The sequence below is a fragment of the Stegodyphus dumicola genome, chromosome 2 (assembly GCF_044657685.1).
Source record: "Stegodyphus dumicola isolate Sdum_Otavi_A_Nest chromosome 2, ASM4465768v1".
Lineage (NCBI taxonomy): Eukaryota > Metazoa > Arthropoda > Arachnida > Araneae > Eresidae > Stegodyphus > Stegodyphus dumicola.
Genome location: NC_140769.1, coordinates 127,586,209 through 127,730,387, shown reverse-complemented (window position 1 = coordinate 127,730,387; position 144,179 = coordinate 127,586,209).

Here is a 144,179-nt window from a genome sequence, read left to right as displayed (position 1 = left end):
ATTTTATTCACTTTCGGGGATTATATAAAATATTCAATTATTTTAAGAAACATTTTGTACAAGTAAAAATAATATCCTAGTTACATTTATGTTATTCAAATTCTTAGCACAAAGGAGCGTTAGCCCAGAATAGCTACTAGTCTCAAAACGGCATTTTGTGTTGAACCTAAAAATCTGAATAGCTTTTCAAAATATTGCCACCAAACATATTCGACCTCTATTATATTTAAAGAAATTACTCGTAAGTAATTAAGAATCTGAAAAAAAAGCATGTATGTTTTTCACATTGTGTAAAAATGATGCAACTACTACAGCAATCAGATTTTAAATTACGTAACCCTCCACCAGAACATGGGTACCTGAAATGCCAAATATTGAATTTCGAATTAGTTTTGTTATCTATTTCATATTTTGTTAAACTTTAACGAATATTTGATTAACAAACTCAACGATTTCAAATCGAATAATGGCAACACTGTTGGGGAAGATACATTTTTATTCCCAGGGTGCGAGATTCTCTTTCAGAAATTCTTAAGATATGCTGTTTTTAAATACTTTGCGATGTTGCTGTTGAATTCAGTTTTATGTAATTTAACTGCCAAGAACATGGTATTTAATAAAAAATGTAACACACAAAATGTTAGAAAAACGCCCCTTTCGGCATAACACAAAATCTGAAAACTTTCAGATTTTAAATAATAATGCTATCAAAAGCTAATAAAATATAATGATAGCTAATAAAGCTAATAAAAGGATAAACATTTTCTCTTTTCAGTTTTGTAGCATAAGGATTTGACTGGAACGGTATGTATGAACATAAAATTGCAAGTATCTTCGGACTCTGATCTAGAGCCTTTTTTTCCAGGATGTCTCAGACCAGGGAGCTGAAGTATTATGTTAAGTTTTGGTATCCGTATCGCCCGACTTGATTCTTTTTTGCTTCATTTGAAATGCTTTTTTACATAAAAAATATTATTTTGTTCACAGTCATTAGAAAAATTATGATATTCATGTGCAGAAACTTTTGCTTTCGCTGTGAATACTACATGATTCTTCAGAATCAGAGTATTTTATGTCAAAAATATTGACAAGATATTCAATTTCTTTTTGAGTGAGATATACGGGACGTTTTCTTGTAAAATTTGAAGCCATATTTATCACTTTTACGAAAAACAAGCGTCCGATAAATAACGTCTATCGTCACTAAACCTGGTACGCATCTACTGTGAACGGTTTCCCAAGCACCTTAAAAAGTAAAACACATGATGACTGAAACCATAATATAGCTAGAAGTGTGAAACTGGATATGTGACCTTGTGGGATGGGTTTGGGAAAGTAGTAGAAGGACAGAGACCATTCTCCGTTTTTAGAGGTGGAAACTACGGTTAGAAAATCCTCAGTGGTCTCTGAGACCGCTCACAAAAGTTAAAGTTTAATTTGTAAGAGCAATTTAGAATCACCCTGTATATATATATTAAAGATATACGATGATATATATTATATACAATAGAGTCCCGAGAGCTCGACTCGTGATATCTTGACATTACCTATAACTAAGGTCACCAAATTTTAACATTGGAAAAGCTGGAAACCATTTACCGGGTGGTTCTTGATTAAAAATTTGGTCTATATGAAGAGACACAAATTTTCATAGAACGCAAAAATAGTATTGTAATATACTTTTTTCAACATAATTACAGTTTAAAAATATAATACATTAAAAATTTACGTATAGTATTATTTTATTCTCTGGCATATTTCTCATTTGATGACTTTTTTTAGTAGATTACTGTCGTTGTTTAAAAGGTAATGAAATTTTTCACAAGAAATTGTTAAATTATATTTCGCACATAAAATGGCTTTCAAAGTCTCAAGATTTAATTATGATTTTTCTGATATCCACACTTTGTTTACTGTAGAAAAAGCCCATTCAGTCGCAGGATTAGTTCCTGTAAGGACAGTAAAAGTAGAATTTCAAAGGTTCGTATGCTTTCAAAATTCTTTGGACAGCTGGCAAAAGAGCTAACCAGCGCGTTTTACTGTATCCTAGTATTTTCCTATATTCGACTTCCGCAGTTTGAGAAAATTATTTAAGCATTTCAACGCGTACTGTTTACATTTTAATAACAAAAAAATTCCAAATCTACGGGCTGTTTGAATGACATTATGTATTATGTGCGCTGCACAGCAAACACCAATAAATTTTTATAAAGCTGTAGATACATTAGGATTTTTTGGAAGCAGAAAAGATGAAAAATATGCAGCTGCCTTCGACGGGAATCGAACCTCGGACCTATGAACTACCGGCCCAGCGTGCAGACTACCACACCACGAAGGTATGCCAAGAAGGTGGGAGACATACCTTATATACTCCCCCTTTTAAAGGGCGATTGGGGTTTCTAGGGGACCCAATCGACAAATCCTTAGTGAGGAGGAACATCATCCAACACCTTTTAGTTCTGGCACCAGTGTAGAGACTTTAGGATTCTTTGGGAAGCAGGAAAGATGAAAAATATGCAACCGACTTCGCTGGAAATTGAACCACGGACCTCTGGAATATCGGCCTAGCGTGCAGGCAATCACACTACGAAGGCATGCCAAGAAGGTGGAAGAAATACCTTATAAAGCATTTTGTTTGATTTATAAAAAAAAATATTATTTGTACCTCGTACCACTTCTCCTCCAAAATATGTGTTCGCAATATGCAATCATTTTAAGTTTTAAATTGCTTTTTCCAAAATATTAATAATGGACCTGAAAATTATTTCAGAAGTTTCGCAAGCCCAAGAAACGAAATAAATTTCATTCCAAATTCCGAATCAAAAAATCTAATAATGGTTGGAAATAACTTTATATGATTAGATATGATTAGAAGCATCAAAGTACATGGATAAAATATTAACTTTTTCTTGATTTTTGTTCAATTCTGTACATTCATATGGGAAATGCACATAACACACAATTGCTTCGCATTTTGTTCTACCAGAGGAAGTTGTTTGTTGAATAACTTTTGGACAACTTGTAACGTAAAGATGTGAAGGAATGACTGTGATTATTAGCATCAAGAAAAGATATAATTCCTTTCGCTAATGCTAACTTCTTTTCTTCGTCTTAATAAGTTGTTTTCCGAAAGAATTCATACATTTTAAAGGAAGATGCAGTATTATTTACATATCATTTATGTTTCTGTGTCTCCAAGTGCTTTGAAATATTATTATTCCCGAAGGGTGAAATAAAAAATTCACCATTAGATTTCTCACATTTTACCAAGTAATCGCTTTTAGTTTTTTTTAATAAAAGGATATTCACTTCTCAGATCATCGCTGAATTTTCAACTTTTTCTCTTACTTATTATGTTAAAAGTCTATGGAAATAATTTATTATACATTTATAAATTATATTATAAATTTATATATATATAGTACATATACTGAATGTTCTTAAGTTCACTTAGTTCGAAGACAAGTTATTCTAATACTTGCGCAATTGCTTAAAAACACAGTAAATAGGTACATTAATTTGTTATAAAATAACTATATTGTAAAAATATTATGTATTTAAATTTCAATCCTATTTTTCATTCTAAATAATAGCAATACTAACTTCTATTATTTTTCCTCTGAATTTGCGGTAATGTAAGTCGTAAGTATTACTTTCAAGGCTGACGCTGGACCTTTTTCCACCACTATAAAATATAAATAATAAGAGTACTAAATTCAAGAAAATTTATGTGTTTATGAAATAAATAAATAAATAACTGCTTAAATTATCTGAATAGCTGATTGGTTGACATCACTTGCTTAACTAGTACTAGCACGCAGTACTGTGTGTATCGTCTGAGAGACTACAAAATGTTTTCGTCGTTGCCAATGCCAAAGAATGTCACTCTCCATTAAATCCAAACAATGGTGCGTGAATTCTAAAGAGTGATCAACAATGCGAACTTTGATAATCAGTTCTCAACAATTATTCGTTAGTATTAAAATTTAACATTATAAAATTAGCAAAAATAATAAAAACTCACATTCTGATAAAATAGTCATATGACCGGCAAAAATCGTATTATCCCGCCCTTCCCTAGCTCGTCGTGCATTCTTTCCAAAAATCGGGACTTTTTTTAAAACGCCGAGGGAGAAGAGGGATAAATTGTTAAAAATCGGGAAAGCGTCTGGTAACTCGACAACTTTTTAGGAAAGTTTTATAAGATATCTCTAGGCCAAACAGAGCAAATATTACATACAGCACGTATAACTATTATTTATGCGTATATCTTTCCTGTTCTGTTGAAAGATCTCAGTGTTCTTTAACATTTGCCGCTTTCTCATTGTGTCATTAATTCTTGGAATTGCCTAACAAATTTCAAGATATGTTGCAATACTTTGCAACGCTGTTTGCTTCTTTCGAAGATACGTAAAATGTCAGGTAGCAGCTGGCAGCTGGTTCACATTCCTTTTTATTCATGCGAAACTTAAGAGACTTCTCTGAAGTTTTGTGACTGCATCTTATTGTAAATTAAACTCACAGCAGTTCATTGTAAATATCGTTTATTAGTTCACACCCAGGCGTATATGCGTTAACATATTTTGGGAACTTTTGATACTCTTTGAAAATGTCCTTCTGAAAGAAAAGAAAACAAACCAACGTGGCAATGGAAGCGAAACTAGAAGCCTTAAAGAGACTGCAAAAAGGGAAACGTGTAAACAAAATTACCATGGATTTAGGTACTGGAGGGACTACTTTGATAGGGTGAAAAAAGAAAAGGTCAAAATGGAGTCTTGGTGTGTGAAAAGAGCATAAAAGGATAGTTTAAAGAAAGAAAAAGTATGAAAATTACTGAATAAGAAAAAGTGAGCGAGGCGCATTATTTATGGTTCAGACAGCAAGGGGAATAGGGAACACCCCTTTCAGAACCAGTTTTACAAGAGAAGACCCTAAAATTTTATGATGAATTTCAAGAAGGAGAATCTGAGTTTACTGTTAGGGCTAGCTGGATCGACATATGTTACGGCATCAGGCAGTTAAACGTTTGTAGGAAAAAGCTATCCGTTAACTTCCAAAATGCTGCAATATTCAAGGATAATTTCCACAAACTAATTGAAATGGAGGATATACCTGGAGATCAAATTTATAATTGTGATGTGACCGGTCTGAATTTTCGAATACTACCTTCGAAAAACGCTGGCATCCAGGGAAGAAAAATCGGCACCTGGCTGCAAAAGAAATAAGGAAAGAGTCAAAATCTTGGCATGAAACAATGCAACGGGTAGCCATAAGCTCAAAGTAGCGCTTATAGGCAAATCAAAAAATCCGCGGGAGTAAAAACGTAAAAACGTACACTAATGGGACAGAAACCAACTACGATCTTTCTGTTTGGTTTTGGAATAAGTCAAGCGTATAGATGAATGTAGCAATATTAAATGATTGGCGGTCATCAGAACTTCGTTCCATCGGTGGAAAGGATTTTAAAATAAAAATTCTACCCAAGAAGGCGATTCTTATTCTATACAATGCCTCATCCCATCCTGATGCAAAAACGTGACGAGACGAAGATATAAGATATATGTTTGTCCCTCCTAAACGAAATTTCAGTGTGTCAGCCGATGGATTAGGGCTTTTTCGACGCATTGAAGGAAAAATATAGAAGTAAACTTCTTTCATCTCGTGACTTAGCAATGGAGGGAAGGGTGTGATATGATCGAGAAACTGAAGAAAATACATATGTTGGACGTTGTTGTATGGATAGCTCATTCTTGGAGGGAAATCGAGCAGACAAACCTCTTTCGTTCCTGAAAACATTTGCTGGATCATTTAGGAAACGAATTTCACGAAAATAGAGAAGAGACAGAAAATTGCGAAATAGTTGACTTCTTAAGAAAATTCCAGTCTGCGAAGAAGATACTGATAGTGATATTGAAAAATGTATGGGACAATATAAAATTGGGAAATTTTAGGGCATGCAGATATAGTTGCACTGGTGAAAGACAATGTGAATAAAAATGAAAATGAATCAGAAAACAAAGAGTTTGATTACAATCGGAAAGCTTATGATGACCCATAGTGAAGGATTGAAGGCCGCTGAAGGAATGTTGCGTTTAATGGAGGAGCAAGGTGCATCTGGTATGGATATTTTGTTCCTCCGTCGCCCACCAGATGAAGCTGGAAGACGATGAATTGATTGTGTGTGAGAGACAATCTGTCATTACACGATATTTTTCTACCAAGAACTGCTAATAATTTTCTTTCATTTTTGTATTTTTACTCAATTATCCTACGGTATTTGATTTTTTATGACTCTTATTATGCTAGAAATTGGCATAAAAATCAACTCTAATTTCATTGCTTGCTGTACTTCTCCGTGTCCAATATTGTGCTACAAATGTTTAGAGCCGTGTTTCCCAACGTGGGGCCCACGCCCCACAAGGGGACAATGCGACTGTTAAGGGGGGCAATTCGAAAATGGACTCGTCCAGAGTTTAAGGGGACAAAGGACGTTCTAAATATGTCATGAAGTCAAAATGTTTTGAAATTTCATTTTTTATTTCCCAAAATAAAGAAAAATGTAAGTAATGTATACGTTTGAAGGTGAAACATAATGCTGATATTAATTCAGATTCGAATTATTTGCACACTTTAAGGAAAATTTTTTTAAAATAGAGTAATATTAAAGTGTCTATTTACTGCTCATAATGCAACTGTTAATCGTGCTCTGGAGGCTATTTATCAAATTTCATTACTCATCGCTTAATCTGGGAAAAGCCATACTATAGGGAAGAATTTAATCAAACCATCAATATCAGCATTTAAAACTGTTCTAGAAAAAGATGACAAACACGTTAAAGCTATGCCACTAAATAACAATACTGTTTGAAGAAGAAAGATTAAATGAGTGAGGATATTGAAATACAACTTGTTGAAAAGCTGAAAACAAGAAAATTTTTGGTGCAGATGTATGAACCAACTGTGAGAGACAGTGAAGCCGTACTTGTAACTTATGTAAGATATATTCATAAAGGGGATTTTTCCGAAGAATTGTTCTGTAAATCATTAGAAAGCAACACTACCTCCAAATATATTTATAGTAAGCTAAAAAATTACTTAGATATAAAAAATATACCAAGAAAAAGTATAATACATCTTGTACTGCAGATGGTGCTCCTAATATGATCGTTGAAAAATAAAATAAAGCACGGAATAAGAAAAAGGGTGGCTTAAAATTGATAAAAGATGAGAATCCATGAAAAAAGATGAGATAAAGATGAGAATGCTTCTTTGCATTGTGTTATTCACAGAGAAAACCTGGTAGCTAAAAACAATTCGCCTGTTCTAAATGAAGTACTAAATTCAGTTATAAAGTGTATCAATGCTATTAAAGCTAGGGCCAAATGTGAACGTCTTTTCAAGTTATTTTATGAAGAACAAAATGAAGACTTTATGAGACTTGTACTTCACACTGAAGTAAGAAGGCTGTCGAAAGGGAACTGCTTGGAAAGATTTATGGAACTATTTGATACTCTTAGTTATTTTTTAAGCAACAAACCTGAAATGAAAAATCCGTTAACGGATGATAACAAGGCAATTGTGAGTTATTTAGCCGATATCTTTCAAAAATTAAATACAGTAAATAAACAACTTCAAGGAGCAAATAAAACTTATGATGCAAAAGGAAGATATTTGGTTTCATTATCTTTGTTGAATTATGTCAGGCATATACTATTTACCACAAAAATTTTGAAAAGTATCATTGGCTCCATAAATGTGACTTGACTACAGCTATAATTGTTATTGTCGATGATCTGAAAATTTTATCAGCTGATTTAAAAGATTTTGCAACTTAAAACAAATTGATTTTCCAACTTGGATGATGCAGTCAATGCTAGTGGATTTGGCTGATATTTCAAATATGCAGTAAAAAGAACTCGCAGAAATGCAAAATGATGAGTCAATTATAACGTTATTTATAAAAGGAGCGATGACATAGCTTTGTGAGGAAACCAGAATCAGATATCCAAATGCAACAAAATTTGCAAGAGAACTATTGTTACCATCTTCATATTTTTCTGAATGCAGATTTAGTGCCATAAATCCATAAATGGTTTGCTGCTTTAAAAAAAAAAAAAAAAAAAAAAAAAAAAAAAACGTCGGATATAATGAAACCGGGACATTCGAGACTCAAGTTATCTAATTCGGAGCCTGACATAAAATTTCTTTGCAGCAAGTATCAAGCGCAAGGAACTCGCTAAATTAAAATAATAAAAATTACTAATACTTAAAATAAAAAACTTTCACTTCTTGAATTTCAGTTCTCCATGTTTTGAAAGTTCACTTACTGTGTTTGCTCACAAAATTTCGTAGTAATTTCTTCCTAAAAGTTATCACTAAAGTTTCTTTCGTGAATATTTCAATTTTTAAATTTTAAAAATTATGTATATGCTAGGGGGAGCGTAAAAAATTTAGAGAGGATTGGGTGGGGCATAGCACATAAAAGGTTGGTAAATACTGGTCTAGGGTAATTTAAGGTTAAATATTATAAGTTCTGAAAAAGCCAGCCCTTATTCCGTAAAACTCAACTTTTCGGAAACTCGAATCTCTTAGCCCACATTATGTGGAGTTTGCGGGATTCTACTGTATATTTAACATATATATATATTGAAGAAAACAGAGAGATAGAAAGATATAAATAGGTAGACAGCTATGTGTGTTTGTAATGATTTGAGAATGTTAAGTAAGGTCATTTTTTGTTTCTGAATATATATTTAGGTTACATTTTTTCTCGTGACATGCTCGGTTTTTATAACACTTTATTAAATATAATCTGAGGTTTATAAAATCGTTCTAAGACAGACCTTATTTAATGCTTTTACACTTATCTACAAGCGCCTTGAAAGAACTTAAAAATTTAAAGTAATTTTTTTGGCAATAAAAATGCCACTAATAAACCCAACATTCATCTCTGTATAATTTTTTCCTCGTGATATATCCGGTTTTCATAGCACTTTATTAACTATCTAAAGTTTATAAAATCATCCTTAGAAGGAACTGATTTAATGTTTGTAGATATATTTATAATTGTCTTGAAGGAACTGAAGCATTTAAATCCTCTTTTAAAGGAAAATTCATTTCGAAATAAAAATGCAAATAATAACTCAACATTATTTCTGAAGTAATCATAAAGCATCCTCAAACTATCCTTGCAAATCATTATTTGCGTTTGCAGAGCCTCCAAAGGCATAATTAAAATGGACGTATTGTTTGCGAAATTGAACAACACAATTTTAAAATAGATTATCTCTAGAATTCTATTCTCTCTTTCAGCAGATATAAAACGACCAAGCTAGCTTTAAGTTATTATAATTGCTCCTTCCACTTCCGGATGTGTTTTCAATATATCCCTCGGCTCTACGTTCTGAGCGGATTTGCTGCAAACGCTCATGTCTCAAAAAAACATACAAAAAGAAAAAAGGCTTAGAAATAAGGCGGTTTTGAACATGTTTCATGCTATAAATGTAAGGTTTTGCTATCTAGAGACCAGCTCACTGAAAAGGATTTTTTTCTTTACATACTGCGACATGTTTACTTCTTTATGCTTGTCAAAATCTATTTAAAAAAAATATCATACATAAATTGCGAAATATTTCAAAATGTATTTTTCTGTTGCGATGCATTTTCTCTTCAACCACACTGGCTGCATTTTTAATACATAGGAAAATTGAAATTTTTCATGAAAACATATGTGTCGAGGAATGAAAATTTTAATAGTATTCCATATTTGCTTCAAAAATAGTGAAATAAATAATTAAGTGTTCTTTGGTGTCGTGACAACATAGTATGTATGTAAGTTATATCTTTTCCTCTAGGTATAGTATAATATAAAAATGTACTTTGAAAGCAGTAAATATATATATATATATATCGTTTCAAGTAATAATATACATAAAAGCGTACTTACATAGAAATTTCCTATTTCCAGTGAAAAAGAAAACTTTTATTAAGAGAATCATAATTAAAGTATGAATGGTTTTTGACAGCACTTTATGGTAAGATGTAGCCATCGACTGATCACATCGTGGAATACCAAAATTTCCAGATTTTTTTCCGGTCTTTTAAATGACACTATTTTTACTGCCTTGTATGAAGTAAAGGAAGTATTCTAATCGCGAAACATTTCGGATATCATATTTTCAACAAAATAGCCATTTCAACTGCTCTCGAAACCATTTGAACGATGTTTTTGTGTGACATCTGTACGTGGGGACAGAATAAAGGATTGTTTTTGCCATTGTAAACTAGATTTAAAGTGGATTCAGAAGAGAATTTTTGTTGACGTCTGTACCTATGTAGGTATGTATCTCGCATAACTGAACAACGAGTACTCGTAGAACGTTGAAATTTTGTATATGGGACTGCTACAACATGCAGTTATGTATGTTATACGGCTGCACCAGTTACATATAAACATATATCTTTATATATTTCCACTCTGTCACCTGGCTCGGTGAGTTTAGTGCTTTTTATTCTTGTATGTTGGTAAATAGTGTAATTTCTTTTTGCTTTAACCCTTTCGTGGGCCATTTATTTCTCTTTTGAATTTCTCCCGTTTTTTTATGTTTTATTATCAACTAAACAATAGCATTTAAGGAAATATATTTTATTTTGCCAAATTTTTTGTTTACATTTAAATTCTAGGGGTGGGAAGTATACTTCCCACGGGCCCTATTATGGTCACAGAGAAAATTCAATTTAAAGGCGATTATTTGCCGTGAAAAGATGAGAAACATATTGCAATGCACAAGGTACATCACATACTGCACACATATATGGGGTCCTCTTTTGTTGGGCCTTTGTGCTACATTTCCTACATCGTCTATAGTTGAAAACCATCTATGGCATATGATTTCCCACATTGGCTAAGCGTGTATCATCTGGAACTGCACACTTTTTTGCTTGGAAGCTAGCAGGAAGGCCTTTCCTTTCTCGAGGAATATCCGTCTATTAGTTGACGAGCTAATGCTATACGGAATGTTACCTAGTCTAAATTTCTGTTTCTCTTGTTTACTTGCTTCAGTATAAAACTATTTACGATGCCAATATCAATAAGAGAATCAAAAATATGATGCCACCATTCTACAGATCTTCCTCCTATTTGGTATTTTTCTTTTCTTTGATCGAAGCAATCAACCCCTCCCACGATATCGTTATATACGGCAACAGCTTTAGGACAAGGTACTTCTGTTATAGTACCGTCCTTTTGGGTACGATTTACAGATATAATAATCGTTGAATTGTGTGCAGTAGTCAACAATGTAACAGCCTTTTTGTCCATCCACTTTATTGCAGCATTACCTTCCTTAGTTAGGAACATTGATTCCCCTCTTTTTAATTTTTTATTAGCCTTCAGCATTGGTGGAAGATCCTTCCTTTGCGGCCTCACAGTAACCACAGAAAACAGACCACTTATAAGTAGACTTTTTGCAAGCCTAAAAGATGTCAAAGAATTATCATAGGCTATAAGATGACCTGTCTGTTTCACATCTTCCATTAGTTCAGTTTATTTCCCCTAAACTCCATATTTTATCCTTATTATCAGAAGTTTATTTTACACAATAAATTTCAAATTTTTGAATATATCCAGTCTTAGAGTCTGCTAAACACCACACCTTGTAACCTCTTTTTATAGGCTTCATTGGAACATACTGCTTCAATGAAGTTCTCCCTTTGAAAGCTATCATACATTCATCTATTCATAATGTTGACGAAGGTTCGTAGACATTAGGTATGGAATCATTGAGGTGTGAGAGGATTGGTCTGACTTTATCGAGTTTATCATGCCCAAGTTGCCCACATGGATTTGTGCTGTTATCGTTTACATGTAAAGTCTCAGTTATTTTTTGAACCTCTTTGCGATTATTATTCTTGCTAATGATTGAACATTGAGAATAGGGTCTGTGCTCCAGTAGTTTTTCAGCTCAGACAACTGATGTATGCCCATGAGTATATGCATACCTACCCATGCTTTCAATTCTTCTGATGTGATTTTGTTAGTTGTGCATTAGCACTGAAGGCGTAATGAGTACGTTTCCTCAAGCACAGAATTAAAGAATCATAAGTCAAAAATTTTAACTACGAAATCTTTATTTAATAAAATAGGATAATTCTGCTTAACTTAAGCATAATAATAAAGTAATAATCTTCACAGACATTAAAATTGAAGTATTAAAAAGAATAACTTACATAGAATCATCATCAGTACTAAATATGACCAGGCTTACCTATATTAGGATAAAAAGGAGAAACACGAACATACTTTGCCATCGTACCTGAAAAAGAAGAAAGTACTGTTAACCAGAGAACAGGGGCTCCATTACCTAGCTGACATGATGTCTGCCTTACACGGATTAAAGCCCCTGCCTCCAGAAGCTATTTATTATGACTAAGCAGAATAAGTTTACAGTGGCATACAAGGCCTTCAAGAACACAAGAACATAAGTAACATAGTCATAAAAGACCCTAAAGAAAGCATGTTACAAGTAGTACCTATAGCATTTAAACAATAAACCGAGTATACTTTCATAATTTGTACTGAAAATACGAAATACTTTCAAAACTGAGTCCAACTAATTTAAATAAAAACTATAGTACAAACAAAATATAATACATCCATTACTGCATTATACACAATTAATATCAATTAGATTCACAAATTCAAGAAGAACCATTCAATTTAGAAAAAAAAATGCATAAAGATAAACTAAGACAATAATAAACTGCGAAATAAAATTTTTCTCATATGAATTCAGAATTAAGAACCAATAACTATGATACCTGAACAATATTATCATAAAATACACTGAACCTGAGATATTATTACAATGCAAAACATAAATTTGGTTTAAAAACAAAACCACTCCAAGTAATATAAAAACTCTACATCAGGTTTGCTGGCGACGCGATAGAAACACAGTACAAGAATAATGCCAACATAAATATATGAAAAATTCCGATTCCAAAAAGCACATACATTCAAAAATAAGTCAAAGAAAATTATTATAAAATACTGCCTTAAATGCACATTTTACAATAGAGAACTCAAGTAAAACCAATAAAATTCACAAAAACAGGTCAACTATTCAATTCAGAAAAGTGCAAAAAGGTATACAAAATAATTATTCTAGATTAGGTTTGCTGGCATCGCTAAGACAAATGCAATACTAGAAAAATGCCGACACAAAATTTTACAGAATTTCAAAATCAAAAACAAAATGCATTCAAGATTAAAGTAAAGAAAATTAATATAAAATAACTATCATGAATGCAAATTTTTATAATAGAATGCACAATTAATGCCTATCAAATTCACCAAAGTGAATCAATTCAATTACAAAAGAACGCATTAAAATATGCAAAATAATAAAATTGTCACAAAAATTTTCTGTTAAATTTAATTAACAATTACAAAACTAATAGGCTACAATTAACCGTTACAATTTATAAGAGCATAGATGCATTCAATGTCAGATACGTCTGTTCTACGTAAAACCACTTCTAATTTTAAATCAGTAACATAAGTAGTGGAAACAACAAAACTGAACAATAATAAGCATCAAACACACAAAGTTAAACAATTACCATTATACAGTAAAAATCTAACAGTCGCTGAAAGTCAATTACTCACTCCCAATAGAGATGATCTGAGAGAATTATTTACAGAAAAATTTAATTCCTGACAGAAAAGCATAATTTCCTTAAATTTCTTACTCTCACTAGAGTTTTTTAATATCATTTCAGCCCATTTTGGCCTGTGTTGATCTAAAGGTTTATTCAAGTGAAGGTTTTTAGTAAATGGACAGTGAAAGATAAAGTGTTCAGGGTCTCCCAACTCCCCGCAAGAACAAAGCTCAGTCGTACGTAGTCCAAATCGAAAGAGATATGTATTAAAAGGTCCATGACCAGTGAAAAATTGAGTATAAAAATTCGATGTGCTTCTTTGACTGAGTGAAACTTTTGGAAAGAAAGAGAAGACTCGTCTTCCTGTGGAGTCATTAGTCCATCTTTCCTGCCATTTCACAAGCAGTGTATTTAAAGTCTCGCTCTTCAAGTGTGTCTTCCCCTTTACAACGAACAAGTAACTCTTTGGCTCTTGTTGGACGAACTTGTAAAATATTTACTCCGAGCCTTTGCGGTTTAATATTCTGAACTAATTGCGTCTTAATACTGTTTGGCGATCTGCTTGTATCTTTAGCCTTGATAATCAAAACGTGATCCTGTTGAGCTGGAATCTTCCTTACCTGTGAAGGCTTCGAAGTGAGCCTAACAATTTCTGCAGAAGATAACTCCGAATTCACTTTATCAAATTTACCGTCTAAACTATGTGAATGACAAGCCTCTAAATCAGACGCTATTTCCGAATCTAAGACAGTGGCTTGGTCAAGCTGTGTTAACTGATTAAATTTTAACTCAAGTTCCAAAAGTCTTTTTTCCAACAAAGAATTCTTTTCCTCCAATGAAGAGACTCTTTCCTTCAAGCAGGCGTTAAAACCTTCCAGGTGAGCTATGTATAATTCACGTTTGTTTGAATGTGATCTGATATTGCTTACAAACTTTTTAAAGTTTCGCTGCATCTTTATTATTTAATTTATGTTTTGCATTGGCATCAACTAAAAATGCTAAGATACCGTCATAGGATTCATTTATTTTATTTTTCTGTGATAAGAGATAACTTCCATCTTACTTGCGATTTATTTCCATGACTATGAAATATTTAGCTTCACCAAGATGCGTTATTTGGTAACGCTTCTTTAAATCATTAATTGTTTGAAGAATCAGTCCTTCTTCTGTAGAACTTATTAGGATGTCATCAACATACACTATTAAATTAATTCTTTTATCACGAACAACTTTTGTGAAAAGACACGGATCTGCTTTGCTTTTACTGAACCCAAGATTCTTAAATGTATTTTCAATTTCTGCATTCCAGCACCTAGCTGCTTGTTTGAGATCATAAATAGACTTCTGTAATTTACAAACTTTATGTCTTTCTTTCGGAATCACGAATCCTTCTGGTTGTTCCATATATATTTCTTCATTTAAGTTGCCATACAAAAAAGCTGTTTTAGCATCTAGTTGATGTACCTTGGCATTATTATACGCTGCCCATGCTAAGAAAACTCTTATCGTAGCGTGTTTCACTACTGGTGAGAAAGTTTCATCATAATCACTGCCGTATTTTTGAGTAAATCCTTTGGCTACTAAGCGTGCTTTGTATTTTATATTTTTACCGGTTTCATCATATTTTGTCTTAAACACCCATTTGCTGCCTACTGCATGTTTTCCTGGTGGTAATTCTGTAAGTGTATAGGTTTCATTTTCTTTTAGAGAATGTATTTCTTCTTGCATAACCTTGATCCAAGCTTCTTGTTCACGTTTTGGTAAGTTTAAAATTTCTTCAAAGCTTTCTAAATCTTTATTTTTAGGTAAGATTGATTCTTCGTCTTCTGCTTTATACAGTGGGTACAAAAAGTATTTGCACACATACATTTTTGTTCACAATTTATAAGAAAATGCATTAAGATATACAAATTTGGCATTTAAAAATAGAATAAGCTTATTCATTTAAATTAATTACAAAAAATACAATAATATTAATAAAAAACATTTTTTGCAACAATATTAAAATAGCTTATGTCAAAAAGTATTTGCACACTCAACTCAACTTTAGCAAATTTGCATTTTTATGCTATTATTTGACAGTCATCCCGCAGTAAATAATATACGTAAGACGACTATAAAAGGAGGTGTTGTCGAAACGTTATCAGTTGATTGTCGATTTCAAATTGCAATGGCACCTAAGAAATCTGAGCTGCCGATTTCGAAAAAATTGTTTCTCTACGTGCAAATGGCCTAAATTATCGAAAAATAGGTAAAAAAGTAAATGTTTGTTTCTCTATTGTTCGGTATATTGTAAAACGTCATAAAGAAAGAGAATCTACATCAAATAACTTGCGTTCTGGACGCCCAAAGAAACTTTCACTGCGAATAAAGCGAAAAATCATAAGAGAAGCATCGAAGAATCCATTTGTTAGTGCAATTACTTTAGCCAATGATGTCGCTTCAACATCTGGAGTTCAAATCTGTGCCCAAAGTGTTCGAAATGTCCTGCACGCTGCACACATTTATGGGAGATCTCCAAGGAAAAAACCTCTCATAATTGAACGAAATAGACTGAAGAGACTTGAATTCGCTAAGGAATATATCAATATGCCAATTGATTTCTGGAAAAATGTCATATTCTCCGACGAGAGTAAGTTCAATATCTTTAAATCAGATGGCAGGAAATTAGTTTGGAGAAAACCTAGTACTGCTTTTCATACCAAAAATGTGTTACCTACAGTTAAACATGGAGGAGGTTCTGTTATGATTTGGGGGTGCATAGCTAGCAAAGGAGTTGGTAATTTGTGCTTCATTGATGGGAATATGACAGCTGGAACCTATTTTGATGTGTTGCGAGATAACTTGCCACAAAGTGCAATAAAATTGGGTATCAGTAATTCGTACTTTTTCAGCAAGACAACGATCCCAAGCACACCGCAGGTATAACACGTATGTGGTTGCTTTATAACGTACCCAGAAAACTTGCCACTCCACCACAATCACCAATCCTTTGGAAAATTTGTGGAATTCTTTGGATTTAAAAATAAGAAAAAGGAAGATTTCAAGCAAATCTGCCCTTAAACAAGCCCTTATTGAAGAATGGTCGAATACTGACCCTACTATTACAGAAAATTTAATTAAATCAATGCCAGCAAGTTTACAAGCAGTAATAGATGCTAAAGGAATGCATACTAAATATTAGTTATTTGAAATTTGCTTATATATTTTATTTCTTTTGTATTCATGCAGGTGTGCAAATCCTTTTTTGATACGAGATATTTTAATTTTGTTACAAAAAAGCATTGTTATTTATATTATTGTAATTTTTCTGTTTGTTTTGGATGATTAAACTTATTCTGATTTGGCAAAACATTTTTTTTTTTATTTCTCAATGCTTCTTTTTATGAATTGCAAACAAAAATGTAGGTGTGCAAATACTTTTTTTACTCACAGTAAGAGAATCTTTCCGGTGGGACCTCTTTGGTTGATCTGCTAGAAACCCTTCTTTCTACATTTTCTTCACATTTAATTAACTCTTCGAACTTTTTGAATCTTCTGTAAAATCATCGCCAAGAGATGTTTCTTCATTATTTTCTTCATCTTCTTGTTATTGAAGTGAATTAATTCTAAATCTTCAGCATTATTTTCTGCATGTTTGTCAGATAAAGACGCATTTTCTGAAAATTTAACAGTTCTGCTTACTATTATTTTCTTTCCACCTACATAAATCCTGTATCCCTTACTTCGTAAATCGTATCCTACGAATATTCCTTCTTCGGCTTTGTTGTCGAATTTACGCCGTTTTTGTTTGTTCACATAATAAAATGCTTTACAGCCAAATACTCGTAAGTGACTTAAGTTTGGTTTTCGACCATTCCACAATTCATATGGTGTTCTATCTGTGGCTTTAGTTGGTAACCTATTTTGAAGATATGCGGCAGTAGTTGCTGTTTCAGCCCAGAATCCTTCCGGTAATTTAGAGTTTATTAGCATAGCTTTTGTCATTTCTATTAAAGAGCGATTTTTCCTTTCTGCGACGCCGTTCTGTGCCGTTCTGTGTTCTTTCTCTCGCCAATATATATATATCTTGGCGCACGTTCGTTTCGTATGCCTTTCGAGTTTCACTATGCAAAATACCTAAATTTATGCTAACAGATTTCTTTCCAGTTCAGGATAATGTCTTTTGTGGTATGACCCAATCTCTTCCTTTCCTTAGGCTGCTTTGCATATGAGTTTCGTCAACAATATTATGTAAAATTTCCTCGGTAAAAATCATGCCAAAATAATCCTTTCTTTCTCAGTAGAATTGAATGATATTTTCAAATGTATTTTCAAAAATATTCCAATTTTTCCAACATACCTATTCCATGTGGCTTTTATACACGATCACTTTTCACCCATTATTTATTATTCAATATAAGATAGTTACTGCAGAAATATACAAAATAAGAGAACGTTATTATAATAAAAATAGTGTTTTACTTACATTTGCAGCAGAATCGTATAGCAATGCAAATGTCAAATCAAAACAGGTGTCTCAGTGGAACAGATCTCACACAACGTGTTCGAACTTTCAAAACAAATGTGGCAATTCTGTTTTCAATCGATTGAACACAGATGGCAGCACAATACTGACGTGGGAATTAGAGTTCCCAATATTATAATACCAAGGCCAATATATTGTTACGAATTTGGTATTTAAAAAGCTAATGTTAGTTCAGTTATAAATTAAATAGTTTTATTTCTCGCGCAGTGCAGCGCGTGACGAATATTAAAAGAAAGCTAAGCCGGAAAATTGAAAATACAAGAGCGCGTGCATTAAATAAATAAATATCTCTTTTTGATTTCGAGAAAGTACTGGAAAATTCTAGCACGTGATTTTAAAATCTTGTAAAAGGAGGAAAACATCTCAGTTCGTAGTTAGTAGTTGCTTAGTTTGTTGTTGTTTAGAAAACTGCTCTTGTTGATTGTAGCGAATTCGCGGATTAGCGTTCTTTAGCTGTTTTTAATCGTTCTATTGGACATTTGAGTAGTTAAAAGATAACTACTGTGAGATATTGTGATACTGCATGATAATTTGAGAAAATTTAAGCATTTCTGTTGTGATAATAATAAATTTTTGTTCATTTTTCATCGGACTCGTGCATTCATTTCATAACGAACCCGTACGCACACAACAATTTTTGGTGTCAGAAGTGGGATTTGAACGCCAATAACAAGAGGGATGGAAGAATAATTGAGACAGCTCATTATTGCTTTTGCTGCGTTCCAAGAAAAGATGGAAGCTGGCCAAACATCTTTTAAAGAAGAAATTAAAGAGGAAATGAAATTGGGACAGGAATCCGTTAAGAAAGAAATGAAATTGGGCCAGGAATCCGTTAAGGAAGAAATGAAATTGGGCCAGGAATCCGTTAAGGAAGAGATGAAGTCCCTTAAAGGTGAGATGAAAGCAGGTCAGGACGAAATGGAAAGAGAAATTACCTGCGTAATAGAAAATAAATTTGAGGCTATGGAAGGCAGAAGAGACGCGGTCGAAATTAAAGTTGTACAAATTGAAGAAAACGTTTCTTCTGTGAAAGAGCAAATAGAAGACAGAGTTTCGGCCGTGGAACAACAAATAGGTTACAGAGTTGATTCAGTCAAAGAAGAAATAGGACGGACAGTTTGTTCCGTTAAACAACAAATCGAACAACAAATTGATGAGAGAGTTTCAGCAGTTGCCAAAGAAATCGATACTTTAAAGAAATTCGTAGCGTCGGCAGGGAGCAGGAGTGATGATTTTAAATTCTTACCGATGCCTGCTCGTCCACCTCTGAAGCTATCCACATGATGGGAAGACATCCTGGCAAGTGTATAAGACCCAATTTTCTATAGTTGCGGATGCGAATGGATGGGATTCCCAAGCTAAGACCTGTCATCTCGCCGCTTCTCTGCGAGCGGACGCAGCGGATATACTGCAGACGCTTCCCGAAAACCAAAGACTTGTTTTCGAAGCTCTATCCGGCGCATAGGAGCTGCGCTTTGGCGAGAAATGTTTAAAGGACTACAGCAGGCTTCAATTAAAATCCCGTCAACAGAAGCCCACCGAATCACTCCAGGAACTCGCCACGGATGATGAAAGGCTGTCCCACCTCGCCTTTACGGAGTGCCCGAGAGGAACTAGGGAAATTCTGTCGCTGCAATATTTCATCGATGGCATCCGTGACCCTGAAATACAGAAAGCACTGCGAATGGCGGATGTTAAAGATTTGAAAAGCGCTTTAGTGTACGCCATGAAATTCGAGGCAGACCAGCAAGCTACTCGTCGAGACCGCCACCCAGTCAGAGCTGCTCAAGTCCAGGAGCCAGGGGATCAAGTCACCGCTCGTCTAGACGATTTAACTAGACAACTGAACGACTTGAGACGGAATATTGGTGAGAAGAAACCGACCGTTAAGTGCTGGAACTGCCGTGCTGAAGGACACATACGACGAAACTGCAGAATACCCCAGGGTACGGATGTTAAGACTGCTTCTAACAAGCAGCAGGGAAACTAATTAGTGGCCATCTCGCGGGGCGGAGGTTGCCAGATAATGAAAAGCCCCCGTTTAGAGCGCTTCAGATTTCTGCAGTGAGAGGCGGCAGTAATGGACTTTTCATAATAGGACATATTAATGGAGTTCAGTGCAATATGACTATAGATACAGCAGCCAACGTTACCATCATCCGAAAAGATTTGGCTCATCAACTAGGAAACGAACTTATCTGGACGCCACCCTGCGTTACCCTCCAGACTGTGTCCGGTGAGAAGATCGACATCGACGGAAAAGTAAATGTTAACATCACGTTTGGAAGTGCCGCTTACCATCACACGGCATATGTAGCACAGATCACTGATTCTTGCATACTAGGATTGGACTTTCTAAGGAAATACAATTTTTCCTTGGACTTTAAAAATAACGAATTGCATTCTATATCTGAGGACATAGCGTTATTTGGAGTTAATGATGAAGAAGTTAAATCTGTCCATAAAATCGTAGCACAAGACAATATCACAATACCGGCAAGAACAGAAATTTTACTTCCTGGATCATTAGCCGAAAACAGAAATTTCCGCTACGGCACCATAGAATATCCAAATAACTGTAATAGCCCAAAAGGAGTACTAGTAGCCTAAACACTCGTCGACCTATGCAGAACGGTTATCCCGGTGAGAGTCGCCAATATAACTGAGAAGGTGAGAATTATTAAGAAAGGTGAAGTGGTTGCTGCATGTACTCCAGTAACCACCGTTGAAAGAAACAGTAACATCCCAGAATCCGTGTCTTCAGAAAGCATTACATCAGAGTAGTCCAGAATGCGCAATTAAACGATGAAGAGAAGAATGCTGCCGATCGCGCCATTAAAGATCTTCAAGTTGTTTTCTCCCGCTCGTCTTCGGACGTGGGTCGAACCAGTTTGACACAACATAGAATCGATAGCGGTGATCATCCCCCGATCAAGCAACATCTAAGACGTCTACCGTTTGCTAAACAGGAAGAGGTACGAACACTTTTAAAGGATATGGAAGAAGGCGATAAAGAGTGGTTATTGGCAGGTAGAAATACGCCCTGAAGACCGAGAAAAGACGGCATTTACTACGGGTCAAGGGCTTTGGCAATTTAAGGTGATGCCGTTTGGACTGTGTAATGCGCCGGCAACATTCGAACGCCTTATGGAGACTGTTTTGAAAGGTCTTTCCTACGAAGCTTGTCTGATATACCTGGACGATATCCTCATCGTCGGAAAGAGTTTTGAAGAGCATGTAGAAAATCTTAGAAAGGTGCTTGAGAAACTGAAAGAGGCCAATCTGGAGCTGAGTCCTGCTAAATGCAAATTGTTCCGAAAGGAAGTAACTTACCTGAGACATGTCATCTCTGCAGAAGGTGTGTGCACGGATCCTGAAAAGGTGTCAGCCGTTAAATCCTGGAAACGTCCCGAAAATGTCCATCAGCTAAGAAGCTTCCTAGATCTTTGCACCTACTATAGGAAATTCGTGAAGTACTTTTCTTCCATCGCAAGACCACTTCACAAGCTGACAGAGAGCAAGCAAAGATTCTTGTGGACAAAGGAATGCCAGGATGCATTTAACAACTTAAAGGAAGCTTTAACATCTGCTCCAATCCTGACGTATCCTCAGCTCGACAGACCATTTATTCTCGACACCGACGCGAGCAATGAAAAGGTCGGTGTTGTTTTTTTCCCAAGATATAGACGGCCAAGAACGTGTAGTAGCTTACTGGAGCAAGTACCTGTCTAAACCGGAGAGGAATTACTGTGTCACAAGGAAAGAGTTGCTCGCCATAGTCAAAACTGTAGAACATTTCCATCATTATCTATACGGGAGAAAATTCCTCCTCCGCACGGACCATGCCTCATTGGCCTGGCTTTTAAATTTCAAAAATCCTGAGGATCAAATAGCCAGGTGGATACAAAAACTCCAAGAATATGACATCACTATCCGTCATCGTAAGGGATCATCACACGGAAACGCCGACGCTCTGTCTAGAAGACCTTGCCAAGAAAGCTGCCGATATTGTTCCAGGGTGGAAGCGAAATACGAGCTGCTGACTCCGGTCGCAAGACAAATTACAACATCGACATCGCCTGATCGAGATTGAGTGATGATGAAGTCAGGAAAGACCAGCTGGAAGACCGCTACATTAAACCCATAATTGATTTAATGGAGTCATCAAACAGAAAACCTAACTGGCAGGACATTTCTATCTGTAGTCCTACAACGAAACAATATTGTGCACTCTGGGATTCACTTCACATTCGAAACGGCGTTTTATTCCGGAAATTCGAATCGGATGATGGGAAGACGTTCCGATGGCAACTGATACTTCCAAGATCCCGGATTCCTGATGTCCTTAAAGAACTACATAACAGCCCTACAGGAGGTAACTTTGTAATATTGAAGACCTTACAGAGAGTTCGTGAGCGCTTTTACTGGAATAATGCAAAGGATGACGTGCAAAAGTGGTGCCGATCTTGCGATGCATGTGCAGGTAAAGAAGGACCGAGAAAACGAAGCCGAGGCAAGCTGCAACGTTACATCGTAGGTGCGCCTTTTGAACGTATCGCTATTGAAATCTTAGGACCTCTGCCACGAACTGATGATGGCAACAAATACATACTCGTTGTCATTGATTACTTTACCAAGTGGCCTGAAGCGTATTCTATTCCTGATCAAGAGGCTGTCATAGTAGCTGAGGTGATGATACAGCACTGGATTTCAGGTTCGGAGTGCCTCTTCAAAGATATTCAGATCAGGGAAGGAATTTTACCTCGGCAGTAATTAAAGAACTATGTAAAGTACTCTGCATTGACAAAACCCAAACGACGCCATTACATCCCAAGTCGGACGGCATGGTAGAGAGGTTCAATCGAACCATCCTTAATAATCTGTCATTAGTGGTTTCCAGAAACCAACAGGATTGGGACAAGAAATTACCACTGTTTTTACTGGCTTACCGCAGTGTTGTTCTCGAGACTACCGGCTATTCCCCATCACAGATGCTCTTCGGTCGTGACCTTCGTCTGCCTTGTCATCTCTTGTTTGGTCGCCCTCCGGAAGCTCTTTCATCGTCTGAGGAATATACTCAAGATCTCCAGGCCCGGTTTGAAGTGATGCACAACTTTACACGAGAGCGAGTCAACTTGGCGACGGAGAAGGTGAAGACACGGTACGACACAAGAGCTACTGAACATCAGTTCCACGAAGGAGACAAAGTGTGGTTGTGGAATCCGACTCGACGGAAAGGACTTTTTCCGAAATTACAGTCACCTTGGGAGGGTTCGTACATGGTCCTAAACAGGCTGAATGACGTCGTGGTTCGGATCCGTAAGTCTTCGAACTCTAAACCTAAAGTCGTTCATTACGACAGGTTAGCTCATTACTATGGCCATAGTACGTAATGTAAATAATTGTAGATAGTATAAGACCATGGTCCTTTTTGTTTTTAAATGTGTATTTGATAAAATTTGTATTTAGTATTTGATTTGCATATAGTATTTGTTTTGTATTTAGTACTTGATAGCATTTGATTTGTTTAAGTTATCTATAACATTTATTGTAATGTAATGTTTATACCTCAGTTGTTTATACCTCAGTTGCATTTATGCCTCAGTTGTAAGTTTGGCTTCCTGTCCAGGGATTGTACTGCCCGGGACGTGCACTCCTTGGGAAGGGGGCAGTGTTACGAATTTGGTATTTAAGAAGCTAATGTTAGTTCAATTATAAATTAAATGGTTTTATTTCTTGCGCAGTGCAGCGCGTGACGAATATTAAAAGAAAGCTAAGCCGGAAAATTGAAAATACAAGAGCGCGTGCATTAAATAAATAAGTATCTCTTTTTGATTTCGAGAAAGCACTGGGAAATTCTAGCGCGTGATTTTAAAATCTTGTAAAAGGAGGAAAACATCTCAGTTCGTAGTTGTAGTTGCTTAGTTTGTTGTTGTTTAGAAAACTGCTCTTGTTGATTGTAGCGAATTCGCGGATTAGCGTTCGTTAGCTGTTTTGAATTACGTTCTATTGGGCATTTGAGTAGTTAAAAGATAACTACTATGAGATATTGTAATACTGCATGATAATTTGAGAACATTTAAGCATTTTTGTTGTGATAATAATAAATTTTTGTTCATTTTTCATCGGACTTGTGCATTCATTTCATAACGAACCCGTACGCACGCAACAAATTTTGGTGTCAGAAGTGGGATTTGAATGCCAATAACAAGAGGGATGGAAGAATAATTGCGACAGCTCATTACTGCTTTTGCTGCGTTCCAAGAAAAGATGGAAGCCGGCCAAACATCTTTTAAAGAAGAAATTAAAGAGGAAATGAAATTGGGGAAGGAATCCGTTAAGGAAGAAATGAAATTGGGCCAGGAATCCGTTAAGGAAGAGATGAAATCCCTTAAAGGTGAGATGAAAGCAGGTCAGGACGAAATGGAAAGAGAAATTACCTGCGTAATAGAAAATAAATTTGAGACTATGGAAGGCAGAAGAGACGCGGTCGAAATTAAAGTTGTACAAATTGAAGAAAACGTTTCTTCTGTGAAAGAGCAAATAGAAGACAGAGTTTCGGCCGTGGAACAACAAATAGGTTACAGAGTTGATTCAGTCAAAGAAGAAATAGGACGGACAGTTTGTTCCGTTAAACAACAAATCGAACAACAAATTGATGAGAGAGTTTCTGCAATTGTCAAACAAATGGATACTTTAAAGAAATTCGTAGCGTCGGCAGGGAGCACGAGTGATGATTTTAAATTCTTACCGATGCCTGCTCGTCCACCACTGAAGCTATCCACATATGATGGGAAGACATCCTGGCAAGTATATAAGACCCAATTTTCTATAGTTGCGGATGCGAATGGATGGGATTCCCAAGCTAAGACCTGTCACATCGCCGCTTCTCTGCGAGCGGAAGCAGCGGATATACTGCAGACGCTTCTCAAAAACCAAAGAATTGACTTCGAAGCTCTATCCGGCGCATTGGAGCTGCGTTTTGGCGAGAAATGTTTAAAGGACTACAGCAGGCTTCAATTAAAATCAAGTCTACAGAAGCCCACCGAATCACTCCAGGAACCCGCCACGTATGTTGAAAGGCTGTCCCACCTCGCCTTTACGGAGTGCACGAGAGAAACGAGGGAAATTCTGTCCCTGAAATACAGAAAGCACTGCGAATGGCGGATGTTAAAGATTTGAAAAGCGCTTTAGTGTACGCCATGAAATTCGAGGCAGGCCAGCAAGCTACTCGTCGAGACCGCCACCCAGTCAGAGCTGCTCAAGTCCAGGAGCCAGGGGATCAAGTCACCGCTCGTCTAGACGATTTAACTAGACAACTGAACGACTTGAGACGGAATATTGGTGAAAAGAAACCGACCGTTAAGTGCTGGAACTGCGGTGCTGAAGGACACATACGACGAAACTGCAGAACACCCCAGGGTACGGATGTTAAACCCGCTCCTAACAAACAGCAGGGAAACTAATTAGTGGCCATCTCGCGGGGCGGAGATTGTCAGATAATGAAAAGCCCCCGTTTAGAGCGCTTCAGATTTCTGCAGTGAGAGGCGGCAGTAATAGACTTTTCATAATAGGACATATTAATGGAGTTCCGTGCAATATGACTCTAGATACAGAGCCAACGTTACCATCATCCGAAAAGATTTGGCTCAACAACTAGGAAACGAACTTATCTGGACGCCGCCCTGCGTTACCCTCCAGACTGTGTCCGGTGAGAAGATCGACATCGACGGAAAAATAAATGTTAACATCACGTTTGGAAGTGCCGCTTACCATCACACGGCATATGTAGCAGAGATCACTGATTCTTGCATACTAGGATTGGACTTTCTAAGCAAATACAATTTTTCCTTGGACTTTAAAAATAACGAATTGCATTCTACATCTGAGGACATAGCGTTATTTGGAGTTAATGATGAAGAAGTCAGGGAAGATCAGGAATTCAGATCAGGGAAGGAATTTTACCTCGGCAGTAATTAAAGAACTATGTAAACTACTCTGCATTGACAAAACCCAAACGACGCCATTACATCCCCAGTCGGACGGCATGGCAGAGAGGTTCAATCGAACCATCCTTAATAACCTCTCATTAGTGGTTTCCAGAAACCAACATTATTGGAACAAGAAATTACCACTGTTTTTACTGGCTTACCGCAGTGTTGTCCACGAGACTACCGGCTATTCCCCATCACAAATGCTCTTCGGTCGTGACCTTCGTCTGCCTTGTGATCTCTTGTTTGGTCGCCCTCCTTATGCTCCTTCATCGTCTGAGGAATATATTCAAGATCTCGAGGCCCGGTTTGAAGTGATGCACAACTTTGCACGAGAGCGAGACAACTTGGCGACGGAGAATATGAAGACCCGATACGACACAAGAGCTATTGAACATCAATTCCACGAAGGAGACAAAGTGTGGTTGTGGAATCCGACTCGACGGAAAGGACTTTGTCCGAAATTACAGTCACCTTGGGAGGGTCCGTACACGGTCCTAAACAGGCTGAATGACGTCGTGGTTCGGATCCGTAAGTCTACGAACTCTAAACCTAAAGTCGTTCATTACGACAGGTTAGCTCATTACTATGGCCATAGTACGTAATGTAAATAATTGTAGATAGTATAAGACCATGGTCCTTTTTGTTTTTAAATGTGTATTTGATTTGATTTGTATTTAGTATTTGATTTGATTTGTATTTAGTATTTGATTTGCATTTAGTATTTGTTTTGTATTTAGTGCTTGATAGCATTTACTTCACCAGCTTTTAAACTTGAGAAACATTACTTTCCTTTAGAAGATGTTACTCTTTACTGTAATATGGACACAGGTATACCTCAACCGTTCATAGGCTAAATTTCATAGGCATACGAAATCACAGTTGGGTATCTTTTCCTTGCCTGATGCAAGATTTGGGCAGATTCTTATTGATTTCATAGGTCCTCTTCCACCGTCTGAAGGTAACCGTTATTGCATGACAATTATTGACAGGTTTGCCAGATGGCCAGAAGTCATACCTACTGTTGACATGTCAGCTCAGACGACTTGTAATTTGTTAGTGCATAACTGGATAGCAAGATTTTTCTGCCCGGTATCAATAAAAGCTGATCAAGGCCGAAATTTTGAATCTCACTTATTTAAGGATTTAATGAAAATTTTGGGTACACATAGCATTAGAACTACTGCTTATCATCCTCAGTCCAATGGACTGATTGAGAGATTTCATAGGCAACTTAAAAGTTCAATAATGGCTCATAACAACCCAAAGTGGACTGAAATTCTGCCTATTGTTCTGTTGGGTATTAGATCTGCCATTAAGAAAGATATAAATGCTACTTGCGCTGAACTTGTCTACGGTACTACACTTAGATTACCGTCAGATATGCTGAATGCTACAAATATTGTATCGCCTACTGAATCTTATGTGTCACAACTTCGATCAGTCATGCATTTACTTAGACCTATTCCAACCTCTAGGCATATTTAATCACCAATTTATGTACATCCAGCACTTCAAACCTGTTCTCATGTATTTCTGCGTATCGATTCTGTTAAACCACCTTTAACTCCACCTTTAACTGGTCCTCATACCGTGGTTAAGTGAATGGATAAAAATTTTATTATTGAGGTAAATAACAAAAGGATTACAGTTACAATCGATCGTTTAAAACTAGCATATATGTTGTCAGAATGTATAAATTCACCTGTAATTCCTCAGTTTCCACTGACATACGATATATCAGGACATACGATATATACAGGACATACGATATATACAGGAAGTCTGTGAAGACTCAAAATTTTTTCCAAAACAAATAGTTACCCGAAGTGGACGTCGTGTTCATTTTCCTAAAAAACTAATTACTGTAATATGATTAAAGTTTTCTCTTGTGGTTTGCTGCAAATGTTACGATGTATAGATACTTGGAATAATTTTTTTTGCATATGAATTGAGAGTTATATAAAATGCTTATTAACTTTTCATTATTTCTGTTTAACTAAGTTATGCATTGTATGGGTATATATTCCAATCAGAATTGTAAATGTATTATTACTATTCATATTTCTTTTCGTACGTACAATTTTAAAGTATAACTGTTATTTGAATGTGCATATGTTAAATTGGAAATTTACAGCCAACCCCTTTTGTGTCGTGACTGTGTCACTGGGGGTTACTCTGTGGCAATCTGACGTTCGACTGCGTGCGCAGCCAATCCACGTAATGTGGTTTATGTAAAAACTGCTAGCGCGGCAGTGAACTCGCTCACTTCGCCCTTAGCTGCCGCATAGGATGTTTTGGATTTTAGTTTAGTGGTTTTGTTATTTCGTCATGTTATTTCAGTTGTGTTTAAAGTTATGATGTGTGTGAATAAAGGTTATGTTTAAGTAAATGGAGTCATGTCAATTCAAGGATATACACCAAGCACATAACCACCACGCCCCCATAACAGAAACAGCGAATGATATTTGCTGCAATGCGAGAACACTATAAAATTTCTATCCGAGTTTCGAGGATACTGACTGCATGCAAAAACAATTTAAAATTGAATAACGTTAATTATACGGGATGCAGGCAGAGAAGATTCATTGGTTGTGTTGGTATCTGGTACTTTGCATTACATTTTCTTACACTCAAAATGCTATTATGCCTCATTTTATACAGCACACTGACGTGGTTTCTTTTTCTAGGAAAAAAAAATGCTAAGACCATGTCATTAAATATTGTTATTAGTACCAATCATAAAGTAATCATAATAAATCATAGTGTATCAGTTCATGCTTATACACGTTTAATACCAGCAATCTAAGTTTTGGTCTTAAATATGTCACTCATTTTTGAATTGGTTAAAAGCGAAAAAGGAAGACATAATATTTGCTTAATAACATTTTATTATCAGGCAGCAACATGTTGATATTTCGTTATATGTAAAATACATCATTTAAAATTTTTATTGTATTTTACTTTTAAATTTACTTTATTATATTTGAATGAAAATATTTTAGCAACACTTAATAGTATCAAGCATAGTTCAACTATATATTTATCTTATTCTTCCTTTCTTTATTGTTACTCAAGTGTTTAAACAAAGGAAGCTTTTCAAAAAAACACCAGGTTCTTGCGAAACATATATTTAAATATTATTAAAGTATATGATCGCATATGAAGGTCATGAATAATTTTTCCAAATGGTTCTCCATTTGTTAACAGATCATCAACCTGAACAATTTGCTTTTATTCCCTTTTGCAAATAATGTGTTAAGGGGGCTCATACACCTTAAACCCCTTATGATCTTCAAATATATGACTGTTGAAAGAATTGGGATAATTTATTTATTTTAAAAGCAATTACTTCCAACTTTTTACAGCTGACTACATAATATAGCTGCTTTAGAAACTAGAAATCAGAAAGTTTGTGTTGCCACAAATAATTGTGTAATTTAATCCGCTTAGTGACAAAAGTTTTTGTCATGTTTCCACCTTGCGCGCATGATATTTTAAAAATGGCTAATGGTACATACTTGAAATTTAATGGAATTCATTATATGGGCATTATTTTCTAACTAAACCAAAAATTTGACGAATATTTTAGTATTAAAAGAATTTATGCACGAAAACATTACAGGTTTTTTTTAATAAAATACATTTTATAAACTCAACTCCGAATAAAATGAAAATTTAATATTAAATTCTTAGAATTTAAGGTTCACGGTAGATTCCAAATGTTATAAAAGCTATGTATTAAATATGGAATTAAATTATGCAACAGAATGTTTTAAACTGTGCGCGCAAGGTGGAAACTTGACGAAAACGTTTGTCACAAAGCGGGTTAAATTATAAAAAATATTTGTGGCAACACAAACTTTCTGATGACTATTTCAGAAAGCAGCTACATTATGTAGTTAGCTGTAAAAAGTTGGAAGTAATTGCTCTTAAAATAAATAAGGTATCCCAATTCTTGCAACAGTCACCTATTCGAAGATCTTATGGGTTTTAAGGTGTATGAGTCCCCTTAAATTTATTCTCTGATATTTTGTATTTTTCTTATAGAGAAATCCTACAATTGCTCCAAATGAGAGTCAGTATAAACTGAAATGCTGTTTTGCAATTTACACATTATTTATTTTTAGTGTATGTTGATTTAGTTATTCAATGTATATTCAGAGCTAACTGGTTCACACAGATATGACCATAAGCAAGACCTTTGTGTTTGTTTGCAAAGTCTCGTTTTCTTGATTCCTCTTCTTGTTAAAAGACTATATATTTTAAAAGATCGTATTATGTATCGTTACATTTTACTCTAAAAGGATAATGATGTAATGATAACCCTCGCAATGATAAAATGATAATCATAGCTTTTTTATTTAAGACATATTTTAATATCATATTTCAGTCGTATTTAAATCATACTTTACACAAAGTTCAAAATAATAATACCATATTTTGATATCACACAACATCACAATATAAAAATATCCGTAAAATTTATCGACTTTTTAATTATAAATTTTTTACAGTGTCGTTATTACTCATATAGGTCTTATGGGTTTTAAGGTGTATGAGTAAGTTTAAATTTATTGTCTGATATTTTGTATTTTTCTTATAGAGAAATCCTACAATTGCTCCAAATGAGAGTCAGTATAAACTGAAATGCTGTTTTGCAATTTACACATTATTTATTTTTAGTGTATGTTGATTTAGTTATTCAATGTATATTCAGAGCTAACTGGTTCACACAGATATGACCATAAGCAAGACCTTTGCGTTTGTTTGCAAAGTCTCGTTTTCTTGATTCCTCTTCTTGTTAAAAGACTATATATTTTAAAAGATCGTATTATGTATCGTTACATTTTACTCTAAAAGGATAATGATGTAATGATAACCCTCGCCATGATAAAATGATAATCATAGCTTTTTTATTTAAGACATATTTTAATATCATATTTCAGTCGTATTTAAATCATACTTTACACAAAGTTCAAAATAATAACACCATATTTTGATATCACACAACATCACAATATAAAAATATCCGTAAAATTTATCGACTTTCTAATTATAAATTTTTTACAGTGTCGTTATTACTCATATAGAGTTTGCATTAGATAAATAAACATAATATAAAAAAATGAATTCATATAGTCTAGCTATCTTATACATATATCTTATATATTATAAGGTATTTCTCCGGCATTCTTAGCGTGCGTTCGTGGTGTAGTGGTGAGCACACTGAGCAGGTATTTCAGAGGTACGTGGTTCGATTCCCGGCGAAGGCGATTACTTTTTTTCCATCTCTCCGGCCTAAAAAAATGCTAATGTCTCTATAGTTGCGCCCGAACGAAAAGGTTGTCGGATGATGATTCTCCTCACCCAGGATTTGACGATTGGGTCCCCTAAAATCCCCAGTCACCCTTTAAAAGGGGGAGAATATAAGGTATTTCTCCCGCCTTCGTGGTGTAGTGGTCAGCACACTAAGCCGGTATTTCAGAGGTCCATGGTTCGATTCCCGGTGAAAGCGCTTGTTAATTTTTCATCCCTCCGGGCTCAAAAAAAATTCCTAATGTCTTTACAATATATACCGCTTTTACTAGGTAGTAATTTTTTACAGTTTAACATCTGTTTCCTTCATCTATAACATGGCACCTCGCATTTTGTCATAAAATATAAAAATCGTTGAATACACATCCCCGTAGAAAACAACCGCATCGGTTCAAGTATTCCCAAAATCTTGAGAATGCCCAAACGCTTCGTATTCAGGGTGGAAAACCAGTTTATAATTTTGGGTAGGAACATCTCATCCATGAGCAATATTCATGGTTGTATCATGGAACAATGTAGGACTGTGTTATCCATGTTCATTCCTCAGAAACTGTATTTGGTCACTGCTGCTGAATTTATCGATCAAATAGAGAAGAACATCTGCTGTCGCCCCCTTGAGTCAAAGAGAAGAAGCATCAGGTAGCAGAGTCCCCAATGAGACGCATTTTGCACGAAGACTTCAGGTATAAATCTGCGTGATAACAAAAAGAAAATTATGCTCAATAAAGTCAGTACAAGCTGAAAGTGGTTTCTGGACAAGCAAAAAGTATCGGAGAGGCCAAAAGTAATCCAAAACTCAAAAGGCAGTTTAAATAGGGGTTACAAAGGATTTACATCCCGAAAAGACGCTTCTGGGTATTTGGTGAAGTATTCTATTGTTCATTTTGAATTGCTGATTCTTGGACAAACCGTTAATGCAGACTTTTATTGTGAACAATTGGATAGAGTGAACCAATCTTTAATCGAAAAATATCAATTGTCAACAGAAAAAGCGTCATTCTACAACACGACAATGCAACGACAACACTGGAAAAATATAATTAATTGGGGTGGGAGGTACTACCTCACCCACCACATTCGCCCGATATCGCACCCTCGGATTTCCATTTATTCCGATTCCGAAGCGATATTACTTTCCGTTCCCCCTATTACATTGCTTGTTTTGTTGTTCAGACCGTAGAATGGCCGAATGTAATAAGATTAATTCGAAGTTTCTGTATGATTTGGGACAAAAGGGAAAAAGTGCATTAATAACTGGTGTGTAAATGGTTTACTTAGTAGCCATTATAGTGCCCTGTTTGTAGGAAGGAAATGTGTATGGTTGAACATCAGAGGATATCGGCACTATGGAGGATATTTTTGACTCTTAATTTTGTGAATTTATGTGGCGACGCCGATGTACGGATTCTAGTTCAGATAACTTAAGTAAGTTTTTGGGTGCTATTAGGGAATTTTCTATGCCACAGACTGAAGGACTCAGAAATTTCTAAATAAGGTAAGCGGATATTTGCTTTGCGTAGTGCTTATATGCATAAGATGAATTTTCTTTTATATGTTATTTTATTGTTTGTTTTAAAATGTAGTTTATTGAGATTCTTTTGTTTGGCTCTATTGTAGAATTGGGTGCTTCTTTGATGTTTAAGTTAGAATTGATTGATGTATACATGGACAAAGTCAAGGGAGTGCGCAATGCCAAGTTTGTGCAATTTTCTGATGCTTTTTTTAAGTGAAAATAGATCGATGTGTACATGGATAAAGGGAGTGCACAATGCCGAAATTGTACAATTATCTGATTTTTTTTAAAGTGAAAATAGGTCGATGTGTACATGGATACCGAGTTTGTGCAATACTTTGACTTGTTATTTTGTCTTTGTGTAGCGGCGATTTTTGGCGCCAAAATTGCAAAAATTGCAAAAAAAAAAAGTATTGCACAAATCTCCTACTGGTCATAATATTATGCCAAAAGCCACTGCAAACAATGTTAAAAACGATATGAATAGTACACCTGGTGTAACTTATGCCAATGCAGTTAGAGGAAGAGCGGGTAAACCCGTTGGTCCGGGTAATTAGTCTAAATCGGGTTTTAATGTTAAAAATAACTCCCATAAAAATGCTAACTATAGTTTTAATGCTCTCACTGATGTATATATAGTATTTAAGGAAATATGTAGCATATTAAAGGTATCTCTGTTACAAAATGTCCGAGTTACAAAACGCAGAGCATGCAATTGATAAGCTACTTATATTATTCTCTATATTTGAAGAAATATTTAGTTCACCTAATAATGTGTAAAATCCTGACTATTGCCAGTTAGAATTCACAAGTTATATAATGAACTGAGAATTAACCCAATCAGAACTTCTTGATGTAGCCTTGCTGAGAAATTGATATGAGTACCCTGGTTTTCTATCCGTATAAATTATTCTAGTGTTGTTTTGTATCCATCTGTTGTTTGTATTATCTTTTGTATTCTTTACTTCATTTATCATAATTTTTGTATGCATATTCGTATAATATTGCACACTAAGTCTCGCATTTACTTTGTATTTATTTGACATTTAGATGTTTTTGTCATAGCCGTTCGCACTGGCTCGACGAGCTTCTTCAGCTTTTTCCGGATGGCATTTTCACTTTTTAACGATTCTTGTACGCTCTAACTGTTATAAATAATTACCCTAAACTCACTTACTATTTTTATTAACTATAATTAATAAAAAAGTCAAGTATTTTGTGCATATTTATATATCTCTATTAATTATGTTTTTGTAATTCGAAGTAGCCTATCTTCAATTACGGTAGTGTCTACGACCCAGGCACCCTGTGCTACACCATCACTCGGTGCGCACAAATTTTATTATAAATTCTATGTATCTGAAGCTGCAATATAATATTTTTTTGTTTCCGTTATATAATTTATAATACACTTTCCTTTATATCATTCTAGTATTAGTTCTTATATTTCCTAATTTTTAATGTTTTAGAATACTATTATGAAATTCTTCTGCAAGATAATTGATCTTTGATGAAAATAAAAATTTATGCTTTTGATTTGTGTTTTCTTAATTTGTGAAATTTTCTAACTCTGTGAAAGGAATATTTCTGTGCATGTTATGCAAAGCTCATTTAAGAACATCTTACAAATAATGTTTTAATTAATTTTTAAATATTTAATTCTTTGAAAATATAAATTTATTAGCGATGAAAAAGTGCATGATATTTAATTAAATACAGCATATAATAGAAACATCTACGAAAGTCGATAAACATGTATCGACACTATTTGGTCAGTTATTTTTTGCGATTTAAATTATCATTTTTTGTGTTTTTCTAAATTAGATGGTGTGGTGCATTTAATAATGGCAAAGCACACTAGGGCTATCTGTCTAAGGGGAGGGATGTCTTCGTGTAGGACTTTCTAAGGGAAACTGGCTCGTATCACATGCGGAAAACCACGAAAACACCCATGCAGCCAGCCCTTTCGAGGGATTCGAACCTCGGCTCGCACTACCAGTGTTCAGAGACTTTACCGCTTGGCCGCTGGTGGGCCTTTTCTAAATTAGGCATAGATAATATGATCACCGAGATAAAATAACTGCACATTAAGTAAAAAAAGCATTTCAAATGTGATGTAAGAAAGCATATTTTATTATGTTTCGCCACGATGGAGGTTCGATCATCGGGTTGAAAGCATCGAGTTCAGACGAAGGTTGTGAAGTCACGCGTGGCTGTGTTTCCGTGACTGTTCCTGTAGTTGGGCATGGTGAGACAGACCGTCAGACAAAGTAGAGAGATGTGTTTATGATGAGATGAGACGTGTGTAGAGAGATGAGGCATCACTAGGAACAGTTACAGATAAATTAAACAATAGCGATAGATATGCGTTAGTCTTAATAATACTTATTCTCTTAATGCCACTTGCATTTTACAAAATTATGATCTACATTTGCTAACTGTGTGCATTATTCATAAAACCAGCGCAATATTTTGGAAGATCCAGTTTATTGCCCTTGCGTGTTAGCAGAGGTCAGTACTGTTTGCAACTGAAAAAAAATATTTTTCAAATAGTTTTTACTTGAAATGATGCAATTTTGATAAATTGCTTTCTTTACTCTGTAAGCTTTGCGCTGATATTGATATCTTGTTAATGATGAGTGATTAATGTTGGAAACGAAATTCCGTTAACGAACTTCAAACGGCTATAGAATAGTCTTTTTACTTCCTTGTACAAAGTAAAAACGAAGTACTGTAATCGCGAAAAGTGTCAGACAGCATATTTCAGAGAAAATATCCATTTTGGTCGCTATCGAACGCAATTTAACGATGTCTTTGCGTGACATCTGTACGTAAGGACAGAATAAAGGACTCCTTTCTCCTCAAAAAATTGTAAAACGAATTAAAAATGAATTCTGAAGAGACTTTTTTGTGGCGTCTGTGCGTACGTATATCGCATAACTCAAAAACGAGTAGCCTCAGAACGTTGAAATTTTGTATTTAGGATTGCTATAACATGCAGATGTGTACCTCGTATTTGGTTGCAATCGGCTGCACCAAATGTGTATAAATATATATCTATATACTCTGTAACCCGGTTTAGTGATCTCAGTTTCTTTACTCTTATATTTTTGTAAATTGTGCATTTTTTGCTTTAAAAATGATTGAATTATGTTATTCTTATCTTCTGGTTAAGATTTGTATGCCTTTTGGAAATCTACAAGCAATATTTGTAGAATTATCAACAATTTAAAAGCTGTTTAAGTGCGGTTAAGCGTAATTTTTAAATAACATGGGGAAATGTATGTTTACATTTGAAACAGCAGAATAGTAGATTTGTTGACAATCTAGAGAGACTAAGCTTCGCAACAACAAAGATAACGCCCCATTTATTATTGCGAATTATTATAGCATTTGAATAGAACATGTGGCAACGATAATTCTTCAAATGATATAAATTTTGTGCATTCTGAGTTATAATATAAACTTAGTCTCGCTACAAAAAGAGTTATTTATTTACAAGCTATCCACCCGATTTTACTGTATGCATCCCCAGCGTGGGCTGCAACTGCAAGAACTCATCGCGAAAAAATGAAAAGAATTCAAAACAAGGCCATCCGAAAAATTACAAATGCGTCTTGGTTCGTACAAAACAGCACTTTTCATAATGACTTAAAAATCAAACCCACGAATTCTGAAATTCTAAAAGCATCTCATAACTTTTTTATGAAATGTGACAGTCATCCTAAGAATATCATCAAAAACTAGGAAATTATGATATCGCAACTGACCAACGCCACAAGAGGCCCCGCACTATTCACCATAATAGTCGGTGGTAATGTATACATTTTCGTTTTCTTCTTACTTAGCCAAGATTTTACTTCATTTTCTTTACATATACATTTACTTATTACAATGTGCTATGGACTTTGTTCGTGCCAAAGCAGGTAGACTTTGTATGTAAATAGATTTTACGCTTGTGAAACGTTTCAATGTACTGCATATTGTGTTTTTCATCATTCCACTTTCCAATTATTGCTTATCAGAAGAATAATTTTTACGAAATTTTAAAAATGCCTTACAATACATCCTGCAAGAGATGCCGCAAGCAGAGCTCCAGTCAACTAAAATGCTTTTCATCCCTACTAATAGATGGCGCCACACGAGTGCCTCATTTGTTCAAGTTTACTTATTCTACAGACGGCGGCACAGGAGCCTCCGTCGCTAGTAATCTCTGAGTTCTAGCACAGCATGTGCACAAGTACTTCCATATTATTGGATACAACTTACTCGATTCCTCAACCATTTATAAGTCAAGTATAATATATTGGTAAAGGCCGCTAATGGTTGATTGCCTCTTACTAAGTGATAAGACGTAGATATAGACATAGTTGTAATATGAACGAAATATAACGTTTTTAAGTGAACCTAGCGCCAGAGTGTCGCTATGGTAAACAAATATAGTGAATTTTAAAGAGTGCAATTATTAAATTGTGGTTTATGCGCTATCGACGAAGTAGAATCCAATAAGTTTTAATGAAATAATAAAAAAAAATGCTTATAATTTAATATTCCGTACAAGGAAGTCATGTGGTGTACACATCAGACTTTTTCCCCTGAAGTGATAATATTAAGTGTTATAATAATTTCTAATATAGATTAAGAAGAATAATTACTTGTCGAATTAATTAGATAAAAGGAAAATTAAGTTTAAAATGTTTTTGATCTAAGCAATGATATTGGTAAATTGTATGTATTTAAAGTTCTACTGTTGATTTATCAAAATGTAAACAAAAATAAAATCCTTTTTCCATAATTATTAATTTTTGTTGAATTTATATTCTTAAGCAAGTGAAATTAAAATCTAAAAATATTAAATTGATGCTGTCATGAACATTTTAGGTGACTGAATTTAAAATTGGAGATATTCTTATTTTATTTATCTGAACCTTAAGCATTTCACAATGAAATGCTCTATTAAACAATTTGTCGTCAACGTTTCCATTGATACATTTTTTTAAAAAAATATGGCTCTAACTTTGGGATGCAGCTTGTGTATTTACACAACTATTCGATCAATATAAATAAATTTTTATAATGGATGAACGTTTTAGTTGTGAATAATTGAGTAGTTAGTGTTAACCGTGTTAAGAGTTTACGGTGTTAAGAGTCTTCGATTAATATTAAACTTTTCAAATGAAATGTTTTCAGTTAGAGTTTATGCATTTAATGAATTGCTGACACTAACATTTTTGTGGTGCATAATTAATCATTTTATGATATATTGTTAAAGTTTTATAGTTACTTATGTATTTTGAATAATACCGTTATTTTTGAAATTAAAAGAAAAAAATTACTTATGTTGATAATATGTAGTAAAAAAGCTTTTACAGTAATAATTTAATATCTTTGACATGTGATGATCATTTTGCAAATCTGTCTCTGAGATTTAACAGAAAATGTGATAATGCTGTTATAATCAGAAACGCTCTTTTTTTTTTCTTAACCACATATATAGTTTTATTTTTATTTATGTCTGATTGAGTTTTATTTATTTAAAACCTACTATTATTGTTATATATTTGCAAAACCACTTTCATAATTACTCTCACTTACATACTAAAGGATTAAGAAATTAAATGACGAAATTTTAAATGATCGTAACTTGGAATTTAAGTTATTTAAAATTATAGTTTAAAGTACTGAAAATAATTAAGGCTTTTATTAATTACGCATATTTATTCTAAAGAGAAAAATTTGTATTGTGTTCTGGTTTTCAGGAAATGATAAAATATTCAAACTTTAGAAAAATACAAGGAATACAAAATAAAAAAAAAAAAAATATTAATTATTAAGCTTATTTTTCTGTATAAATCAATATGTAACAAAAGGACATTTCACAACTGTTGCAATAAGGTCGAATTCTGCGAACATTTGGGCGTCGTCTGTGATACGATGCTTTCGCAACCGAAATGCAACCTAAGAAAGACGCAATAACGACATCTGTACGACAAAAGCATCATCTGCAAAACCGTAATAAAGACGTCTTTGCAACAGTTTCAAAACAGTGGAGTTTCGCGACATCTGGTCGTCTTAAAGACGACATATTGCTACGTTTTTGTAACGACATCCGCGACGAGTTTGCAACGTCGCTACGACGTTGCCGTGCTACTTGAGTATAAGATATATTTCCTACCTCCTTTTAGAATACCTTCGTTGTGTAATGGCTAGCACACTCGGCACGTATGTATTGCATGTATTGTTCGGCTGCATGTATTGCAGATCATAACTGAGGACATAGTGTATAATGCACCGAGTTTTGAATTACTTAGACTACTGTTTAGTTGTGTAGCATTTGAGTACTGAATGCAGGATTAAAATTGAGGTATATGAAACTTGATTATTTACTGCTGCTGATGTCACTTTTTGTCCTTATGAACGGTTAGAAATAACGTTTTTTAGGAATTTTGGAAACCGCAGTATCCTTTCGCGTACGTTCTGTAGCAACAGTTCATAACAGCAAAGAAAGACATAATTTTAATATCCTTTATATTTGCTCAACATCTCTTCGTATCTGTTACGAAAGAAGTCATTGAGAAATAAATAGGTTTTATCTACGAACGATATAACAGCGAAATCTATATAAAAACTATTCACACGACTTTTTGTTCTCATGTAGAGTGATGATTTGTTATTTTAATGCGAAGAATAGGGTTTATTCAAAATATATGCGAAAAATAATTCTCTTTCGAAAATATCACGCAGAACCTTTGTGTCCATGACAATGAATTCGCAGTAACAATGAACTCTTTCTACTTTGAGACCAGATATGATAGCTGGAATAAATTATCGTCTGAAAGCTCAATAGGCAATTCCATTTTGAAATAGCTTTGCGGTACTAAGCAGCAATTTGAACCGCAAATAGAATTGAATATCTCTAGCAGCAACAGATTTGAATATCTCTAGCTTTTTCCACTTCTCTTCTGTTAACAATTGATTAAATTGAACTGAAATAAAATGTGAGACTCAAGATATTTCGGATTGCATTCAGAAATAAATTTTAATATCTTGCATGTATTCCTTTTTACCTTTTCTGAAGAAGCTTTATTAGTTGTTCTATGGCTTACACGCAATGTATTATTTGAATGCAAGCATTCATGAATAATATACTTTCTAATTAGAGGTTTTTAAGACTAAATGTAAAAAAAAAAAAAAAAAAGAAAACCTTGAAAAATAATTTTTATAGAGCTTTTCACAAATGACATAAATTATTCCATATAATGCATGAAAACTCCTTTCTATGATAATAAATTTTATTCTAAGAAACTAAATTCCGAATGAATGAAGCATTGTTTAAAATTATATGTATTATTTCACAGTAACTAACTGCATTGCTAACAATAAATGAAACGGATCTTTGCCAATTATTCTAAAATACATATAAAGCTGACTACAAGCGAAATCATTGATCGGAAGAGTTTGAAATTTTGTGGCGAATTTCATGAAGGGATCAGAATTTCTTTCAGCGAAAAAAAAAATAGTTATAGATAGTGTCACCAGACGCCTATTATTAATAAATTATACATTTATTCACACGTTTAAAATAGTTTTACAATTTTACAAATTCTGTTGCAAAAAAAGAAACGTTACACATGACGCGTATCATTTTCAGCTACTATCTGAAATCGCAAGATGGCATGTTCCACAGTTGACAGAAGTTTATGTGCCGGGGAATGTTCCGTACTTGGCTTAAAATACTGGATTTAAGATCAGGTTAAGTTCTTTGATTGTCACTACTTACCAGATGTTACAAATGTCACAAAATCGAAAAATTGCATAGTCTGAGGTCTAGGATCGGGCAGGCCACACATTGCGAAAGTCCTGTTTAATGACACGTTATTCTGTTAAATGACGTTTACGAACATTCGCAACACACCAGACAATATGTGGATTAGCTGCAACTTGCATAAACATTGTACGTGCAAGGCACTGACCTGCTTGCAGAGACGGAACAATTTCGTTCTCTAACAGGGATGCATATTGGTACCCGATGATCAAAAATTTCACTGGATCTATGGAAATTAACTCCTCGAAAAAGTATGGGCCGAGACTAAATGACGCTGAAAATCTACACCATACTGTAACTTTTGGTGAATGCAATGGAACCTCTACGACAGGGCGCGGATTTTCTAATTCCCGAATTCGGAGACCAAGAAACGGAAGTGAGGAAGAAACTGCAGTGCAAAATTGAGGAAACTGAGCAAAATTGGAGTGAAGAGTGAAACTGAGCAAAATTGGAGTGAAGAGTGAAACTGAGCTCAAAATGAGCAAGAAACTGAATTAAGAATCAGAATCGAGCGTGGAAATCATGTGGAATCAAACCGTTGCACTAATGAAAGTTTGTAAGGAAAATAATTGGAGAGTATTCCGCAAGATCGTATGGACAGTTGACCGTGGTCTACTCAGTGCCTCTGCTATACGTCGGCTCAGGCGTTCCTTGGAAGTCGCGACTCAGGCACCCGCGTATCAGCGCAATCCCAGGTTAATTGTTTGAAGATTTTCGTTTACATAGAAGTTGCTAAGTTTGTAGCCATCATAGAATAGCATAAAGTCTACAGGAGAAAATCAGTTGATGGCGTAAAAACGTGAGATCTCAGCTACTAATACAATGGGTCAATCGAAACGTCCGGCTGCCTGTGGCGCCAGCCAATTTCTTATTCATTATGGATCAACACTTTTACGCCCTCAGAATTCTTGCTGGCCATTATTCCTGAGTTTGTTTTTATCATATATATATATATATATGTAATAATAGAATTCCATAGTCAAGAATACACTTAAATTTCTAATTGTATGTTCTTTTCATTTTATTTAATGGCGACGTTCTCTTATTTGAAAGTACGTGGAATTAAATCCACAGCCCCGTAGTCAAGTTGCTTTTCCCGCCTTTTCTACACGTACAGTTATAGAATGTTCTGGAAATATTTAAAGCGAACTGGATTGGCTGACGAGGCTGACTTCATTTCTTTGAAGCTCCGCCTTTCCAGAGGCTATAAAAAGACTCGCAAAAGAATATCGGGGCTTTTTCTTAAATGTCACGATGCAGTAAACTTCATACAAAAAGTTATTAGTAATTCTATAATTAAAGTTGTTAGTAATTCTATATTCCGGATATCTGATTTTGTAACTGCTATTTCTCCTGACCAATAATAAATGGATCCTGTTTTTTTTTAAAAAAACTTATCGTCTGATAATTTAAGCTACGACTACATTTATGATTCTTCAACAATCTATTTATTCTTGACAAAAGCTGGTACATCACATATATATATAATTTATTATTAGAAAACGTTTTTTTATATATTATGCCCAAGGGACATGAATTCAATTAAAGTCGTGAATTATTAGAAGAAAACAGTTTTCAGCTAGTATTCTAATTAGCATTTTAAATCAGTATACTATAATTCCCCATTGCAGTAAAGAACATTTAAGATTTCTAAAGAAAAATCTTTAATCGGAAAAATACAAAATTCAAAAGTAATTTTTTTTTAAGTACTGAAAAAGTAATTATTTCATTGATCGCAGATTGATTGACTTATTAAGAGGAACAAACCAATCTATTATCAATCAAAAATAACACATTTAAGTGAGAGTGTTCCGTCTTTTTCCCAAGTAAGGACTAAATAATTATTTTGTTAAAGCTAGTTATAAACACTACTTAGTAAATAGAAAGAAATAAGTCCATTTAGTCCAAAAGACCTGTCATAAACTAAATAAAAATGAGTTAGATATTTTTTCAATTTAAAACGAAACGAGATCTTTACTTAAGAAAAATATTCCCCGACACGCTCACACTCATATTCAAAATTAAAAGTAAAACCAAAAGTTATACATTTTTTTTTTAATATTAGAACTGAAAATTAAAAGAAGCTAAAAATTACATAATCATTTAAATTAACTGTAATAAAAAGTTGTTAGACAGCAACTCAGAATATATAGAAACTTCAAAATATCCTATAAATAACCAAAGTAAGAGTTGAAGAATTATGAAACTAAAACCTAGAAATTACAAAAACAAGAGAAAATATACCAAAACCAGAAAAAATACAATAGAAGAGGAATTCTATCAAATATGACATAACGTTATCAAGACGAGGATACATCAGACTCAATTACAATCTTCTTTTCATTTTTCACTTCTTTTGGATATTTGTATAAAATTGGTTCTAAATGTCATACGTTTTTGTTTATACTGATCAATATTAAGCAATTTATTACGAGTAAATACTTGGAATAACTATGTTTTTGAATTAAAAAAAATGTGATGCTATGATAGAAGCAAAATTAATTTTAATCATAAGAATAGGCTTGCTGCATCCAATTGAATAGATGATATTGTCTTTAACTATATTTTCACTAAATAGGGAAAAAAATGTCCTTGCATGCGCATGTGTTATTGATCAGTTGCTGAAACAGAAATGGACAAGAAGAACAGAAAGAAGGAACAGAGGAACAGAAATGGAAAACTGAGAAGTTTTCCAACCTTAGCGAACTTCTCATATGCCATTAGTAAAAGCGAAATATTTGGAAAAAAGTTCATTGATTCCATTTTCCTCTCCTGTTTATTTGCTCCTGGTTAACAGTATATTTGAATGGAATATATTTTAACATTCGTCTTGCATCGGTTATCAATAACATAAAAGCTGTCTGAAAATAAAGAGGGAACAAAAATATCTGAGATTTTTTTAAATATTTAATTATGGAATGCATTTATTTCTGTAGTTATTTTTTTCTAAATGCCGGATAGTATGCATTCTTGCTCTTCTTAGCAGAACAGAAGATTTTTTTGTCACAGAAAACTAAAATGAAGCTATTTTGTCAGATCAAATAAACAAAACAAGTATTACAGTAAGATCAGCGAGCTTTTGAAACTTAAAAAATTAAAAAGCGAAAAAATAAAATCAGTTTTATGAGTATTTATGATGAAGAGATTTGAAAGGTTTTTAAAACTTAGCCCTTAAATAAAATGTACCTTAACATAATTCACGATATTTAGTTAAATTTCAGTACTACTTTATACAGCTGTAGTTAAGTTTGGGTATAATTTTGTTATTAAAATTTGTGAGATAATTCTTTCGATTTTGCAAATTATTACAAAGATAAATGTTTCTTTCAAACATTTAGTTTCATATGCTTATCCTAAAATAAGGTAAACTGCTAAAGAAAAAAAAAAAAAAAAAGGGGAGGGGACAGTTCCCCATATTTCCCGTTCTACTGGGCAGATTGACGAAATACAAATTGCGTTTTTCATGTCTGGAAAGCACGACTTAGGATATATATTAAATTTATATATAGCACTATTCTAACATAGGTATTTTGACACAAAATAGGGCTTTTTCGGAAATAACATTAATTTTTTTATATATTTCAATTCTACGACTGAATTTATTCCAGACTGCCAAATTTTGTAAAAATCGCATGGGTAGTTTTTAAAACATTAGCACTCAAAATTTTAGCTCCTCAATGTTAATTGAATTTGTTCTTTTTTATGAAACATTTTTGATTCTTCATTTCGTATTTCGTAATTTAGGTTCATTTTAAAGACAATTCGCCAATATTTTCTGATTCATTTTTACAATTTCTATTTTTAAGTAATTTTTACAAATTTTTTGAAAAATACGTTTGAAATATAAACTATAAAATTTCATCATCGTCTTAAAGTAGATGTATTTCTACGCATACCGGGGAAAAAATTAGAGTTTTGTATTCAAAATTTCCTAAGACATACGTGAGTTGACATTTTGGCGCGTTTTGAAATTTGGCATATTTGTTTCAAAACGATAATAATAACGAAAATGTGGTTTACATACTTTGTTAAAATTATTTGAAATAATTAACGATGGATTTTTTCCCTGCTCTTTTACACTGAAAAAAAAAAAAAAAAAAAAAAAAAGGAAAGGAAAATAGGTTGCTGTAAATTAAGAAGTTCGCCAAGTGAAATATTCTTGGCGCAACCTGGAAAAAATATGCCAAAATAAATTTTAAAATCTCTGCGTAAATTTCGCACCTAAGATTTTACAAAATTTAATATTTAGGCATAATTTGAGGTGTAGAGTCAAAATATGGAAAAAAATTGGCATTTCATTTCAGAAAATGTCCGATTTTGTTCAAAATACCTATCTTAGAAAAATGATGTATATAAAACTAATACATATCCTACATCGAGACATGAAGAACCCAATTTGAATTTCGTCAAAGGGCCCAGTAGAATGGAAGATATAGAACTGTTTCATATTTGCGTAGCGTACGTCGGTAAATACGATAATAAATTCATGACCAAAAATTAACCTTATAATGCTTTTTCCTCAATTAGACTTGATACCAGCTAGATAGACACCTGTGCACTCAAAAGAATGAAATTAACATTTAGCTTATTCTTAATATAGCTGGAAAATGTTTTTAAACATTCGCACAGTAGCATGATTTGTTTACATGTTAGTTATAATAATTTGCATTTTATAATGACACGTAAAGCGATTTGTGATCTATTCTCTAACTTGCGACATTTTTGTCGACCATACTCTTCAACAGGGTCATCGACGTTAACTTACTAAAAAAATCGGAGAATAATTTTTGCTGGATAGTATGTTAGTCAAAAAGCATTTCTACACACCTCTGAGCATGATAACGCTGGTTCATGTTAGATACATGCATGTGAAAGTGATCACTTTATTCATCATACATTGCTTTCATATTATCGACGAAGAAATCAGAGTGAGAATTCAGGAAATGAATTTTTCGAAGATATGACAACTTGCCTTTTCCTGATCTACATTATTAGATTTTGTGCCCTTCGTTTCATTGAAAAGCTTTCGTACAACAACGTTAATGACAGTCACACTTTCTTTTCTAGTATCTGAAAAATATTTCCACGCTGTAATTTTTCTTTAAATTTCTAATTTCGCATGCACTTTTATGTGTAAAATGACGAACTAATGCAAAAATGAATATCTGAAATTATTTCAGTTGCATTTCTAGAGAGAAAAACTGCTTTAAAAGTCATAACATATTATTAAAATAAGTACATTAACACATATAATATTTTTCAAAGTAACTGCTTCTCCTCCCTGAAGGAATTTAACAGGAATGGATTTACTTTTGCTCTGCGTATTTATACAATAATACTCAATGTTCAATAAACATGCTTTGAAAGCATCTGCAAAATTTTCACCCCTGAGATTATTCGGTTCAAATGTCATTAAAAAATATGCTGCCATTGCAATCTTTAAAAATACATAAACAGTTTTAGCTTATTCTTAATATATTTTAAAATTTATAAACTGTTTATGTGGGTTACAATATATGCAACACAGACTAATCTTTAATAAATTCGACACCTCAAACCGAGATCCAAGCAATTCAGATGTAATTCTGTAGAGTGGTTAGGTTATTTTGAAACAGAAGACATAAAAAATGACCATGGAGCTCTCGAATACGCGCCGAGTATGCTAGCCATTAGACCACAAAGGCATGCAGAAAGGAGGGAGAAAATATCTTATATACTCCCCCTTTCAAAGTGCGAATGGGGATTAGGGGACCCGATCGCCAAATCCTGGTGGTTAAGAATAATCATCCACCACCCTTCAGTACGGGTGCCCCTGTAGAGTCATTAGTGTATTTTGATAGCGGGAAACGTGAAAAGTGAGCAATGTCCTCGCCGGGACTCGAACCTTCGTGGTGTAACGGTAGCACCTGGGCCGATATTCCAGAGGTCCGTGGTTTGATTCCCGGCGAAGGCGGTTGCATATTTTTCATCTTGCTTGCTTCCATAAAATCCTAATGTCTCTACAGTGGCGCCCGAACTAAAAAAGGGTTGTGGATGATGATTCTCCGCACCCAGGATTTGGCGACTAGGTCCCCTAAAACCCTAGTCGCCCTTTAAAAAGGGGAGTATATAAGGTATTTCTCCCACTTCCCTAGCATGCCTTCGTGGTGTAAAGGTAGCACGCTGGGCCGGTATTCCAGAGGTCCGTGGTTCGATTCCCGGTGAAGGCGGTTGCTAATTTTTCATCTCTCCGGCTTCCAAAAAATCCTGATGTCTCTACACACTGAGCACAGCATATGAGGGAAAGAGCGTTTATAGATTTCTGAGAAATAATCCATCTCTTTTTGCATTCAGAACTGCTTGAGAGTATTCATTTCTCATTATATAACGTGCAGTTCATAGTTCTGTGAAGCAGAATGCTATGAGAAATCTGTGAGGAAATGCGAAATCGATGCTGAGACACTGCACACAGAGTCAACTTTTATTAATAACTAGCAGCTTCGCTGACAGCCTTCGTCTGGCTTTTAAATGTATCAGAAAAATGGCTGAAGGGAACACCAAACGTTAAATTTAAAAACTGCGTAGAATTTTACTTTGCAGAACAATTTCATAAAAAAAGTTATTACGTATAACAAAATTACAATGAAATAATCAATATCCCTTAATACAAATATTAATTATCCTAATAAATAAATTAAACAACTTCCCTTTGCAAAATCTTAAGAACTCAAATGGTATAAAGGAGGTTAAGAACTTTGTTTCCTAAAAAAAATCCCTCAAAATTTTTCAATATCTTAAAAACAGTGAAATGAGCAATAAATAACATAAAAGAATACAAAAAGCAAAAAATTCTGAAAAGCAAAGTATAATTAATGATATTTTATCTTATATTTTCAAGAGAAAAAAATTACAATGAAATAATCTATGTCCCTTAATACAAATATTAATTATCCTAATAAAAAATTAACCAATTTTTCGTTGAAGAAAAAGAATCATGCAAAACATTTCAATATCTTACAAACAGTGAAATAAGCAAAAAATAACATGAAAGAAACTCAAAAAACATAAAATTTCCCGCAGAATTTTACTCTGCAGAACAACTTTATCAAAAAAAAAATCAATAAAAATGTATTATATATATATATATATATATATATATATATATATATATATATATATATATAAATGACAATGAAATATGCCAATCTCTTAAAAACAGTGACATAAGAAATACAATGAAAAATTGTTGTCAAACTCATATTTCTAAAAGAATGAAACTATTAAAAATGATGCGATTTGATCAAAAATCTATCAACAACAATAAGACAGGAAAATTGTTGTCAAAATCACATTTTTAAAGATGGGAGATGTGAGAAGTGTACTCCGAAGCTTCAATAAAAAAATTTTAAAAATACAAAATATTACCATTTTCCCAAAATTCGGTTTTTGTAAAAAAAGCAGTCCCAAGGATAAAAGTTTAACGTGTCCAAAAATCAAAGAAAAATAAACTTTTTTAGAAAAAATCTCGTTGAAAAGATGTTAAGTTCCCTTTGTTAAATAAATTCGTATTGAATTGATTTATTGAAACACGAAATTTATTTTAAATTCGTAAAATAGCTAAGTGCTTACATACATTTTATTACATCATTAGTCAATGTAGCATGTTAAAAACTCACAAACCTGTGCATGTATATGTCGAATCTAATTCGAATTTCGAAAACCTCGATTCGAGGTGCACTGGCTCTTGTCTAGATGCACCTATGTACCAAATTTCTTAGCCGTGGGTCTATTAGCTTACGCGCAGCGCGAACGAAAGGCACACAGACAGACTTTCTTTTATTATATGTAGAGATAAATTTTCACTTTTTTTGAGTTATAAAATGTAAGCAAAAAAATGCGTGAATTTTAGGTTCGTTCTATAATGTCAGTTGTTTCTAAAGTCGTTCATGTTCGGTTTTTAGAATATTCTCTCTCTAGAATCGATAATTCATTTTCTCGAAGCTGAAGAGAACAGTTCTCAGTCAAAATTGCTGTGTTTGGTGCGTAATGCGCTCACTAATATGGCATTCACGATAATGTTCCAGTTATTTTGAAAATATTGTTCTAGCTAATTTCAATACCATATTGAAGCGATATATGGCATCGATATTTAACAAACATAATAACTCTACGTATGCGACTGAAACTGGCACATCACATGCGGCACGCAACGACAGGTGACAGGTGACGGAGGACGGGGACGCCTGGTGTTTAACATAGGTAAACAGGCGTGTGTCCCACGCCCTCCCCTATCTAGGAATAACAACTCCCTGGGGCCCCGTGAGGCTGCCTCGGGAGTTTATAATACAGATCAATACATGGCCAAACAGGGGCTGAGGATTATTGTTTGACAATGGTTGCGTGACAATAACTTTGTGGGTGTGCATGGCTGTTGGAATAACACAGATACATAAAAATATACAAAACAAATACAAGAATAGATACATATACAGGCAAAAACAAACAAATACTAACAGATACGAACATAAGGATGCATTGATATTAAGATAAATATGAAGAGAGACACATATGTAAGATACAAGAGTAATAAATACTTATAGAGTCATATGTGTATTGCTGGTATCCTTGGGGTTGCAAATGTGCTGTGAGCACTTAAACACAGAGAAGAAACTATTAGTACCGGATGTCGAGTTATGGTACCAGGAGTTAGTGTTAGAGTTCGCTGAAAGTACAGTCTGCACTATAGTTCAAATTTGCAAGAGTTCAGGCTACACTAAAGTTTAGTGTACACTGTGGTACTAATAGCACTAAATTTGGAGTTTGGCACAGTCAATAAGTTTTAATGCAATTGCTATAGGTTGGTACAGTCACTACAGCGCAGACACTATGTTAGGCACAGTAATTTCAGTACACAGTCACAATGGTTGCACAGTTACTATGACTGTGAACAAGTACGGTGTAGGTACTGATCTTCACTGATGTGTGCACTAGTGCTTAGGCATAGTCGGAGTTGGTGCATGATGTATACGTGCGTTGTACCATTCATTGCAATAGGTTGGAAGGTGATGTAGGCATTCGAAGGCACTTTGAGTTGACACAGTTGGTACTCTGCTAGCACACCGGTAAGGTAAGTTCTAAAGAAGATTGACGTGTGCACATAAAGTTGAAGGCTTGGTGGTGGGGAGCTTTTGTTTAACAACTTGTGGGGGTGGCCCCTGAGTGAAAAGCCTTTGAAAAGGTTGGATAGTCGGTAGGGGGGACGAAAAGATAATCGTGTTTAATCTGGTCTATTGCGGTGAGCAGATATCTTGGCCCATTGCCCCGATTTGAGTGATAGCTTTGCGAATTTTGGTTATGGCTGGCTTGTGAGTGATGATAAAGCGGTGGTGCGCATCTCTGTTCATGGTTGGACATGGGAGGTGATGGTCTTTTGTCAGCTGGCAGGTGAAAAGATAGTGGTCTGGGTTGCCTGGGGCTCCACAGACGCATATATCTGTTGATGAGATGTTGTGCCTTTGGAAGTAGCTGGGGAATGGGCCGTGTACCGTGATATATCGTGTCAGCGGAGCGATTGCGATGTGTCGATCCGTGCTGACTTTGGGGAAGAAATCGTAGGTGCGGCGGCCAGTTGTGCTATGGTTCCATTCCTCCTGCCATTGTTGGAGCCCTTTACTCCTGAGCTGTCCCTTTAGGTAGGAAGGTGGGGGCTTGAAGGTGGATCTGCTGTGCATTTGAGTCGGTTACTGCCTTATTGGCTAAACGATCTGCTAACTCATTGCCTTCGTTGTTGGCATGTGCTTTTATCCACATCAGCGTCGTGTGCATATGTGAATTTTGCTGCAAGAGGTGCTGATGGGCGACGCAACGACATATACATTCACAGGTTTGTGAGTTTTTAACATGCTACATTGACTAATGATGCAATAAAATGTATTTATTGCCTGAGACTCTTTTCGCACTGCATTAAACATTTCATATCATCCTTCTCAACACCGTCTGCATTCAGCAGCGTCCAGTATCACTTATGTGAATTAGGAAGATGACCATGAGATATAAAAGCGTTCAAAATTGGGACATTTTATGATGATCTTTGATATCCTTAACGATATAACTTTCTGATTTAGTTAAACCTCTTAGGAAGAAATTTCTTGATGTGAATTATTACTTTACATGATTCAAAGAAAATTTGAAATCATGGGAAGAAGTCAGATTTAAATTTATTACAATGCATTGATACGGACAAAAAAGAGACATAAGAATTTGTTCGAATTTCCCTACTTAAACGAATTTATTTTACTTATAAAACTCTTTCGCAAGGTTATGCAAGTGCCAGGATGCATTTAGTACAATAAATTAATACTTCTAAGGGAACTTCCAATCATTAAAGATTGCTTGAATCTTCAAACAAGATTATAGAAGGGAATGCAGAAGGTTAAGATAATATGGAATCCTTTTCAAGGATACAAAGTTATGTTTTCCAATTTTTTCTGTATTAGAATAAATTTTAAACGTTGAAACAGATTTTGTAAATTTTTAGCCCAGAGGGGCGGTACCCCAGAAGAGCAATTACTCTCAAAAGGGCATTTTTGCTTTTCATTATAAACGGCAAATAACATTTCAAATTCTTGCCACCATATATTATCACATTATATTATGTTTAAAGATCTTAAATAATGAAGAATCTACTTGAATGTATGTATGCCTCTCATATTGTGAAAAAATGACTGTACCTGGAGCCGTCGAATTTTGAATAACGTCATCTTCCAACGGAACATGAGCATCTGAAAGGCTGAAATTTGTTTTATTATCTAATGTGTATTTTGTAAACCTTTAATGATTTTTTCCTTCACAAACTCAACGATTTCAAAGCGATCAATGGTAACACTGTACGAAAAAAATATCTTTATCTCCAGCGAGAGAGACTGTGTATCGGAAATTCTAAAAATGTGCTATTTCTAAATATTTTGCGATATTGCTGTTGAATTGAATTTTATGTAGTTTAAGTGAAAGAACAAAAAGAATTTAATAAATGTATACTTAACATTCAAAACGTTAAAAATGTCTGTTTGGGGACAATATAAAATCTGAAACCTTTTGGATTTTGTCGTTACTTATGCCTGTGCTAGAGGTTTAGCCTAAAGCCTCCATAGCCGAATGGTTTCACTCTTGTTACTGCGCAAAAACTTAACGTAATGTAACAACTGCGGAGGAAGATTTAAAGATGAAGTTTGAGAGAAGGGTAATCCTCAATTTAAGATCGAAGCCTCATAATGAAACTCACAGCGCATCCGTCCTTTTCAGACATCGCCCTAGCATCACTGTTCGCGAGCATAAATGGTCTGCTTTACGGATATGTGAAGCCATATTCATGATCACCCTGACATTTCGTCATCCAGGCTAAAGAAAGTTTGTTTTCAAGCTGCATTTTATAAAGGCTATCTTATCATGGTTGCTTGCTGTTGTGTTACATCATTGTGGGCGGGGAGCTCTTTTGACTCTGATGTGACATCATTTAAAACAAAAATATGCTACAAACTAGTCTTCTAGACTCTGTTTTACTAATAATAGTCACGATTCATGAACAAAGGAGGGTTGACAACAGGACTGATCCTCCGGCAACCAACGAACATCGCTTAGGTATCCCATACTGTGTTACTGCTTGGTTACTGCCAAAATTTATAACTTATACAGACAATTAAACATTTTGCATTTTATCGAGAGACGTGAAAACTGTGCAATGCCCTCGCCGAGACTCGAACCCCAGACCTACAGATTGCTAGCCTGACGTGCTTTCAATTACACTACAAAAATACATAGAAGTTCGGGAAAAAATATCTCTAAAATCGGTCATTCTCTTTTGAGAGATTGAAATAAATGCCGAGTTTTGCTTTTCCTTCTAGGAGATGGATTTGGCACCCTTGAAATTGCAATATTTGCAAGAAAATGAAGCATATACTCAAGCATTTTCATGTTACTGAATTCATGTTCGAATCTTGAAAATATTATATTTTAATTAATCTATAAAAAATAAACTCCTTGACACTTAATCAAAATTAAGAAAAATAGCTAAGCAACCTGCAAATAGTTCATTAACAAACTAATATCGGAATTAAATATACATTATGAAGTCTATCATTTTAAATAAGAGTAACGTTTATGAAAGTTACAGTGAAATTAAACTAATATGTACAGTATTTTATTATGTGATGGACGTCTTTGACTTTCAATTGAGAGCACAGGATATTTAATTTTGGTCTCAGGCTGTTGATGAAACATTTGCGGGCTGTTAGTTGATTAATTAATTTTCTCTGCCAGTCTAAGTCAGACAATATAAGCTGTCTCAGATTGTGACAAGCACGTATTTTAGAACGTCGGCTAGCAGGTAAAGCTAAAGCCGGAATACAACATAGTCAGAGCTGACTAGAATAAGCAACACACAGTTGCCTGAAATTCTAATTTAAATATTCCAAAACCAAACTACTACCACAAATAAATTAAAACCCTCAGTTTAACTATATTATTTTAGGCGTAGTCTCCGACTATTTTAACTTTCTGATATGTTACTTTAAATACCCACAAGTGGCGGAAGTTTGTTTGTAGTATAAGTTGTGCAGTTATGTTCAATTAACACATGGAAAAAGTAAAACTGAATACTTAATAGCTAAATAAAAGACTGATCGCATTCCCAGTTTAAAATTATGAAGCTACCCCCCGGGTTGTTTTAGATGATCAGATCAACAACAATGTGCCAAAAGGTGACCTTACTTTTTTTCTTCTTCGCGGTGGACGACTCACAGAAGGATTTTGAAACATGAACTCATAAGACCAGGCTAAATATGGAAGGCTTCCTTTTTCCTTTTAGCAAACACTTTTAACAAAACAACATATTTTATTACAATTTGCAAAAGAATTTAAATGATAGAAGGAGACTCATTACGGTAAGCAGTGCTCATTTTTGCTTCCGGTCGTTACTGACACTATTGTCTCTCTAGTTTTTGTTAGTCCTCAGTTCACTTCAGTTCGTGAGGGATGAAAACTGCCGAGAGGCTGGCTCACCAGCGACAGTTGAAAAACCCTGCTAAAATATGATTTAGATTCATGAACGTATACAATAGTATTTTAATCTTTTGAACTGGGACTACAAACTACTTTTATTAAAATTTTGGTATATTTAGAAAGAATTTTTATGCTTTTTGTTGAATTTATAAAACACTTCAAAAATAATCTAAATAAATGTATACCGTATTTCCTCTTGTGTAAGACGCTCACGTATATATGACGTACCTTGATTCTGGGACACGAAAATTTAGAAAAATGCATAATTATTTGGTTAATGGACTGTTTTTATTGGCCTGTTGGATTACAGTTTAACTGGAGAAAAATATTGCATAAAGTTACCGAAATCAATATTTCTTTAGCATAAAACAGAGTCGTCATTGCGAGAACTTCCATAGCATAACTAGACCTTATTGTGTACCGTGTAAAGTATTCTAGCTTAGGGTGTAGTTTGTCCAAGTGTACTGATTCAATTCATCTTTATTGCAAATAGTCTTGCCTAAAAGGATTTTTCTGTGGTTCCTTAACTTTAGATTAAAGGTGACTTAGTATATACACTGTGGAGGGAAGCTACTTTGTCAGGAACTTAAAAGTTCAGGGCTTTTGGTTCGTTAATGAACTGGAAGTGAAAATGTTTTGAATCTCAAATGGAATTTCAGACATTTCCTTTCAATAAGACGATATTTCAAGACAATAACCTTTCAATCTTGGTTTCTTTTCCCTCAACGTTGGCCTGCGCCATCTTTGGTGTTTTAGTTGGCCACTGTGCCAGTTGTACAAGCGCTCAGGTTTTAGACAAGAAATTTTTAACGAAGTATTTCGTCATATACGCAGTGGAAAAACAGTATTTTTCAACATTTGGAAACGGGGATGACCTTCTATTGAATGGTGAAATGGTGTATGGGGCAAAATAGGTGAAAACCACTTTATTATAGAAGTATGCATATACGAATAATTTACTTAAAACTCTTTCTGTGTTTCATTTCTCACATCTGATAGCAACATCAGAAGTAGCTGACGAAATTTACGTCTGCTAGAAACAAAAAAGAATATCACGGGGACGGTTCCTAAGATCCTTTATCCCTCTTTCTCTACCCCCAAACCACTCGACATGACTTCGGCTTGCCTAACGTAATTGTCCCTTTGCCGCAACAACTCATCTAACGTATAGAATTAATTTATACTTCTAATGTTTTGAATGTGAAGTTTTTACCAGAAATAATTTCAAAATTTAAATAATAAATAATTGCTGCTGGAACTCTGATTCTTAAGCTATATTATTAATTAAGGTTCGAAGGCATATCAGCATAATTTCGACACCGTGATATATCGAATTGATTTAAAATTATGGGAAATTACGGCTTTACATTGGGAAATTACAGGTTTACAGCAGAAATATTTCCTACTTAAGAACTACAAAAATAATATTGAAAAAGTGCATTAAAACAGATAAAATATTCTATTAAATTGCATTCATTTTTTCTTAGATTCCATTTAATAGATATTGTTACGAATTTGGTATTTAAAAAGCTAATATTAGTTCAATTATAAATTAATTGGTTTTATTTCTCGCGCAGTGCAGCGCGTGACGAATATTAAAAGAAAGCTAAGCCGGAAAATTGAAAATACAAGAGCGCGTGCATTAAATAAATAAATATCTCTTTTTGATTTCGAGAAAGTACTGGAAAATTCTAGCGCGTGATTTTAAAATCTTATAAAAGGAGGAAAACATCTCAGTTTGTAGCAGTTGCTTAGTTTGTTGTTGTTTAGAAAACTGCTTTTGTTGATTGTAGCGAATTCGCGGATTAGCGTTCTTTAGCTGTTTTGAATTACGTTCTATTGTACATTTGAGTAGTTAAAAGATAACTACTGTGAGATATTGTAATACTGCATGATAATTTGAGAAAATTTAAGCATTTTTGTTGTGATAATAATAAATTTTTGTTCATTTTTCATCGGACTTGTGCGTTCATTTCATAACGAACCCGTACGCACGCAACAATTTTTGGTGTCAGAAGTGGGATTTGAATGCCAATAACAAGAGCGATGGAAGAACAATTCAGGCAAATGATGACTGCATTTGCTGCTTTCCAAGAAAAGATGGAAGGGGCCGTCAAATCCGTTAAGGAAGAAATGAAATTGGGCCAGGAATCCGTTAAGGAAAAAATGAAATTGGGCCAGGAATCCGTTAAGGACGAAATGAAAGCCGTTCAAGCTGGTCAATAAAAGATTGAAGCATGTCAAGAAGAAATGAAAAGAGAAATTACCTGCATAATAGAAAATAAATTTGAAGCTATGGAAGGCAGAATTGACACAGTTGAAAATAAAGTTGGACAAATTGAAGAAAAAGTTTCTTTCGTAAAAGATCAAATTGAAGAAAGAGTTTCTTCGGTGAAAGAAGAAATAGAAAAAAACGTTTCTTCTGTAAAAGAACATATAGAAGGGAGAGTTTCGGCTGTGGAGGAACGAATTGAAGGAAGAGTTTGTGCCGTCCAACACCAAATCGAACAACAAATTGATGAGAGAGTTTCTGCAGTTACCAAAGAAATGGATACATTAAAGAAATTCGTATCGTCGGCAGAAAGCAGGAGTGATGATTTTAAATTCTTACCAATGCCTGCTCGTTCACCTCTGAAGCTATCCACATATGATGGGAAGACCTCCTGGCAGGTGTATAAGACACAATTTTCTATCGTGGCGGATGCGAATGGATGGGATTCCCAAGCTAAGGCCTGTCATCTCGCCGCTTCTCTAAGAGCCGACGCAGCGGATATCCTTCAGACTCTTCCCGAAAACAAAAGGTTAGATTTCGAAGCTCTATCCGGCGCCTTGGAGTTGCGCTTTGGGGAGAAGTGTTTAAAAGACTACAGCAGGCTCCAATTAAAATCTCGTCAACAGACGCCTACCGAAACACTTCAGGAGCTCGCCACGGATGTTGAAAGGCTGTCACATCACGCCTTTTCGGAGTGCCCAACAGAAACAAGGGAAATCCTGTCCCTGCAATATTTCATCGATTGCATCCGGGATACTGAAATACAAAAAGCTCTACGAATGGCGGATGTAAAAGATTTAAAAAGCGCTCTAGTGTACGCCATGAAATTCGAGGCAGCCCAGCAAGCCACTCGTCGAGACCGCCACCCAGTCAGAGCTGCTCAAGTCCAGGAGCCAGGGAATCAAGTCACCGCTCGTCTAGACGATTTAACTAGACAACTGAACGACTTGAGACGGAATATTGGTGAGAAGAAACCGACCGTTAAGTGCTGGAACTGCCGTGCTGAAGGACACATACGACGAAACTGCAGAATACCCCAGGGTACGGATGTTAAGACCGCTTCTAACAAGCAGCAGGGAAACTAATTAGTGGCCATCTCGCGGGGCGGAGGTTGCCAGATAATGAAAAGCCCCAGTTTAAAGCGCTTCAGATTTCTGCAGTGAGAGGCGGCAGTAATGGACTTTTCATAATAGGACATATTAACGGAGTCCCCTGCAATATGACGATAGACACAGGAGCCAACGTTACCATCATCCGAAAAGATTTGGCTCAACAACTGGAAAGCAAACTTATCTGGACGCCGCCCTGGGTTACCCTACAGACTGTGTCCGGTGAGAAGATCGACATCAATGGGAAAGTAAATGTTAACATCACGTTTGGAAGTGCCGCTTACCATCACACGGCATATGTAGCAGAGATCACTGATTCTTGCATACTCGGATTGGACTTTCTAAGGAAATACAATTTTTCCTTGGACTTTAAAAATAACGTATTGCATTCTGCGTCTGAGGACATAACGTTATTTGGAATTAATAATGAAGAAGTTAAATCTGTCCACAGAATCATAGCACAAGACAATATCACAATACCGGCAAGAACAGAAATTTTACTCCCTGGATCTATAGCCGAAAACAGAGATTTCCGCTACGGCATCATAGAATATCCCAATAACTGTAATAGCCCGAAAGGAGTACTAGTAGCCTCAACACTCGTCGACCTATCGAGAATGGTTATCCCGGTGAGAGTTGCCAATGTAACTGAGAAGGCGAGAGTTCTTAAGAAAGGCGACGTGGTTGCAGCATGTACTCCAGTAACCAGCGTTGAAAGAAAGAGCAATATCCAAGAATCCGTGTCCTCATCAGAGAGCATTACATCGGAGTTATTGCAGAATGCGCAATTGAACGATGAAGAGAAGAATGCTGCCGATCGCGTCATCAAAGATCTTCAAGTTGTTTTCTCCTGCTCGTCTTCTGACGTGGGTCGAACTAGTTTGACACAACATAGATTAGATACCGGCGATCATCCCCCGATCAAGCAACATCCAAGACGTCTACCGTTTGCTAAACAGGAAGAGGTGCGAACACTGTTAAAAGATATGGAAGAAGGCGATGTCATCGAGCCTTCAGCGAGTCCATGGGCATCTCCCATCGTTCTCGTCAGAAAGAAAGACGGCTTAACAAGATTTTGCGTTGACTATCGCCGGTTGAATGAGGTTACGAAGAAAGACAGTTACCCTCTTCCTAGAATTGACGACATTCTAGACACTCTTTCTGGAAGCAAGTGGTTCTCAACACTTGATTTAAAGAGTGGGTATTGGCAGGTAGAAATACAGCCTGAAGACCGAGAAAAGACGGCATTTACTACGGGACAAGGGCTTTGGCAATTCAAGGTGATGCCGTTTGGACTGTGTAATGCGCCGGCAACATTCGAACGTCTTATGGAGACTGTTTTGAAAGGTCTTTCCTACGAAGCCTGCCTGATATACCTGGACGACATCATCATCGTCGGAAAGAGTTTTGAAGAACATTTAGAAAATCTTAGGAAGGTGCTTCAGAAACTGAAAGAAGCCAATCTGAAGCTGAGTCCCGCTAAATGCAAATTGTTCCGAAAGGAAGTGACTTACCTGGGACATGTCATCTCTGCAGAAGGTGTGCGCACGGATCCTGAAAAGGTATCAGCGATTAAATCCTGGAAACGTCCTGAAAATGTCCATCAGCTGAGAAGCTTCCTAGGGCTTTGCACCTACTATAGGAGATTCGTGAAGGACTTTTCTTCCATCGCAAGACCCCTTCACAAGCTGACAGAGAGCAAGCAAAGATTCTTGTGGACAAAAGAATGCGAGGATGCATTTAACAACTTAAAGGAGGCTTTAACATCTGCTCCAATCCTGACGTATCCTCAGCTCGACCGACCATTTATTCTTGACACCGACGCGAGCAATGAAAGTGTCGGTGCTGTTTTGTCCCAAGCAATAGACGGCCAAGAACGTGTAGTGGCCTACTGGAGCAAGTGCCTGTCTAAACCGAATAGGAATTATTGTGTCACCAGGAAAGAGTTGCTCGCCATAGTCAAAGCCGTAGAACAGTTCCATCACTATCTATATGGCAGAAAAATTCTGCTCCGCACCAATCATGCATCATTGACCTGGCTTTTAAATTTCAAGAATCCTGAGGGTCAAATAGCCAGGTGGATACAGAGACTCCAAGAATATGACATCACTATCCGTCATCGTAAGGGATCATCACACGGAAACGCCGACGCCCTGTCTAGAAGACCTTGCCAAGAAAACTGCCGATATTGTTCCAGGGTGGAAGCGAAATACGAGCTGCTGACTCCGGTCGCAAGACAAATTACAACATCAACATCGGCTGATCGAGAACCGTGGAGTGATGATGAAGTCAGGAAAGACCAGCTGGAAGACCGCGACATTAAACCGATAATTGATTTAATGGAGTCATCAACCAGAAAACCTACCTGGCAGGACATTTCTATCTGTAGTCCTACAACCAAACAGTATTGGGCACTCTGGGATTCACTTCACATTCGAAACGGCGTCTTATACCGGAAATTTGAATCGGATGATGGGAAGACGTTCCGATGGCAGCTGATACTTCCAAGATCCCGCATTCCTGATGTCCTTAAAGAACTACATAACAGCCCTACGGGAGGTCACTTTGGAATAATGAAGACCTTACAGAGAGTTCGTGAGCGCTTTTACTGGAATAATGCAAAGGATGACGTGCAAAAGTGGTGCCGATCCTGCGATGCCTGTGCAGGTCGGAAAGGACCGAAGAGACGCAGCCGAGGCTAGCTGCAACGTTACAACGTAGGGGCGCCTTTTGAACGTATCGCCTTTGACATCTTAGGACCTCTGCCACGAACTGCTGATGGCAACAAATACATACTCGTTGTCATTGATTACTTCACCAAGTGGCCTGAAGCGTACCCTGTTCCTGATCAAGAGGCTGTCACAGTAGCTGAGGTAATGATACAGCACTGGATTTCCAGGTTCGGAGTGCCTCTTCAATTACATTCCGATGAGGGAAGGAATTTTACCTCGGCAGTAATCAAAGAACTATGCAAACTACTCGGCATTGACAAAGCTCAAACGACGCCATTGCATCCCCAGTCGGACGGCATGGTAGAGAGGTTCAATCGAACCATCCTTAATAACCTCTCATTAGTGGTTTCCAGAAACCAACAGGATTGGGACAAGAAATTACCACTCTTTTTACTGGCTTACCGCAGTGCTGTCCACGACACTACCGGCGATTCTCCATCACAAATACTCTTCGGTCGTGATCTTCGTCTGCCTTGTGATCTATTGTTTGGCCGACCTCCGGATGCTCCTTCATCGTCTGAGGAATATATTCAAAATCTCCAGGCCCGGTTTGAAGTGATGCACAACTTTGCACGAGAGCGAGTCAACTTGGCGACGGAGAAGATGAAGACCCGATACGACACAAGAGCACCTGAACATCAATTCCACGAAGGAGACAAGGTGTGGCTGTGGAATTCGACTCGACGGAAAGGACTTTGTCCGAAATTACAGTCACCTTGGGATGGCCCGTACACAGTCCTAAACAGGCTGAATGACGTCGTGGTTCGGATTCGTAAGTCTTCGAACTCTAAACCTAAAGTCGTTCATTACGACAGGTTAGCACATTACTATGGCCATAGTACATAATGTAAATAATTGTAAATAGTATAAGACCATGGTCCTTTTTGTTTATAAATGTGTATTTGATTTGATTTGCATTTAGTATTTGATTTGCATTTAGTATTTGATTTGTATTTAGTATTTGATTTGTATTTAGTATTTGTTTTGTATTTAGTATTTGATAGCATTTGATTTGTTCAAGTTAGATATTGCATTTATTGTTTATATTGTTTGATATTGTAATGTAATGTTTATGCCTCAGTTGCATTTATGCCACAGTTGTAAATTTAGCTTCTTGTCCAGGGATTGTACTGCCCGGGACGTGCAGTCCTTGGGAAGGGGGCAGTGTTACGAATTTGGTATTTAAAAAGCTAATATTAGTTCAATTATAAATTAATTGGTTTTATTTCTCGCGCAGTGCAGCGCGTGACGAATATTAAAAGAAAGCTTAGCCGGAAAATTGAAAATACAAGAGCGCGTGCATTAAATAAATAAATATCTCTTTTTGATTTCGAGAAAGTACTGGAAAATTCTAGCGCGTGATTTTAAAATCTTATAAAAGGAGGAAAACATCTCAGTTTGTAGCAGTTGCTTAGTTTGTTGTTGTTTAGAAAACTGCTCTTGTTGATTGTAGCGAATTCGCGGATTAGCGTTCTTTAGCTGTTTTGAATTACGTTCTATTGTACATTTGAGTAGTTAAAAGATAACTACTGTGAGATATTGTAATACTGCATGATAATTTGAGAAAATTTAAGCATTTTTGTTGTGATAATAATAAATTTTTGTTCATTTTTCATCGGACTTGTGCGTTCATTTCATAACGAACCCGTACGCACGCAACAATATAAATTCGGTACCTATTTATTTGACAGAAAAGCTTCAGATTTTTAAAAAGTTATTTCCCCAAACTTAGAAATGGAAAGCAAAAAACAATAAAAATCATTTATTCAGTGTTATTAACTTATATTAGGAAAGCGCAGAAACTTATAAATTTTCATTACTTTCGAAAGATAAGTAATTTTAATAATTATTTCTGTGCAAATTCTGAAATTACTTTCCAGATAAACAAGGATAAAGAATCCATTTATATATATCGATGCAAACTGAGCTTCGGGAAACAACATTTTAAGAGAGGAGATTCTTTAATCGCGCAAACCGACTGTGTTTAATAAAAGCAATGAATGGTAGCAATAAATAAATCCTAATTATCAGAATATTATAAGACGAATTTTTTTCAGTTAAGAATTTTCCAGACGGTGGCTAAGATATGAAATATTATAAACTCAGAATTAATGATGAAATACTTGTATTAAAAATGCGATAATGTTTAGTAAAATAATCAAGTTTAGTTGAAAATAAATAATTTTCTTTTATAAATAAAATTTCTTTTATTTATTTATTTATTCTATTTCTTTTATTAATAAAACAAATACGCAGAGAGATGAGGAAACTAGTCACATAATTGAAACCAAGTGGCATATATATCTTTAATACATATAAGTGTGATTTATCTTGCTTAAACAAATAAAGTGTAATGAAAAATATACAAAAAATGTATCTTGTGTAAAGGCATACCGTATGTTCATAATTTATAAACTGAGAGGTCCATATTTCTGACAAGCATTTAAATCAATTTAAAACTCTCTGTGTTTACGCCATTCTCGGCCAGTTACTTTTTTCGTGACTTTATTAATTGTGCTATTTAGAGATTTCGTTAAGCATTTTATTAGGAAATGAAGTTTCGAAAAATTGTGTAGTTGTCCACCCCTTTTTAGATTTGGAAAGAAAAAACTAAGAAATTAAAAGTCAGTTAGAATTAATGTAAACTTTATATATATATATATAGAGAGAGAGAGAGAGAGACAAAAAGTAATACATTTCGAACTATTAACATAAAGATATGAAATTTAAAATCCCGTAATCTCCCAATAAAAATTGTAAAAAAAATATAGATCAATTCCATGTCTTTAAACTAAGACGAAACCCCGAAAAGGAATAAAATTTAAACCTGATTTAACGTTATCAAGACGGGGTAGATCAGATTCAATTGAACTCCACTTCCAAAGAAAATTGCGGCATATTGCGGGGAAATAATTTTTTTCGCAAAAATACTTCGACAATAAAAATTATCTAATATATAAAACTAACTATTAAAATTACTAATCAATGATAACCAAGCTGGTATTTCAGCAATTAAAGATCTTGGTATTAAAAGAATTAACCTCTATGATTTCGGATACCTCTTTATTACCTTCCTCTAAAAGAAATTTGCAGTAGTCTAATATTGGCTTCCACAAATATTTCTAGTAGTACTTAGCATTTCAGGAAAGGCAAATGGAACGATATCCTCAACTGTGCACTGTTTCACAAATGTATTAATTTTAATGACCCTATTTTTAAGCAAATAAAAGGAGTACCAATGGGCTCGTCTTTTTCTACGCAACTCTGTAATCTATACATCTTTACAGAAGAATATCACTTTCAGAGACCATTGAACAATAAAAATTTTAAATTTTTTGTCATTAGATACATAGACGATATTCAAACACTCAATAATTTTGGATTTCTAGAAGAAATGTAACATTGACTCAAAATGTTTAACTCTCAGCAAAACCAATACCAATCTGCAAGAAATAGATTTCTTTGATTCAGAAATAATACTATACAATAAAATTAAAGTATTTGACAAAAGAATATAATTTAATTTTCCCACAATTAGGTTAATAAACTAGAACAGAAACCTTTCAAAAAACGTTATTATCAACAAAATAACTAATCAAGTACACAGAATTAAAAATATCTTTATAGGAGGTAACTACTTTAAAGATACAATAAACTTACTGACACAAGTACTTTTAGAAAATAAAATTTCATCCCATTTCATACATTTTCATAAATCATTTCATAAAAATTTTGATTCCTAATCTTCAAACTAATGAGTTATGATGCGCTAGTCGTAACCTAAAATAGGAGAATTAGATCGGAGGTCATATTAAATTTAAAGATATGTTTATATTATATTTATTGTAGTAAGAATTTTACTTGTAACTAACTCTGGCTACTATACTTTTATTAACATACCAGGTGTTTACATTTATAAAGTCCTAGACGTCGCTGGTACTAGATAACGATTTTCGAATTTCTTGACTATTTTCCTTTCTCTCTGATTTTCAAACACTGATTGTGCTTCTACTACACTGCTGGCCACCCAAACTGCAACACCAAGAAAGACAAGAAATATCACAACAAAATTTATTTAGTAGATAACATGTTGACCAAGTATCAAATGATTAAATTTATAGACTTCTGTGAAGTGTGGTTCCTTCCAGAATCAGTAGCCAGAGTAGCCGCCCATTGTTAGAGATCACCGCTGCCCCACGCCTCGGCATTGCATTTTCATCAATCTCCAATCCATTTGAAGGATATTTTTTGCATGACATTTGAACGTACGAACAGAATAAAAGACTCTTTTTGGCAAAATGGAATTAAAATGGATTCAGAAGACATTTTAGTTTGTGATATCCGTTATATATCTAATGAAATTCGAGGATAAGTTCAAATGAAATGCAGCTAAAAAACGTGCGTAATTTAACAGGCTGTTGAAGGAAGTCATGTGATGTCCACATCAGGTATTTTTTATCTTAAATCTGAAGAATAAAAGAATTTAAAAAATCGGAAAAATTTCAGATCTTAAATTACTTCCAAAGGGGCGTTTTTTTAACATTTTGTTTGTTACCTTTATTTATTAAATATCATGTTCTTTGCACTAAAAGCGTAAAATTCAGTTCAATAGCAATGTCGCAAAATAATTTTAAAACGAGCCTATCTTTAGAATTTCGGATACACAGTTCTGCGCGCTGGAGATAAAAGTTTATCCCCCCCACGCACACAGAGTGTTACCATGGCTCGCATTTTAATCGTTGAGTCTGCTACTCCAAAATTCGTTGCTACTCCCAAGTTTTACAAAATATAAAATCGATAATAAAACAAATTTGTCTTCCACATGCCCATATTCGTAGGAGGATAACGACATTCAAAATTCGATGGCCCTATGTTGCCGTTGTTCTATCACAATGCGGGAAATATACATCTATTGATGCAGATTTTTCATGATTTAATTCTTCAAATATAATGCAGGACTCTAACATTTGGTGGCAACAGTTTGAAATTTGAAACGTACATTTATAGTGATTCAACGCAAAATCGCAAAACGAAAATAATAGTCCTTCGGGAACAAAGCCCCATTGGACTAAAAATCCCATATATTTAATGGGATTACCAATATCTGTATATTGTGTCAACAGACAGACTATGAGCATTAAATGTACAGACAATACATATGCATACACACTGCGAAAAAAAAGGACAGTTCTATATCTCCCGTTCTACAGGGTCGATTGACGAATTCAACTTGCGTATTTCATGTCTCAAAAGCGCTACTTAAGATATGTATTAGATTTAGGACACCAAATAGGACGTTTATAATTAAAATACTGAATTTTGTAAAATTTGGTGCCAAATTTACGGAGAAATTCAAAAAATTACCTTTGCTTATTTTTTACAGTTTCCACCACTTGGCGAACTTCTCAATTTATAGCACTCTATTTTCCTTTCCTTTTTTTCATTGTACACGAGCGGATATGCATTAGGTTTATAGTAAATATCCATTTTTCTAATACAGGCTATTTGACACAAAATAGGTTTTATTCTCATATGACATACCAATGTTTTCCCACATTTTGATGTTAGGATTCAATTGTCGTAGTTTTAAAAAAAAATTAGCCGTCAAAATTTTAGCTCCTCAGGCTTACTTGAATTTGATACATGTTTATTAATATCCCTTTTTTTATTAAACTTACTTGATTCCTTCTCCCAGAATTCGAAATTTAGTCTTAATCCAAATATAATTCGCACATTTTTTTATGATTTATTTTTTAAATTCGTATTTTTAAATATTTTTATAAATTTTTCAAAAACTTTTCATTATATATAACCTATAAAAGTTTTAACATTATCTTAAAATAGATATTGTTGTATGCGTACGGGTTCGTTACGAAAAGAATGCACAAGTCCGATGAAAAATGAACAAAAATTTATTATTATCACAACAAAAATGCTTAAATCGTCTCAAATTATCATGCAGTATTACAATATCTCACAGTAGTTATCTTTTAACTACTCAAATGTCCAATAGAACGTAATTCAAAACAGCTGAAGAAAGCTAATCCGCAAATTCGCTACAATCAACAAGAGAAGTTTTCTAAACAACAACAAACTAAGCAACTACAAGAAACTGAGATGTTTTCCTCCTTTTATAAGATTTTAAAATCACGTGCTAGAATTTTCCAGTACTTTCTCGAAATCAAAAAGAGATATTTATTTATTTAATGCACGCGCTCTTGTAGTATTTTCAATTTTCCGGCTTAGCTTTCTTTTAATATTCGTCACGCGCTTCACTGCGCGAGAAATAAATCCATTTAATTTATAATTGAACTAACATTAGCTTTTTAAATACCAAATTCGTAACACTGCCCACTTCCCAAGGACTGCACGTCCCGGGCAGTACAATCCCTGGACAGGAAGCTAAACTTACAACTGTGGCATAAATGCAACTGAGGCATAAACATTACATTACAATATCAAACATCATGAACGATAAATGCAATAACTAACTTAAACAAATCAAATGCTATCAAATACTAAATACAAAACAAATACTAAATATAAATCAAATACTAAATACAAATAAAATACTAAATGCAAATCAAATACTAAATACAAATCAAATCAAATACACATTTAAAAACATAAATGACCATGGTCTGATACTATTTACAATTATTTACATTAAGTACTATGGCCATAATAATGAGCTAACCTGTCTTAATGAACGACTTTAGGTTTAGAGTTCGAAGACTTACGAATCCGAACCACGACGTCATTCAGCCTGTTTAGAACTGTGTACGGGCCATCCCAAGGTGACTGTAATTTCGGACAAAGTCCTTTCCGTCGAGTCGGATTCCACAACCACACCTTGTCTCCTTCGTGGAATTGATGTTCAGTAGCTCTTGTGTCGTATCGGGTCTTCATCTTCTCCGTCGCCAAGTTGACTCGCTCTCGTGCAGAGTTGTGCATCACTTCAAACCGGGCCTGGAAATCTTGAATATATTCCTCAGACGAAAAAGGAGCATCCGGAGGGCGGCCAAACAATAGATCACAAGGCAGACGAAGATCACGACCGAAGAGCATTTGTGATGGAGAATAGCCGGTAGTTTCGTGGACAGCACTGCGGTAAGGCAGTAAAAACAGTGGTAATTTCTTGTCCCAATCCTGTTGGTTTCTGGAAACCACTAATGAGAGGTTATTAAGGATGGTTCGATTGAACCTCTCTACCATGCCGTCCGACTGGGGATGCAATGGCGTCGTTTGAGTTTTGTCAATGCCGAGTAGTTTGCATAGTTCTTTGATTACTGCCGAGGCAAAATTCCTTCCCTGATCGGAATGTAACTGAAGGAGCACTCCGAACCTGTAGATCCAGTGTATCATTATCTCAGCTACTGTGACAGCCTCTTGATCAGGAATAGGATAAGCTTCAGGCCACTTGGTAAAGCAATCAATGACAACGAGTATGTATTTGTTGCCATCAGCAGTTCGTGGCAGAGGTCCCAGGATGTCAAAGGCGATACGTTCAAAAGACGCCCCTACGTTGTAGCGTTGCAACTTGCCTCGGCTGCGTTTCCTCGGTCCTTTCCGACCTGCACAGGCATCGCAAGATCGGCACCACTTTTGCACGTCATCCTTTGCATTATTCCAGTAAAAGCGCTCACGAACTCTCTGTAAGGTCTTCATAATTCCAAAGTGACCTCCTGTAGTGTTGTTATGTAGTTCTTTAAGGACATCAGGAATCCGGGATCTTGGAAGTATAAGTTGCCATCGGAACGTCTTCACATCATCCGATTCGAATTTCCGGTATAAGACGCCGTTTCGAATGTGAAGTGAATCCCAGAGTGCCCAATATTGTTTGGTTGTAGGACTACAGATAGAAATGTCCTGCCAGGTATGTTTTCTGTTTGACGACTCCATTAAATCAATTATGGGTTTAATGTCGCGGTCTTCCAGCTGGTCCTTCATCATGACTCCACGGTTCTCGATCAGCCGATGTTGATGTTGTAATTTGACTTTTACCCGAGTCAGCAGCTCGTATTTCGCTTCCACCCTGGAACAATATCGGCAGTTTTCTTGGCAAGGTCTTCTAGACAGGGCGTCGGCGTTTCCGTGTGATGATCCCTTACGATGACGGATAGTGATGTCATATTCTTGGAGTCTCTGTATCCACCTGGCTATTTGACCCTCAGGATTCTTGAAAATTAAAAGCTAGGTCAATGATGCATGATCGGTGCGGAGCAGGAATTTTCTGCCGTATAGATAGTGATGGAACTGTTCTACAGCTTTGACTATGGCGAGCAACTCTTTCCTGGTGACACAATAATTCCTCTCCGGTTTAGACAGGCACTTGCTCCAGTACGCCACTACACGTTCTTGGCCGTCTATTTCTTGGGACAAAACAGCACCGACACTTTCATTCGCGTCGGGTATCCGGACATAATCCCGACAAGTCAGAATCCCGACAGACGGAACCCCGACAAGCCAAAATCCCGACAGGGTCGAAATCCCGACAAGCCAAAATCCCGGCAGGGTCGAAATTCCGACAAGCCAAAATCCCGAAAGGGTCGAAATCCCGATTGTCCAATATCCCGACAGGGTCAAAATACCGACACGGGCGAAATCTCAATAAGGCCTAATGACCCCTTAACATACTTCCACAGCTGCAACTAGTATATGCTTTGATGACTAGTATATGCTTTGATGAACAAAATTACAAAAGATTATTCCAAGATTTAATTGATTTCGCTGAAGAAAATAATATTGAACTGAGGCCATCTAGAATCATTAGTGATCTAGAAAAGGCAGCTATAAATACTCCGCGCACTCAAAATGCTGTCGAGGATTGGCACAGAAGATGAGAGACCTTAATTGGACGGGCCATGTTGGCGTTTATAACATCATAGAAGGATTTCAAAAAGAACAGGAGTATTTGGAATACCAAGTTGAATGCATTCTTCGCGGAGAACAACAACCAAAACATAGGAAGGTGGATGATGACAGAGAAAGGAGAATTATGACTGTTGCGAACGATCGTGATAATCGACCTGTGATGGAACATCTTCGTGCTATCCCTCACAAGTCACTGTAAATATGTCTTTTGCATGTGTAAGTGATGTTTTCTTTTTCTTAATAAAAAGAATTTTATAAATCTTCATTTCAAATTTTAACGGTCATTTCAATTAGTTAAAAATTATTTAAGTAATGACAATTTTTATGATTTTTTGATTTAAACTTATTATTAGTAATATGTAATAGTTAGTTAAAAATTGTATTTTATTAAGCTAAATTGAGTGTTTGTATTTAGATATTAACTTGTCTGGATTCTGGACACTCGGGATTCTGACCCTGTCGGGATTCTGGCTTGTCGGGATTTTGACCCTGTCGGGGTTTTGGACATCGGGATTCTGGCTTGTCGGGATTTCGGCTGTCGGGATTATGACCCAGAACCCTCGCGTCGGTATCGAGAATAAATGGTCGGTCGTGCTGAGGATACGTCAGGATTGGAGCAGATGTTAAAGCCTCCTTTAAGTTGTTAAATGCATCGTCGCATTCTTTTGTCCACAAGAACTTTTGGTTGCTCTCTCTCAGCTTGTGAAGGGGTCTTGCGATGGAAGAAAAGTCCTTCACGAATCTCCTATAGTAGGTGCAAAGCCCTAGGAAGCTTCTCAGCTGATGGACATTTTCGGGACGTTTCCAGGATTTAACCGATGATACCTTTTCAGGATCCGTGCGCACACCTTCTGCAGAGATGACATGTTCCAGGTAAGTCACTTCCTTTCGGAACAATTTGCCTTTAGCAGGACTCAGCTTCAGATTGGCTTCTTTCAGTTTCTGAAGCACCTTCCTAAGATTTTCTAAATGTTCTTTAAAACTCTTTCCGACGATGATGATGTCGTCCAGGTATATCAAGCAGGCTTCGTAGGAAAGGCCTTTCAAAACAGTCTCCATAAGACGTTCGAAAGTTGCCGTCGCATTACACAGTCCAAACGGCATTTCCTTGAATTGCCACAGCCCTTGTCCCGTAGTAAATGCCGTCTTTTCTCGGTCTTCAGGCTGTATTTCTACCTGCCAATACCCACTCTTTAAATAAAGTGTTGAGAACCACTTGCTTCCAGAAAGAGTGTCTAGAATGTCGTCAATTCTAGGAAGAGGGTAACTGTCTTTCTTCGTAACCTCATTCAACCGACGATAGTCAACGCAAAATCTTGTTGAGCCGTCTTTCTTTCTGACTAGGACGATGGGAGATGCACATGGACTTACTGAATGCTCCGCCTTCTTCCATATCTTTTAACAGTATTCGCACCTCTTCCTATTTAGCAAACGGCAGACGTCTTGGATGTTGCTTGATCGGGGGATGATGGCCGGTATCGATTCTATGTTGTGTCAAACTGGTTCGACCCACGTCAGAAGACGAGCGGGAGAAAACAACTTGAAGATCTTTAATGACGCATTCTTCTCTTCATCGTTTAATTACGCATTCTGAAGTAACTCTGATGTAATGTTTTCTGAAGACACGGATTCTTGGATGTTACTCTTTCTTTCAACGGTGGTTACTGGAGTACATGCTGCAACCACTTCACCTTTCTTAATAATTCTCACCTTCTCAGTTACATAGGCGACTCTCACCGGGATAACCGTTCTGGATAGGTCGACGAGTGTTGAGGCTACTAGTACTCCTTTTGGGCTATTACAGTTATTGGGATATTCTATGATGCCGTAGCGGAAATTTCTGTTTTCGGCTATGGATCCAGGAAGTAAAATTTCTGTTCTTGCCGGTATTGTGATATTGTCCTGTGCTATGATTTTATGGACATATTTAACTTCTTCATCATTAACTTCAAATAACGCTATGTCCTCAGATCTAGAATGCAATTAGTTATTTTTAAAGTCCAAGGAAAAATTGTATTTCCTTAGAAAGTCCAATCCGAGTATGCAAGAATCAGTGATCTCTGCTACATATGCCGTGTGATGGTAAGCGGCACTTCCAAACGTGATGTTAACATTTACTTTTCCGTCGATATCGATCTTCTCACCGGACACAGTCTGGAGGGTAACGCAGGGCGGCGTCCAGATAAGTTTGTTTCCCAGTTGTTGAGCCAAATCTTTTCGGATGATGGTAACGTTGGCTCCTGAATCTATCGTCATATTGCAGGGAACTCCGTTAATATGTCCTATTATGAAAAGTCCATTACTGCCGCCTCTCACTGCAGAAATCTGAAACGCTTTAAATTGGGGCAACCTCCGCCCCGCGAGATGGCCACTAATTAGTTTCCCTGCTGTTTGTTAGAAGCAGTCTTAACATCCGTTCCCTGGGGTATTCTGCAGTTTCGTCGTATGTGTCCTTCAGCACCGCTGTTCCAACATTTTAAGGTCGGTTTCTTTTCACTGATATTTCTTCTTAAGTCATTGAGTTGTCTGGTTATATCGTCTAGACGAACAGTAACTTGATCCCTTGGTTCCTGGACATGAGCAGCTCTGATTGGGTGGCGGTCTCTACGAGTGGCTTGCTGGGCTGCCTCAAATTTCACGGCGTACACTAAAGCGCTTTTCAGATCTTTAACATCCGCCATTCGCAGTGCTTTCTGTATTTCAGGGTCCCGGATGCCATCGATGAAATATTGCAGGGACAGGATTTCCCTTGTTTCTGTCGGGCACTCCGAAAAGGCGTGATGTGACAGCCTTTTAACATCCGTGGCGAGCTCCTGAAGTGTTTCGGTGAGCTTCTGTTGACGGGATTTTAATTGAGCCTGCTGTAGTCTTTTAAACATTTCTCGCAGAAGCGCAGCTCCAAGGCGCCGGGCAGAGCTTCGAAATCTAGCCTTTGATTTTCGGGAAGCGTCTGCAGGATATCCGCTGCGTCTGCTCTTAGAGAAGCGGCGAAATAACAGGCCTTAGCTTGGGAGTCCCATCCATTCGCATCCGCAACGATAGAAAACTGGGTCTTGTACACTTGCCAGGATGTCTTCCCATCATATGTGGATAGCTTCAGAGATGGACGAGCAGGCATCGGTAAGAATTTAAAATCATCACTCTTGCTCCCTGCCGTCGCTACGAATTTTTTTAAAGTTTCCATTTCTTTGGCAACTGCAGAAACTCTCTCTTCAATTTGTTGCTAGACGGCCGAAACTCTTCCTTCGACTCGTCGCTCCACAGCCGATACTCTATCTTCTATTTCATCTTTGACAGAAGAAACCTTTTCTTCAATTTGCCCGACTTTATTTTCGACAGCTAATATTCTGTCTTCCATAGCCTCAAATTTACTTTCTATTACGCAGGTTATTTCTCTTTTCATTTCGTCATGACCTGCTTCAATCTTTTCTTGTACAGCTTTTATATCTTCCTTAAAAGTTACTTGACCAGCTTCCAACATTTCGTGAACGGCTTCCATTTCCTTTTTAACGGACTCCATTTCCTTTTTAACAGATTCTTCCATCTTTTCTTGACCAGATTTCATATCATCTTTCATTTCTTCTTTAAATGCAGCAAAGGCTGATATCAACTGTCTTAACTGCTCTTCCATCGCTCTTGTGATTGGCATTCAAATTCCACTTCTGACACCAAAAATTGTTGCGTGCGTACCGGTTCGTTACGAAATGAATGCATAACTCCGATGAAAAATGAACAAAAATTTATTATTATCACAACAAAAATGCTTAAATCTTCTCAAATTATCATGCAGTATTACAATATCTCACAGTAGTTATCTTTTAACTACTCAAATGTCTAATAGAACGTAATTCAAAACAGCTACAGAAAGCTAATCCGCAAATTCGCTACAATCAACAAGAGCAGTTTTCTAAACAACAACAAACTAAGCAACTACAACAAACTGAGATGTCTTCCTCCTTTTATAAGATTTTAAAATCACGCGCTAGAATTTTCCAGTACTTTCTCGAAATCAAAAAGAGATATTTATTTATTTAATGCACGCGCTCTTGTATTTTCAATTTTCCGGCTTAGCTTTCTTTTAATATTCGTCACGCGCTGCACTGCGCGAGAAATAAAATCATTTAATTTATAATTGAACTAACATTAGCTTTTTAAATACCAAATTCGTAACAATATATTTCTAAGCACATCTGCAAAAAATAGAGATTTTTATTCAGAATTTTCTTTATGTGAATTTACATATAGGCACGGTTTGAAATTTCGCATACTCGTTACAAGCGATGATAACTTCAAATGTGGTTTACGCATTCTGTTAAAATTATTTGAAAGTAATTGAAGCGACTTTTTTCCCGCTCATGCACCCTGAAAAAAAGGAAAGGAAAATAGAGTGCTATAAATTAAAAAGTTCGCCAATTGAATTCTTCGTGGTGGAAACTGTAAAAAATAGGCCAAGATAATTTTTTTTAATTTCTCCGTAAATTTGGCACAAAATTTTACAAAATTTAGTATCTAATCATAAACGTCCGATTTGGTGTCCTAAATATAATACATATCATAAGTAGCGCTTTCGAGACATGGAAAGTGCAAGTTGAATTTCGTCAATCTGCCCGGTAGAACGAGAGACATAGAACTGCCCAATGTTTTTTTCGCAGTGTATATAGTTAGTTTATTTATACATGAATAATTTAAAGTATGGTTATAAATTGCATTTACAGTTACGATTAATTAATAAAACGAGAGCATGTGGTAGTAGAGAAAAGTTTACGGAATGATGTATTAATGCGGAATGATGTATTCTTAACAAGTAAGACCATCTCTTCGGCAGAAAGTAAAACTACACTATAAGAGGCTAAATAGTTTGACATAGCACAGTAATTAAAACTCTGAAACCCTATTGGGTCTTGCTGCAAGATGTTTCATGGTATTAAAAAAATAAAACGCATAGTTATCAAAACTAACCTAGTCTCTACGTTGATATTGTTCTGAGGTTTCTTCTTAATAACTCTAAGTAACCGAAACAGAGAGCAGGATCCGTTAAGAAGTGTTTTAGCTATGCAATCAAAACGCTTTGAATAGTGTGTACATCGCGATTAATTTAAGCTATTCTATTATCTAATATAATATTTATTCTGTTTTACTTAATTAATAGTAACATAGTTTTCTAAATTAACACTTTTCTTGATACTTAAGTAAGGATGTCGGCATACCCTGCATACGTTACGTTATATGTTAATGTTACGTTCATTTAAAACTATCAAACGCTATTGATCAGCCGTGCGGCAAATTTTGTTCTATTGGCCAAACATTTTAGGCCAAAAGGGGCGTTAGAGTCAAAGGGCTATTAGTCTCAAAATGGTGTTTTGCGTTGAAACGTTTTCTGCGTTGATTCACTTTTCAAACTATTGCCACCAAATATTATCGCCATGTACTATATTTAAAGAAACTAAACAATGAAGAATCTGCACAAATGTTTCTCGCATTGTGAAAAAACAAGGTACTTAGAGCCATCAAATTTTTAATAACGCAGTAGTCCTCTTGCCTAACATGGGAATTTGGAAGCTTGAATTTTGAATTTATTTTATTATCTATTTCGAATTTTGTAAACCTTTAACGAATTTTTGATTAACAGACTCGACAATTTCAAAGCGAGCAATTGCAACATTGTACGGAATAAAACCTCTTTATCTCCATCGCGCGAGACTGTGTATCGGAAATTCTAAAGATATGCTGTTTTGCTGTTTTTAAGTGGTGTATGATATTGCTGTTGATTGAATGTCATGTGGTTTAAGTGCAAAGAAGATGATGCTTCATAATTAACGCCCTTTTGGGCGTAATATAAAATATGAAAACGTTCAGGTTTTCTTATTTTTTAATAACTATTTGTATAAAATAAAACACTTCTTGGCATTTAGATACAGGTGCTCATATGCTAAATATATTTTGCGATGCACTCTAGTATTAAATAATTAAAATATTCAAATCGGGTGTCTTATTTCATGCCATTGAGCATAATAGCTCAAAAACGTTGTAGAGTCATTAGGTTAATTGGAAGCAGGAAAGATGAAAAATATGCAACCGCCTTCGCCGAGAATCGAACCACGGACCTCTGAAATACCGGCTGAGTGTGCTGACCACTACACCACGAAGGCACGTTAGGGAAGCGGTAGGAATACCTTATATACTCCCTTTTTAAACGGCGACTAGGGTTTTACGGAGCCTAGTCGCCAAATCCTGGTTGTGGAGAATCATCATTCACAACCCTTTTAGTTCGAGCACCACTTGTAGAGTCAAGAGGTTAATTGGAAGCAGGAAAGGTGAAAAATAGGAAACCGCCTTCGCCGGGAATCGAACCACGGACCTCTGAAATACCGGCTCAGTGTGCTGTCCACTACATCACGAAGGCACGGTAGGGAAGCGGGAAAATTTTTTATAACTTGGATAGCTCAACGTGAATAACTGAGGAAATAGGGGAAAATTCATTTACATTCGCATAAATATTGGTAAACGATTTTTTAAATTCTTTAAAAATTATCCGTGATTTTACAAATTTCGTACTTCTTAGTAATTATTAAGAATTTAAAGTAATCAACAATATTTTGTTGTCTAAGGAATGGTTTCCGTAGTTTTCACTAACATTCTTCTCTAGAAAGGCCTTTCATACGTTCTGAGGAAAGAAAATACATTTTATATCTTCACGTTTTTTTCTCCGTTTGTCAGGTCAAGAACTTCATGCTACATTTTCTTCTGCCATTCATCGTATAAGTTGGAAAGAAAAAAAAAAAAATTCGCAAAAACAAAGAAACTGTGTCTCAGCAAAAGAAACGACTGGTCACAGAACCTTGCGTCTACACTTGCTGTGGTTGTTGAAGAATATATGGAATCACCCACGTCCATGCTCCTTCAGAAGCATTATTTATAAGTCCCGATGGTGAAATTCTGTGTCCGAATGAAAAGAACGATAAACGTGAGACAAAATATAGTAAGTGGAAGTGAAAAGCTACCTGAGTTTGTCACGTTGAAGAGAAAGTGGTGTATGTAAGCTATTATTCACGCAGCTTAGAGTCATCTGTTTCGTAAACTTTTGATTGTTTTATGTCAAGTGTGATTTGTGTACAAAGGGTGTCTTTATCAAAGGAAAAAGAAATGTTTATGCATGCAATTTAGCACTGAGTTTTGTAGAAGAAAATGGAGAAAAAGAAAGTAAGAACAGCTATTGTCTTAAAAATACGTTTTCTATGTTATCTCTTTTTATTATTCTTTGTAATTTATGAAAACTTTAACTAATAACTTGCATGATTTACTGAATTTTATCTTAGAAAGCAACGTATTGCAACAAATGGTGCTTACTATTTTCAGCAGTTGGTCGAGTACGTAATACCTAGAGTATTCTTGTCTACCTTAGCTGACTGAGAAGCTAAATAAAAAGAGTTTTTAAAGCTTTCTATTAACATCGTTTTAACAATACGGCTGCATAAGGTGTCCACCTTTTTCTTGAAGTCAGTTCCTCTAGAGAGAGAATTACAAAAGTCTCCTTCTTCAGAGACTGACAGCCTTGATGTAGTTTACAATGATTACACAATACAGTTATTTAATAATATTTCCTTAGAGTCTTCCTTTCAATTCTTTACTAGTACCTAACTTAGTAACTGTTCCTGTTCAAATTGTATTGATTTCATTTGCTGTAGCTCTAGAAGGAACATTTTGAAATTTATGCCCCTCATATGTCACCACATTCTCAGCATAAATGATTAAGTTCTTGAATAGTAAAAGCATTTTACAATTTTGTAAGTGAATTAATATTTTAATAAGACAGCTTTCTATTGACTGCCACTGCAAAAACTACAATATTACGCGAATATATGCAATTAGATATTAAAATTCCTTTTACTTTTACCCTAGAGATATTTCGCCTTAGAGAATGACTATACTTGAGTTCATATATAATTCCGAAAAGCCACTACTGAGATAACGAGTTCGTTATTTAGTAATTTAAAGCAATAATCTTTTGGTGCCTAAGAAAAGCTCATTATCATGTCATTGTGTAATGCTGGCCATTAAAACTGTTATACCATTAGCAGTATGGTATACCATGAATGATAAAACATGAATAGTATGCCATGAAAGGGACATGCAACAAACGTCTAAATTCCATGTAAGGTTACTATGTGCTGGAATATGCAGATGGTTAGCTTTCCAGTGCAAGCTCACAAAGCAGGTATGAGGCCATATACATTGCCCATAAATAGGTTGGTGGCAAAGTAAGTTCTCATTTCGAAATCGCATTTGAACGTTTGTTATTTCTCTAAAGATCGTGTTATACTTCATGTAAGATGAAAACACTCATACAATCATCTATCGAAATTTGACTGCGGTAGGATCGTGGCATATTGGGACTGTAGTTTATTGATGAATTAGGAGAATACGAAACAGAAGGGTCCAGGACCATAACCGAACGCCATGCAGGGTATCAGCAGACAGGTCCGCTAACACTCAACACAACAGCAGTGTTGTTCTCTCGGACTTGCGGAATCGTACGCCACACACCTGCTTTTAAAATTATATTATGTTGGCTTTTACAGCTCTTGCAACACACCTAATTCGAACTCAGTTTCTTTAAGCATGATTATTCAGCCTCATGACAGAGAGACTAATTGGAACCTTGACATAGAAAGGACTATCTATCCCAATTAGGCTCAAGTGTACAAGTTTATCTTGGTTTCAACACTTGTTTTTATTGTCAATTTGTCAAGATTACATGTTGCTATAATTGCCAGGCCTATGGGTAGGTGGAGAAACAATGTACAAACCACTGTATTTGTGCGAATTGCGCACAGACTCTTGAAATTTCAACCTAATGACTGTCTTTAAGAGCCCTTTCGTGTACATTGTATTCAATCAAACAGGGTAAATGGTACAAAATATGATACTAATCAGGATTCACGCTCTAAAGGAGATGTTTTGTTTACTAGTATAAACTTGAGGATTTGTTGAAAAATTTTACCGTTTAATTTTATTCACAGGTTTAATGTGCTATGAGTTTAAGTTCTGAATGTAAGCGTTATTTTCTGTTCATTAGAGAATATATTATGCATGGCATTGTTTCATAATTAGATGTAATAATTGCAATTGTAATGTTTAAGTTCTTATCTATATGTGGACATTTGCTGAATATTAGCAAATGTAATTATCGAAAATACATAGTGGAATTAATAAAACAAATTAAGAGGGTTTTTAATATTTTTTATAGTTTTATAATTATCATTATTATTACTTAATAAGCAGATATTTTAATTTTGATAACTGTGTTAACACTTAATTTCAATAGAAATTAAGATTTAGTAGAATTATTAATTTTGCATGTTAGTCTTACTTCCTGTTTCATTAGAGTATATGTTACGTATGGTACTCTTTGAAAATTAGATGTTATAATTGGTTATTATAATATCTAAGTTTATCTGTATGCGAATATTTGCTGAATATTAGGATCTGTGGTAATTAAACATATACAGTGGAATTAACAGAATTTCTTAAGAGGTGTCATTTCAAATTAGTATGGTTACTTAATGAGCATTAATGGTTACTTAATGAGTGATGTGTTTTATCTTAAATACCTTATATAAAGTTTTATTTGAATATGATTTAACTGTATTAAGCACAGTATATTGTAACTGCAGATCTTTCACTTGCACAAAATTATCACGAGTATATCTGATAACACCATACCCCAAACTCAGTATACTATAGACAACAGCTAATATCCTTTGGGCTTAACACATACGATGTTCATAATTAGCAACGCCTCACATTTAAAAGCGAAAGAATTCTGTTATTTTTTTTTATTTATAGAGAACCTGCATAGGATTGAAACCGGTATTATAGTTACCGTGTGGATCGTACTCTAGCAAAGGGGGGTGTTGCATTTTTACCTATATGATATTTTTGGTTTCTCCCAAATAAAATAAGTAGAATCGTGATCATTCCATTCTTATTACAGTCTGACAAACAGTTCAAGATAAATTACGACAAATTCATGAGGTAGAGAAAATCGTCCAGCAGTCTATTTTGGAAAAGAGGGCACCAGGTTTGTTTCCAACCTATGGTCGACGTTCTTACACTTTACAGAAAGTCTGCGGTTTGGGTCTAAAATTTAAGGGGGAAAAACCCATTGGTGGAAAAGAATGATGAATTAGGGATGACGTCTATTTAATAATACAACTTTTGAAATGCAACTTCTGTAGTAACGGTTACTCAGTTTGGGGCCTTTACGTTGGCTGTTATAAAGCAGAACAGTAAGCGTTTGTTTACCAAGAACTTCGTAAAAATTACTTGTCTTTGTTTCTTTTTGTTTGCCTTATAAATTTATAAGGTATTTCTCCCACTTTCCTAGCGTCCTTCGTGGTGTAGTGGTTCTGCACGCTGGGCCGATATTCCAGAGGTCCGTGGTTAGATTCCCGGGGAAGGCGTTTGCTATTTTTCATTTTTTCTGCCTCTAAAAAAATCCTAATGACTCTACAAACTAACGCTCGTTTTGAATAAATATTAGCTCAGACTGACTAATATTGTTATCTCGTTTGTCTCTTTTTCACAAAGAACTTGGCAAAAATGCTTTATCTTTGTTTCTTCGTTACTTTTGAATATATATTAGCTCAGAATGACTAATTTGTTATATCGTTTTCTCTTTTGCTCTTACTACGCCGTGGGACACTTAACTCACATTGGACAAAATGATGATGGTGAACTCCCCATATCTGTTTAGAAATTCCGCAATCAAAAAACTGGAAAGAATACAAAAGCTACTGTCTACATGCGTTAAAATAAAAAATAATCAGTTTTCAGTGCCTGTCAACAGTTGTCAAGACACTTCATATATCAAAAGGAGGGACGTTCGCTACACTTGTGTATGAAGGCTATAAGAATTAGTCACAGTTGCTATTAAACGTTGCTTGTCACGAGTGAGTATCATTGAAGAAACTTATAGCTCTTGTTCATGAACATGACCGTTAAAAATGATACAAAATTTTACCACTGTCAAAGTGTAGCAATAAGACTTCGCAGCTTTTAAGAATTTCGTGGATTTTCACTTAACTGTCTGGAAATAACAGACCTAATGCCCATTGATTTTACTACCGGGGAAAAAAAAAAAAAAAAAAAAAAAAAAGATTTGTGATATCATTTTAAAATTTCCAAAGTTTAAAAGTTGTTAGATTGGCACTGTTCTTCAAAAAATCTAACATTTTATTGTTTTTAGAAACTTAGTTCAATAATGAAGATAGTTTAGGTGTTCTAGAATTCTTAACTATAGTTTTCAGTTTATATTTCCAGAAGCCGATGGAATAGCTATTTATGAAAATTTAAATAATTTTACAAATGTAATCGGACTGTTGTAATAGCAATTTTGAAATAAAAGAAATATTTATCACTTAATCCAGAATCAATTAGAGAAATATATTCTACGAAATATATCGTTGGATATCGTGATATGCTGGTCGCCGCAGGCCACTTGGATTCGGTTTCTTGGCCAAAATCCTATCGCAGATTAACCGAGTACGAACATACTATTAAATAGCGCAGTTCATGGGATAATGTTTCCAAATATAAGTCAGGCCTCAAGCAGGAAATTTAAAAAAAAAAAAAAAAAAAAAAAAAAAAATCAGAGTGTTAAAGTTTTTGTTCTCCTTAGGGAGTTCATTTACCAAAAAGGGAGTCTTTTCAGAGCCATATGGAAGATGTAAAAATACTCGTGAGAATCAATTTAACTATAGCAAAATTTAGTTATCAGTCCGTTCAAACAAGCTATATAAAATCATACATTTTTCAATGTTACTACTAGCATTTTTTATCCGATCAATATAATAAATAATTATATAGTATAATAAATTTTAAAATGTTTTCATTTCCAAATATATCTCGTATTTTTTGAATATATTTAGAAGGTCTGAAATAATTTTAAAGTCAGTAGTGGTAAACTTTCCCGTAGGAAATTTCAGATTGGAGCAATTTGTGTCACAGTTTAATTTATGTACTATTTATTTTATTTATTCATTTACTAGAAAGCTTCGCGTTCTTACGAAATGACCGCTGTTCTAGATATTATAAATTGTAATTAAAATGATTTGTGCAAAAGTGACTGCTAATTCAAACTGAATTACCCAGGACAGGCGGCGAGGACGCCCCTTTGCTTACTGCCCCACGGGGTTTCCCCCTTCTACTCGCTTAATTGCTTAAAGTAGAGTGCAATGAAAGAAACCACTGGCGGTACATTTCTTAAGAGCCACCGCTAGCTCAATAAATAAAGGTGATTTAAATAATAAAATGTTAATTCACATGTCAAAGATCTCCTTGTACACAACATTTCTTGCGTAGATCTTTCCATCATTTTTAAGCTCGCCTTGCAGAGGACCATCCATTTTTTTTAATTTTTACGTCCTTTCTTTCACAAACTCTTGAACAGACAACATAAAGTTGACCGTGTCCAAATGCAGGCTCATGTAAAAAAAAAGTTCCAACACACTTAAGCGTTTGGCCCTGAGACATATTGATGGTCATAACAAAGGCAAGTTTTACAGGCAATTGTCTACATCTCAATTGAAACGACAACCCTGTGCCATGGCAACTTCACCCCATTGGCTAGTACAATTACACAAGCAACCAATAAACTATCGGCGACAAACATACACTTAAGCCACGTATAATAAAGATATTTATTTATTTCATTTTATTTGTTTTTTTTTTTTCCATCGTTGCCGGGTTTTGCCGGTTGCATATTTCCAATTTCCATTATATATAGATGTTAAATTTATTTATTAAATGTTAAGTGCACGTGCTGTTGTATTTTTAATTTTTTCTGCTTAGCTTTCTCATAATATTCGTCCCGCGCTGCACTGCGCGGGGAATAAAACAATTTACAGTTACGCAAGCAACTAATAAACTATCAGCGACAAACACTTGAGCCGCATATATATAAGGTTTCGAATAATACTGCTCTTTTTATAATCTTTTATATCTCTCATTCATTGCACAAAAGTCTCATTTCAGCCGCGTGATCTCTCACACACGTCTTCTTATTAATAATATATTAACATGCGTTAAAATCTACTGTGGCCAGCACATGACCTCTTGAGGAAAATCAACGAGTTTTAAGTAAATTTACTCATTTTTTATTACTCTATTCTCCCATACAGTGTACAGCAAAAGGTATACCTGGCTATGTCCACATGAAATCTCACCCTTTCATTTGAAAATATCGCATTAATCATATTACTACTTCGGCTTATATAGTGTTTCAGATTCACAAATCAATGGTTTAACAATCACAAAATTTTATCAGCAGTGAACCTTCATAATTCCTGATACAGTGTCAATTGTTGCCATACAATCCTTTTTCAGTTTGTGTTATCAGTGTTCGGTATTCTTAATAGGATGTTCAACATTTTTATTTATCACTTTAGCTTTATTTATTGAGCATTACTTTCGTCGCATCTACGCCACATAAATCTCAATAACAAAATCACGAAATCTTTAAAATCAATATATTTTTAGACTTCCCAGTAGTGTTAATTGTTGCAATACGTTTTTTAAATACTAGTTTTAATATTTATATTTGCCATATTATTTCTCTAAAACTAATACGTAGAGATACCTGTTGGTGGCAGGGTCCTTTTATTAGACCAAACTTCCTTAGCACAGAAGGGTTATTAATTTCGTTTCGGCATTTTGCTTTTGTTCACTGTAAAAATGCCTGAATCACTTTTCAAATTGTTGCCATCAACTATTAGAGCCTCGCATTATATTTAAAGAATTTCAATAATGTAAAATCTGCATGAATGTATGTACGTTTATCGCATTGTGAAAAACCAAAGGTACTAGAGACATCAAAATTTTAATAACGTAGTCCTCCACTGGAATATAGGCACGTGGAAGCCCAAATTTGGAATTTTGAAATTGTTTTATTATATATTTCATATTTTGTAAAACTTTAACGAATTTTTGATTAACAAACACAAGATTTCAAAGCGTTTCATTAACATTAACACCGCGTGCATCTTCAAGCACAGACATTTTATGATTTATTTTACATTACATTTCTTTCTGGTACCAACGTTACAATATCTAACGGAATTTTGCGTCGAATGACTTTGAACATCTGTACCACTGAACAAATACCGTTTTGAATCCCCCGTGTGAAGGGTAGACGCTCCTTATGGGGTAATATAAAGTTGATGAAAGTTTATTTGACGCAAATGTGAAACTACCAAAAAATTAAAATTAAGGTTAATAACAATTAAATGCTTCATAACGAAAACTGTTCTTCAAAATTAGCTTAATCTCACTGCGTTTGAGATAATTCCAAGAATACACTTAATTCTTACAAAAGTAATATGTTGTTCTTAATCATAAATGTATTTAAAATGCTAATTTTTAGAAGTTTTAAATTGTCCCATAATATTTTTTTTTCAGAAACTTGTTTACGTATTCAAAGCAACTTTCGTTTTATCAATTTTAGTCACATTTTAATCTGATGTTCCGCCCGAACGCCGTTCGGGTACTTGGACATGGCACTTTTTTGATTGCCCCGAGCGGCGCTCGGGCAACATTTTTTTTGTAGTCTAATCACTGATTTGCCCGAATTTTTTGCTTGTCTAGTGTATAATGTTTCTAACAGATGGCGCTAGTCATCGAGTAAAGTTAGAATTGCAAAACAACAGGTTTCAGGGTTAACTTTTACTAAATTCTTTTATGCAAGTAAAGGTGCGAAATTTCTTTTCACTAACTTGGTGTTCCGGCTACTCCGAATATTAATTCTTTTTAATTTGGAGCTAAAATAAAAGAAGAAATAAAAGATAATGAGCATAACTGAAGATAACTCTGATTCTGATTCAGATAGTGACTCTCAAATTTCGCTAAATGATTCTGGAAGTAATGCCAGTTTGTTGTCTGACTTCTCTAGTGATGAAGAAACGGAAAGTACAGATAATCTAACGCAAATTCGGAACTATAGTGAACTTGATATTAAAAATCCTTCTTTCTTGATATTAATAATTCTTCTTTGTAATCGAACAGATATGTAATAACTATAAAACATTTTAAATTCTGACATCTATTTTTGTACAGTGTTCATTCCAGTTCGCTTGCTTGTTCGGGAAAAGCCATCTTTAAGGAAAAATGTGCTTTTATACGATGAAAATAAAAATTAGCATAAATCAACAAATTCAACACTTTAATAGTGGTTTATTATTAAAGTTGAAAAGTTTCGGTTTATTATTTAATGTAGTTTTCTGTTAAAATCAGTTATGGACTTAAACTAAAGTTCCACTTCTTGTTGTATATTAAAGACTGTTATTGGCTTTTTGTAAATTACCACTTATCGTTGTAGAGTATTCCCGGAAATCTAATCAACTTTTTAATAAACGCTGAAAGCTCAAATACGAAAACCGGAACTTGTTGGAAATTTTATATAAGAGTTATTGTGGATTAAAAATCGTCACACCTATCCAGACACGCAGGCAGACACACGTCATTATAAAAATATTAAATGTGTGTTGTGAGTGGTCTAACTCTTGCTTAGTCATCGGAAACTCATTATCGAATTTTTGGATTGAAAACATAACTCCCCTTGCCTATCCATATATGTTGTTGGGAGGTAAAAATTAAATATGCTCCTAAAGTGTATATATTCATATTTTCTTAACTTATAACAGTGTCATAACAAATAAAATTATTGGCAAAGTCATATTTTCGAAGCTTTTGTTTTGATTCTAAACGTATTGTCAGATTGCAAATTAAGGCCCATTTTTAATCTTTAAACTTTACTCAATTATCAAAAAAGTATGGCAGATACTTTCCAAATGATCTAGTAGCACAGCAATGGTTCAGAAGTGTCTTTTTTTAGAAAATCTCCATTTTCCTTATTTTATTTTCCAGTTTACGCGCAAAAACTCAGATGAAAAATCCATTTCTATGTCTGTTGGAATAAATCTCTTCTTAATATGGCAATCCAATTTACAACTACAGAAGACTTTCTCCAACACTTTTTCTAACAATAATTTTTTATTCCATTGTTATTTTGCCTCTGTTCTTTCCTAACAAATCGTTCAGGAGTGCAGAACATTGGCGGTCACAGTTCGTTTACGAATTTAGTGCTGTAGCTTATCGTCGCTATTCCAAAAAATGATAGTAAGAAAAAAAAATGGAGGGAAAAAGAAATCCTAAGAGGAAGAATGAGGAGAGAAGAAAATATGGCTTTGGGGAAAACAAATGGCTCTCTTAGCAAGAAGCTCATCACTCTCTCCTTAAACCGACACGTTTTCAAGATAACCTTTTTTTCCGTATAGTACTCAATAAATTGAAAATTGACAAATAACTTTTGGTTCACTTTGTCCTTTTCTCGGTGGGAAATTTCCCAAACAGTTTTTAAACAGTCATTGGAAAGACGATGAAATGTCATTTTATTTTCAAATAATAAATGCATTGTCAAACTTAGTACTGAGTTTAGCAAAATTGTAAGATTGAATTACCCGTGACGACAACGTATTTATGTTTGAAATTTAATTTACGTTGCGTTTAAGAAGATCATAAACCGATTCAATATAATTTTTGATTTTACGTTAGCAATATCTGTTATCTTTAGACAAAAAATATGAAGTGTGCATCACATGACTCCCTTGTACGGAATATTATATTATACCCATTTTTTCTTGCCTGTCATTTAAACTTATTGGAGTGAATTAAATCTACTTCGTCGATAGCGCATAAACCACAATAGAATAAATGCACCCTATAAAGTTCACTATATTTGTTTACTACAGTAAGATTCTGGCCCTAGGTTCACTTAAAAGCATTACATTTCATTCATTTTTTAACTCAAAATACACAAAGTTTATGTCATCTTAAGAATTATCTAATCGTTGCCACATGTTCTAATCAAACACTGCAATAAATCTAAAACGATGTATAAAAGAAATTAAGAAAAGAACAACAACAACAAAGAAAAGAAACAGTTTTTCACTGACGATTCAGTATTTCTCATTCAATTAATTCAGTTTTCACTTCGCGACAAGGCAAAAATACATTAAAACTCAAGATGTCTGTATTGAAAATTATGAAGTAAATCTTAAACACTTATTTCCTCGAATAAATTCCAGAATGGATTAAGCAGGATTTAATTGGCAATAATAAAAGAAGGCGTTATCTTTCTTATTGCGAAGTTTACTTTTCTATATTGGCAACAAATCTACTATTCTGCTGTTTTAAATGTAAACAAGCAATGGCCACCTCGGAAAAAATTATTAGGCTTAGCGGCACTTAAACAAATTTTAAATTGTTGATAATTCTAAAAGTATTGCATACAGATTTAAAACATTAACCGGAAGATAAGAACAACATAATTCAATCATTTTTAAAGCAAAAAATGCACAATATGCAAACAAACATATAAGAATAAAAAAACTGAGTTTACTGAGCCGAATAACAGAGTGGATATATATATATATACATATATATACATATATATATATACATATATTTATATAGTTTTGGTGCGGCCGATTGCAACCAAAATACGAGAGGCACATTTACATGTTATAGCAATTCTATACATAAAATTTTAACGTTCTCAGGCTATTTGGTTTTGAGTTATGCGAGATACAAATTAGTTTTACAACTTTTTTGAGGGAAAAGAGTATTTTATCTTGCCCTTACTTACAGATGTCACGCTAAAACATCGTTAGCATAGCATTCTATAGCATTTGGGTTGAAATATGATGCCTGAAACGTTTCGCGATTACAATACTTCCTTTTTGCTTCGTACAAGAAAGTAATGCATGCGTTAATGCAGTTTTAATAATTTGAAGTCATGTCACTGGCGTGATCGACGTCGTGAAAATAGTGTCTACCACGCTTTAGTCTATTCTAAAACTTCATAGCAAGATTTGTCCCAATTGCAATGTTTTTTAATTACATTACATCAATATAATTAGCTCATTGCTATTTAATGCATTAATTACTTTATTATAGTATTCTAAGTTTACCCGCTTTTGTCGTATCCACTGTTCTCTCTCTTAACCCTTTGACTGCTAACGGTACATATATGTCCCACTAAAAGTTTAAAAATTACTTCTGGGTTAAAAAGTACTTAGAATCTTCTGGAATGTTGCAGACAATCTTCCAATAGTTGGAAAATCAAGATCTCGGTGCACACAAATGAACATAGAGAAAGGGACAAATATGAGTTGCCCAATGTGCAATACTTTTACTCTGTACCTTATGATGTATATCTATTTCACATAATAAATTTTCCCAGAATAATAAGTGTGCTTATGTTATGTCGATCGCTACGTGTGGGAAGTATATATCCCACAAAACTACGGCTGGGACACATTGTGTCCCAGTCTTTGGCTTGGAAACCGTTTGTCAAAAAAAAAAAAAAAAAAATATATATATATATATATATATATATATATATATATACCAAATGCGAAATTTGCCTTATTTATGACATTGTTCACTTATACAGAAAACTTTTTTTTTTTTTTAATTCGTAGTCAAAGTGTTAATGAAACGCAAAATCCGATTTTTCAAGCGTAGTTTTTTGTCATCAATGAAACTATTTATTCAAGAACTCGGTATTTTAGATATTCGCAATATACATTCGTAAATGCATAACAATAATAACGTTTCTGCTGCGTTTCGCAGACGCATGATATCCAGTCCGATAACTCTGAAGCATTTTATCAGTAATATGCGGGAGTATATACAATGTTTGTTAAGAGACGAACACTGCTTGGTTACTTTAACTCAAATTACCTTAGTACAGGTTTTCTCAAGCTTTCATTATTTGTGACCCAATTTTTCAAATATAATTTTCACCTTTTCCTGCCAACACATGTGCCAACCGTTGTTTTCAGAATTTTATTTTCGTCCTCACTTGGATATAGACACCTAAAAATTTCAGCATTTCTTAATGAACATTAACAGTTCTTCGCATTTCATTTGAAATTAACTATACAATTAATTTTCTAAATTTGCTTTATTACGTGCTGAGAGAAATGCTTTTAACATGGCCTATTTAAAATTTCTATATGTATGCGTCGGATAACCGACAGGATTTTACCAGTAAATTTATACCTACTTGGTTTGGGCCTTTTACGGCTGACGTTGCTAATAATGTTTTCTGGATTCGGCACTCCATACGACAAAAAAGTAAATTTCAAAACCCTTCCAAACAATGTACAACCGAATCTGATTCAAAACCTTCTTTTGGCTTCAGCTCCTAATCTTGCTCTTTACTCAGGCGATAGCAATATTTTTCAGGACAATATTTCTGTTACTGCCTCTTGATATGGCATCTTTTTGCTGATAGGGATAGTGTGTATTCTGGCTACCCTGTGGTCTTTGCTGGGGTGAAAATCTCGAAAACTGACCAGACGACCTCTGCCCATATCTCGACGTACTCAGGTTTTCTGTTGCTCATCGGCTTTCGAATTTTACAGCCAGCTGAAATAAACTTTGCGAAGTGGTGGTATTTTTTATCTCGAAAAAGTCCTTAATTGGGGAAAGGAGATGCGGTACCAATTAGTTCCTGCCTCGGCGTCTGGCATGTTGCCTTAAAATAAATTAAATACCTTATTTTTTTTCTTAAAATGAAATTAGTCATTTTTTCACCTTAGTTTGATATTTACGAAACTTTCCAGCTTCCAACTTAGTACGGACCTTTACAACTCGGAATGCTTTTAATAATGCACTTTTGAATGCTTCCCAGGTGTATATTTCACTTTCTGGTTCACCTATCAGGAACTACCCTTGTACCAGCTTACTGTTTGACCTCGTCGTAGCAATAGCGAGTTTTTGCAACTCTAAAAGAGGGCGTAACGTAAAATATAATCCCGGTTGTTTCAGAAACAACATCACGGAGATTTTTCTATCGAAAGTAGCAGCGGGTTTCATAGCGGCCCTCATGGTCTCGACTATGAAGCACTTCATTGGGTTGGCTGGTGACGGTGCACCTTGAAGCCTTGGAGCCAACAAACTAAATTTTCCAGTTTCCCAGTGACATGGTTCGAAACATATCCGGGCACCAGTTATAGTGTTCTAGCTAAGTTAAAATTACTCGAATGCTAAAATCTACTAGAATTGCAAAGCAACTATTCGCATAGTTCTACTGGAGCACTGATGACAACTAAAGAAGGGTTAAAATACCGTTTTATTTTTAGTTCAAATCAATTCACAGATGGCTCCATTTGGGCGTACAAATAGCCAGCACGTGTGGCCTTTAACTTAAAACATAAAACTAAATTAATTCTATGTTGAATAATCAGCCGAAGCTAGACAGAGGTATTTAATGCGTAGTTGGCTCTTTGGCTAATATCACCAACGTAGATTAATAGGCAAATAATATCCACGGCCGTAAAAGAACAAGCTTTGATTCGTAGAGACATTATGTACTTTTTGGAAAAATTAGCAACACCTTCACCGGGAATCGAACCACGGACCTCTTGGATTACCGGCCCAGCGTGCAGAACTATTACACCACGAAGGCACGCTAGGAAGGCGTGAGAAATACCTTATAAATTATTAGCAACAACGTGGCTGACAAATAGAACGCGCTGTATCTGAAGTAGCTCATCTCAGTTAAAATAATAGATTCCACGCTGCTTTGCATAAGGCGGGAAAACAGAAGCTCATTCTGGCAGGAAAGCGTATGTAGGGAAATCAAAGGTAAAGGAAAAGTTACTTCCAATCTAAAAAATAAATGTTAGGAAAATTGAATAAAACCCTATGGTATTTCTAATTTCTTCATTTTTGAAGTTTCTGATTAATTTTTCATCTAAATTATTCCCCGTGTTCACTTTAAATTCAAAGTTAGTTCCTATGAAACGTGAAATTATATAAGGCTTTTGCAATAAAGTTTTATGCAGAGCTTTGCATTTTATATAATGTATGCTTATGTCACATTTACCTACTTTTATATAATACAATATCAATACGGTATATACTCGGGTATTTTACCCCTTGCATAACCCCTGTCGTTTTAGCATAAGGTTCTGATTTTTTTTTTTTAATATTCATGCAAATTTCCTCTTCCTCTATCCCATCGGAAAGGCGAGAGCTCCTAAATTTTAATATATATTCATTCATGTACTGGTTTGTTTTCTTCTTAATAACTGATTTTATCGTGAAATTTGGGTACGAGGTCTCTGATTTTTGAATCAATAATAGTGAAGAGATTCAAGGAACAGTGATATTTCATTCTTTTGATGATTTTATCATCAAAAGAAGAGTTTTATAGTTTTAGAACTATAAAAAAGAATACCCGGTATAGTTGCTGTGGAGACATTGCTTATTTTTTTGTTTTATGTCTTTTTTCTTCCGTATATTTTATTAGATTTAACCCCAATTTTACGTAGTTATTAGTCCAAAGGGCTTAGTCCAGAAGGGACTATTGTTTTCGTTTTGCGATTTTGCATCGAGTCACTCTGAATGTCCTGTTCACTTTTCAAACTGTTGCCACCAAATATAATCGCCCTGTATTATATTTGAAGAAATTAAATAATGAAAAATCTGCATGAATATACGTATATTTCTCACATTGTGATACCAAAACGATACCCAGAGCCCTCAAATTTTGAATAACGTACATCTGCACCCGAGTATGGGAATTTGGAATTTATTTTTTTTTATCTATTTCATATTTTGTAAAGCATTTATGAATTTTTGATTAAGAAACTCAACGATTTCAAAGCGAGAAAAGGCTGGAAAAAAATTATCTCCAGCGCTCGAGACTGTGTATCGGAAATTCTAAAGACATACTCTTTTAAAAGATTTGTGATATTGCTGTTGAATTAAATTTCATAGTTTAAATGCGAATAACATGATATTTGACATGATATTTGATAAATAAAGGTAACACACAAAATGTTAAAAAAAGTCCCTTTGTGAGTAATATAAAATCTGAAAGCTTTTAGATTCATTTGTAAACTTAATTTATTTACATAAATATATCTTACAAATCCTATTTTATGACTTTATACAAAGCTCGTTGCTGAATGGAAGAACTGTCATTGTCTAAAATAAAGTAAGTAATGATTTTATATACAGCAAATAGACCTCTTTTTAAGTACCTAAATAAAGATATTTTATTCTGCCTCGGAAATTTACTGTTTTATAAACTTTCATTATATTTTCTTTACATTTCAGTGTTTATGTCATTTAATCTAAATTTTTAAAACACTAATTGATTTTAACCCTACGTATATTGTAAACGACTTTGGTAGCCAGCGCTTTCGTATAATTTCGTATGATATTGGACTTTGTTCAAAAGGAAATGAGTTAAACTTCATTTTCTTCTGGACGTATTATGCTTCCCACTGTACATCTATCTCCTTATGAATGGGTAAGAATAAACTCAGATTTCTTGCTTTCTTATAAACTAGAAAGCTCTGGAGGAATATTTCTAACAGAAAAAATGAACAGCTCAATACGACCAGAACTATTTTGGATTGGGTAAATCGTTTGCCGGGGTGTTCCTGGCCCTTTTCTGTCAACCGCAAAATCTACCCAAGGCAGTCGTTATTACGATCTGTAACTACACGCGTGGAAATCTGGAACTTCCCTAATGGAATCTCAGTAACAATTCCGGCTAAGTTCTTTGAAAATCTTTTGATCTCCGCCAAAAACCCTGAGAGACGTGTTAGTGCTCTCCAACTTCAGCCATCTAAGGATTTCTTTTGCTCTTTCGGAACTCTGATTCTGAGATAAAACCCCTCAGGATCAATGCTCGCGAACGGCTGCTCTACTGAGAAACTTTATAGAGCTGACTCCATGGAAGCGCCTTTAAAATTTTGAAAGTATATTTTTATTTTACTATATTTAAGGAAACTTCTGGATAAGATTCTAGCTAACCACACGTAAATCAATTTTTAATGCTAAATGTGTTGCCATTTTTTGCTTTTGGTCAAAGATGAATCGAGAATACCATAATACAGCCACGTAGCAGTTTCAATAAATATCGTGATTAAATTTTGAAAAGCTTGTTTTCAATAATGAATTAACTAATATTGTTTCAGATACATTTTACACTGAAAACAACTATTAAACTCCTATACAGCAATCAACTGTTACCGAACCTATACAGCAATCTAACGTTCTGCCAATTTAAGATAAAGTAAATTCAGATTTAATTCAGAATTCGAATTAGTGTTTTACTTACAGTTTCATTCTTATTTAATAAGATTACTTAGAATGATAAATGTAGTATGAGTTTTTTAATCAGCGTCATATTAACACACATAAATTTAACGAAAATTTCACAGTGTGCCTCACAGACGTAACGAGGAATTCGTAATATCTCTCTCTATATATATAAGCGGGTTAAGTGTTTGTCGCCGATGGTTTATTGGTTGCTTGCGCAACTGCAAATTATTCCCCGTGCGATGCAGTGCGTGACGAATACTATCAGAAAGCTAAGCCGGAAAAATTAAAAATACAACAGCACATGCATTTAGCATTTAATAAATAAATTTAACATCTGTATATAATAGAATTCGGAAATATGCAACCGGCAAAAACCGGCAATGATGAAAAAAGAAATTAAATGAAATAATTAAATATCTTTATTATATGCGGCTTAAGTGTCTGTTTGTCGCCGATTGTTTATTGTTTGCTTGCGTAACTGTGCTAGTCAATGCGGTGAAGTTGCGAGGGCACAGGTTGTAGTTTCAATTGAGACAGAGACAATTTCCTGTAAAATTTGCCTTTGATATGACCATCAATAAGTCTCAGGCCCAAACGCTTAAGCGTATTGGCATTTTTTTACCTGAGCCTGCATTTGGACACGGTCAACTTTATGTTGCCTGTTCAAGAAAGAGTTCGTGAAAGAACAGACGTAAAATTAAAAATAATGGATAGTGTAAGAAATTTTATGTGGAAATATATTTCAATCGCCAAAGAGGGCGTAAATCTTTCATGATGTATACTTCTTGCTCTTGGATCTGGCATCCGCCAGTTAAATCTGTGTTAGACTTGAATAAACTTGGCAGTTTAGAAACTTGATTTGTAGTGTTCATGTATCTTGATGTTATGTGTGATTCGAATTAGTGTTTTTTTGAACTAAGATATCTTGCAATTCTTGACAGTTAATATAATATTTTATAGATGGTCTTTTGCAAGGCGAGCTTAAAAATGATGGAAAGATCTACACTAGAAATATTGTGTACAAAGAGATCTTTGACATGTGAATTAACATTTTATTATTTAAATCACCTTCATTTATTGACCTAGCCTTGGCTCTTAAGAAATGCACCACCAGTGGTTTCCTTCATTGCACTCTACTTTAAGCAATTAAGCAAGTATAAGGGGGAAACCCCGTGGAGCAGTAAGCAAAGGGTGTCCTCGCTGCTTGCCCTGGATAATTCAGTTTGAATTAGCAAACACCTTTGCACAAATCATTTTAATTACAATTTATAATATATAGAACATAGGTCATTTCGTATGATCTCCGGGCTTTCTAGTATATATATAAACGAAATACCACTTACTCATCACGAGGAAACTGTACATCCGATTGTCTTGAAATTTTGCATTGTTACTCATAGCGACTGGCAGGTAGCAAATCAAACGACCAGTGCTACCTGGAGATTTTTTCGGGTGGTGCGTCGCTGTCCTGGAGGGGTAATAGTAGATGTTGAACCTCTACGACGAACCTCAAAAGGATAGCAGACCTGTAATGTGATTAAGTTTACGATGCAGGGGAATGCCCAAAATTATGTTATGCATGGTTACTCAATCCATGATGTAGACGCGCACTAAGAACGGATTTAACATAAATCCCGTCCAAAATGGGTTTTTGTTACACAACAGAAAATTCTCATACATTCGGTTTCCAACTCTAAGTTCAGAATTTTCTTTTATTGTTGCCAAAACTAGATATGAAATACAATGTTGCCAATGAATGCATTTTCCATTAAATTTATTAAATTGGTAAATAGCTCGCATCTATCCAAAGAAGACAAACAACATTTAAAGGATAAGGTTAATAATAACTGTTATATTTAACTGTTATCATGTTTCATGAAAATAAATGTTACTATTAAGAGAAATAAATTATTGTGATGAAAAATAAAAACGTTGTTATTTATAAAAATTGCCATCCATAAAAAGTCGGTCCCGGACACTTAGCCGACAGGACACTTAACCGACACCAGTTAGCCGACAAGACATTTAGCTGACAGGGACACTTAGCCGACATGGACACTTAGCCGACATCACATTTAGCCGACAGGGACACTTAGCCGACAGGACATTTAACCGACACGGACACTTAGCCGACACGAACACTTACCCGACACGAACACTTAGCCGACAAGACATTTAGCCGACACGGACACTTAACTGACAGGTTATTTAGCTGACACCGACAGTTAGGCGACAAGACAGCCGACAAGTACAGTTAGCTGACAGGACATTTTTCTCGACTTCTCCGTAAGTTCAATATTCAAGTTATTTTTTCACTATCAGTAAAATTCATTTTTTGATTCTTAAAGATCTCATATATATTTTTAATTATTGTGTTAATTTAGCATTGTTTGATATGTATCCATGGGCCTTATAAGAAATATACCAACTCAAATGGATTTTCTCCCCTCCCTTGGCGTATTGCCGGATGTCACCTTGACCATATCCGGAGGAGTAGGGACGAATTGCAGAAATTTAACAATAGTTGGTCATTGCTGCGCGTATAATTTTCAAGAAAAAGCTGGATATAGCGCCTCATTTCCCAAATTAGAATTTTTAGATATTTGTATTTTCGAAACTGAGATTGATTTTTAAAAATGTAGCATGTTTATCAAGCATAATTAATATTCTAAATATTTATAAAGCTGTTGCATGCTTTCAGGTCTGGATATTTTTTTAGCTTTTTCTATGCTGTAAGGAAATTTGTATCTCTTTCTTTTAAAAAATAATATTTTAAATCTGAACTAATAGAAAAATTCAAACAAACAATTTTCTCTTACAATTTTTATGCTTTTTATCGGTGTAAATAAGTAAAAAATACTAAAATAGAAAAAAATAGATTTTTGAAAATTTTTGCTTAAAATTCTTATTTGTACTGCTTTTTAAAAATTATATCTGAATATTATAGCATAATATTCTACAAAGAAGTTTTATTTCAATAATATTTCATAATACATCATAGTGATTAACACTTTTAACACTTTAATAATTTTTATGCATTTATTCTAATGTTAAAAATTGTATTTAACTGTAATACTTAACTGTGCTAGTATTTTATGATGGGGTTAGTATTTTATGCTAGTATTTTATGATTTTTATGGGGAGATGAGTGCCATTTTTATCTCAGTGGGTCCGTAAACACACAAAATACCCGAAATTGGGCTTCTGAGCAGCCCCACGCCGTGCACAAAATCCCATTAACTTCTCCAAAAGTCACTGTTTGGTGTGGTTTCACAGCCGAATTCGTAATTGGGCCATTCTTTTTTGAGACCATCACTCCGACAGGACCCCAAACGTGCACCATAAATGCAGGAAGGTACCACGAAGTGCTGCAAACGTTTGTTATTCCACAACGTCAGCAAAGAAATCGTCTCCAACAGACAATCTTTATGCAGGATGGTGCTCCGCCACACATTAGTAATAAGGTAAAGCAGCTGTTGCGCCAAAACTTCACTGAATATAGAGTCATCAAACGCAGTTTTCCATTTGCATGGCCGCCTCGTTCCCCTGATTTCACGCCATGCGAATTTTGGCTCTGGGGTTATTTGAAATCTCAAATTTATGTTGGTGGAGTATCAAATTTGTCTATTATAAAGGACAACATAACAAAGACAGTGCGGAATATTCCTCGTGATATGTTACATACGGCTGTGGAGAACGTTGTGCACAAAATGCACGGTGTTATTTCTGAGAACGGTGCTCACATTGAATGTGGTCTAATTCCTCTCCGGGGTAGTTAATGTAGTAAGTAAACATTATTAAATTAACTGTACGATTGTGTGTCTTGATGTCCCATGTCTTGATTAGTCTAAATACCAAGTTTGGTGCATTTTCGGCCATTAGATCGGGCTACAGGGCGCTCCAAACACTGTAACTTTAAAAAAGATCAACCTGTATTTAAAGAAATTAAATAATGAAGAATCTGCATGAATGCATGTATGTTTCTCTCGCACTGTGAAAAAAAAAAAAACAACAACAGAATTTAGAACCATCAAATTTTGAATAACGTAATCCTCCACCCGAACATGGGCCTCCCACTAAAGAAATTTTTTTTTCCCTGTCATGAAAATTCAGAATAATACAATAAAATTATTGTTATTCTTGAATTATACTTTTTATGGAAACATATGGTGGTGAGGGTTAGTTTAGCAAATATGTTTTATTTTGTTATTAAAAATAATTAAAAAATGTGAATTTTTAAGACAAGTAAAGGTGTAAATTATTTGTGACCTCTATAATTTGCAGTTCATGCCACCATTCTTGAGATAAAAATTCTGTAACATTTTATTGACCACGCCTCTCGCTTAAAATACTTACTTAGATTAATGCTTATAGCCCCAAACTAGTGCATAATGTTTAATTTAGAAGTAAAATATTTTTTAAGGTTTTGTTTTATTCATTTTCGAGAAATTTGAGCGCTTTTTCAATTTGGCCAATGTACACATACAGAACGATACATATCAAACAATTCTAAATTAACACAAAAATTAAAAGTATATATGAGATCTTTAAGAATCGAAAAATGAATTTTACTGATAATTGAAAAAAAGTGACTTAAATATTGAAATTATGGAGAAGTCAAGAAATTTTGTAACTGATAGTAAGTTTAAATAATTATTGGGTACGTGTCAGTTAAACGTCACTGTCGGCTTAGTAACCTGTTGACTAAAATGTCAACTACTGTTGACTAAATGTCTTGACAGGTAAGTGTCCCGTAGCTAAATGTCCTGACGGCTAACTCTCTGTGTCGGCCAAATGTCGTGTCGGCTAACTGCCGTGTCGGCCAAATGTCCTGTCGGCTAAGTATCCTTGTCGGCTAAATGTCCCGTCGGCTAAGTGTCACGGTCCCATAAAAAATTAAGGACAAATAATTATAATTGATTAAAAAATTTAATAACAAAGGTCAATAACAATAATTTAATAACATTTGTTTTAATGAAACTTAGTTTACAGTTATGATAACAGTTAAATATATGACATGATAACAGTTAAATAACAGTTAAATAAGTGTTACACGTTATAATAAATACAGTAAAATGATAACAGTTAAAAATATATAAACTTTAATTTTACTTAGGCAATTTTTCGTAGTGTAGTCGTACTGAGGATCCCACCACGTTAAATATTGGGAACGCATCCCAATACACAGTACCTCACGGGTGATGTGGAAATCTCTGTATGACAGATTTAATGACTGGCACTATACTTCCTGACTTTAAATTTAAAAAAAAAAATCTGAAAGGTTTCAGGTTTTAAATTACACCCAAAGGGGCGTTAATGTTTTGTGTGTTACCTTTATTTACTAAATATCATGTTCTTTGCACTTAAACCATAAAATTCAGTTCAATAGCAATGTCGCAAAATAATTTTATAATGACCATATCTCTGGAATTTCCGATACACTAGGGCCGCTGAACTAAGCGGCGCTGGAGATAATTTTTTTTTCCCGTAGAGTGTCGCCATGATCGCTTTAAAATCCTAGAGATTGTTAATCAAAAATTCGTTAAAGTTTTACAAAATAGGAAATCGATATTAAAACAAATTCAAAATTTCAAATTTGGTCTTCCACAGGCCCATATTCGTAGGAGGATTACGTCATTCAAAATTCGATGAACTATGTGCCGTTGTTTTATCACAATGCGAGAAATATACGTGCATTGCAGATTTTTCATTATTTAATTTCTTCAAATATAATGCAGTACTCTAACATTTGGTTGCAACAGTTCGAAAAGTGAAACGGACATTTATAGTGATTCAACGCAAAATCGCAAAACGGAAACATTAGTACTTTAGGCTACGTTCAGAAGGCGGCGTAAGGCGTAGTCATAAGGGCATAAAATACAGGAATTCCGTTCACACTTGCGAGAACGGTGTGTAAGCCGTGGCCAATGAGAGAAGCTAAATTTGCGCATGTGTGGATGTGTCTACAAATTTCCCGTGCTGTTCTCCTGCTCGATTGATTTCCCGCATTAGCTCTGCTTGTTTTGTGACAGCGAAATCTTCCGTAGAACGCCGCTTCATTTTAGTTTCGCTCCGATTGGTCGACGTTTATCACAAACTGGGTGTAAAGTTGGAAACTTTGAACCCTATGCCACGAGCACTAAACCAGATTTTGTGACGTAACACAGACTGGTTGCCTTGGCAACGGAGCTCGGCTTTAACCACTTACGCCCTTTACGCCCACGTCTGAACGAAGCTTTAGGGACAAAGCCCCTTTGGACTAAAAATTTACATTAATTACCAATTTGAAATTAGACATTTCGTCCATATAAGAAGTCTAGGTTCATATTCAAATAGATAGTGTTCCCAGTTAAGTGGGGGGGAGTCAGCTAGTTTACAATAATGCTGTATAAATGTTTCAATTCATTAAACAGATAATTTCAAAAAATAATCTTTTTTCAAGTAAGTATTTACTGCATCTTTTTGTTTAAACTCAATATTGCTTCCCCAGGGAAATATATTCAGCTTAGAAATGAATATATTATCTTAAGATCGGGAAAATTATGTTCCAAAATTACATTACACAGACTGTAAGTAAATTCAAATGCAATACATGCAATATGTGCATCTATAATATTACTTTGCATCGAAAAACTATCAGTAATGCTTATAAAAGTCGTTTGCTTGAACTATTCAATAAAATTTTCTTATAATTTATGTTATTTTAGAATTCGCTGTTTGTTTTAGAATTTGTTGTTTGTTTAGAATTTATATTGTTTATATTTTTCACTAAAATCAGTTTAGGAACGTGTCTATTTGCTCTTAATTTTTTGGTCAGAAAAAGCAAATCATATTACGAATATACTGAAATCGTTAAGAAAAGGAAACTTCGGATTTCATTCAAAGCATTTATTAGAAAGGTGTCAAATACTGGAATAAGGTAACATTTTGTGAATAAAACTAAATCAATTACTTTCATTATGTTGTAGCATGCAAAAGAAACAAATACAGATTTCAAAACCTGAAATTAGTCCCCGCGACAGTGAGAAATGACAGAAACAGAGTTATGGTATGAAGGTGAATTCATATCTCTGATTTATATCTCATCTTAGGTTAATTTATGTTGTAAAGAATGATTCCGAAAATATTGCCATTTTGGAGGAAAAACTGCAGTCATTGTCACAATACCTAACAGTAAATAATACTACAAAAACAGTGACCTTGTGTTTAATGGTATGGATGTAGCGATGTGAAAAAACATGCACTACTCCTTCTCAGCATTTAAGTCCTATAGAACATTTTTCGCCGAAAATTGAATATGAAAGTCGAAACTATTTTTTAAAAAATAATTAAATTACTGTAGAAAACGAAAAAGTATAAATAATATATATATATATATATAACTTCTGTCTGTCTTTAGTTCGTGCTGTACGACCCAGGGCTACGAAATTTGGTACATAGGTGCATCTAGACAAGAGCCAGTGCACCTCGGAGCGATTTTGTTTTTCAAGATTCGAATGCGGTCTTTTATATTTTGCGCATCAAATCGAAGGCACGCAGCCATTGTTGCTGATATATCGCTGATGCTATTGTTGCTGATATCAGCACTGTTGCTACTCGGAAAACATGAGGGCGAGAGTTCTGTACAGTTTTTTAATTTAATGTTTCTGTTGGTTGCTGGACGTTTGACGACTTTGTCGGAGGAAGTTTTTTTCTCGGTACATTTAAAAGCCAGAAGAAAGCATAGCGGCTGGAAATAATAAAATAATAATAATAATAAAGTAACTGTTTCTATGACAAAATTTTAAACCATGTTTTTGAAACCTTATAAAAGTTCAATATAATATTTGATATTTTTGACAGGTCATTGAAAAATACGAATTTTATGCCAAAATACTGCGTGTGAAGTTAATGTTTCTGAAAAATAATACTTAGCTTGAAATGAGCACTGAATAAATAAACAGTCTTTAGGAATCCTCGTTTTATAATTACACTTTAATACATTTAAGAATGCTATGATTATTTTCCGAAAACATAAATGCCTTACACTTAAATATGATGCTATTAAAATTTTAAAGTGCCCTAGAAGGGAATATATATTTATCGAATTTAATAATGTCCAACTTAATAAGTGTTATCAGTGGTACTTCATTGCTCTCTGTTTCGAAGTAATATGAAAGAAATTACATTCCTTATTAACTATTAGCTGTAATCTGCCCTTCTTATACTTGCCAAAAGTGTTTCTTTTATATTTTAAATAAAACCGGAAGCATAAAGATTAAATACTGGAATTAAATGTTGCACGATGCTTAATAAGTAAGAAAAAAACATTCTCTCAAATTCACTCTAAGATGCATTCAATCGTTTCAAGGCAATTACTCTAATTGGCTAATTCAGAAAATCTAATCTAGTCCTCGTTCAAATTTAATTGCATTCCATTCCATCGAAATTGACATTTCCAAGCGGTAAATTATTCTCTTTTACAACATTAAAGACATGGTCATTATAGTTCCAATTATAGTTCATTTGTTTTATCATCAGGAATATAACGTTTTGCAGTTTTATCTGTAACATTTTTTAAAGATCTTATTAAACATACAATTTCAATTTTTTTTTCTCATTGTAGAGATCTAAAATCAAGATCAGTATTAAATATTTGAATTTATCATTATACTTAGTTAGTAGTAATTAATTATATTACCAAAACTAAGAAATCTTCTCGAAATTAGTATAAGGGGGAAAAATACCTTATATATAACTGTAGCTACATATATGAAAAATGTTAGCAAAACAGTAAAGAGCCGTTCCCACTGGGGTTTATCCGAGCTAACGGAGACAACTAATGTAGCCGATCCATTTCCCAAACCAGTTTACCTCCATAGTAAAGAAATTAAAATACCTGAATTGTAAGCATAGCGGAGCTAGTCGATACATGGGACTGATTCAATTAGCTCAGGTAAACACTAGTGTGAATGGCCCTTAAGGATTGCGGCAGCAGTACATCGTTAGTTCAACAATAAAGGAAATTTCCCCAGTGGAACTAGTACTTCTTCGAGGAATGGCTATACAGGAAACCTATCGCTTGACTTCAGTATTCTCCCTTCTTATTTGAACAAGTCCCCAAGTAGAATATGCCTTAGCAAAGACATTGCAAATTGGTCCGAGAAGTTGCAATAAGGTAGTGGTACATTTTAAAGATGTGTTTACAACGCAATGACGATACAAAATATTTGTTGTCGCATTTTGGCAATTTATCGACATCGATGAACGTCGCGATATGACCCTTTTGATGCATTTCATGTATTTTTAAAAAATTCTTATTTTCTAAATATCAATAAAACAAAATGCTGATTCTCTGCAAACAGGAACTGAATTTATTAATAATATATGCACGGAAGAGCAAGTGAATTAGAGATACCTGTCTAGTAGCGTGTAGCAGCACCTTTCGCCTTAATGACGGCTGCTTTAATAGGTACTTGGACAAACAGAAGATTTTATTTTACTTCCTCAAGTTTAGTAAATGGAAATTAAAAAATTTGATCTCAAAATGTATGTTCTATTAGCCTGCTCGAGCGTATTCTCACCTTATGGATCATGTTCTCGTTGATTTCCGAGATGGTCTATTTGTAAAAATGGACGTGTTACCATGGCCTCAAAAATCGGTGCCTTAACCCAACTAGATTTTTCCCCATAAGGCTTTATTACATTTACAGTGAAAAAACAGATAATCTTGGCCTGCTCAAGAGTAGTCCCACAAGCAATTGCAAGGATTTATGTTAAATGTCCTCGTTAGAATATGGATTGAAACTGAATAACGCTTAACTTTTGCTGTTACTGATACACATGTTGAGACTTAAAAACATTACACGGGAGTTTTGTCTGTGAACTACATTTTCTTGAAGTACATTCCAGTTATCCTTGCTTCTTGGGGATTTCATGAAATCCCAACACTCATTCTAATAGACCCTGTTTTTCGTGATATGTAATATTATTCCAAATGATCAGTGACACATGCTGTGAAAACGAATAAATGTGAAAAAGATTTCTGATCAAATCCTTAATCTACTGCCAGGTGTTTTTTGTAAGATTTAATAATTGTCTTTGTTGTTAAATTATACCCAATTTTTTAGCAAGAGTTTAGTATAATAAACATTATTAAAATTATTTCTTGCGAAATAATTACGTGCATTTTTATGACATTCATTAGAATTTTATATCTTTTAGTGGTATATGCGACTGCTATAATTTAAAATATATCTATTTTATGATATATTAAACTGGCAAGAGCAATGTCTGCTTTAGGGTACTTAAGAAAGAGTTTTAGCATTATACATTATGTACACAGGTCCGAAATTGTTTCATTTCATTTATAATATACTCACATGAATAACTGTGTTCATCAGACAAATTTTAAAAAGATTTCCTATTGTTTTATGTTATTTAAACGTATTACTAATGTAGTTCAAACTATGATGCCTTAACATAACATAACATAACAATGGTGGCGCTTCCTTTTTAAAAAAAAGGAGGAAAAGAGCTTACGCAATGTTGCCCATTGCTCTACCGCCAGTTGAACATTTAAAACAAAGATTTTAAATGGTTATTCCCTTGCAAGGTAAATAGTAAATAAGTAGATAAGATCCCAAACTGCCACCAAATACATAGTATTAGTAAAAGATCCCATCTCTAAATTCAGGGGGTCGGTTAAAACGTAAAGACATCCCAATTGGATGAAGAGCCAATTCAATCCCTCCCAAACCACCAAACGCAAACTCTTGACCAAACAAGGGTGCGATATTAAGTTTAAAATCAATTAATTAATTAAATAAAGAGGGCAGAGTGCTTTCTCAAGCCAAATGGCCAGGTGGTGTCTAAAGATTTGATGTCTATTTACAAATTATATTCCAAAACACAGCTATGAGGGGAAATCCCTGCACAGTTTCTTTTACAAAGGAAAATAAAGAACTCACAGGGCTTCTCAATGCTTGTTTCTTGTGGTTTCAAATTCACCTTACCTGTAGGTGTTTAGTATATATCATAAGCCCTATTATGCCAGACAGCCCTTTGTATAGAAGGGCTTGATCAAAGCTAATATAGGGAAACCCAAGGAATTTGTTTCTAGAGACAGAAAACACCGGACATTGTCCCAGAAAGTGAAAAGGTGTTTCCTCTTCTTCTCCACAAGCTGGGCAGAGAGGAGATTCGACAAGACCACATTTGTGGAGATGCTTGGCCAGATAAGCATGTCCGGTAACAATTTGAATTACCTGGCGTAAGTTAGTTCTACTGAGGTGTATGAATTTACCTGATAAGTTCAGTGTACTGAGCACCAATTTAGAATGAGCTCAGTCTGGTAGTTTAGACCATATATCATCATGTTTGTTCTTTATTCAGCTTCTTACTTCTTTTTTAATAGTTTGATATGAAACTGTGTAAAATGGTTCTGGGCCAGACATGGGTAGTTGCGAAGCATCTTTAGCTACTTTATCAGCTAGTTCATTTCCAGCAAAATCACAATCACTGGGACCCAGACTAAACTAATGGTATTATGGGCCTGAGCCAGAGAATTGAGATCTTGAGTACAGTTCAAAACACAGTTTTGTAACTTGACACGATTAGCCAGGGCAAGGATGGCTGATTGGCTGTCAGAGAAAATATATATATATATATTATTATCAACTGTATTTTTAGCTAAGAGCTCCCTGGCGACCATATTGATCGCCAGAACCTTGGCTTGAAAAACAGTTGTTAATTTACCAAGGTATAGATGAAATCTTCTCCAGATCCCTTGGTTCTTATAATAGCTCCAGCTCCAGTGAAGTTGGATTTTGATCCATCTGTGTAACATTCAATTGCTTCTGTTGGAATTAGGTCAATTAGAGATTATATCTCATTCCTTTTTGGTATATAAGTTGAGAATAGTTTATCTGGAACTATTGCTTTAGTAATTGCATCTTTGGGCATATAGATTATAGGGATCTCATTGCCCAAGTCCAGGCAAGCAAGTCATTGCACCTTTTGTAAAATGTTTAAATATGTGCTTTTGTAAATAACATTGATCCAGACCACGCATCCGTAAGAAAGCATTGGCCGGACTATGGCAGTATAAATCCATAGAGTAGATTTTGGGTTAAGGTCCCATTCTTTACCAACGATTCGCCTGCAAAGTACTAGTACATTTGTGGATGTTTGTGCCTTTTCTTTTATATGGGTGATCCATGAAAGTTTACTGTCCAGGTAACATCCTAGGTATTTAACGTATTCCTTACGTCTGATAATCTCGTTACCCACATATAAATCTGCCAGTTTCCATTTCCTTCTCCACGTGAAAACTATGACCTGAGATTTTTCAGCAGAGAAAGATAGGTCATTTGTTTCACCCCAGTGTGAAACTTCATTCAAGATCTGCTGAGCTTGATTGTGTAGGGTTCCGATATCGAAACCCTGTAGTAACACAATAAGGTCATCTGCATAAGCCTGTGACATGCCAGTTTCCTCCCGTAGAAGTACTAAGAGTGAGTCGAATACCAGGTTCCACAAGAACGGAGAAAGAATACCACTCTGTAGACACCCTTTAGTAATATCTCTCTTTACTTCACAGTCAGTGAGACTAACGCAGATATTCCTGTTTTTAATCATAAAGATGACCCATCTAGTTATCATAGGGTGAATAGGACTTATGTATTTTCTCGAAACAATAAGGGCCTTATGTATTTTCTCGAAACAATAAGGGCCTTATGTATTTTCTCGAAACCGATGTTATCAAAGGCTCCTATAATATCCAGTAGAATACCAATGGCAAAGTTTCCATCTATAATTGTTTTTTCTATTCTCCAGGCGAGTTGGTGTAGGGCCGACTCAGTGGAGAAGCCAGGCCTAAAACCGTGTTGGTCTAAGCCAGTGGTCGGCAAAGTGCGGCTCCAGAGCCGCATGTGGCTCTTTGGCTCCTTAAGTGCGGCTCTAGTACAAATATCCACGGAAGGCGCAATAATATTTTCTTTTTAAAAAAACTTGGTAAGAAAAAAATTACATCTTACTTTGATAAATTAAAATTCTTCTATAAATCGAGAACATGTATAATTTTTTCTTTGAGTAAATAGATAGGTAATTAAAATTTTATATTGTTATAAAAATAGGTAACGATCATCGAGTTTAATTTTATTAGGTTTTGTAAAAGTAAACATAAACCATATACAAGCTACCAGCATGCGCGTGCATGCTTTTTATAAAGTAGTGAAGGTACAAATTGGCATCACAGAGCAGCAGTTACAGTGTGAATAGTTTTGTCTTATCTACCGTGTCTGCCATTGTCCTGTCTTATTAAAAAGTTGTTGTATTTTTTAATCTAGCTGCACGTCTTACAGGTATTTTTATACGATTTTATTACACCTGCTATGTATGTTTGTGGTTCCGGTACAAAATTTGTATTCGATTTTTCGATAACTTCTATTTGCCCAAATGTTGGAAGTTTTCTTCTATTTTTGGTCATATTGAAAGTTTTTTTATTCTGATTATGGAAAAAATTATTTTTTTTTCTTTTTAGTGCAGTTACATATATTAATAAAATTGTATTTTTTAAAAAGATTTTTTTAATTTTTATTTTCATCAATTTAATAATGATAAAAATTTTGTACTGGTTGCTTTAGAAAAAAATATATTCGGAATATTTTTATAGGCACCCATATTAACATGGCTACGAAAAAAAAAGCAAAAAAAAAAAAAAAAGCGTTTGTTCAAAACTTGAATGGACTTCCGGCAAGTCTTATTTATAAGGAGAAAATCGCGCATAACAAGAAGTCAGTTTTAGAGAGACACGTTACAAGAAAGCAAGCGACTTTTAGCACTAAATATCCTACCGGTGATGCACGGAAGAAAGCAGTTGAGGAACTTCAGAAGAGTCAAGAGTCGTCAACTTCTGTGTTTAATAACTGGATGCAATCTTCCTGCATATTAATATGGCAAGATTTGTTTGCAGCCAAGGGATTGCTAAGAGAGGAAAACCGTACACAGACGGTGAATACATAAAAAAATTTTATAAATGCATCCGAAGAGCTATTTCGAGATTTTAAGAACAAAGCAGATGTTCTGAAAAGAATTAAAGAGCTACCATTGTCTGTCAAAACCATTAAAGATAGAGCAATTAAAATGTGTTAGAATATAACCACCCAGCATATTGAAGATCTGAAATTGGTTTCGGCTTTATCGATAGCAGCTGACGAGTCTTGTGACATAAATGATACAGCGCAAGTTTCACTTTTTGTAAGATTTATGTCTCATTCAGGCCCTAAAAAGAACTTTTACGGTTATTGCCACTCAAAGGTCAGACGCGTGGAGAAGATATCGCCAATGCTGTAATTGAGTGTATGGATAAACACCATATTCCCCTCGATAAAATTGTGTCGATTTCAACAGATGGGGCCAAAAGTATGACCGGTGTAAGAAAAGGGGTTGTTGCTATTTTGAAAGAAAAAATTAATCACGAGATACCTGTTTACTATTGTATCATTCACCAAGAAGCGCTTTGTGCCGCAAACATTTCCGGAAGAAATTTGTAAAGTTATGGAATTAGTGATTACCATTATCAACTCCATTTTAGCTAAGGCTCTTAATCATCGCCAATTCAAAGAATTTTTATTTGAAACGGAGAGTGAGTACGCTGATCTTCTGCTTCATAACAAGGTACGTTGGTTACCAAGAGGGAACGTTTTAAAACGTTTCGCGTCCTTTTCCCCGTAAATTAAAGCATTTCTCCTTGAGTAGGGCGTTCACTATCCAAAACTAACAGACGATCAGTGGATCCAAAACTTTTATTTTATGGTAGGCATTACGTCTCATCTAAATCAGCTTAATCGTAAACTACAAAGGAAAGGAAATTTAATTTTTTCGATGTTAGAAGAAGTAATAACATTCGAAAACAAATTAACCATTTTTGCACAGGATTTTGAAAGGGAAACATTGTTTTACTTCCCGAGCCTACTGAAGCATCGCCAAGAAAATAATTCCTCTATTGATAAACATGATTTTAAAACAATAATTTAAAATATGAGGGAAGCATTTCTCAGCATGTTTCAGGAATTTAAAAACAGCAGAGCAACTTTAGCATTTGACAAAAATCCTCTTAATGCTACGATAACCGAGTTGACATTTTCTCCTTTTGAAATTGACATTGGTAGCTCTGAAATACAGTTGCTGGATTTAAAAAACAAGGAGATATGGCGCCCTAAATTCGAACGTCTTTGTGCTGAATTGGAAATATTGGAGAAGAAAAAAATGTGATCTTAGTTCACAACACAAGTGGTCTGCTTTGAATGACCTGGAGAAGGAAGACACGATCATTTTCAACGCTTGGAATAATATTCCTGATTTTTACGATCAGCTGAAAAAGCTCGCGTTTGCTGTTCTTTCCCTTTTCGGTTCTCCATATATATGCGAACAATCTTTAAGCATGAACATTATCAAGAGTAAACTAAGAAGTCGTCTTATTGATGAGAACTTGGAATCATGCCTAAAATTAAAAACAACAACATACAAACCTGACTTACTCGAACTTTCCAAGAAGATGCAAGCACATTGTTCGCATTAATAAATATTTATTAAGTATTAAATTTAGTTTTATTTACTGTAATAAAAGTTTACTAAATAAGCAGATTTGGCTTCCAATTTTTTTTAATTGTTGTAATGTTCATATTTGGCTCTTTGGCTAATAATTTTGCCGACCACTGGTCTAAGCCAAAAGTATGGTTCAGATTATTATCTGACTGGAGGTTCCAGAAAATCAATCGCTCCAACAGCTTGAGCTGGAAAGATGTTAGCGTAATCATTCTAAATGAGTTTGGTTTTTCATATGTATCTTTTCCTGCTTTGGGAAGAAACACACCTCGTAAAGTTCTCCACACCATAGGAACATATCCTAAAACCAAACTGGATTCGAATATGTCCACGAGAATGTGGCCAAAAATATCCCAGCCTTTCTGAAGCAGAATTGGGTAAATGCCATCGTTCCCTGGAGATTTAAAGGGAAGAAATACATCTAGAGCCGCTTTAGCCTTTTCAAAGTTCACTATTGTCTTAGCAAAATCCAAATCTAATGGATTATGAAGTAGTTCCAATGGATTTTCTTGTGGGTTAGAGGTGATACTTGTGTCCACCAGATGAAAATTCAACATGGTCGAAAGTGTATCCAAAGGGTTTATAGTATAACTGCCATCAGGTCGCATAACCGATGAAAGTTGAGACTCCTGAGATCTTTTAAGAATCTTATGTACTCTGGCAGTCTCATGGTAGGACAGAATATCTGTGCAGAACGATCTCCATGAGTTGTATTTAGTTTTCCTGATTTCACTTTTAAATTTCCTTTGTAGAATTTTGAAGTTAGACCAGTTAACTTCAGATTTATTTCTGACAGCTTTCCTGTGCGCTCTCCGAACCTCTAGGCGGAGGCTTTCAAGCTCCTTGGTCCACCAAACTCTCTTGCTAGGAGAGTACTTCCTTCGTTTGAGAGGGCATGATGCATGATAAGATTCAATAATGATATTTGTCAAGTTGTTTGCTTGAATATCAAGCTCCTCGACTGTACAATTATTGTCTAAAACCTGAAGGTTAATAACATTAGAAACCAGGAAATCCTTATATCTAGTTATCATAGGGTGAATATGACTTCCAGTAAGGGCCTTATGTATTTTCTCGAAACCGATGTTATCAAAGGCTCCTACAATATCCAGTAGAATCCCAATGGCAAAGTGTCCGTCTATAATTGTCTTTTCTATTCTCCACACGAGTTGGTGTAAGGCCGACTCAGTGGAGAAGCCAGGCCTAAAACCATGTTGGTCTAAGCCAAAGATATGTTTCAGATTATTATCTGACTGGAGGTGCCAGAAAATCAATCGCTCCAACAGCTTAAGCTGGAAGGATGTTAGCGTGATCATTCTAAAAGAGTTTGGTTTCTCATATGTATCTTTTCCTGGTTTAGGAAGAAACACACCTCGTGAAGTTCTCCAGACCTTAGGAACATATCCTAAAATCAAACTGGACCTGAATATGTCCACGAGAATGTGACCAAAAATATCCCAGCCTTTCTGAAGCAGAATTGGGTAAATGCCATCGTTCCCTGGAGATTTAAAGGGAAGAAATACATCAAGGGCCACTTTAGCCTTTTCAAAATTCATAACATTAGAAACCGGGAGTCCTTATAAAGGTCCCAATTTGTGCTATTAATGTTTCTGAATGTTAAGGTTCAGAATGTTAAGGTCATAAGCCATGTAAACCGAGCAAAAAAAAAATGCTTCCTCTCAGTGAACTGTTTATGTCCTTAGTTAAAATAGCAGTTAAGTCCTCTGATGCAAATTGAGATAATTTCATAGCCTTTATATTTTTAGAAATGTAAATGGTAGTTCTAGGTCTTTTATTAGGTCCCTCTGACGAAACGAAGTGTGCGTTCATGGGCCTACCAAGGATTTAACCCTTGTACACCCAAGGTTCTTGAATTAAGGCAACAAAAGTGTCTTTATTGAGCAACTAAATTGTATGAAGCTGCTCTGCTATGTTGCAGGTTTAGCTGACTAAACTTAACCATTAAAACATGTTAAATGAGAGATAAGAACTTACCCTGAAGGATTTTACGAGAGACTTAGTTAAAAGCCGTATCCTTAACCCACGACTTCAAAGGAAGCAGTGACAGGGGAAAACTATTCAGATGTGTTCCCCAGAGCCTCCAAAGAAAGCTCTGGTTCCGACTCCTTTTCGGTCACCCCTTCTTCCGTCAACTGTTTCCTCGGAGGATCCTTGGGCGGAGGAATTGATTTCTCCTGTTGTCTTGGTTCCTTCAGCTGTACAGAGCCACGGACACCACAAAAAAGTTTGAAATTCTGGGCCTTCAGATAATCCATGAGCTCAGGTTCCACTCCCAGCACCAGAGTGTTACCTCGGTCTCCAGAGATAACTGCCTTGATGGAGATCTTCTTAACATCCAGGCCCTTGTTACAGGCATCAAGGTGCTTGATGTTATCTTTTGGTGACCTGTTACAGGAAACCAAGCAAAAAACCTCTTCATGGGGGATATGTACCCGGGAGCCATAGCGTGATAACCGGGATGGTTTTCTTCAGGGCCAGGTAGATCATTGATTAAAGTCTTTAGGACGTCCACAGTCTCCTGGTCCTCACATGCAATGTTGAGGCAAATCGGCTGCAGGACTGTCTTGTGGACCCTGCGGGTGGTGATGGAGCCGTCGATAATTCGGTCGATGTTATATCTCTGGAGTCATCGTTGCAGACGACCCGCAGAGTAATTGCCTTCCTCACAGCTTGACTATAAGGCCGTCGTTTCTTGAGGTTCATTTCCGGGGTGTCACCAGCAATGCGTTCTCTCTTACGAGACTCTTCATTGCTTGGATGGCTCTCCCTCACCAGTTTGGAGGTCGCTCGAGAGGTCCCAGCTTTATCTGTTTTCTCCCTCGTGCCCTTCTCCCCAGAGATCGAGATCCCTTCCATGGCCCTCTCCAGTCGTTTCCGCTTCTTCTGGCGTTGCCTTTTTTCTCTTCTTTTATTTACAACCTCCGTCATTGGTGACTGGTTCAATGCATCCGCTTGCGCATCTGGCACAGCACTTCTGACAGAGGAGTCAGTATCCATCCCCACTGGGTTCAACGCGTCCGTGTCCGAAGACACATTCACCCCTTCACCAGCGGTTCTGGTTTCTGTAGTCCTGAAGAGAAGAGCGTTCGCACCCAAGGGCGCATTCACTCCCTTAGAAGGAGCTACAGTGGTTAAAGTGGGGTATTCAGAGGATGCGTTTTTATCTGATTCTATATTGCTAACATTCATTTTGGTATTTGATTGAAAAAAGGGGGAGAAAAATTTCTTCCGATTTTCTAAGAGCCAGTTTGGAGGGGCTAGCCCCAGATTCAGCAGCCAGCAGTGACCTCGGAAGAGGTCCCCCGCTCTGCCATGCAGGACCCCACCCAGGCACCACCTGGAACTACAAGGCAGGCGAGATTATACACCAGCTGACAGAGCAGCCAGGACATGCTGGTTAGGCTGCCTCGGGCTCATGTATTATCTGGCGGCCTGAGACGCAAAACTCAGCTTTTCTCCTGTATCCTCTACATGGCTGCTTCATCCAAGACCCTTCCTCTCCAGATCAAAGGTGCTCGGAATTTCAAATCCTCCCCACAATCGCCGGTTTTCCCAGAGAGGAGCGGTCCGTTGGGTCGTCATAAGATTATTCATCATCAGACCGAACCTCATCCCACTAAACCCCGGAATGCTACAGGACTTTGTGGCAGTTACCCATTTAGCACCACCCAGGGGGCACGTGTGACTTAAGGATAATCACGGACGCGGGTAACATTACCCCCACTATGATGCCTTTGTTTAGATACTATTCTACGGATATGAAAGGAAAAATTCCCTCGAATTTGATGGTTTTGAGATGGGAATATATCGAAAAGGAATGTTTGCTTTAAAAGAAAATTTATGGGAAATAAATAAAGAAATAATATATTTATTCATATATTTCATAAAAAAAATTAAAGATTATCAATATACAAAAGTTAAATGAAGAGTTTTAATTTGTTTTGTATGAAATCTGAAGTTGTTATATTGGCTTTTATTACTAGCATATGGCATAGTAAAATTGCTGCATTAGTTTATGTTCACATACATATTCATGTGTGTATGTTACCGGCAAAGTTTGAAATCCGATATTCTATAGAATGCCTAAAACGAGCCGTCAATGTTTGAAACGATTCATATTTCACATATTTCCTAAGCATTCTATGGAATGCAAAATGACAAACCGGCAAAGTTTGAAATACATTTCCGATTCGTTTCGAAGAATCAAACCAGAAGTTAATAAATGATGTGAAAAAGCCAAAATGACTACTAAGAAGGATCCACGGGACTACTGGCTACGGAATATCTAGGATGTGATATTTGTGGAAAGCAAAAGTGCATTGATTTATCCTGTTAAATAAAGCGTTTGTACTATACACTATTACGTCACGGACGCTGAGTTATTTTCCGCACTTCATGAAAACTCATTTGAGTACTGGACACGGACGACGTGAAAGAATTTTGTAAGAACTTTCAACCTAACACAGAAATGTTACACGTATGATGTTAAACTGTACAACCACCTTTGTGAGCTGTGCGAGAAAAAACAAAAATGTATTAAAAATGGCATTGTTTTTGTGAAACTTACGAATTTAATATCCGTTGTCTGGTAGATGTTACTGATTTCCAGTTTTAGCTAGATAGAAAATGCAAATTTATTAGATTGCATCAATATCATCTCCTATATTTTTCACATATTTCGAATAACAGTTTTTAATGGCACTCTTTCCTTAACTTTTCAAAATAACATTTATTTTTTTGAGGAATGAACGTCTTTTAAATAATAGCCTTATCATAACATTTCCTTCCTACTTGCCCTAAAGAGCATTTGTCATACCATAGAATGCCTAAGTATTATATATAATGCCTAGGGACTTTTTCTGAACTTTGGCATTTTCTATTTTGAAAGTATTCTTTTAAATGAAAGGGGGTACATTGCAATAAAATTGATAAACAACTAATGAAATTGACGATAATGAAATGCAAAACATATATCATTGTTTCATTTTAAATATTTTTTTCTAAGTGATTTAATTAAAACTTGGAGATTAAAATATTTTCTTTGACATATATAGTGTGAGGTTATACAAGCCAAATTCTGCTGTTTATAAGCTTAGAAAGTGTTATAATACTACTTTTCTAAAATACAATAAGAAAAAATCTTCAAGGTCCTGTAAAATTCTAGCCATTGTAAGATGCTACAATGCACCCTAAAAAAACTGCGTCTATTCTAGTTATAAAGAAAGGTAATAAAGCTCACATTTCTTGTTTTGTGTTGAAATTTAATACCTGATGCACCGTAAATCTCATTTCATCATCTGATACTATAATTTTTATTGCATGTTTATTTCTTTGAAAGAATTTTAAAGCTGATAACTGATAATGGAATTAGGCACAATCCCAAGTAGCACAGCAACGTCGTAACGACGTTGCAAACTCGTCGCGGATGTCGTTGCAAAAGCGTTGCAATATGTCGCCTTTAAGACGCCCAGATGTCCGCACACATCCATTGTTTTGCAACCGTTGCAAAGACGTCTTTATTACGTCTTTGCAGATGAGGTTTTGTCGCACAGACGTAGTTATTGCGTCTTTCGCTGGTGATATTTTGGTTGTGAAAGCATCGTATCACGACGTCTTAAGGACGCCTAAATGTTCACAAAATTCCACATTTTTGGAACAGTTGTGAAAATGTCCTTATTATACCCTGTGTTATCCATTGATTTATACAGAAAAATAAGCTTAATAATAAATATATTTTTCTACTTTTAAATTTTTTTATTCCTAGTATTTTTCTAAATTTTAAATATTTTATCATTTCCTTAAAACCAGAATATAGTACAATTTTTTCTCTTTAGACTAAATATGCATAATTAATAATAGCCTTAATTATTTTTAGTACCTTAAACTATATTTTTAATAACTTAAATTCTAAGTTACGATTATTTAAACTTCCTCATTTTTTTCCCTAAGTGAGAATAATTATGAAAGTGGTTATTATAAATATATAACATTAATAGTAGGTTTTAAGTAAATGAAACTCATTTAGATATAAAAAGCAAACATACATATGTGGGTAAAAAAAAGCGTTTCTGAAAACAGCATTATCACATTTATTTCTGTTAAATCTCAGATGCATTGAAAATTGCCCCTGTCATGATAAATTAGGGAGCGGTTCTTAAGGTAACATTATCAGTATTTTACCTGAAGTCAAGTATAAATGTATTCGCGTTTCACAGTAAAAAATATAACCATTAACTTCTATATCTCCAAGTTATGCAAATGAAAAACTGTATAAAGTAGTTAATAAATGTGATAAAAAATATACCTAAATCTAATAACTTCCCATATTCATATCTAAAATTAAATAATAACCTAACAAACTACATACATGACAGTACTATTTAAAAAAAAAAAAAAAAAAAAAACATGAACTAGTAGTGTTTGAAAGAATAAATAGCAGAAGGAAGGTAACAGAACTAAAATTTCCAATTAATAAAAAATATTTGTGTTTTCTAAATAGTAAGAAATTAAAAGTACAATAATTATGAATTGCAGTATTTACTAGTAATGCTGATGATTCTTACCACCATTTCTTTCAATCATATGTAAATGTATTTACTTATTTTTAGTTTCTACATTTTAGAATAGTGATAGATTACAATGATTATTTCATGCACTTTTTATAATCAATAACTTTCTTTTTGTTACTGTATAGAAATAATTTAAATAATATTGTATACGATAGTAAGCTAAGTACGTTAAAGTAAGCTCTTCGTTAAAAGGCACACGATGAAACCTTTTCTATCTATTTATTATGAATTTCTTTGTTATCACAAGCACATAAAATGTAAGCGAAGAAAGTAGAATATACTTAAATTTAATAAAAATAAAACCTAATTTCCAACATTAAATTTGTTGAGATAATTTGATAAACATACATAACGGCAATATTTAAAAAAAAACGCGATTTACACAGTGTTTGGAACAATAAATACCAAACGAAAAGTAATAAAACTGAATAATAAAACGAAAAGTAAATAAAAAATATTTAGTGTTTTTAATATTACACAATAAATATCACATAATTATACATTACAATATTTCATAGAAATGCTAATGTTTCCTTAACACTAGTTTTTCGATCATACATTTCATACACTGTTTAAAATCATTAACCTTTTCTGCATATTGTACAAAACACAATATACTATAGAATGTGCATTAGTATTAATTTTAATAATTAATTAATTGCTTATATACATATATAATTCATCTTCAGTAGTCATATTAAGTACTGGTACCAGTCCAATAATTTCTTTGTACTTTGAAAATAATGAAAACACCATAACAGCTTGAATTGTTGTTGCTTCTGTATTGATTGCATTTTAAGGAAAACCAGAGAAAGTGGCTTACCATTGTATGTTATTTTTGGTTTTATGTGAATTAATTCTGAAAGCCAACTTTTTAATATGAACACAATAATCGATTAATATGAAATATATGTAATATAGCACTTATAACGTTATAACTGAAGCACAAAGTTAGTAAGTTTATCCAAATATTGCACTGCTGGAACCACAACGATTGGAGAAAGATACTTTTTCCACAGAGACACTATTTCATGAACCACAGAGACACTATTTCACGAACACAAGATCCATACACAAAATAAGCACAAATTCAGCATTCTGACGATAATTTCACTCGTTTCGAAGGCAGTTAGATGTAAAGTAAATAGATACAGAACAATGAGAAGATTCACAATGCGTTCTTTGATTGACAGTGCATTACATTTACTTTTAATATAAGCAATATTATTTATTAGCTGATATAAATAATATTATTGATATAAAAATATATCAGCCATTGCTTGAATTAATATCAAACATGAAGTAAGTCTTTTCAAGCCTTACAGATGGCATCTTTACCCAATGAAGAACTGCTAGTTTCTGAATTAATTGCGCAGTCGTTCGAATTTGGCAGCTAGCCAAAACGCGATGTACAAGTCTGCTTTTCCTTCCGCCGTACGTATTGGATAGCCGTGAATTCGTTCTTACGTCAAAAATAAGAAATAAAGTCATATTTCAGTAGTGAAATAGTTGCTAACGCGTGATTTGCATTGATTTCGGAAATATAATTTTTTTAGTATATAAAATGCATAACTTAGTAACTTACTTTATAAATTAGTTTCATATTTAAATAGTTTGCTATAATATTTATAAAAAAATATTTTAAGTATTAATTATTTTAACAAAATTTTAAACAATAATTTATCACGTATTTTTAGTACTAATTAAATTTAATGATTCAAAAGTATTTATACTAAATTTGCATTTCATTAGATGAATCTACCTTAGATTAATATATTTATATGAAATAATGTAATGAAGCATTGCAAAGTAAATCTTATGCAGACTTCAGATTCTCGAAAGGGCATATTTAGTCTCTTTTCATTCAAAAATAATGCTGATGAACTAAAAAAAATGCTGAAACGACCACGTCCAAAAGCGGTCAGTCATATCATGACGTTTCAGCGACGTCGACAAATTGCCAAGATGCAACGCAAATATTTTGCATCTTCGCAACGTTGTAAAAGTTACCACGACCACTTTGAAACCTCTCGGACCAGTTTGCAACATCGTTGCCACGTCGTGTGCTATTTGGGATTTATATTATTAGTTGGACATTCTAAAGTTGAACTGTCCGAAAACAATAAACAGAAAATAAATAAAGAACCCTGTTTCAAAGCCCCCTACTAGCGAAACCAGTTAATAGAGAATTGAGAAATTTTGTAGTGGACTTTAGGAAGGGATGAGATTGTCTTTCAGCGAAAAACAAATGAGTTACAAATACTGACATCACAGGCATTTTAGTTTGAAAATTTGTAGTAAAAATCTTTGTCGAAGTCATGTAGTAGCTTAAACTTAAACGCATTAGCGGATACTTTGTTTTCAATCACTTTGCTTGTTACCGACAATGATGATAAGTTTACGAGATCGTGCTTTTTAGTAAAATTATATTACCAAAACAGTAATTTAGCAGTAGCTGCTCTACGGAATTTTCGGACTTTGAAGGGAATTCTAAGAAGTCAAATGAATTTTAAAAAACCTTCGAAAAATGATAACGAAATTTGAAGAAACAGGATCGTTTCTTGTTCGTCCTGGAAAATGAAGAGAACCTGTTTCTGCAGGAGCAAATGCAGGAGGTTACGCTTCAGGTCCAAGAGCAACCAGCTTCAAACGTTCAGGCTAGCACCAATGTCAGGTGTAGGCACTGGATAAACCACATTTAACTATCCATAACGTTGAACATAAGTCCTTATCTTTACAAACTTTCAGTAGTGCAGCGGTTGCTTCCACGTGATTTTGATGCTCGACTCCGGGTTCTCTGGTGACTCTATTTGTAGCTATTTTTTTTTTTTTTTTTCCTGAAAGGCATTCTCATCCCTTCATTAAGTCCGCCACAAAATTTCACAATTTTCTGATCACTGGTTTAGCAATTAAGCAGATTTGAAATAGGGTTCTTTAATTAGAGGCACCCTGTATTATTGCCAGTTTTATTACCTATACATAAATACATGCATACCTGAACACATCCATTTATCCATACATACACACATTTCGGAATCCGGTCCGGATAACAGAAGAGTACGGCATGTTTTAGTTCTTTTAGTATTTTTGACTTATTATGAATTCCATCACAAATTATAACTTTTACTGAGGTTTTTTTTTTTTTTTTTTTTTTTTTTTTTGGTTTAGTTCAATCTTAATTTTCTAAAGAATCAACTTTTAGTGAGGTTCACTTTGAAACAGTCCTGGATCTTTATACCCTAGAGGATACCAGAAATTAAAAACTAATATGTAAATATATATATAGTATATAATTTATTTCCTAAACAGTATTGATTAATTGATTATATTACCTCCTTGGATTTAAGATCATACAACATTATATAGTATATATATATACGTATATAGCATATATATATAGGCATTTATATAGTCAGATATATTAAAAGACACCATTTTTATAAAATATTTGAAATAAATATTATATGTGATTTTTATTAAACGTTTCTGTTTGAATATTTAATGGACGCTATAAAGCTTTCTGAAAATTTTGAATGAAATGGTACAACTAATGCATTTAAATTCGCACTTCACCTGTAGCGAACCATTTATTCTAACATATGGAATTCCAAAATACATCACAATTAAACAAAATAAATAAATAATTATATTTCTGGAGAAATTACATTTATAAAGGGATAAACATGTACATATAATTCATGAATTTTGTGTTTCACAAAATTTTTAGACTACCGCTTGTTAATTCCGATTTTAAAAGCTCCTTTTGTATTTCTGATTTTAAATTACAAATTGCATGATGAGAAATATATTAGAATACAATACGCATGGAACAATACAGTTATCAAAGAGATTATCAATAAGAGTAAGAACCATGAGAAATTTTAAAATAACATATAACCATCGTATAATTATTTCACTATTTATGTAAAAACAGGTCACGTATGAGTTCAGAAATAATAAAATATATAGGATTACCTACAACAACTTCTGAAACGAAATAATCCAACATTTTACCCCCTCCTGCTAGTTACCTGTGGCTAATAGCTATTTACATTGCATTGTTTTATTACTTTTATATGATTAACCTCAATTCTAGTTTCTCTGTTTTTAAATGATGTAAAGATCGTGACTTGTAAAGATCATGACTTATAAAGATCGTGACTTAAAGAGAACGTGAAATATAAATAATAGGACAAGAACTTGCATTTTACGGTGTGGCAACAAGAAGAGGATTCGAAAGATTTTTATATATATTTTTGTTTAGAGAGTTTAATGTTTTAATATTTGAATAGTTATAAGAGTTATAACTGTAGTAGTTAAGAGTTTAAAATTTTGATAGTTAAGAGCTGCAGTATTTATTTTTTTTTTTTTTGGTTCTGTTTTAAAATTCAAATAAAAGTATTTTGTTCATTCTGAAAATTTAGCTTTATTCTTCCTACAAGATTCAATATTCATTATATTGAAATAAGGAAAGGATTTTTACTGGCGCAGCCGGCAGGATCGGGGTTTCCCCGCATATAATTACGAACCAAAATAACTCAGGTGAGAGCTCAATTTACCTTGTAAACGTAAAATAATTAATTAAGATTATGAAAAGTTAATTATTATTTCCGTCATGGAATCTTAGTTTATTTACTTGTCATTATTTACTTGTCAAAGTAATGAATACACCAGTGTTCAAATGTAATTTCGTTTGACTCGCCAGAGTAGGTGAACAACACATTAAGTATTGATTCCACTGATTGATTTTCCTGCCGAATAAAATTAAATTCATTGTGAATTATATTTAAATAGAAAAAGGAAATGAAAAAAAAATGTTTTTTTTTTTTTTTTTTTTTTTTTTTTTTTTTTTTTTTTATAAAACTAAGAGTCTATTGGCTGAATAAAATCGAGACATGGCTTTTATGGGACGTGGGAAAAAAGCGGATTTGCTAGCTTTAGCTGCTGAATTAGAAATTCAAGTAGATCCAAGTATGAAAATCGTGGCGATAAAAAATGAAATAATTCAAAGTGATACATATGATGAAGCATTTGCTAAAGAAGTGTTTTTAGCGATTATTGAAGAGAGGAAAAGAAAAGATGAGGAACAGCGAAGAAAGGAGAAAGAAGAGATTGAGGAACAGCGAAGAAAGGAGAAAGAAGAGATTGAGGAACAGCGAAGAAAGGAAAAAGAAGAGATTGAGGAACAGCGAAGAAAGGAGAAAGAAGAGCTTGAAGAAAGGCGAAGGAAAGAAGAGATTGAGGAACAGCGAAGGAAGGAGAAAGAAGAGCTCGAGGAAAGGCGAAGGAAAGAAGAGATTGAGGAACAACGAAGGAAAGAAGAATTAGAAGCACAGCAGAAAAGAGAGCAAATGGAGTTTGAGTTGAGGAAACTCGAAATTGAATCTCGTGTTCGACTAACACAAACTCCACCAACAAATGAAAATGGACATCATAATTTTGATTTAATTAAGCTTATTCCCAAATTCAATTTAAGACACGATGATATTGTGATTTATTTATCCTTATTTGAAAGACAAGCTAAAAGGACAAAGATTGATCCTAAAGATTGGGTTTCATGTTTATTGACTTTAATGCCATCTGAAATCATTCAATTAATTGGTAGGGAATCTGAAGAAAATTTTGAAGATTATGAGTACATTAAGGCCATTTTATTGAAGAGATTTAAATTAAATCCTGAAAGCTTTAGAAAAAAATTTGCGATGCACCAAAAGAGCGCTGAAAAATCATGGAGAGATTTTTGCTACGAAATTACAAGTTATTTTGAAGAATGGATCAATGGTCTTGAAATCACAAATTTTGCCGCGTTAAAAGACTTGATTATTACTGACCAAATTAAGAAAAGAGTACCCTATGAAGTAAGAGACCATCTTCTTGACGACTGGGCGAAGTTCATTTCTCCAACCAAATTAGCTGATAAACTTGACGAATATGACAGTGTTCGTAATATCTCAAAACGGACTGGTGGTAATCCATCAGCAGACAGAACTAATAAAAAATGGCAACCTCATTCTCCACTTCCAGAAAGAGCTTTCAGAAATAAATCGCTGTCCGCTGAAAACACGCCAAGAGTGTACACATCCCGTAAGAGTGACGAACCACAAAAGCCTAGTTTCAAACTAACTTGCTATAATTGTGGAAAATAAGGTCATACATCTATGTTATGTACCAAAAATCGGATACCAAGAAGGGCTTCTGCAACAGCACAAAACATTTTAATACAAACACAAGCACCCCTTACAGAAAAAGAAAAACCAGAAGTGCTAACTGCCAAGATCTCTATTCCTGTCTCAAAATCAGTGGACGTGTCTAGAAACATAGATGAATTAAAACTTGTCAAAGTTAAATGTGGAGATATTATTTTAAATGGAATCGTAGACACGGGAGCACAAATTTCAGTAGTCCGTGAGAAATTGGTTGACAACATACCTTGCGAAGGAGAAAGTAAAATAGAGATATCTTCTGCTTTTGGTGAAAACGAAATTACTCCACTAAAGATTTTCCAGATGAAAATTGACGATGATTCTTACGGTAGAGTGTCCATTACGTGTGCTGTTTCAAAAAAGCTAGTTACCGATTTTCTATTGAGTTCTTCAGCTTATGAAACACTCTGTGGAAATATCGAACTGTGGAACTGTGATCGTCATTGGGATGCATCCCCGTTAGAGTACAAAGAGACAGATGATAAACCGTTACCAGTTGAAGAAAATACTACAGATTTGGCTGTTGTTAATCAGATTTCCCAAGAAAACATAGAGTCTCGGAAAACAACGAACAGAGTAAGACGAGAATTCAAGACACATCAAGAACAAGACGAAACTCTGAAAAAATGCTTTGGATGGGCAAATAAAGATCAAAATTCACATATTTTCGATGATGGCATATTACTTCATTCCGAATATATCTGTGGTGAAAACATTAAGCAAGTTGTGTTACCTTTAGAAAAAAGAAGGGAAGTACTAAGAATGGCACGTGAAATCCCTCTTGCCGGCCACCTCGGTGAAAAAAAGACAATTAAACGAATCAAGTACTCATTCTTTTGGCCTACTATTAAGCAGGATGTTAAAAAATTCTGTGAAAGTTGTAAAGAACTGCCCTTTACAGAAATAGAGAAAACAGAAATGATAGAAGATAAAATTGTTGAACAGGAAGCACAGAAGGAAGAAACTAAGAGGGTAGAAACAGGAGATGAACTCAAAGAGTAAAAGTTAATTGACAGCAAAATAACAGATGTAGAAATTATTCCACCTGAAAGTAAAAACGAATTTATGGGTGAGACTGAAATCCCAGTTGAAAAAGAAACTGTCAATGAAAGTGAAACTCAAGTGAAGCCAGTAACCAAAACAGAAAATACAGATGATGCTGAAACTGCAGCTGAAAAAGAAATAATTGCAGATGACAATAAAACTCAAGTAAATCTTGATTATGAGAACATAGAAGAGAAAGAATATATTACTGAAATTGGAAACGAGAAGGAAAAAGTAGATGATAAAAAGAATGACTTAATAATTCATAAGGAAAGTGTGAAAGCTGAAAATGAAAACGTAAATCACACAGAAGCTGTAGATCTTGAAACTGAAAATAAACTTGCAGATAACAGTGAACTATTACAATTTACTGAAAAAGAAATTCTGGATGATAACAGAAACAAAAAATACAATAAGGACAGCATAGATACTGTTGAACTGGGAGATAAAAAAGAAAGTGTGGATTATACAACAAAAGTTGAAACTGAAACGGAAAATGTCATCCACAATGAAACTGAAAACCACAGAAACCTTTCAAGTTCAAGGGTGAAAACATGGAAGATTGAACAGAAAGTTATTCGGATGACAGCGAAGAATTGGAAGACGAGAAAGAAACGGAAGGATTTGCTGAATTAATAGAAGAGCCCGAGTCCTAGGTAAACGATGTACATCATGTTGATGAAGAATTATTAGAAAAAGCAGAAGAAAAAATTGCTGAGATTTTTTTAGTTTATAGGACTTTCAGCAAGCACAGAAATCCCATATTTGAAGAAATTGATAGAGCTGAAACAATTGATAAATGGTATGAGCTACTTGACAAAGCCATTGGAAAGATAGAAGAGAGGAAAGATGATAAGGAACAACAGCTACTAGGATTGCCTACCACAGGTGAGAATGATAATGAACATAAGCCATTTACAAAAGAAATGTCCATAGCATTTTTCAGCAAGAAACTAACGCCCTGTCAACAACGATGATCAACCATCGAACGAGAAGCATTTTGTGTCATCGAAGCCTTGAAAAAATTTGACACATGGATTTTCGGTGCCAAAGTGCAGATTGTGTCTGATCGCAATCGCCTCACCTACTTGACCCAAAGCACTCCTCATGGTGCTAAATTGTCTCGTTGGGCCTTAGCGTTACACTGTGACATACCGCAAAGGAAGTTCACATGGGAATGCTGATGCTTTGTCAAGGTTAGCTGTTAACTCTTTCTCTCTCAATGAACTCTGAGCAACATTGTCTCTACGGTGACGAATGTGCTTTCTGTGGGGGACTTGTAAAGATCGTGACTTGTAAAGATCATGACTTATAAAGATCGTGACTTGTAAAGATCATGACTTATAAAGATCGTGACTTAAAGAGAACGTGAAATATAAATAATAGGACAAGAACTTGGATTTTACGGTGTGGCAACAAGAAGAGGATTCGGAAGATTTTTATATATATTTTTGTTTAGAGAGTTATGTTTTAATATTTGAATAGTTATAAGAGTTTTAACTGTAGTAGTTAAGAGTTTAAAATTTTGATAGTTAAGAGCTGCAGTATTTATTTATTTATTTATTTATTTATTTTTTTTTTTTTTTGGTTCTGTTTTAAAATTCAAATAAAAGTATTTTGTTCATTCTGAAAATTTAGCTTTATTCTTCCTACAAGATTCAATATTCATTATATTGAAATAAGGAAAGGGTTTTTACTAATGACATCTAAAAGGTTTATTAGAAAGAATATTCAACGCATGCTGCTTACGTTTTTGTAAATCAATTTATAAGAAATAACCATTTCAATGAAGCAGCTTAATTATTTCCTGCTTTTTTCAATTTGCAAATTTAATTTTACATGCTTTTTTATATTAATTGATAAAATTTATCATAATGGAAGGTAATTTTTAATTTGTGAATGTAAATGGAAGATTTCGGATTTAAGAATTTTATTGCTGATTTTGGATTTAATAAACGATTTACAGAAAATTGGAAATGTTCTAGTTCTTTAAAGTTTGTAATAAAATTTAATGTACCATAACAGCGAAATTAAAAATTATTCATTAACAGTGAAATTCAGTACAGGTTATTCAATTCAATTAAAAGTTATTCTTTCAAATTAAATTTAAATAGAAAGGAGTTTTCTGTTATATATTTTTGGTAAAATTTCTGTTAAAGAGATTTAGGAACGTATCTACGAAGGAAAAATAAGAATTGGAAAATTATTTCTCTTCTTAGATAATACAGTTATTTGTATATTATGAAATGTGGATATAAGTTACAAAACTTAATAACAATAATTGTGGAATTCGATTATTTCTGGTTATCGTAGGAATATTTTTGTGATGTTAAGTACTGAGACTGTGGTAAATATTTAAGAGCATAAAAGTTTACTGTTGATATAATGCTCACATAGAAGCATGTAATTAAAATAATGAAAGCTGTAAACAATTCATATTGCGAAACAACAAGCAAGAAAAAGACAGTGAATTTGAACAATAGTTAAAATTTAATATTTGATACAACGTAAAATACTTAATACTAAAACATATACAAAGAAAGAAATCTATGTTCAGCAAAAATAAATAATTATATTTTACTACAATTTGATTTTCCATGTGGATATGTTTATGCAAATCTGTACCTAAACCTTCAAATTTAACTCACATATTAATTTATTTAATTTTTATTTCATAATACATTGTTGAACGAAGGGGGACTCATGCGAAATCTGTTTTATAAACTTAAATCATAAGTTTTTATTTTTAAAGAAATAATTAAATTAAGCAAAAAAACAGTTAATAAGGAATAGGACGTAGTTACAATCTAACATCTGTTTGCCCTGGAAATCGATTAAGATCTTGACATAAATCTACACCAAACTCAAGGTTGTTATGTTACTAATTTTATGTACCTCTTGGCGTACTTCTCTTCTGTTTTCTAACAACAGCTTTTTTGCGAAGAAAATATTGTATATAAAACGCGAAAGCGACGTCTTTTCCTAAAAGGAAATGAAGGTAAAGACGTGAAATCGGCATCTTTGTAACTGTCACAAAGGTTTGGAATTTTGAGAGCATTTGGACATCTCGAAGATGACATTAATAAAATATTTATCCCGCCTTCTTAGAATATCTTTGTGGAGTAATGATCAGCACGCTCGGCGCGTATTCGAGAAGTCGGTGGTTCGAGTCCAGACGAGGGTTTAAGGATTATGTTAATTTTATTAACAGTTAAATTTTGAGTTAAAGTTCCTTTCCTCTCGATTCTTAACTTCAACTTACTACTTCGGGCCAGAACGTAGTTTTAGAATTTCGTCTGAATATATGATGATGAAGAGCAGCATTTAACCGCGAAGTTCTTCGGTCTTAGTGAGAAAGATACCAGGTATTCTGGCTGCACGCGTCCGCCAATTTTAGGCTACTCTCTCGTAAGCTTTTATCACGCTCGGCCGTACTAGGCACTTGATAGATTCGCAGTCTATTAACGTTAAGGGAATAACGCTGTTAAAATTTTGATAGTTTCGGCTATGCCTCTTTAGTTTAGATTACTAATTCAGAAATCAAACAAACAAAAATCAGCGTTATATTTACAAAGTTTTCACAGGACTAGTTTCGATGGTTTTACCGAACCACCATCTTCAGCTGCAAAACCGCAAATGAACAAGATAGGAAATAATGATTAGATAAGATAAGAAAGCCTGGACAAGAATAAGCAAGTGGCGCCATCTGTTGGTAAAACCAGAACTAAAACATAATTTCTTTAAAGGCCGAAGGCAAATTTGGATTGGAATTAGGACTGTTTGAAACAAACACATTTTGTTTTCCAAAATAAATATTACAAGCAAACTGAGGGATTAGCCATGGGAAGCCCCCTCAGTCCCATCCTGGCTGATATCTACATGCATTATTATGAATCAAAATTGTTTGAAACTTTAAACTTCCCGGCATGGTTCCGCTACGTAGACGATACTTTTACTTTGTTTGAAGGTAATAAAGATGATTTAAATAAAGTTCTTTCAACAATGAATTCTATTGATCCTGCTATTCAGTTCACTTTTGAACTTGAGACTTGCAATTCTCTTCCGTTTCTCGACATTCTGGTCACACGTAACACATCAACTTCAGTACTACGGTTTACCGTAAACCTTCATCGGTTTGCCTTCCACCACACTTTAAATCATGTCATCCGACTAAACAAAAGTTAGCTTCATTTTATTCCTATGTTTTCCGTGCTCTTCAAGTTTGCTCCTCCAAACTAGCCCTTGATGAAGAACTAAAGTATTTAAAAGCAATAGCTATTGACAGGGGCTTTCCACCCAACATTATTAATCAAGCAGTTAAAAAATTCTCATCCCAACACACTAAAAGGCACAATCTTGTTTTAGGAGATTATAAAAATTCTGTTGTCATTCCCTTCTTTCCATCAATTAGCTATAAAGTTGCACATATTTTGCAGAAATTTAACTTTCGGGTTGTTTATTCTCCCATCAATAAAATTCCGAGTTCCATACTCAAGGACCCCATTCCGGATATGAATTCCTGGGGTATTTATAGGATTCCTTGCCAGTGTGGTTTAATTTACATTGGCCAAACTAAGAGAGCCTTAAAATTTCGCGTCAAGGAACATGAGGCATATGTTAGAAAAAAGGAAACACAGAAGTCTTCTGTTGCTCAACATTGTTGGTCCGAAAACCACACTTTCAGTTTTTCTGCTGCCAAAATTATTCAAAAAACATCTTCCATTGGAGAACTGGATTTTCTAGAGGCATTTCACATTCATAAAAATCTTTCTGTTCTAGTTAACGTTCCTAATTCCAATCCAAATTTGCCTTCGGCCTTTAAAGAAATTATGTTTTAGTTCTGGTTTTACCAACAGATGGCGCCACTTGCTTATTCTTGTCCAGGCTTTCTTATCTTATCTAATCATTATTTCCTATCTTGTTCATTTGCGGTTTTGCAGCTGAAGATGGTGGTTCGGTAAAACCATCGAAACTAGTCCTGTGAAAACTTTGTAAATATAACGCTGATTTTTGTTTGTTTGATTTCTGAATTAGTATTTATTCGGCGTGTTATTGTGTCTTAATTATTAGTTTAGATTAGTTTAGGTTGATTCTTAGTATCTTAAGTTCAAGCCGAAGTGTCAGCTTTATTGTACACTCTAAGACGGAGTTTTGTAAAACCTTAGTTGGAATAATAAAGGGTTAGTTTACCCTTCTATTTTGCTGTTTCCGGTCCCACGAACTCAAGCGATTATTCGCTGATCAGTTCTTAAAAGTCTTCCAACGGTAACTTAGAATTACACAGTGAGGAACTCTACAAGGGCACTACTAGTTTTTCATATCACCCGCTTCAAAATAACGTCATGTGCAACGAGCATGCGCAACATCAATGCAACGAAATTGCTACGTCATTGTTTTATCCAATAACGGATATTTCATGGAATATCATTAGTTTTTTTTTTTTTGTTTTTTTTTTGTTTTTTTTTTTTGTTTTTTGTTTTTTGTTTTTTGTATGCAATGATATATTTTTAAATTAAAGTATACTGCTGCAAAAATAAATTATCTCGTTTGCATATTTCAGTGTATGTAAAAATAGATTTTTAAACATTCGAAATTTTTAGATGAGTGTCAGTGCAAAACGTCAGAATAAAAAATTTGCAAAGCCGTTAAATTAAAAGAATGAATTTTTCCCTTTTTCTTTTTTCCCTCATTAATGTGGCCCATGATATATAATATAAAAACGAATGTAGAATAGAAAATTTTATATAACTAGAATTATTTTATTAAGACACAATAACACGCCGAATAAATACTAATTCAGAAGTCAAACAACAAAAATCAGCGTTATATTTACAAAATTTTCACAGGACTAGTTTCGATGGTTTTACCGAACTACCATCCTCAGCTGCAAAACCGCAAATAACCGGTTTTGCAGCTGAGGATGTTGGTTCGGTAAAACCATCGAAAGTAGTCCTGTGAAAATTTTGTAAATATAACGCTGATTTTTGTTGTTTGACTTCTGAATTAGAATTATTTACTTATGGATATGTACGATATATAAGTTAAAAAAGAATTACGAAGTTTCACTGCTTTAAAGTTTGAAGATGCGATGCGAAATAACACTAATAAGCGGTTGACTGTATGAAAAAGTGTTTTTTTTCATTTCAACGAGATAAAAAAAAGTGTTACGAACAACAGCGAATAAACAAATCATCTACTCTCGTTGTCAAAAGGCGAAACTCACCTGATAACTAAAAATAAACAGCGGTCATACCAGCAGCGTCATCTGCATCAACTTAAATAACTTAAATTTAAAAATAAAAGCTTTTTTATACAGCCCAAACGGGACAGTGATTAGGAGAGCCAACTGCGCTACCGAAGGCCCCGGGTTGAAATCCCGGAGAAGGCATGGATGCTTGTAAATGTACGGTGTCTTTGCGGCATGGCGCACTCTAAATATATGGCGAGCCTAAAGGCCTCTCTTGAAAATTGTTAAGTACGCGGAAAAGAGTAAGAGATCCTCGGAATAAGCCCACGGACTGCTCTCTCTCAAAACTGAAGTGGAAGTAAAAAACCTTGTGGTAGCAACCATTCCTCCATGAAATCTATGGACAAGACAAAAACAACACCTATTTTTAAATATAAAAATCAGCGGAAAATCATATATTTCGCTACCCTTTCGCTATTAAAAGATGTTGTATTAATTGCTGTTAGCAATTAATAATTTCAAGCAACATAATTTTTATTAATGAAAATCAGAGGACGAAAAATGTATGACCAACTGAAATCTGCTGATAGCGTAAAAGTGATTATTCTTGTTGTTTATCTCCCTAATGGATACTTGCAATTAACAGCAAATTTAAAAATGTCAGTACAAAAAGTGCACAATTGTACCAAACTCTCAAAAATATGTTACTAAAATATTTTCCCTTTATGGCTTGATCTTGTGACTGAAAATGTATCCCATCCATAATTTAATTATATTAATAGCGCGAAGTTTCAGAATTTTGTTTCTGCAAGCCACTCGACGCTGTGCCGAACTGCATCATGGTAACCATGATTTTATCAAAATATTAGACTGAAGCATACACTTCTTAATATTCCATGAACTAAAAAGCAATTCAAAGTGTTTTTATCGGCATTATGTCTTACTTTATAAATAAGTTATTAATATTATGTTTGTTAATTTAACACATCTTTTGCATTTAATTGCAATCTGAATTATTGTTGTTATTGTGTATCGCAAGCTATATTTTAATTTTAAGTACGTATTACTTAATTTTTTAACTATCGTCTTACCACGAGGAATTTTGTGGGCTTGGCATGACTACGTCAGACAAGTGAGCATAAGCAATAGCAACAACAGATCATTTCAAAATGTTTCTTCAGTGTAGTAACGGTATTAAGGAATTTGTTTAGCAAAAAATTTTAAAATTGGCAATTTCATCGATTTTTGTATAGCAAGTCCCCTTAAAGCCTTTTTTCCTTTTCTTATTATTATTTTCTGTAAAGGATTTGATAGACTCGAGTTTTGAAAAATTCGAGATTATTTTAAGATTTGGATTCTTCGAGGAATTTTGATTTCTTACCGTCTCAAGTTTTAATCCATCAATAATTTTATTCTAATTTCTTTTATGCTCATATTTCTACCATAGCTAAACTGCACTCTTTTGGGAAAAAGAAAAAAAAAGAGGAGTTCAACGGCATTTTTCTTAGCTTATGAGATTAGACACTTTCTTTTTGCAAGATTAGTCTCTCTCAATATATATGTGAAGAGAGAGTGTTATATATGTATCTATCTAGGTAAAGAGTCATGAAAGTTCCGATTAAAATGGACCATGTTTCTCAAACGAAAGTGTGCGATGAATAATAAGAAAACTTATCAATCCTTAGTTTGCACTTTTACGGATCAGCTTAACAAAAAAAAGCAAAAATAAAACATAAATATCAGGAGGAAAGAAAGGAGCTACGGCCTGAACTAGTTTCTTAATCTCGTTATCACAGTCAGAAGAAAAATAAAAGTGGACATAAAAAGAAAAGTTATAAAAAAATTCCGCATGCATTAAAGGTGTTTAAAAATATTTTCTTTCATCCTCCGTAACTATTTTATCGTAGGAGCTGAATTATACATTTCTTATTTAAACCAATATGAGTAAACTAAGAACAAAAAATCCCGGATTTGTGCAAGAGCAATGGTTTGGAAATTTCTTTTATACTCTTAGCAGGAAAAGATAAGAATTTATTTTTGGTTTTTTTGGGATTAATTTCGTTTATTCTTTGCTTTAAAATTACCATTTGAGAAAGAATGTTTCACGTCTTAGTTGATATACTTTCTTAGAGATTTAAGAGTTTTTGGGGATTCTCGTCAAGTTTTGAATAAATTCAAATACATATTTGTCTTCAAAATATCAGGTAAATATCCTAAATTTAGCTTCTAGTCTGCATAAAAAAATGATAATAAAGTATGCTGTAGAAGTTTAATAAATAAAAGCTTCGGAGACAACATCTACACAAATTGCTGAGAAAATTATTTAATCTTCTTCATTTATGATTATAAATATTACTTAATTGATCGTCAAACACTTTTTTGGTATAGAGTTTAGTCTTCAGCTATTATCCAAAGTGTCTAAACTCTTGACAGACGTTCTGAGAATTATTGCCAAGTAACAACAGAAACCCAGGAGCGCTGTAAAAGACCCTTTATCTATATAATACTATTAAGAAGAAAGTCTGTGTGTTTGCTCGCGGTTAACTCAGTTACTATTATTGCTACCGTCACCAAACATTCTACAATTCGTTTCTGGGTCCTGGGAAAGGTCCACGTCCACCTTTTTCAAAACAAAAGTAGCTAAAATTAGAGATATTAATTAAGAGCTCAGAAAACTCTAATTTGTGCCTTCAGTTTTCCGAGTGGCAATAGTCCCGCATGCTGGAGATAAAAATATGCTTTATTTCGAGAACTGTTGCCACTACTCACTTTCAAATCGTGGTGTTTGTTAATACAAAATTTCAATATTTTACAATGAAACAGAAATAGCATTGCCAAACATTAAATGCGCTGTTCCCGATTCCAAAAGTTTGTGCGAAGACATTTTGACTATTCTCATCTTCGTACGACTTTAATCAGCCGAAATATTAATAAGAATCACTGAAAACACGAAGTTCCCACTTATTTTTCCGAGTGGGAACAGTGTCGCGCGTTGGAGATAAAAATGCTTTATTTCGAAAAGTGTTGCTACTGCTCGCTTTCAAATTGTAGAGTTTGTTAATCAAAAATTTGTAAGTTTTACAAAATCTATATATATATAAGGAAGAATGCTTGTTTGTGTGTTTGCTTTTTTGTTAGCATTATTGATTTCTGATCAATTCTGATAAATGTTTTGCCACATTTAATTGACTAAAATTGAATATAGGTGAAGTATTGGATTGAATTTGAGCTTTAACGACCATTTGATAAGAAAAACGAAAATCATTAAAAACTGCGTGCCATTGTTGCCGATATAAAGGAGAGAGAATTAGTTTATTTTTGTATCGAAATTTTTATGTGAGTTCTATATCACATCAGACTGAAAATTGTATGACTCTGAATCGTAATTTTTGCATCGTTATTAGAGAAAGATTATAGCAGTATCGTTCTCTCTGTTGTCAGATATACATTACTCTCAATCTAAGTTAACTTAGCATCGGAAACGTCCGCGAGTTAAAACTAAATAAGAATAGAAAGCAGAGCTTATATTTACCACTCAGCCAACCCCTCGTGACGAGATAACTTAAGTTAGGAATACGTCAAATGTAAAATTTAAATTCAAATAAATTAGTGTTTAAGTCTACATAATCAATTTAACGTGAAACTGGCTCAGAACTGAATAATTATAATGTCAATTACAAATTGTTTCTTCTGTTTCTTAAACGACGTAAACTTGCAAATCGTTGTTTGCAACTGCGTAAGTATTAATATTTATATTACAAGTCAGATACAAAGTAGTACATCATTTTTCAAGTTTTTGATTACTTTTATATGTAGTTAATATGAAGTGTGCATCTTTGGGTTCTTATTTTTTAAACATAATAATAAGAGCTACTGATGAAATATTTATTCTAAAGATGGAATTCAGTTATTTTCTAAATTTGTCTCTCTACGGTTTATTAAAATTTCAATGTATGATTAAAATAATATTAGTAATAATTTACATCCTACAATTTTGATAGATTAAAAAATACTAAGAAACGTTTAGTGTCAGTTTGAATTATTGTTGTATAAATGTAATACCCAAACACAAATTTAGAGAAATTCATTCGTAGAATTATTGCTATTATATACCGAGTGAATTAAGGATAACCATTTAAATTATTGCTTGTAAAAAAATTCAGTTCTGCCCTCAGCGATTTCAAAATTTCTTAAATGGCTCTTCATAGATTTGAGTTGTACATCCCCGCTTTGAGTTTTTGGTACCGAGTGCTAGCTTTATAATAGCATCCATAAGAAGAAAAGAATTTACGAATATAATCAAAGCCAAACAATATGAAACCTATATCCTTAGTAAATGTTTTCAACATTTACTAAGGACCCCTAAGCGCTGCTAAATGAATTTCGGAAATACACTGCTGGCCATTAAAATTCCAACAGCAGGATAGAATAATCTGACGAACGTCAACATCACATTAAGGGAAGAAGTTGGGATATGCAAATGATTAATAATTCAGCGCATTTAGACGACGCAGGAGGGGGAAACGACATCTGAAGCACTGCATAAAAGAAAAGTTGTGCAATGGATTTCCTATCGAAAGTATAGATTATCGTACCGTGATATTACCCGTCCGACTGGTCGGCATCCAATCACTGTCACGCAAATGTGAATCTATTGATTTCTGAGGATCAATCCTAAACAGCATGCAGGATCTGAACGCGCTTCCATGACTAACAATAGAGAAATCAGTCATATTATGAGGTCAACCCTGCAAAACCATACGACCACATCACGGACCATTAGTCATGAAATGGCCATATTTTGCAGCACGTTTAGTATCAACTCGTAAGGTGCGCCGACGTTTGCAGCAGCGTGGACTATGAGCACGAAAACTATTACTTCGGCTTCCCTTGGCAATGCAGTATAGAGACGACGACTCTGGTGCTCCAGACAACAAAGCTCGGTACAGGAGTGGCACAATGCTGCTTTTTCAAACGAGTCCCGGTTATACACGCAGTATTCTAACGGCTGTATACGTGTCTGGAGTGTCCGAGGAGACCTCACGTCGCCTGATTGCATTCGATATCGGTATAAGAGCCCTGAACCTCGTGTGATGGTTTGGCAGCCATTGGGTACACGACACGTATATCTCTAGTTCGGATCGACGGTAATTTGAATGCAGATCGCTACATATCTAATATCTTTCTTCCCGTGGCTGCACATTATCGCCGAGGCCCCCTAAACGCTATATTCCAACAAGATAATGCAAGACCCCATGTTGCATATGTCCACATGTTGGCCGTTTTCTGACCTTTCTCGATACACAAGGAATTCGATTGCTGCCTTGGCCTGCATGGTCTCCAGATTTGTCACCCATTGAAAACATCTGGTCATAGATTGCTGAGAGACTGGCCTTGCACACCTCTCCAGCTAATACTATTGATGAATTGGGGCGTAGGCTTGAAGCAGCATGGGATGAGATGCCCATTTCTTTCATCCATGTCCAATTTGACTCCATGCCTAATGGGGTAAGGGTCGTTTCAGCTGCCAAGGGTGGCAGCTGTTTCTACTAATTTTGCACCCCTGTAAATCTCCAAAATACTTGCAAATTTAATAATTTGGTCTTCATGCCATATTGTTTTACGTGCATTAAATATCTTTTTTCCTACTTGTTTTCCTTCACGCTGTTTCAAATTTAATGGACAGCAGTGTAGTTATGACCACACATAAGTTTGTGTAGAGAAAATATTGATTTATAAGCTTCAACATTTTTTTTCTGTATTGTTCAAGAAATATTCACGCAATTTGTGTCTGAATAACGGGAGAAATATATTGATTGCTAAGCAAGGCGAATAAGGGTACTCATTCGTGAAATTAATTATTTAACTCGTCAAATAAATAATAGTTTGAAATATAATGTGTCAGCTTGCTCTGCCAATATAAAGAATGATGCAAAGAAATTTTTCTGAATTACGGTTTCTGATAAAACACTGTTGTCATATATACCAATCAACATTTACCGCTAAAATGTCCTACAAAACATCAGTTTTAAAATGGTGGGTTACACGCAAACGTGGCAATCATTTTCTAAAAAAAACTAAGCGCATGAACGACTAGGGTAAGAGTTTGGTTTATATTGAAATACCCAAGCAATAGATTAATGCTTACATTCAGGTTTATGGAACAAATCCACATTTTGCCATCTGCTATAACACCAGTGACAGCTTTTGAGGCATCAGAAATGAATCTTTTGTCACTTCCATAACCCTTTTTAACTACAATATTCTTTCTAGGCAAGCATAAATGCTATAGAAACTAACGCAAACAAAAATGTTTCACTTGTGAATGATCATGTATATGGTAATATAATAAATAAATATGGTAACTGAAACTTTAAAAGAAGCATTATTTTCCTCAGAAATAACTCAGTTTCAATACACAGTATGCGACACTGTAGGCCTCTACGATGCGATTTCTGAAATATGCCTTCCTAGTAAAAATGGCTGCCGAACCCTTGCTATGTCCTACGCTAAAAATTTAAAGAATTCATTAAGGGATGCATTCGTAAAATTAAATCAAGGAATCATATTCAATTCCACTTATATAATTTACTTATTTCCGTCTGGCAATTACACCTCTCAGTAATATTTGCTAATTTCTATTTTATCGGGCATGCGACCGAGTCTACAGAAAATTTCTACGCACATATATTCATTGGAACGATACTAAGTTTAAAGGCTGATAATGTTTCGTACCTTCTACTGTCGCTATAAAACGGTTTAAATATGCGAGCTATACGATGCACGTCTAAGTGAATTAATTTATAATTATATCAGGTGCATTCATTTCCTAAAGGATTATGCTGATTAAAATAGCGTAATTATTAAAATGGTCGTAGAGTACAGGGAAAGATTTCGATGCGTGATATTTACTATATGGTTTTAATAATGCAAGCCGTAATATTCTAAATAAGAATTTTCGAAGACAGAGTGCCTTATGAGAATTTTACACTGAAGTATTCATGAACAAAACCTGAAATATTAGATTTATGTAATTAATTATAATTTAGGAGGGAAAATTTTATTCGGTAGCATTATAATAAAAAATTAAATTTTATTACGTTACATACGCCTTTTATTACGCGTTACGCAGATTTAAGTAGGTAGTATCCAAAGGATTATGCGTTACGAAATCAGGAATGCCAAGCTAGAAAGCGCTGACTAATAGCGTTTAATGGTGTAGATTTTTTTTTATTTGATTCGGAACTGAATAATGAAAAGATACAAAATATGCAAACAAATGTAGAACTGCAGTTATTTATGCGATGTATATAATTTTTGAATATGCTGTAAATGTTTTGTGTTCTAGCAGCTACCAGTGGATCGATGAAAGCCTACTCAGCAGCCTGACTAAACGTAAGTACAAAGTAAATTTGTTTCAAGATGTAGGTAATTTGTCTTCCGTTGTGTAACAAATAGCGTCCACGACAGGATGCCAAGTACCTTTGATTCAAAATTTATTACAGCAATCGAATAAAGATTTTTGAGATTTTATTTTAAATACAGAAAATTGGTACTGTTCCCTTATCGGGACGGATTCAGAAACCTATGTATGTACGCACGTGTGTATTTGTGTATATGCATATATGTATATGTGTTTACACACGCATACATTAGTGTGTACATATATACATGCATACATGAACACATCCATCCATCCATACATACATACATGCATGCATACATTTCTCAATTCTGTCCTAATAATAGAACAGTACCGCTGCTGAAAGTTGAATGATTGATTGTGTAATGAATATTTGCTGAAGTTTTAATTATGCTTTAAGAATTCCCTTTACGGATAGTAATCTCGGATATTTTCGATTTTAACTATGGAAGGACCTAAACGCTTTATAGTTTGTTTAAGAACGAATTTTGCTAGGATTGGGAATAATTAGGTCAGAGTTTCTTAAACTGGGGGGCGCGAGACCTGTAGCAGGGAGTCGCCAAAACTTTTAGCAGTTTTGATATTTATTTATAATAATTGTACAATTACCAAATTTTTTTACACAATGTATCTGAAAATAGATAAATATAAGACATACAGACAAAGTAAAAATCTAAAGCGTTTCGACGCATTCTTTTTATAATATAAACGTTCATTTTATTTGCTTTGCACGTGATGCCGTTATTTCGTCTATTACATTTTTAAAAAATTTTCATATTGTTCTATACCTTAAAATTAGAAATTAACTAACTAAACTGCAATAGTATTTTATAGTACAAGTGAAAACGCTGGGGTCGCGAAAAAATCTCAGTGATAAAAATGGATGGTGAATGGGAAAAATTTTAAGAAGCTCAGATTTAGATGAACCTTTAAATGTCGATACGTTAGATTTAGATATCATTACAGTTCCTTTCGCTTAACTTGATGATAAATGGCAAAATTAAACAATTTGCATAAATAAATACTAGAGTTAATGGAGATTTACAGATGCTAAGTCATAACCTTTAATCGTAAAGTTAAATATTTCAAAATGGAATTAGACTTGAACAGAACTGTAATGAACGAGATAATATTTTACCTTTTAGATAAAAATGAAGCCTGTAACCATTTTTCCATAAACACAAACGCCGGATCGCTCTAAAACTAGTTATTAACAGAGCACAGGAACAGTTACAAAGAAAATACACATGAAAGCAGAACATACACCAAAACGAAACATTTAACATTTAGAATTAACGTTCGAATCACGGAGACATAATATTGTAGAACCTATCTTTATCGCAGCTAGACGGTGCTCGTTGCCACTAGACGGCGTTCAATAAAGTAGTTCCGTTACATTTAATAATTCTGTTACAAGTCCTTAAAGGAAATTTAAATTTCCTAAAATTTAGATAAGAAAGCTTAATGGCGAAGAAAAAGCGTAGATGGGATTTTGGTGGCAACTCAGAAAAAATCATGAAGATCAGAAAATTGGCCCTGAAGATAAGTATCAGCGTTAATTCAATGCACAGAAATCAGATCCCAAACTAGACATCTTGTAAAGAGTTTCCCACCAACTTCTGGAAACTGAAATAATATTATTAAATAGTTGCAAGATAGGTTTAGGAGAGACGATCATTTAGTAGGAGTCTATTAGTAGAAGTCTATGTAAGGATACTACTCTATTTAGTAACGAAAAATAGTAATATTTCTGCCAATAAAATTTCTGCGTTTAAACTGTATGATAAAATAGAGAAATATGCTGCTGTGTTGCATCTTGTTGAAGCTATTTACCAGATCATATTTTGAGAACACGAGGATGAAATTTAGTCTCACTTGGCAAAGGTATTTCAACAAATAAATTGGAATTATTAGTGACATTTCTGAAGGAAGAAGGTGAAAGGAGACTAACAATGGTTAGATAAGGGTTTAATGTAAAAAGCTGATCTCAAACGAAAGCATTTCCGAAACATTAAACGTAGACTCTGGAATGAAATTCTCCGGCCACGGGTCTTCTACAAAAAGAAGCATGTATTTTTTGTGGTGATAACCACGGTTTTCTAAAATGTAAATCCAATTAAGGTATGTTAGTAGATGGAATAAAGGTGTATGTTTTACATCTTTAATTCCAAGTCATTATCCAAAGATTGAAGGAAATTTGTTAAAAAGTGTTTTAATAAAATGTTATTTGCGTATATATATATATATACCAATGAACAGAAGGCCTAAATTAAATGACATGCTCTGACGAATCAAAGAAATATGCCAAAACTGCTAATGAGCACTGATATCCGAATTCATTGAAGTGAGAATGCTCGACTTATTAGAACCCTCGTTTGTTCTGGGTCTCAAAGATCATATGTTAACAAAAGAAGTGACTTCGTATATGGGATATGAAACAGTGCGTGAAGAATAAATGAAGCAATTTTGGAGGTACGGAATTCGTTCAGGAGCCTAAAGATTACCGAAAAATAATAAACAGTATAGAATGTACATGTTTACGTTCCTGTGTTAGAATGACGCCGAAATGGATGACGTAGGTTAAAAGAGTCTCTTTCAATACTCTTCTCAGATGAAATTTCGCTGAGCGAATGCCGGCTTCCCATATTCCTCAGAAGTGGGGCGAAGCAGGTGGTATAAAATGCCATTCAATAGATGACTTAGTTAGTTCTCGGGAAACCGATTCTGTTGCATACAAGGAAGACCAAATCTGATTTAGTTCTTGTAGTTTTCGGCATGCTTCCACAAAATTGGTACCGTTGTCACTGTAAATGTGCCGTGATGCACCGCGACGTGAAATAAAACGTCTAAGTGCAGCGATAAACGAGTCTGCCGTCAGGTCACTGACTGCTTCTATATGCACAGCTTTAGTCGACAAGCAAACAAACAGAGCTATATAGCCTTTCGTTGTTTTAGAACCACGACCCTTATTAAATTTAATGGTAATAGGACCAGAGTAATTCACACCAGATGCGTAAAAAGGTCGTTCCAAAGTCACACGATGTTCAGGTAATTCACCCATCATTTGCGGATTTGAAGCAGCTTTAAATCGATGACATATTAAGCAATGGTTGACACAACTGCGTATCAGTCTCTTCCCTCAAATTATCCAGTAAGATTGCTTGATGAGATGTGATAATAAAGAAGGACCAGCATGAAGGTAAGAAATATGAAGTTCTTTCACTAGTAATTTGCTAAATTTATGTCGAGAAGGAAGTATGAAAGGATGTTTGAAGTTAAATGCTAAAGATGAATTTCGAAGACGTCCTCCCACCCGTAAGAGACCATCTTTATCTAAGAATGGATACAGAGAACGTAGTTGGCTCTTCTTGGGTAAAGGTTTCTCTTCTTTAATACATTGTAAACCATCTTTGAAATAATGATTCTGAATCCAACGAATAATGAACTTTTCTGCTACTCGAATCTCTAGAAATGTTAGCGGCATAAGGCAGCTGGAGTTAATGCCACTACATGAAATGTTCTGAGTAACATGATGCTTCTTGCAATTAGTAATAAATCTTTGACACTAAGCCAGAATACAAACAATTTTACAACGCGAAGAATAATGCTCGAACAAATTAGATAATAAATCATTCGATTCACGTATATGAGAAATAAAAATAGGATCAGATCTTTGTTCAGCCTTTACTTCAGTATCATCTTCACATCTTAATTCATATTTAGGCCATTTTTCCTCCTCTTCCTGATGCAACCATGGTGGACCATTCCACCACAAAGTACAATTTGGTAGGAGTTGAGGTTCAATACCACGAGAAGCAATGTCTGCAGGATTCTGTTTAGAGGTAACATGATTCCAATGTTTAATAGGTATCACTTCTATGATTTCAGATGTTCTGTTTGCCACAAAAGTTTTCCACTTACGTGGATGAGCGGATAGCCAAGACAGAACTACTTTGGAATCCGTCCACGCGTAGATTTCAAAATTAAACTTTTTTAAAATGTTCAATAGAGATTGCATTAATCTGGACAACAAATACGCAGCACAGATTTCTAATCGGGAAATGGATACTTTCTAATCGGGAAATGGATACTTTATAGGCGCGACTTTAGTCTTTGATACCAAAAGATTAACCTTAACCGTATCATTGCATTTTTGGCGACAGTAAATGGCCTGCAAAGATGCATTACAAAATCTATGTAGTTGGATAACACTGTCCGTAGTAAGTATGACATATCTCGGAATTTCACAATTATCATCTGAGATATGCTGCGGAACAACTGAATCCCAGTCGCCTTTAACTAACCATAGCTTTTGATGAAATATTTTAATCAATATAGTGCAAGGAGATAAGAGACCTAAAGGATCGAAAATGCGAGCAGATTCTGTTAATATGCGTCTCTTTGTTACAGGTGCGTTGAGTTGCAGTGTAGCTTTAAAACTGAAGGTATCAGTAGTTGAATTCCAAAAAAGTCCTAAGACTTTCGAACTCGAATTAGGAGATATCTCGAAATCAGAATTCAGTGAACAATGTTCCTTAAATTCAGTTAAGAATTCTTCAGAATCTGAATTCCACTTCCTCAAATGAAAACCACGTGCATGTAAAATTGAAGATACTTTCTTGCAGACGGATACAGCATCATGAACTGTATTTGCACTCGACAATAAGTCGTCCATATACATATCCTCTTGCAATATACGAGATACATCTGATTCCTCTTTCGAATCTAAAGCTACCTGCTTCAGACATCGAGTTGCTAAAAATGAAGCAGAGGAAAGACCATACGTAACTGTTTTCAACTTGTACGTGCGCATTTCATCACTGGAATTGTATCACCATAGTATCAATTGATAATTCTGATCTTCAGGGGCTACCATCACCTGACGATACATCTTCTCCACATCGGCTGTAAAAACAATTTTAGGAAATCGAAAACTAATCAAAATCTCAAAAATATATCTTTGTAATTTCGGACCTACCCCTAAAAGAAAATTCAATGATATACCGTTTTCAGATTTACAGGATGCATCAAAAACTACTCTTAATTTTGTCGTTGTGCTAGAAGGTTTAATGACCGCATGATGAGGAAGATAAAACTTTTCTATATCCGATCTGTTAGATAAATCATCATTAATCACAGTCATATGACCTAACTGTTCATATTCATGTATAAATTCTTTATACTGCTTTTCAAATTCCGGATTATCTTTGAATTTTCGTTCCATGGAAGGCAACCTAGAAATTGCTGCCGGTTTTGAATTACCCAACTTCAAATGCGATTTATAGAATGGAAGTTTTACCAAAAATCGCCCATCTGAATTAACAGAGTGAGTGTTTTGAAAATGTGATTCACAAAATTGTTTCTCAGGTGTCAGAAATTCCTTCTTCTCAACATCGACAATATCCTCCATTTCCCAGAAACACTTAAGTTCGTAATCGATATTTATATTATCTTCTAACTATTGTATTTTGAGCTACAGGCTCATTTTTCGAGCCATATATTTGGCCAGATCTTAAAACGGAGAAAAAATAATCAGCTCCTAAAATCAAATCAATTTCTTTGGGTTGAGCAAAATTCGGATCCGCTAACGGAATAGATTTAATGTATTCTATATGCTTTACATTAAGGACTTGTTCCGGCAATGCCAAAGTTAACCTATCCAAAATGTATGCGTTAACATCAATTATTTTACTACTTAACCTTGATCGAATTTTAAAATCAACAAAACCACGAGTCTTGGAAGCTGGCACTCCGCCAATTCCACGCAAAAGTAATCTTTGATTCGTTCTTTTTAATAATAATATTCGAACAGCTCGTTCAGAAATAAACGAACTTTCACTTCCGGAATCCAGTAATAATTTAATTTCGATAGTTTCGCCACTGGACGAAAATGCGAGTGCGAGAACCGTAGGCAAAATCGCCGAGTTGCAATTTTGAATCGTATTACTGACAACTACCTGACCTTGACCCTCGCATGATTCATTCGAAATTCTTTCTGCAGTGCTTTCGTTGTCATTTGGCGCTGTTAAAAGCTGTACGTTGTTAGCTTTAATATCTTCATGCAACAAACTATTATGCGTTTTTGAATTACACAAATTACACTTTAACTTTGAATTACAGTTTCTGATTAGATGTGAATTTAAACATAAAAAACACAATCCTCGTTTTTTCACAAAGTTCTTTCTAGCAGTAACATCCAAATTCTTAAATTTAACGCATTTATATAACGCATGATGTCCGTTACATTTCGAACATTTCGTATTACTAAATTTAGAATTCTGTAACGTTTTAGAACTAATAATTACTATTTTTATGAACGAATTTAGTTTCTGCTTCTTCATTTATGATAATTTCGAGAGAAGAACACTTTGAATTTAAAAATTCAAAAAATGATTCCAGTGTAGGAAAATCATCTTCCGCTGCTTTCTGTGCCTATAACTTTCGAGTTTCTGAATCTACCTTTTGTAGCAACATAAATATTAACCATGGATCCCTAGAAGTTGCTTTGTCATCAAGAGCTTTCAAACCTCTGATAACTTCATCGGAAGTATCAGTTAATTGTCGTAAATTAACATTATCAACCTGTTAAATACATTTTTGATCCAGAAATGTTTTAACTAACGATTGTACGATTTTTTTTTATCTACCAGAAGAATTATTTGATAACGGAATATGTTTAATTATAGAAGCTGGTTCATCAGCAAGCGATCCGATTAAATACAGGAATTTCTGTATATTCGATAAAGAAGTATTATGCACTGTTGCAACAAACAAATCTTTAAAATTCATCCAGTCATTAAAGTTACCCCAAAAAATAGGAATATTCAACTTCGGTAACGTAAAGTTACTAATATTAGAATTTCCTGAAACATTTGGCACATTAGCCACATTCAATACATCTAATACATTTTGATACTGAAGTTTCAAACTAAAATACTTTTCAATTTCTGACTGTTCTTCTGGTAATTGGGCATCAAATTTATCAAAATCTGAATAAATCCTTTCCAAGCGCTCCAGATGCAAAATTACTTCGTTTTTAGATAAATCGGAAGAAATAGTATTCTGAAGTCTTGTGAAGGCCGCTTTTGCCCTACCACGCGGTCTAATGACAGTAGCTTGATCCATAATAAGTAATCGAAGTATTCAAGTTCAAAATGAAAATCAAAACAAAATATATATAACTTAAAGAATAAAATTCAGACGTAAATCGAAATAAAAAAACACTTATCTCTACTTAAACTGCTGACGAATTTCCAATCTCGCCGCCGTGCCTCCAGAAATTTGTTTACGTTCCTGTGTTAGAATGGCGCTGAAATGGGTGACGCAGTTTCGTCTTTAAATATACTTAATAAATTCAGTCACTCTCGGTCTATTTGAACCAAACTGAATACATTTAATAATATAACATTTACACGTAAACATTTAGTAATAATTCAGTAGTACAAATAAGTATTAAATAAGATTTACAACCGTTACAGGCCAGCTACGCTTTTAGCGACCGAATTCTACGAACGACAAAGCTCAAAAACGTGTTGCCAACGCAGGGCAACGAAAAGGTAGAAATTAATTCGATAGGCGTGGAAGTGAACAGTACTTATAGATGCAATTTTGAAGTTAATGAACAAAACAAAAACACGTGCTGCAGTAAAAAGTATGACTAACAGGATATGGATGAAAGAACGTAGATGACAAGGCTGATAGGGCTGAGTGATTACAATAATGATCAAGGTTCTCTAGGGCAGTCTACAAAAGTACAACTTCTTATCGGGTTGATTAATAGATTGATAATTTAGACGTTTCTGGGAAAGTTGATAACTGGCAGAGTGAGGAAACCGAAGTGTGGATTGATTGCAATTGAAATTTATTTAGGATGGAATGTAAAGGGCAGATTACCAAATGTACACGCACAAGATTTTTTTTATCCTGTTCAGTAATGAAAATCCATTTTCCGTTGCAAGCGGTACGTTACGTACATTTCACAAAACCATGAAATAAATGATGTAGTTGTAAACAACTGCCATTTACTAGGTGTCGAAAAATCGTTGAAAAGCGACTCTTAACTATTGTTCACAAACGTGTTCTTCACGGCCATTTCACAAATTATCAAGAAGTTTTCGAGAACTGCAATCTGCTAGGGACTATAGAAGAAGTTCTGCTGCAAGTTAAGCTGGATTCCATTTACCGTAAAATCCATTAATAAAGAGTTATTACAAAACTAAATTTAGGCCAACCAGTGATTGGCGCTACAGCACATGAAATGAATTTTGTTCCTCTCTATTCTTGCTTTGAAAAGGGTTCCTATCTATTAAAAATGATACCTTATATTCTTTAGCGATTTAGACTGAAAATATACAGATTAATAGCTGATATACATGAAGCCTTTGTGCTGATAAGTTTGAATCCATAAGACAGACATTATTTGAGGTTGTAATGAAGATCACGATCCAAATAGTTTAGCGATCTATCAAGTACCATTTGGAGTAACTGCAAGACCTTATTTATTAGGTACTATTTTAGCATATCAATTAGATAATTTTGCGGGAGAAACTTGAAAGACCCATTTTACGTCGAGAACTAAGTGACTCGTTTCGATAACTGAAGAAACTGAGAAGTTTATAAATTTAGTAAAAGCGATAATGCCAGATGCAAAATTGACCTTTAAGACTTGCAGCACAATAAATGCACCGGAGAAAAATGGGAAGCCAGATTATTCTCAAAAACTGAAACGTCTTTATAAGCAAATGAAAAAAAAAATATTTTTTTGCTATTAGGCCTTGTATGGGACGTAAACGAAGATACTTTCAGCTGTGACAGAAAGAGACGAAAAGGAGAATATTATCTCTAGCACAAGCCATTTTCTATACGATTGGATTCCCTTGCCTTTTGAGTCGGCAGGCTAAATTACTATTACACGAGTGTTGCAGACGTGCGACCAAGAAGTGCGAGACATGATTTCGAAAACGCTTAATTTATGGCTTAATTCAAGCCTTAAATTGAAAGATATTTAATTTTCTCTTTGCATTGCTAGATCATCTCAAAATTATGAATATTGAATGCTCGCCGAGTGTGCTACCGTTACACCACGAAGGCATGTAGA